Below are 135,457 nucleotides of genomic sequence, written 5' to 3' on the forward strand. Positions count from 1 at the left end.
GCAAAGCTGTCATCATGGCAAAGGGTGGCTACTTTGAAGAATCTCAAATATAAAATATATTTTGATTTGTTTAACACTTCTTTGGTTACTACATGATTCCGTATGTGTTATTTCATAGTTTTGATGTCTAAACTATTATTCTACAATGTAGAAAATAGTAAAAATAAAGAAAAGCCCTTGAATGAGTAGGTGTGTCCCAACTTTTGACTGGTACTGGTATGTCTAACCATTTGAAGCAGTAGGCTATGTGGCGAGCTATACTTTGACAATGCAAAGCAGTGTAGTATTTTTGGATTTACCATTGGGCCCTGTTCCTTAACATTTGGATTAATCTGGGATGCAAATTTGATCCACAAAGGTGTTGAATACAAGGGGGTTTTCATGTTCATAAGTGCAACGTTGTATCACAGTGTGATGGGATTAAACCTTTTATGACTGACTATTCTCTAAATTTGTAATGCCTGTGTGTTAGCGTCATTGTTAATTGCATCCATGGTCCCAGCTTTGAGGTGGGTCGAAAGGCTGCAACAAAAAGTGCAAATGAAAAGTTACATTTTGGAAAGCGTCATAACTAAAGTAGCTAAATGGTAGACATTCAATATATGATGACGTGTATATATACACCAATGCTGCGGTGTATGATCACATACGGCAACTGTCAGTATTCAGTCCTGGCTGATGATGATGGCTCCTCCACAGTGATGCTGGAAAGGATCTGCTGCGGTTGGTCAGTTCACGATAGAGACTTGCCATGGCCAAATAATAGGGTCAACTGTGGTGCTTTCAAGACAACTGGGAACTCTGAAAAAAACTTGGTCAAATCACAATGTCAGTGATCTTCAGATCAGAATGTCGTAGCTCTAGAAAGATAAGTGTTTCCGACTTGGTATTCCAGAGTTCCCAGTTGTCTTGAACACACTGAAGTCGGAGACTTCCCAGTTTTAAACAAGGCATTGGAGTGCCACTAACAAACCGACCACCACCATAATCACCATGGTCAGGTGGCATCATCGTTGATGGTGTCTGGTCTCTTTCCACAATTTACTAAAAAGGAAGACTAGAACCATAATGCTGAGTTTGTGCTTCAGCTTAATGGCAGACAACCCCTCCATTTGATTTGGAAGGACTACAAAAAGGATGGGCAACTTTGATGGGGGTGGGGGCCACAAACAATCAACTCCTCATGAGGGCCCGCAGTTGCTCGCAGGGTTGCATACCCACATCTACAGTTGAGTTGGAAGTTTACATACACCTTAGCCAAATACATTTAAACTCAACTCTTAGGTCAGTTAGGATCACCACTTTATTTTAAGAATGTGAAATGTCAGAATAATAGATTTATTTGAGCTTTTATTTCTTTCATCACATTCCCAGTGGGTCAGAAGTTACATACACTCAATTAGTATATGGTAGCATTGCCTTTAAATTGTTTAACTTGGGTCAAATGTTTCGAGTAGCCTTCCACAAGCTTCCCACAATAAATTGGGTGAATTTTGGCCCATTCCTCCTGACAGAGCTGGTGTAATTGAGTTAGGTTTGTAGGCCTCCTTGCTCGCACACACTTCTTCAGTTCTGCCCAGAAATGTTCTACAGGGTTGAGGTCAGGGCTTTGTGATTGCCACTCCAATACCTTGACTCTGTAGTCCTTAAGCCACTGTTCCACAACTTTGGAAGTGTGCTTGTGGTCATTGTCCATTTGGAAGACCCTTTTGCGACCAAGCTTTAACTTCCTGACTGATGTCTTGAGATGTTGCTTCCAATATATCCACATAATTTTCCATCCTGATGCCATCTATTTTGTGAAGTGCACCAGTCCCTCCTGCAGCAAAGCACCCCCACAACATGATGCTGCCACCCCCGTGCTTCACGGTTGGGATGGTGTTCTTTGGCTTGCAAGCCTTCCCCCTTTTTCTTCCAAACATAACAATGGTCATTATGGCCAAACAGTTCTATTTTTGATTCATCAGACCAGTGGACATTTCTCCAAAAAGTACAATCTTTGTCCCCATGTGCAGTTGCAAACCATAGTCTGGCTTTTTTTATGGTGATTTTGGAGCAGTGACTTCTTCCTTGCTGAGTGGCCTTTCAGGTTATGTCAATATAGGACTTGTTTTACTGTGGATATAGATACTTTGGTACCTGTTTCCTCCAGCATCTTCACAAGGTCCTTTGCTGTTGTTCTGGGATTGACTTGCACTTTACGTAACCAAGGTACGTTCATCTCTAGGAGACAGAACGCGTCTCCTTCCTGAGCGGTATGACGGCTGCGTGTCACATGGTGTTTATACGTGCATACTATTGTTTGTACAGATGAACGTGGTACCTTCAGGAGTTTGTAAATTAATCCCAAGGACGAACCAGGCTTGTGGAGGTCTACAATTATTTTCTGAGGTCTTGGCTGATTTCTTTTGATTTTCCCATGATGTCAAGCAAAGAGGCACTGAGGCCTTGAAATACATCCACAGGTACACCTCCAATTGACTCAAATGATGTCAATTAGCCTATCAGAAGCTTCTAAAGTCATGACATAATTTTCTGGAATTTTCCAAGCTGTTTAATAAAGGCACAATCAACTTAGTGTATGTAAACTTCTGACCCACTGGAATTGTGACAGTGAATTATAAGTGAAATAATCTGTCTGTAAACAATTGTTGAAAAAATTACTGGTGTCATGCACAAAGTAGATGTCCTAACCGACTTGACAAAACTATAGTTTGTTAACAAGAAATTTGGGGAGTGTTTGAAAAACGAGTTTTAATGACTCCCAACATACGTAAACTTATGTTTACGTATGTAAACTTCCAACTTCAACTGTATGTTGTAGTGTTAAAGCAAGTCTATTGCAATTCTGCACATTTGCCATGGGGCGGAGAGGAAAATGAGCTGTTTTCATTTCTTTCAATTCTACACATTTTGCCATAGAGTGGAGAGGGTTTGCAGTTTTTAATATGATATCTGAGTAAAATCGATTATGATAACAAGTTTAGATAGCTGGCCACTAAACTAACTTGGCAATCTAAAAAATGTTAGATGACATGGCTAATTGACTGACTGGTATCAGTGACTGACATAAAAAGAGAAAAACTGCTGATGCACAAGCAAATTTAGTGTTATACTATTCTCACTCGAAACAATAAGTTGAGTTCCAAAAAAAAAAAAAGATAGTGGCAAGAAAAAGTATGTGAACCCTTTGGAATGACCTGGATATCTGCAAAAATTGGTCATCAAATTTGATCTGATCTTCATCTAAGTCACAACAATAGACAAACATAGTGTGCTTAAACTAATAACACACAAATTATTGTATTCAATATAGACAAAAAAAATACATTTTAAACATTCACAGTGTAGGTTCTAAAAAGTATGTGAACCCCTAGGCTAATGATTTCTCCAAAAGCAAATTGGAATCAGGAGTCGGCTAACCTGGAGTGCAATCAATGAGACGAGATTGGATATATTGGAGCTGCCTTGCCATATAAAAAACACGAACAAAATTTGAGTTTGCTATTCACAAGAAGCATTGCCTGATGTGAACCATGCCTCGAATGAAAGAGATCTCAGAAGACCTAAGATTAAGAATTGCTGACTTACTTTTGTAATCCTTTCCAGCTTTTATGTATCTCTAAAAGCCTTGATGTTCATCAGTCTACAGTAAGACAAATTTTCTATAACTGGAGAAAGTTCAGCACTGTTGCTACTCTCCCTAGGAGTGGCCGTCCTGCAAAGATGACTGCAAGAATGCTCAATGAGGTTAAGAAGAATCCTAGAGTGTCAGCTAAAGACTTACGGAAATCTCTGGAACAAGCTAACATCTCCGTTGATGAGTCTATGATACGTAAAACACCAAACAAGAATGGTGTTCATGGGAGGACACCATGGAAGAAGCCACTGCTGTCCAAAAAAAACATTGATGCACGTCTGAAGTTTGCAAAAGTACACCTGGATGTTCCACAGCACTACTCGCAAAATATTCTGTGGACAGATGAAACTACAGTTGAGTTGTTTGGAATAAGTTTGAAACACTGTGTGTGGAGTGAAAAAAGGCGCAGCACACCAACATCAAAACCTCATCCCAACTGTAAAGAATGGTGGAGGGAGCATCATGGTTTGGGGCTGCTTTGCTGCCTCAGGGTCTGGACAGCTTGCAATCATCAACGGGAAAATGAATTCCCAAGTTAATCAAGATATTTTGCAGGAGAATGTTAGGCTTTCTGTCCGCCAATTGCAGCTCAACAGAAGTTAGATGATGCAACAGGACAACAAGATAGGAAATCAACAACAGAATGGCTTGAACAGAAGAAAATACACATTCTGGAGTGGCTCAGTCAGAGTTCTGAACTCAACCCGATTGAGATGCTGTGGCATGACCTCAAGAGAGTAGTTCACGCAAGACATCCCAAGAATAATGCTGAACTGAAACAGGTTTGTAAAGAGGAATGGTCCAAAATTCCTCCTGACCATTGTGCAGGTCTGATCAGCAACTACAGAAAACGTTTGGTTGAGGTTATTGCTGCCAAAAGAGGGTCAACCATTTATTAAATCCAATGGTTCACATACTTTTCCCACCCTGCACTGTGAATGTTTACACGGTGTGTTCAATAAAGACATGAAAACTTATAATCGTTTAAGCAGACTGTGTTTGTCTATTGTTGTGACCTGGATGAAGATCAGATCAGATTTTTTTTGGACCAATTTATGCAGAAATCCAGGTATTTCCAAAGGGTTCACATACTTTTTCTTGCTACTGTGTATATATAGGCTTATATATTTTTTGGGAGGGGGTAGAAATTGATCCAAGGGCCTTCTCGTGGGCCACCAGTTGCCCATCCCTGGCCTACATAAAGCTGATTGAGATGTGGCTGCTGGGAAAATGTTACCACACAAATTAAAAAATGTAGCTATGGATGAGGCCTAACATCCACGATCAGTAGCGGTACGTGGGTAAAATCACTGGGGAAGCCAAGCCAATAAAGCCATATTACAACACGTTGTGATATTTACCTTGTTTGCTCTGTAACCCAGTCGTTCATACGCCACCATGATATAGGCCTTCAATAAGGCCCTGACAACAAAAAGACGACAGTCACACAGTAGTGGAATAAATTCAACTATGCGTTTGCTTCATCACAAAGCCGGAGAGCAACATCTGTCCAATGAAGTCCACAAAGCAAATATTGCATGTAACAAGCAGTTACATGACCTGCAGCATAGTAAAGCAAGTTCATGTTTTCGTCATTTTACAAAAAAACGAGCTACTTATTTAGAACCACGTAGTTACGGCAAATCAGCACAAAGACAACAGGAGCACTGCCTCCGCTATTCCAGGACCATTTGAACTTAAACATGATCAAATCAACAATGCTATATATGCTTAGTTTAATACACTGAAAACAAGCATAAAGATACAAAAAATATATAATTCAATCAATGTAGCTTAATATCATGTGGCTATCCATGGTACTGATTTGTGTGTGTGTGTGTGTGTGTGTGTGTGTGTGTGTGTGTGTGTGTGTGTGTGTGTGTGTGTGTGTGTGTGTGTGTGTGTGTGTGTGTGTGTGTGTGTGTGTGTGTGTGTGTGTGTGTGTGTGTGTGTGTGTGTGTGTGTGTGTGTGTGTGTGTGCGCAAGCAAGCAAGCAAGTAAAAAAACTAAAGTTTAGTTGAACCTAGCTAAAATGCTTGCTAGCCTAACTTCCTCGCATGGGCAAAAATGAACCAGCTAAATTAGCTAGTGTCGTGACTTGACTTTTAATATTAATCTGAAGACGGTTATTTATCTAATCAGCCTAAATATGTTTAATTGTTACCCGATTTTAAATTAATCATGTCACAATTAACTAATTAGGATCTGGGGCACCACGAGATCAGTTCTTTAAAGTTACCATCTCTCGTATTAAACTCTAAAGGTCTTTACTTATCACATTTATAAACAGTCAACTTATTATTCATAACCTCGTATCATATCATTCTGAACAGTCCGAGCCTTACTTGTGATTCAGTACTACACAAATTGGTTTAATTATTTATTTACTAGCTAACTAAATGGTAACACTGGATAAACATACACACTTAATACATTAAAAACAGGTTCCTTTATTTTGTCTTTGTGTTAGTTTGGTCAGGGCGTGAGTTGGGGTGGGTAGTATATGTTATTTATTCTATGTTGTATTTCTGTGTTTGGCCTGGTATAGTTCTCAATCAGAGGCAGCTGTCGATCATTGTCTCTGATTGAAAATCATACTTAGGTAGCCTGTTTTCCCCATTTTAGTTGTGGGTGATTATTTTCTGTTTCGTGTTTTTCGTCACCTTACAGGACTGTTCGTTTGTCGTTTTTTCTTTTCAGTGTTCAGTTGTTTTATTAAAAATATGAACACTTACTACGCTGCGCTTTGGTCCTCCTCTCTTTCTCCAGACGATAACCGTTACAAGTGGACTGACAACAATATGGCTGCTTGGTACAAAAGACATGGAGAGAGAGGGACAGAGACACTTAATGTTGGTACATTTTAGATACTACTCTCACTTATAGCACTCCTATGCTTTACACACCAACCACCACCTGCTTGGAAGAAATCATGAATGTATTTACGTGAAAATACCTTGGTTTACTGTGTATCTCTCTGAACCGGGCCGCCTTGGAAAGGGGTTGGGCATTTTCGTGGCACGCTTGTAAGGCTGTGATTGTCCAAAAGGGGTCCCCACCTGTCTTCTACTGTTCTCCTCTGCAGTCGTCCGGTATCCGGTGACTTGTCGTGTAGTCCTGAACAGAACTACAGAATTTATTTTCCTTCCATTCGCTTCTGAAGCTTCTTTGAAGATAGGCTAGCCAGCTGTGTTGATGGTTCCCAGTGGGGTGATGAGAATACGATGGTTTGAAAAGAGTAGTAGAATGGTTTGAAGATACTTTACTTAGGACAGCTAATCAGCCGTACCAGTGATTGTCCGGGAGGTGACTTTATCATCTCTACCTCGTGTTGAGATTGAGTTCAAACTACTTTAAAAGTGAGCTGCAGCTCTATGTCTCTCTGGTCTGATAGGTTAATTCTTAACTCATAATTTTATGCAGTTTGTTCAAAAGGGCAGTTCCGTCAGGCTGACACGCTCTCTGACCTCACTCACGGGCATGACTTGTCACTGTGCAAAGTTATGTAAAACTATTATCTCTTATGGCTCCAAAATTCATTTCCCTCTCTTAACAAAAACACTCATCATTTTTCATATTTCATGCACAACGCATAGGATGGACACTTCACACAAAGAGTGGGTATATACTATCCAAGTTACAGTATTTCCTTTATAACATTTTTAATGACATCACAAAATAACCAAAACGTCATTAGTGTTCTTTGGATCGCCTCTGACCATTCCCCACATCCTAAGTTAGAAATATTGTGCCAGTATTTGCTTTAGAACGTGTTAGAGTTTCGGCAGGGGAAGTCTTCTTAAAACAAAGGCACATTCCTCTGGTGAACATTGGAAAGGGAGATGCTGAATGTTCTGTCCTTGATTTACAACAGGGCGTGAGGTGTTAACCCCCACCAGTTCCCTCCTCCCTCCTCTACAGGTGAGGGGGGGGTCTGGTTGAAGTTATTTATTGCAAAGCTGATCTGATCTATTTGGATCCTCACAGGACAGTCATGACACTAGTTAACGTGAGCCTACTAGGCTACATCTAGGCTACGTCTAGGCTACATCTAGGCTAACGTTACATATTTAAGTGATAATGCCAGAGAAGCCGGTGTTTGGAGGATATATTGGCACGGGTGTTGTTAGGGCCAAGAAGAGGTCGAGGGCCGGCAAACCGTGCCAATACATCCTCCAAACACCGGAATTGAGGGCATTACCACTTTTATACATTGGGTTACCAACATATTCAAATAATGATTGACCTATTTTCATTAAACACGTTATTTTGATTCATTTACTCGTACTATTTCATCCTACAAGATATAGTGTCAACACAAATCTAGTGTTGCTTCCTAACCCGGCTGGTTGTTCGTTCAATCGGTTCGGTTGCCAGAGACGCGACCCGGTCGTTGTCTTTTTGTTCTGTATCTATGGATGCATCCCAGTCGTTCGTTATAAATGTTCCATTGCCATATTGGCTGACAACGTTCTTAACCCTTTCTTGCTAGCTAGCCCAACTACGGCTAACTTAGTCTCTTCAAACAGTGCAGAAGAACAACAATGTAGCTTCATTTGCATTTGTCAAAGCTGTTATCTAGTGACATTTATTTAGATACATCCATAACAATGATAATAATAATGATGCAAGATTTCACCTGGCATAGAAAATGTACTCTCTCGTCGGGACACTGTTGTTCAAGAGCTAGCCATCAACACAGATACCTGTTTTCTATTGATAGTTCTTCGTATACACTATCGGTCAAAAGTTTTAGAACACCTACTCATTCAAGAGTTTTTCTTTATTATTACTATTTTCCACATTGTAGAATAATAGTGAAGACATCAAAACTATGAAATAACATATATTGAATCATGTAGTTACCAAAAAAGCTTTGCACAATCTTGGCATTCTCTCAACCAGCTTCATGAGGTAGTCACCTGGAATGCATTTCAATTAACAGGTGTGCCTTCTTAAAAGTAAATTTGTGGAATTTATTTTCTTAATAGCCCTATTTGCTAAAAGACCAAGTCCATATTATGACAAGAACAGCTCAAATAAGAAAAGAGAAATGACAGTCCATCATTACTTTAAGTCATGAAGGTCAGTCAATACGGAACATTTCAAGAACTTTGAAAGTTTCTTCAAGTGCAGTCGCCATCAAGACCATCAAGGTAGATGAAATCCGTGCAAGGGTAGCCTTCCAGAGAGACAACAGAGACAGTAACGTTCTTTGTTTCACGGAAACATGGCTCACTTGAGACACACTATCGGAGTCGGTACAGCCAGCTGGTTTCTTCACGCATCGCGCTGACAGAAACAAGCATCTTTCTGTAAAGAAGAAGGGCGGGGGTGTATGCCTTATGATTAACGAGACGTGGTGTGATCATAACAACATACAGGAACTCAAGTTCTTCTGTTCACATGACTTAGAATTCCTCACAATCAAATGCCGACAGCATTATCTACCTACAGAATCCTCTTTGATTATAATCACAGTGTAACGGTTTTCTTGAGGTGAAGGAGAGGCGGACCAAAACGCAGCGTGGTTTCTATTCATGGTACTTTAATAAAGCAACTACACATGAACAAACTAACAAAACAAGAAATGTGGAAAAACCAAAACAGCCCTATCTGGTGCAAACACAGAGACAGGAACAATCACCCACAAACACACAGTGAAACCCAGGCTACCTAAGTATGATTCTCAATCAGAGACAACTAATGACACCTGCCTCTGATTGAGAACCATACTAGGCCGAAACATAGAAATACCCAAATCATAGAAAAACAAACATAGACTGCCCACCCAACTCACGCCCTGACCATACTAAATAATGACAAAACAAAGGAAATAAAGGTCATAACGTGACACACAGTCGCATATAACCCCCCTCCCCCAAGCAGACACATCGATGGCCCTGAACAAACTTCATTTGACTCTATGTAAACTGGAAACCACATATCCTGAGGCTGCATTTATTGTAGCTGGGGATTTTAACAAGGCTAATCTGAAAACAAGGCTCCCTAAATTCTATCACCATATCGATTGCGCTACCAGGGCTGGCAAAACCCTAGATCATTGTACTCTAACTTCCGCGACGCATATAAGGCCCTCCCCCCGTCCTCCTTTCGGAAAAGCTGACCACAACTCTATTTTGTTGCTTCCAGCCGATAGACAGAAACTAAAACAGGAAGCTCCCGTGCTCAGGTCTGTTCAACGCTGGTCCGACCAAATCGGATTCCACGCTTCAAGATTGCTTCGATCACGTGGACTGGGATATGTTCTGCATTGCGGCAAACAACAACATTGATGAATACGCTGATTCGGTGAGCGGGTTTATTAGCAAGTGCATCGGCGATGTCGTACCCACAGCGTCTATTAAAACATTCCCAAACCAGAAACCATGGATTGATGGTAGCATTCGCGCGAAATTGAAAGCGCAAAACACTGTTTTTAATCAGGGCAACGTGACCGGGAACATGACCGAAGTGTAGCTCTTCCCTCCGCAAGGCAATCAAACAAGCTAAGCATCAGTATAGAGACAAAGTAGAGTCGCAATTCAATGGCTCAGACACAAAAGGTATGTGGCAGGGTCTACAGTCAATCATGGATTACAAAAAGAAAACCAGCCTCATCGCGGACCAGGATGTCTTGCTCCCAGACAGACTAAACAACTTCTTTGCTCGCTTTGAGGACAATACAGTGCCACTGACACGGCCCGCTACCAAAACCTGTGGACTCTCCTTCACTGCAGCCGACGTGAGCAAAACATTTAAAGGTGTCAACACTCGCAAGGCTGCAGGCCCAGACGGTCCCCACATGCTTAAAGAGGGCCACCATTGTTCCTGTTCCAAAGAAAGCTAAGGTAACTGAGCTAAATGACTACCGCCCCGTAGCACTCACTTCCGTCATCATGAAGTGCTTTGAGAGACTAGTTAAGGACCATATCACCTCCACCCTACCTGACACCCTAGACCCACTCCAATTTGCTTACCACCTCAATAGGTCCACAGACTGCGCAATCGCAATCACACTGCACACTGCCCTAACCCATCTGGACAAGAGGAATAACTATGTGAGAATGCTGTTCATCGACTACAGCTCAGCATTTAACACCCTCCAAACTCGTCATCAACCTCGAGACCCTGGGTCTCGACCCGCCCTCTGCAACTGGGTCCTGGACTTCCTAACGGGCTGCCCCCAGGTGTTGAGGGTAGGTAACAACATCTCCACCCCGTTGATCCTCAACACTGGGGCCCCACAAGGGTGCGTTCTCAGCCTTCTCCTGTACTCCCTGTTCACCCACGACTGCGTGGCCATGCACACCTCCAACTCAATCATCAAGTTTGCAGACGACCCTACAGTGGTAGGCTTGATTACCAACAACGACGAGACGGCCTACAGGGAGGAGGTGAGGGCCCTCGGAGTGTGGTGTCAGGAAAATAACCTCACACTCAACGTCAACAAAACAAAGGAGATGATCGTGGAATTCAGGAAACAGCAGAGGGAGCACCCCCCCCTATCCACATCGACGGGACAGTAGTGGAGAGGGTAGTAAGTTTTAAGTTCCTCGGCGTACACCTCACGGACAAACTAAATTGGTCCACCCACACAGACAGCATGGTGAAGAAGGCGCAGCAGCGCCTCTTGAACCTCAGGAGGCTGAAGAAATTTGGCTTGTCACCAAAAACACTCACAAACTTTTACAGATGTACAATCGAGAGCATCCTGTCGGGGTGTATCACCGCCTGGTACAGCAACTGCTCTGCACATAACCGTAAGGCTCTCCAGAGGGTAGTGAGGTCTGCACAACGCATCACCGGGGGAAAACTACCTGCCCTCCAGGACACCTACACCACCCGATGTCACAGGAAGGTTCATCAAGGACAACAACCACCCAAACCACTGCCTGTTCACCCTGCTATCGTCCAGAAGTCGAGGTCAGTACAGGTGCATCAAAGCATGGACCGAGAGACTGAAAAACAGCTTCTATCTCAAGGTCATCAGACTGTTAAACAGCCATCACTAACATTGAGTGGCTGCTGCCAACATACGGACTCTACACCAGCCACTTTTATAATTGTGTAATAAATGTATCACTAGCCACTTTAAACAATGCCACTTCATATAATGTTTATATACCCTACATTACTCATCTCATATGTATATACTGTACTCTATACCATCCACTGCATCTTGCCTATGCCGTTCTATACCATCACTCATTCATATATTTTTTGATGTACATATTCTTATTCATTCCTTTACACTTGTGTGTATAAGGTAATTGTTGTGAAATTGTTAGGTTAGATTACTTGTTGGTTATTACTGCATTGTCGGAACTAGAAGCACAAGCATTTCGCTACACTCGCATTAACATCTGCCAACCATGTGTATGTGACAAATAAAATTTGATTTGATTTGAAGGCAAAGGATGGCTATTTGAAGAATCTCAAATATATCTTTATTTGTTGAACACTTTTTTGGTTACTACATGATTCCATATGTGTCTTTTACACTTGTGTGTATAAGGTAATTCTTGTGAAATTGTTAGGTTAGATTACTCGTTGGTTATTACTGCATTATCGGAACTAGAAGCACAAACATTTCGCTACACTCGCATTAACATCTGCTAACCATGTGTTTGTGACAAATACACTATTTTTACCTGTATTTAACTAGGCAAGTCAGTTAAGAACAAATTCTTATTTTCAATGACGGTCTAGGAACAGTGGGTTAACTGCCTGTTCAGGGGAAGAACGACAGATTTGTACCTTGTAGGCTCGGGGATTTGAACTTGCAACCTTTTGGTTACTACTCCAACGCTCTAACCATTAGGCTACCCTGCCGCCCTTTTGAAGGCAAAGGATGGCTATTTGAAGAATCACAAATATATCTTTATTTGTTGAACACTTTGTTGGTTACTACATGATTCCGTATGTGTTATTTCATAGTTTATGTCTTCACTATTATTATACAATGTAGAAAATAGTAAAGATAAAGAAAAACCCTTGAATGAGTAGGTGTTCTAAAACTTTTGACTAGTAGTGTATATGAATGTATCAAGCCTACACGCAATACAAGACTCTATTATTATGATGGGAGATTATAATACAGTTTTAAATACCTTAGTGGACCGCAAAGTAAATCACACTACAAACTATTACCCTCATGCACTTAAGGAAATCACGAATATCATGGATATATTGGAACTAGTGGATATATGGAGGCTTAAATATCCTGACCTTGTGAGATATACAGTACATGGCGGAGGATCAATCATGCTAGTCGTCTTGACTACTTTCTTATGTCATTCTCGTTGGCACCAAAAGTTTAAAAAAGTGATAGATAGGGAACAGAATGCAGTCGGACCATCAGATAATTGGCATATACATTACTCTTACAGAATTTCCACTTGGGCAATGATATTGGAAATGTAATCAAAGCCTTTTGGATTACTTTAAAAAATAAATAATTTAAAACTAGGACAAGAACTTATAGCTGACTTTTTCCAACAAAACATAGGTACAGCAGATCCATTTATTATATGAGACACTTTTCAATGTGCTTTTAAGAGGCCACGAAAATCCATACTCATATTTAAAACAAAATCAATTTAGGTCAATTGACTTCATAATAGAGGGACTAACAGTACAGATAGATAGCAATTAAAACTGTACCATAGAGGCACAGAATAATCAAGAGGAAAAACAAAAAGAACTGGAGGAACTTATTCAAGAAAGATCAGGTGTAATATATTGTAAAAAATAAAGTGACCTGGATGGAATATGGGGGATAAATGCACCAAATGATTTTTGAACCGTCAACATAGAAATGCTAGTCACCCATCATTCACCAAACTATCTTTTGAAAGAGGAAGCAAAGTACTTTCAGCATATGTTTTCGTTTCAGTCTTCTCCATCTCCACTAACCATAGTTAATTGTACAGACGTTTTTTCTATGAATAATTAACAGCTGTACAGAAAGACTCATGTGAAGGCCAAATTACAGAGGAGAAACTTCCTGATGAAATTAAAGCCTTTTAAATACGGGAAAACTCCAGGGCTGGATGGCATACCAGTTAAGGTAATCAAACCTTTTTGGATGTACTCATAGGACCGTTATTAGCATGTTTTAACCACTCCTAAAAAAAGTGTCATACTCAACAAAAAGGTCTGATTTCACAATTACTGAAACAATATATAGATCCAGTCCATTCAATAAATTGGAGGCCCCTTACACTTCGGTGTTGTGATGCAAAAATTCTAGCAAAATACCAAGCGCATAAAATTAAAAACGCATTGTCGGATATTATTCAGCCTTTTCAAATGGACGATACATTGGAAATAATATAAGACAAGTACTGGGAACAGTAGAACACTATGAAAAATCTGGGATACCAAGCCTGGTATTCATAACTGACTGAAAAGGCTGGAGTGAAGGTTCACCTTCCAACAGGACAACGACCCTAAGCACACAGCCAAGACAACGCAGGAGAGGCTTCAGGACAAGTCTCTGAATGTCCTTGAGTGGCCCAGCCAGAGCCCAGACTTGAACCCAATCTAACATCTCTGGAGAGACCTGAAAAAGCTGTGCAGCAACGCTCTCCATCCAACCTGACAGAGCTTGAGAGAATCTGCAGGGAAGAATGGGAGAAATTCTCCAAATCCAGATGTGCGACGCTTGTAGCGTCATACCCAAGAAGACTCAAGGCTGTAATCGCTGCCAAAGGTGCTTCGGCAAAGTACTGAGTAAAGGGTCTGAATACTTATGTAAATGTGATTGCCGGCTGTCCTGCCTTGACTTACCTTTTGCCTGCCCCTTGTACTATAATAAACTCTGAGACTCGTACTATCCGCCTCCTGTGTCTGCATCTGGGTCTTAGCCCGAGCCTTGATAATTATAGCATTTCTCCTTTGCCAAAATAATCCATTCACCTGACAGGTATGGCATATCAAGATGCAGATTAAAAATCATGATCATCACACAGGTGCACTTTGTGCTGGGGAAAAGAAAAGGGCACTCTAAAATCTGCAGTTTTGTTACACAACACAATGCAACAGACGTTTCAAGTTTTGAGTGAGCTTGCAATTGGAATGCTGACTGCAGGAATGTCCACCAGAGCTGTTGCCAGAGAATTTAATGTTCATTCCTCTACCATAAGCCTGCCTCCAACTTTGTTTTAAAGAATTTGACAGTACGTCCAACCAGCCTCACAACCGCAGACCACGTGTAACCACGCCAGCCCCGGACCTCCACATCCGGCTTCTTCACCTAAGGATCGTCTGAGACCAGCCACCCGGGCAGCTGATGAAACTGAGGAGTATTTCTATTTGTAATAAAGCCCTTTTGTGGGGAAAAACTCATTCGGATTGGCTGATGACTGATGACTGATTTCCTTATATGAACTTCAACTCAGTAAAATCTTTGTAATTGTTGCATATTGCAACATATTGAATATTTTTATTCAGTATCCTGCGACCAAAAAAAAGCTACATATAGACAGTACCAAAACAAATGATCTAATGAGTCTGTCTCTTCGTGACCTAAATATGCAGGGGTGGGATTGTTGTATCCCCTATACAGTGCAATAGGAAAGTATTCAGACCTCTTGACTTTTTCCACATTTTGTTACATTACAGCCTTATTCTAAAATTGATTAACATGTGTTTTTTCCCCTCATCAATTTACACACAATACCCCATAATGACAAAGCAAATACAGGTTTCTAAAATGTTTTGCTAAATTATATAAAGTATATATATCACATTTACGTAAGTATTCAGACCCTTTACTCAGTACTTTGTTGAAGCACCTTTGGCAGCGATTACAGCCTTGAGTCTTCTTGGGTGTGACGCCATAACTTGACACACCTGTATGCCAAGGTGTGCCAAGTCTGAGGTCCTGAGAGCTCTGGAGCAGGTTTTCATCAAGGATCTTTCTGTGCTTTGCTCCGTTCATCTTTTCCTCAATCCTGACTAGTCTCCCAGTCCATGCGCAGAAAAACATCCGCACAGCATGATGCTGCCACCACCATGCTTCACTTTAGGGATGGTGCCAGGTTTCCTCCAAACGTGACGCTTGGCATTTAGGCCAAAGAGTTCAATCTTGGTTTCATCAGTGCAGAGAATCTTGTTTCTCATGGTCTGAGAGTCCTGTAGGTTCCTTTTGCCAATCTCCAAGCAGGCTGTCATGTGCCTTTTACTGAGGAGTGGATTCCGCCTGGCTACTCTACCATAAAGTCCTGATTGGTGGAGTGCTGAACTCTGGAGCTCCCTGACCAAGGCCCTTCTCCCCGATTGCTCAGTTTGGCCGGACGGCCAGCTCTAGGAAGAGTCCTGGTGGTTCCAAACTTCTTACATTTAAGAATGATGGAGGCTACTGTTTTCTTGGGGACCTTCAATGGTGCAGACATTTTTTGGTACCCATCCCCAGATCTGTGCCTCGAGACAATCCTGTCTCGGAGCTCTACGGACAATTCCTTCCACCTCGTGGCTTGGTTTTTGCTCTAACATGCACTGTCAACTGTGGGACCTTATATAGACAAGTGTATAGACAAGGATGATGTTGGAAACAGAATGCACCTGAGCTAAATTTCGAGTCTCATAGCAAACGGTCTGAATACTTATGTAAATAATGTATTTCAGTTTTCTGTTTTATAAATTTGAAACAAATTCTATAAACCTGTTTTTGATTTTCATTATGGAGTATTGTGTGTACATTTTTTTATTTAATCACTTTTAGAATAAGGCGGTAATGTAACAAAATGTGGACAAAGTCAAGTGGTCTGACTACTTTCCGAAGGCACTGTAATGGAGAACACAACTTTATTCTCATAATGAATTCATGAAGGGAAAAAAATGAATAAATTAACCCCTTTTTATAATGCCCCATAAGCAGACATATAACGCCTTAGTTATGAGACAGGTATAATGCATGGGGTAAGCACAGGGAGCAATTATTTTAAAAAAGTTCAAAAGGGGTTATGTCCCAAATCGCACCCTATTTCCCATTTGCTCTGGTCAAAAGGAGTGCACTATAAAGGGAATAGGGTGCCATTTTGGACACAGTCACATGATGGCCATCTCACCTGACATGTGTCAACCCCCCCCAGTCTCAGAGCCAGCACAGATCATACAATTCCTGATGTAACTGTTGTACCAGTCTATCCGATTACAAGTATTTCTCTCAATCAGCTTCTCCTCAACTTCCTGCAGTATGCCCATCGGCTTTTCTAAAGAGAGACCAGACACACATACTGTATTCATCTACTGCTAAATTCAACATTCAGCACTGTTGTGCCCTTGAGCAAGGCTCTTATAGTCTGGTCCCAGATCTGTTTGTGCTATCATGTCAACTCCTTGTCATGATGGCATAAACAGTTTGGTACCCAGGCTAAGGCTCTTAACCCCTAAACTGCTCTCCACCCAGGGGCACTGAACTGTGGCTGATCCTGTGGTTCTCTCAAATGGGTGTCTTTGTGTTATACGGGGGGGTTGAGAGCAGTGCAGGAGACCAGCTTCCGATGTAACAGTTTGATTAATAAAGATAATATTGCACTGCATTGTAATTTCCTAATAGATCCCACACAATCCTTTGAAATAAGTGCTGCCCCAGCTACTGACAAAACACAGGTTGAGGTTTAAATTGAATTCCTCCATCTCGTCTTCCACTGTACAGACAGGCTGGACAAAGTCAGTGTACTCCAGTGGAGAGCAGAGACGGAGAAGAGGTAGGTCACTGGAGAAGCTGGGGTGGTCAAACTCACGAGTTCGGACCTCTGTAACATAGCGCTGTTAGCACATTGAGTTTTGCCAACATGCGTAGACTGGACATCCTATGGGGTGAAAAGAGCAGAAAAGAGCAGAAAAGAGAGTTGGGGTGAACAACAAAAATGACTGTATTTAACAGAAAAGTGATAGCAGATTTTTTTACATTGAGCAATGACTAGGAAAAATGGCAGCATGTGTGTGTCGGTCACTAATGTCATTTCAAAGTGTTATAGGATTGTCTTATTTGGCCTAAACAATTAACAAAATAGTAATCTGAAAGGTGTAGACAAGCCTGCATGTATCAGTGGCACTGTCAATTACCTATCTCAAGTAATTATACCTTTATGACTTTTTTGCATTTATCTGCTTTACAGTAATTCCTCTAGCCTATACCAATATATATGTGTGCTCTTGCCAACTACATTGCTGTCGTTGTCCAGCCAAACACATGGCGTGACAATGAGTGACAAGGAGTTGGCATGATAGCGCAATCAGACTGGCATTCAGGCTAGGATTTATCTAATAAAAATATATACTAAATATAGGCTGCCTATTCTTGCAGGCCTGTAAATGACTCACGGAACGACTGTGAAGCAGTGAGCACCCAGAGGTTGTTGAGGATAGTCCCGCCACAGAGGTGCCACGACTTCACCTGCACGCTGGCCTGCCAAGGCCAAGCACCACAGGTGCATCACGCCCTCCAACAACACGTGACCCTCCTGGAGCGTCTGCCAACGCCCGCTGTCAGCATGCGATCATTAACAACACCGAATATTGGACGTTTAGAATGTACATTTATGTTTCAGTTCAAGTTTTGATTTATATTAGAAATGGGGAAGATCTCCCATGTGTCAGTTAAATAGAATCAGCGTTCGCGTCATCGCCTCGGAATGTATTGGCAACTTTGAGACCCATTCAGGCCACGTTCAAGCATCATTTAGCGCCGGCTCCAAGTGCAAACCCTAGCCTACTCGTTGCGAACAAGTCTACGACTTACTTCCCGGTGCTGAAACTTCAGACAACAATACACTTATATACAGGGCACATAGAAAGATTCCAAATGCCCTAAAGTCCGTTATTTGAGTGAGGAAATGTAGGCTAGATGGACTAAACAGACAGGTGGATCCAATCGGGGGTTCATTCATTGATTCCTTCATTGATTGTTTCAAAGTGTCGACATTGTGACGTAATACCATGTTTGGTCACTCTTCAATTAGTACTGCAGGCAGAGGTCACTTGAGTCAATAACCTACTAGGCTTGTAAAAAAATGGGGATAATGTTGATACCCTTGAACAATGTTATAGGTTTATCCTACCATAGCCTACAATCTAATTTTAGGCCCAATTTCAAGTTTCTCATGTAATCATTTTAGTAAAATATTCCTGTAGGTCTATACCAACAACTCATTACTTTGCCCACCATGTACCATGTAAGCCGCGTATCATCCATCAGAAATCTTACAAGACTGTAAAAAGTGGTCCACACCATGTTCAGCTGATATGGCTTGGCTCATTCAGTTGCCGTGCCTATGTTGAACGTCTTATAGGCTAGTCTTTTTTTTTACGATTTCACATCTCGTGGAGGTATTTGAGCAAATGTTAGATAACAATTCACCTGTTTATCATAGGCCTATTTTTAAGCGAAGATGAATGGTGGTGGTGGTCACTGATTTCTTCAGTGAAAGGCACTTGGCGACACTCCCTTACATTTCTGCTGAGAGTCATCAATTATGCAGCCAGGGTAGCTGCAAGTACTGAGAGGGAAGATAGCAGCAACAATATGGCGACAACCGCAGTTTCTCCCGAATCTTTTCGACATCTGCAGTCCAACAACGCCTTTCTGGGTTCCTTGTAACGCTTATAAAGTAGGTGAATTCTTAGCTTTTTCTAAAACGGTTGCATGTTTTGACGAATCGGTTGGTTATAGTCTGTCAATAGCCTTATAAAAATGTCGCAGAGCCGCTCTCTGACCAGCATTTTTTTTGTTGCTTGAATAGGCTGCCTGCCAGAGCCTAAACCAGATTCCCGTTATATTTAAGCTTAATCGATATATTGCTAATTTCCTTCACAGAGCTAAACATAATATTGTTCAGATAAATAGGAAAAATTATGAGGTGATGATGTCCCCGATTTTGACTGCTTAAAAAACTAAACGATTACATTTTTTAAATGTATGATTATCAAACGAAAATGAATGATTTCGTGCTTAAATTTGTATTTATTTTCGTGATAGTTATGCCACGCAGCAAATATGGGCCAATGTATGGCGATTAGAACCAGTAGCCTAGCCTAATGTGATAGCCTAATTCTCTCCTCCACCATGCATTAAAAAAAATCATCCATCTATTCTAGCCTATTCTAACATGTAGGGGGGGAGGGGGGGGGGGGGTGTTGGTACCAGAGCCTTTCAAACGGTGCCGCTATCCTTCACACCTCTTTTTCATCCACCTTTCATCTAAAAAAATATATAATCAAAGCAAGAATCTTATTACCGTTGTAATTTCGTTGCATACACATACCCTGGTATCGACCTGGTGGTCGACATGGCTTTACGGGTGTGGTAGCCTACATACTGTATCTCCTTCCTTCAAGGAGCCTATTTTAGGACTAGGCAGCGTGTTAAACGCTCAGAATATCCTAGAAACACTGAATTATTGGAGAAAATGATGGAGAACAATATTTTTTTCTTGAGTCTATGATGTTGATGGCGACAAGGTAGGACTATGTGTTCGAGATGGGACTTTTGCTCCGTGGAAAAACCTGAGCATAACATAGAAACCACCCACTGCAGCATTTCGCAGTGTTTCCTAGGCTCTGATGGGCCGCACTTTTGGGTAGGCTGCTGCTAAACGTGTGCATCGCAATATATCTGCACGATGCCTATCATGCCTTATTATGTAAAGCCTACAAACCGACTTTGTAATTCGATTGGCAACGATAGAATGATCGATATTCATGTTTATACATCAGAACAAACACACCATTAAAGCAATAGCTCGCCTATTGCGCCTGTGAAAATGAGATTAGATAACAACGATACAGTGGCCTAGTGTGCATGTCTTTGCCAGGGAGATTGGTGTCATTGAGCTTATAATATAGTAAACAATAGTATAAACTGAAATTGATAGGGCCATCGACTACCAGGAATAATGGCAGGTGGTGCAACAACCCACAGAGACCTGCCTGCTTCTTTACAGAATATAGATTGCCATCATACCATGACGCCGAATGTGTAGCCTAGGTTATGTTTGGAAAATGAAAGGGGTGGTCATTATGTAAGGGCTTTTTAGGTAGCCTAAGGATATTTGGCCACCGGTTTACCTGTGAGACACGGTCGTTAACGGGAAAAGCTGCATGGTGCTCTCTGTCTGAAATGGTTACATAAAACATGCTGGTGCACCGCTACTGGATGAAACAAAATGACTGAAAAACGGTTCATTTCGTATGTCCCATTGGGTCCAAGTAAGAATAGAATGAGGGATGGTTGCTATCACATTATGCTGATGCATAGCCTTATTTTACACCAGCCAGTGTGTAACATTTAAGTCGGTAAGTAAACGCTGTAGCCTAAACAACCATCATGTGCTTTTTGATCTTGCTTGATGAGTTAAGTGTTTGTTTTATCAACGTGACATATTTCATTATCGGATTATACCACACCTGCAGCCCATATCCTTGTTAGTAAACCATTACCCTGTAGCCTATGTCTATAGGCTCATGGCCTGTATGCATCCCAAAATCTTGTTGTCTTGTTTGTCCTGTCATCTATATCCCTTTTGAGTGTAAAGCAATAACATAAAAAGAGTGACGAAGTTGATATCGCATTAAAACGGCTATTTTGTAACCTGATATTTCAGCCGCTAGTCCCTTTCCTTGCTCGATCTTGTGGTGCTGAAATGGACAGCGCCCGTGAGAAGCGTGAGATGAGGGATTGGAATGCAGCTTTCCTTCTCTTATCTCCGAATTTCGGCTGCAATATGAGATTTTAGCATTTTCTAAGTGTTTCATGAGCTGTAAGGTTAGTTATGTTGTCAATCCCTGTAGTTAGTTATATTGTGTGAATGCGAACAACACAATTATACAATCTCTACAGTGGACGAGCATTCAGCATGAGAACAAACCCTGACATTTTTGTCGTTTGTTGAATCGAATCTTTCATTTGAAATCGTGAGATTTATACAACGTTATTCATTGCAATATGTTAGCAGGAAGTTTTGATATTGACAGGTTTCTAAATGATAAATGATAGGCCCATTTTGGATGTAGGCCTGGGCCTCATCCTCCTTCGACCTTCTGGGTCTGATGAGAGATCTGATTCAGAGGTTAGATATAAACCTATACAGAATGTGTAGGCTATAGACTGTACACTGTACCATTTGTAAAATGTGCGATTTGTTCTGATATGTGTTTAACATACCTGTAATCTGGACAGCATGATTTTGCTATATGGACAGAAGTACCCTCCTAGAGACGCTTTGAAATGGTCTTTTGACAGATGTGATGCCCCGACATGATTCTGTACTAATGTCATGTACGGTACAGTATCCTATTATGTGAGGTATGATGTGGGAAATGGATCTACTGAATTGCAACTGAATTGGGGCTGTTTTGATACTTTCTTAAGGAAATTCAAAGCAAAGGTAGTTATACTGTTTTGGGAACCCGTAAGCAAGCTACTGTAAGACAGTGCCAATGTAAGTGGAAGTTCCGGTCTTTTATTAGTGGGATTAAACTGTGTAGTGACAGTGTGTCAGAGTTTTGCTCTGATTAGGCTCTCTCTCTCTCTGTGTGTGTGCGCGTGCGTGTGTGTGTGTGTGTAGGCTCTCAATGTGTGCTCTCAGGCAAGGGAGGGACTGCTTCTGCTGTCTCATTCATCCCCCTGACCGCTGTCTTAGTATCTTCATCCTTTTCTCTTAAGAGTCACATGTCCCAAATGGTACCCTATTCTCTGCACTACTTTTGACCAGATTCCTATAAGCACTGGACTACTTTTGACCAGATTCCTATAGGCACTGGACTACTTTTGACCAGATTCCATTAAGCGCTGGACTACTTTTGACCAGATTTCTATAGGCACTGGACTACTTTTGACCAGATTCCATTAAGCGCTGGACTACTTTTGACCAGATTCCTATAAGCACTTGACTACTTTTGACCAGATTCCATTAAGCGCTGGACTACTTTTGACCAGATTCCTATAACAATGGACTACTTTTGACCAGATTCCTGTAAGCACTGGACTACTTTTGACCAGATTCCTAAAGGCACTGAACTACTTTTGACCAGATTCCTAAAGGCACTGAACTACTTTTGACCAGATTCCTATAACAATGGACTACTTTTGACCAGATTCCTGTAAGCACTGGACTACTTTTGACCAGATTCCTAAAGGCACTGAACTACTTTTGACCAGATTCCTATAACACTGGATTACTTTTGACCAGATTCCTATAACACTGGATTACTTTTGACCAGATTCCTATAACACTGGACTACTTTTGACCAGATTCTTATAGGCACTGGACTACTTTTGAAAAGAGCCCTATGGACACTAGTCAAAAGTAGGGCACTATGTAAAGGGAATAGGGTGACATTTTGGCTGCAGGCAAAACTACGAATACAGTATAGCCCTAAAAGCATGATGTCATCCCATGATCATGTAGCATCTCATGTAGCCATCTCATGTAGCATCTCATGTAGAATCTCATGCAGCATCTCATGTAGCCATCTCATGTAGCATCTCATGTAGCCATCTCATGTAGCATCTTTAGCTCTGTCAAGTAAGTGTCTATATTGTCAAACTAGGAAACATGACCCTATGAATGCACTTATGAGGCAAAACATTGTAAAACATTTTTTACCTTTAATCAAACCGGGAAAGACCCAAAAGGTAAGAAACCTCTTTTACGAGGGGAAGCCTATGAATGATAGGCTATGCATTGTGCTGCTGTTGTAAAACAGATTCTGTTGTACTATAGTGTGTCTGTGTATTCTCTGAATCAGCAGGAAATACAGGTCAGTGGAAGGTATTTCCTTACAGTTACACATCCCATTAGTCTGTTGTGGTCTGCTGGGTCTGTTGCCAGATGGGTCTCTTATTTCCTTTATTGGCACAGAGATTCATGACATGACACATTTCTATACTACTACTATACTACTATACCATTACCATAATATTATTGCGTTTTCTACATTGGGCCAAGCATGGTTAGCATGGATTGTGACAGTGAGAAACTTAAAAATGTCATAAAATGAAATGGCAAGTATTCTAATTCTATGCTTGCCATATGTAGACAATATTAGTGTTTTATACTGGGTTGGTAGTCAGGATGAAGCTCCTCCTCCAAGACGCTACCCAGCAAATCCTTTCATCATCGTAATAATATCCTTTGAATATTCATAATCCTTTCAGTAAGTTGACACATCTCTGATTTCAACACTCCTGAATCAACCACACCTTTTAAAAATGATGCAATTAGTATCTTCAATTGATAATGAGCACAAATAATATATCAATCTGAGTAAAACGCTATTGAGTAGTTTCTTTCCCCAAAATACTTATCTTTTAATAAATATATATTTTAATAAAACACAGGGTGTCACCTACAGCACTTAATGGCTTCCTCACAAATGGCACCCTGCTTCCTGTATAGTGGACAACTTTTGACCAGGGTCCATTGGGCTATGTAAACTATATAGTGACTAGGGTGCCATTTGAGATGCAAGCCAATGATCAAGACTACTTGTCATATCTATCATAGATGAAAGCCATTGACTCATATTTGTTCCTTCTTTCTACATCTGTAGTGTGTTTCGAAAATAGCAGCATCATTATTTGATGTTTTCGTTGGTATTTTTAGTTTGATGATCTCACGTTAAAACCCTTATCTCTCATTCAGTGTTAGTGTCTGGGGGCCCGTACCAAATGGTACCCTATTCCCTACATATTGGATACTTTGGACTAAGGCCCATAGAATTCTGGTCAAAAGTAGTGCACTATATAGGTAATAGGGACACATTTGGGACACACATTCCGTTCTTTTCTTCTTCTGTCAAGACTAGACTGTACTGGTCCATTTCTGTGATGGCTCTGCTGTGACAGAACTAGAAATACCTTCTCATGCTCTGAGGCTCTTCCTTACTGTAGACAAACAGGGAGAGAGTATCTGCACCCAAAATGGCACTCTATCCCCTATATAGTGCACTACTTTTCACCAGGGCACATAGTGCATGCACAAAAAGAGTTACACTCAGTAATAATAATGATAATACTTCCAGTTCATACAGATACATCTTGCTGTTATGATAATTAATGTATTACATTTACAAAAAATACACAAAATTATTCAAACCATTTAACATTTTATGCCTTTTATTTTCAAGAAAAATACATCAAAAACTCAAGGGCCTCAACTCCTCTCTTGGCTCAATTGTTCTTCTTTCTCCTCCTCTCTACTCTCTCTCTTTGGCCCCCCAGAGCTGGTTACAGTGGATGGTACAATACTTGACGACCAAGTAGCTGCAGGATGAAAACATGGCTGCACCCCTTATGGCACCACCAGGACCTGACAGCTTCAAGTATTTTACCGCGGAATCATTGGCTAACATCGAGCTCCGGATCAACGAGGAGAAGAACAAACCGCCGCCCAAGCAGGACAGCAGTCACCGTGACGACGACGATGACAACAAACCCAAGCCCAACAGCGACCTGGAGGCTGGGCGGAATCTGCCCTTCATCTATGGCGACATCCCTAGTGGAATGGTGGCGACACCACTGGAGGATTTGGACCCCTTTTACCAGGCTCAGAAAGTAAGTGAGAAACACACCTCGTCCGTATCCCCTTCTCTATCACACGCACACACACACATCCCTTCTTGCCCTTGCTTTTTCTCAACACCTTACATCAAAGATACAGTGCCTTCTGAAAGTATTCAGACCCCTTGACGTTTTCCACAGTTTACGTTATGTTACAGCCTTATTCTAAAATTAATTAAATTGTTTTTTCTCTCATCAATCTACACACAACACCCCATAATGAACAAAAAAAGGTTTTTAGAAATTTTAGCAAATGTATAAAAAACATACCTTATTTACATAAGTAATCAGACCTTTTGCTATCAATCAATCAAATGTATTTATAAAGCCCTTCTTACATCAGCTGATGTCACAAAGTGCTGTACAGAAATCCAGCCTAAAACCCCAAACAGCAAGCAATGCAGGTGTAGAAGCACGGTGGTTAGGAAAAACTCCCTAGAAAAGGCTGGAACCTAGGAAGAAACATAGAGAGGAACCAGGCTATGTTGGGTGGCTAGTCCTCTTCTGGCTGTGACGGGTGGAGATTATAACAGTACATGGCCAAGATGCTCAAATATGACCAGCACGGTCAGATAATAATAATCACAGTGGTTGTAGAGGTTGCAACAGGTCAGCACCTCAGGAGTAAATGTCAGTTGGCTTTTCATAGCCGATCATTCAGAATATCTCTACCGCACCTGCTGTCTCTAGAGAGTTTAAAACAGCAGGTCTGGAACAGGTAGCACGTCCGGTGAACAGGTCAGGGTTCCAGAGCCGCAGGCAGAACAGTTGGAACTGGAGCAGCAGCACGACCAGGTGGACTGGGGATAGCAAGGAGTCATCAGGCCAGGTTGTCCTGAGGCATGGTCCTAGGGCTCAGGTCCTCCGAGAGAAAGAGAGCGAGAGAGAGAAAAAGAGAGAATTAGAGATAAAAATATATAACAGACTGACCCTAGCCCCCCTACACAAATGTTGCAGTATAAATACTGGAGGCTGAGACAGGAGGGGTCGGGAGACACTATGGCCCAGTCCGACGATACCCCCGGACAGGGCCAAACAGGCAGGATATAACTCCACCCACTTTGCCAAAGCACAGCCTCCAAACCACAAGAGGGATATCTTCAACCACCAACTTACTATCCTGAGACAAGGCAGAGTATACCCCACGAAGATCTCCCCCACGACACGAACCCAAGGGGGGGGGGGGGGGGGGGGGGGGGGGGGGGGGGCGCCAACCCGGACAGGAAGATCACGTCAGTGACTCAACCCACTCAAGTGACTCACCCCTCCTAGGGACAGCATGGAAGAGTGCCAGTGACTCAGCCCCCGAAATAGGGTTTGAGGCAGAGAATCCCAGTGGAGAGAGGGGAACCGGCCAGGCAGAGACAGCAAGGGAGGTTCGTTGCTCCAGTGCCTTTCCGTTCACCTTCACACTACATCCAAGATGGCGTAGCAGTACAGACGTGTTTTGTTCGTCCTCTCGTGTACTTTTGTATTTTTTCATATTTTTTGTATATATTTAAATTTTATTTTCAATCTCTTCTTCATTTTAGTTCAATTATACCTTCCGGTAACCTGCCTCACCCAATGTGATACGGAACCGCTATTATTTTTAATTTCTAGACCTTATAGCAAGAACCATTTAGCCATCAGAAGCTAGCCAGCTAATTAGCTACAAGCTATTTAGTCATTGTTAGCCACTGCTAGCGGCCTTTACCTTCTGCACAGGTACCAGCCCTTTTTTTAGCTTGGATAATACTCGCCAGCCTACCAGTAACGGACTGTCTCTCCACTACAACGCCGGATTCCTGCCATAATCCCTGGACCATTCTCGTGATCTTCACAACTAGCTAGCACCCACCGAGTTACCCAGTACCGAAGCTATCCCTGAGGCCCACTTCCCAGCCTACTCAGTTGTTCACCCGGACTCCACCCAAACACGGCTATAACACACTACTCCACCGGATCCTTGCCGCAAGCTCTGGATCTTGGCACCGGATCACCGCTGCTACCGAGTGGCTATAGTGGCTAACGCCCCTGCCCCGAAGCTAGCACCAGTTAGCCGTGAGCCAGGTGCATCTCCCGGACAGAAAACTAAATTACTTCAACTACAATACCTCTTTCGCCATCTGGCTTGGATCCTTAGTCGACACGGCGCCCCGCCGCACCACCAAGACAGGTCTGCCGACGAATACTCTATCCGCTGTGCCTTCAACCGGCCTCCGTCGGACATCGGAGCAGACGTGTCTACTAGCCCCGGGCTACTAACTTTAAACGCCGTGTCGCCCGTGTGCTAGCGTAGTAGCTACTACTCCCGGTTCCATCTATTGCTGCCCCCTGGACCCTATTATCACTTGGCTACATACCTGATGCCCGCTGGACTGTCCATTAATCACGCTACTCCATTCTGTTTATTTAAAATATATATATTTTTTTAATCTGTTGGCCCCAGCCGCGAACTCAGGCTCTGTGTGTAGTTAACCGACCCTCTCTGCCCATTCATCGCCAGTTTACCTGTTGTTGTTTTAGCTGATTAGCTGTTGTTGTCTCACCCGTTGTTGTCTCAGTTAGCTCTCCAAATCAACACCTATGGTTACTTTATGCCTCGCTGTATATCTCTCTCATATGTCAATATGCCTTGTATACTGTTGTTTAGGTTAGTTGTCATTGTTTTAGTGTACAATGGAGCCCCAAGTTCCGCTCATTATACCTCTGATACCTGCTTTGTCTCCCACACATGCGGTGACCTCACCCATTATAACGAGCTTATCCAGAGATACAACCTCTCTTATCATCACTCAGTGCCTGGGCTTACCTTCGCTGTACCCGCACCCCACCATACCCATCTGCACATTATGCCCTGAATCTATTCTACCACGCCCAGAAATCTGCTACTTTTATTCTTTGTCCCCAACACTCTAGGCGACCAGTTTTGATATTCTTTAGCTGTACCCTCATCCTACTCCTCCTCTGTTGCTCAGGTAATGTGGAGGTAAACCCAGGCCCTGCATGTCCCCAGGCACCCTCATTTGTTGACTTCTGTGATCGAAAAAACCTTGGTTTCATGCATGTCAACATCAGAAGCCTCCTCCATACGTTTGTTTTACTTACTGCTTTAGCACACTCCGCCGTGTCTGAATCCTGGCTTAGGAAGGCCACCAACAATTCTGAGATTTCCATACCCAGCTACAACATTTTCCGTCAAGATAAAACTGCCAAAGGAGGAGGAGTTGCAATCTACTGCAGAGATAGCCAGCAAAGTTCTGTCATACTTTCCAGGTCTATACAAACAGTTTGAACTTCTAACTTTAAAAATGAACCTCTCCAGAAATAAGTCTCTCACTGTTGCCGCCTGCTCCCAGCTGTGCCCTGGACACCATTTGTAAATTGATCGTCCCCCATCTAGCTTCAGAGTTCGTTCTGTTAGGTGACCTAAACTGGGATATGCGTAACACCCCGGCAGTCCTACAATCTAAACTAGATGCCCTCAATCTCACACAAATCATCAAGGAACCCACCAGGTACAACCCTAAATCCGTAAACATGGGCACCCTCAGACATTATCCTGATCAACTTGCCCTCCAAATACACCTCCGCTGTTTTCAATCAGGATCTCAGCGATCACTGCCTCATTGCCTGTGTCCGCAATAGGCCCGCGGTCAAGTGACCACCCCTCATCACTGTCAAACTCTCCCTAAAACACTTCTGCGAGCAGGCCTTTCTAATCGACCTGGCCCGGGTATCCTGGAAGAATATTGACCTCATCCCGTCAGTCGAGGATGCCTGGTCATTCTTTAAAAGTAATTTCCTCACCATCTTAGATAAGCATGCCCCGTTCAAAAAATGCAGAACCAAGAACAGATATAGCCCTTGGTTCACTACAGATCTGACTGCCCTCGACCAGCACAAAAACATCCTGTGGCGGACTGCAATAGCATCGAATAGTCCCCACGATATGCAACTGTTCAGGGAAGTCAGGAACCAATATACGAAGCTAGCTTTTTCAAGGAGAAATTCGCATCCTGTAGCTCTAACTCCAAAAAGTTTTGGGACACTGTAAAGTCCATGGAGAACAAGAGCTCCTCCTCCCAGCTGCCCACTGCACTGAGGCTAGGTAACACGGTCACCACTGATAAATCCATAATAATTTCTCAACGGCTGGCCATGTCTTCCTCCTGGCTACTCCAACCCCAGCCAACAGCTCCGCCTCCCCCGCAGCTACTCGCCCAAGCCTCCCCAGCTTCTCCTTCACCCAAATCCAGACAGAAGATGTTCTGAAAGAGCTGCAAAACCTGGACCCGTACAAATCAGCTGGGCTAGACAATCTGGACCCTCTCTTTCTAAAATGATCCTCTGCCATTGTTGCAACCCCTATTACCAGCCTGTTTAACCTCTCTTTCGTATCGTCCGAGATCCCTAAAGATTGGAAAGCTGCCGCAGTCATCCCCCTCTTCAAAGGGGGTGACACCCTAGACCCAAACTGTTACAGACCTATATCCATCCTGCCCTGCCTATCTAAAGTCTTCGAAAGCCAAGTTAATAAACAGATCACTGACCATTTAGAATCCCACCGTACCTTCTCCGCTGTGCAATCCGGCTTCCGAGCCGGTCACGGGTGCACCTCAGCCACGTTCAAGGTACTAAACGATATCATAACCGCCATCAATAAAAGATAGTACTGTGCAGCCGTCTTCATCGATCTGGCCAAGGCTTTCAACTCTGTCAATCACTGTATTCTTATCGGCAGACTCAATAGCCTTGGTTTTTCTAATGACTGCCTCGCCTGATTCACCAACTACTTTGCAGACAGAGTTCAGTGTGTCAAATCGGAGGGCATGTTGTCCGGACCTCTGGCACTCTCTATGGGGGTACCACAGGGTTCAATTATCGGGCCGACTCTTTTCTCTGTATATATCAATGATGTCGCTCTTGCTGCGGGCAATTCCCTGACCCACCTCTATGCAGACGACACCATTCTGTATACTTCTGGCCCTTCCTTGGACACTGTGCTAACTAACCTCCAAACGAGCTTCAATGCCATACAACACTCCTTCCGTGGCCTCCAGCTGCTCTTAAACGCTAGTAAAACCAAATGCATGCTTTTCAACTGTTCGCTGCCTGCACCCGCCCGCCCGGCTAGCATCACCACCCTGGACAGTTCCAACCTAGAATATGTGGACAACTATAAATACCTAGGTGTCTGTCTAGACTGTAAACTTTCCTTCCAGACTCATATTAAACATCTCCAATCCAAAATCAAATCTAGAATTGGCTTTCTATTTCGCAACAAAGCCTCCTTCACTCACGCCGCCAAACTTACCCTTGTAAAACTGACTATCCTACCGATCCTCGACTTCGGCGATGTCATCTACAAAATAGCTCCCAACACTCTACTCAGCAAACTGGATGCATTCTATCACAGTGCCACCCGTTTTGTTACCAAATCACCTTATACCACCCACCACTGCGACCTGTATGCTCTAGTCGGCAGGCCCTCGCTACATATTCGTCGCCAGACCCACTGGCTCCGGGTTATCTATAAGTCTATGCTAGGTAAAGCTCCGCCTTATCTCAGTTCACTGGTCACGATAACAACACCCACCCGTAGCATACGTTCCAGCAGGTATATCTCACTGATCATCCCCAAAGCCAACACCTTATTTGGCCGCCTTTCCTTCCAGTTCTCTGCTGCCAGTGACTGGAACGAATTGCAAAAATCACTGAAGTTGGAGACTTTTTATTTCCCACACCAACTTTAAACATCAACTTTCTGAGCAGCTAACCGATCGCTGCAGCTGTACATAGTCCATCTGTAAATAGCCCAACCAATCTACCTACCTCATCCCCATACTGTTTTTGTTTTATTTACTTTTCTGCTCTTTTGCACACCAGTATCGCTACTTGCATATCATCATCTGCTCATTTATCACTCCAGTGTTAATCTTCTAAATTGTAATTATTTGCTCCTATGGCCTATTTATTGCCTACCTCCTCATGCCTTTTGCACACACTGCATATAGATTTTCTTTTTTCTACTGTGTCATTGACTTGTTTATTGTGTTATTGGCTTGTTTGTTTACTCCATATGTAACTGTGTTGTTGTCTGTGTCACACTGCTTTGCTTTATCTTGGCCAGGTCGCAGTTGCAAATGAGAACTTGTTCTCAACTAGCCTACCTGGTTAAATAAAGGTGAAATACTTTTTTTTTTTAAACACTCAATCATAGGACCTACTGAAGAGATGAGTTTTAAAGGTCGAGACCGAGTCTTCGTCTCTCACATGGATAGGCAGACCATTCCATAAAAATTGAGCTCTATAGGAGAAAGCCCTGCCTCCAGCTGTTTGCTTAGAAATTCTAGGGACAGCAAGGAGGCCTCTGTCTTGTGACCGTAGTGTACGTGTAGACATGAACGACAGGACAAAAATCGGAAAGATGGGTATGAGCAAGCCCATGTAATGCTTTGTAGATTAGCAGTAAAACCTTCAAATCAGCCCTAGCCTTAACAGGAAGCCAGTGTAGAGAGGCTAGCACTGGAGTACAGTGGAGTACTGGAGTACACTGGAGCAATATGATCACATTTTTTGGTTCTAGTCAAGATTCTAGCAGCCATGAGACTCGAAATTGAGCTTAAGTGCATCCTGTTTCCATTGATCATCCCTGTGATAAATTCAATTGATTGGACATGATTTGGAACACACCTGTCTATATAAGGTCGCACAGTTGACAGTGCATGTCAGAGCAAAAACCAAGCCATGAGGTCGAAGGAATTGTCCGTAGAGCTCCGAGACAGGATTGTGTTGAGGCACAGATCTGGGGAAGGGTACCAAAGCATTTCAGCAGCATTGAAGGTCCCCAAGAACACAGTGGCATCCATCATTCTTAAATGGAAGAAGTTTGGAACCACCAAGACTCTTTCTAGAGCTGGCCGCCTGGCCAAACTGAGCAATCAGGGGAGAAGGGCCTTGGTCAGGAAGGTGACCAAGAACCTGATGGTCACTCTGACAGAGTTCCAAAGTTCCTCTGTGGAGATGGGAGAATCATTTATGCGACACTCCACCAATCAGGCCTTTACGGTAGAGTGGCCAGACGGAAGCCACTCCTCAGTAAAAGGCACATGAATGCCCATTTGGAGTTTGCCAAAAGGAACCTAAAGACTCTCAGACCATGAGAAACAAGATTCTCTGATCTGATGAAACCAAGATTAAACTGTTTTGCCTGAATGCCAAGTGTCTAGTCTGGAGGAAACCTGGTACCATCTCTACAGTGAAGCATGGTGGCGGCAGCATCAGGCTGTGGGGATGTTTTTCAGTGACAGGAAGACTAGTCAGGATTGAGGAAAGTATGAACGGAGCAAAGTACAGAAAGATCCTTGATGAAAACCTGCTCCAGAGTTCTCAGGACCTCAGACTGGGCAAACGTACACCTTCCAACAGGATGATGACCCAAACACACAGCTAAGACAACGCAGGAGTGATTTCAGGACAAGTCTCTGAATGTCCTTGAGTGCAGCATTGATGCCCGGACTTGAACCCGATCGAACATCTCTGAAGAGACCTGAAAATAGCTGTGCAGCAACGCTCCCCATCCAACCTGACATAGCTCGACAGGATCTGCAGAGAAGAATGGAAGAAACTCACCAAATACAGATAAGCCAAGATTATAGCATTATACCCAAGACTCAAGGCTGTAATCGCTGCCAAAGGTGCTTCAACAAAGTACTGAGTAAACGGTCTGAATACTTATGTAAATGTCTATTTCCATTTTATTATTTTTTTTGCAAAAATGTCTAATAACCTGTTTTTACTTTGTCATTATGGGGTATTGTGTGTAGATTGAGGGAGAAATAACTATTGAATACATTTTAGAATAAGGCTGTAATGTAACAAAATGTGGAAGAAGTCAAGGGGTCTGAATATTTTCCCGAAGGTAAGCAACATAGTAAGCAACATGACTCAGGTCCTGTCCTGTGTAGAATGAGTCAGCTTCTGTGCAGGTTCGGCATTGTCAATGAGTTTTAACCTTATTCAGTTGGTTTAGAGGACAGGATTCCTGTCATCGATGGCTTTGGTGGTTTTGACAGTTTGATGTCAGTATAGATATTTTATGCATATTTAAAAAAATATTTTTATATCAAAATACTGACACGCTGTCCAGTTGAGATATTTAATTAAACCACATAAAGGGGTTGTTCAGTCACATGATATACTGTAGCTGACACATTTACTGTAAGGCCCACTTTGTATATATTATTATTCAATTCCAGATATTATAAACCCATGACACAAATGATCATGGCATCGTGTAAACTGGTGGTACAGGAGTTGCTTTTTGGCTCGTGATTGGTCTGTGCACAGTAGCTACTAGGGGTGTAACGGTACACGTATTCGTATCGAACTGTTCGGTACACGGTTCTTGGTTCGGTCCGCACTGAACCCGAATAAATACAGAAAAACTCAAGGGCCTCAACAATAGGTCAGCCTAGAAAATAATATATACAGTTGAAGTCGGAAGTTTTACATACGCTTAGGTTGGAGTCATTAAAACTCGTTTTTTCAACCACTCCACTATTTTCTTGTTAACAAACTATACTTTTGGCAAGTGGGTTAGGACATCTACTTTGTGCATGGTAGTACCCAGCAAACGGGTAGTACCCACAAACCAAAGCATAGATTTTCAATGAATTGGCCAAAGCACCCTGTGCGTACTTAACAGTGACAGCCATTCCCATTGCCCCAGAGTGGGAGATGTACCGTTCTACAGACACGATCATGGTGCATTTGAAACCAAGTGGGAAGTGGGAATTTACCACAAATGATTGGTAAAAATCCACTTGAACGGCTCTAAAACTGGTAATTACTAGTGGGAAACTCGTCTATCATCTTGAGCACCCACTTCTCCCACATGGTGACCTCTGACGTCACCTACTGAGGAAATGGTTTCTATAACAGCATTTTTGGCAGTTAAATGCAATTATGTATAAAAAGCAATCTATGAATGTGGTTTTTGAACTCTATCATTTGTTTACAAGCGTGATAGCTGTGCTTATAGTTTATGGGTGACACAGCTTCTTGGGCGTTAGCCAATTGACGTTTCTCAACGAGTTCAAATCACATGAATGTATCCAACTCGTATTTACAACTTCACAACTGGCATCTCCCACATGGTTATTAACGCAGAATCAGAGTGGCAACTTGAGAGGCCCAACATAACAACCTGGTCACAACAGTAAATGTCATGGAAATTGTGAATGCTGAACATTGTGAATTGCATTTCATTTTCCTGCTGTACCGAAATGGGACCTCAAAACCACATTACCTACTGAATCGTGTGTTTGGTGAACCGGTACACCCCTGAAAGCTACATACAGTATATGTTTAATTATTATTATTATTATTCTGTACAATGCCCTGTCCCCACTGTCCCCACTGTCCCCAAGGCATTAAAGTTTTAGTGTGCTTGAGTACAGATTACTCTAGAATACTTTTGTTGTTGAGGTTCAGTTGTTGTACCTGCTTGTCTCCCCCATCTCTCCTCTACCCTCTTCTCTGTGTCCACCTCGCTCTCCCTCCCTCTCCCCAATGGCTTAGAGGGCTACTGGGAAAAGGTTAATGGCAGACACTGTTTGTTGAAACACTGATGTTCCAGATGACAGACTTTTCTAATTGTTCAAAAATGTTTTCCTGCAGATGAAATACGGCAACGCAAACCAGCAGAAATGCATTAGCTAGCTGACTTAAACAAGCAGTGTGGTTTTTGTGACGAGTGATGTATGTTGTATTGTTGGTGTGTTTTTTATTTTACCTTTATTTAACTAGGCAAGTCAGTTAAGAATAAATTCTTAATTTCAATGGCGGCCTGAACAACTGCCTTGTTCAGGGGCAGAACGACAGATTTTTACCTTGTCAGCTCAGGGATTCGATCTTGCAACCTTCTGGTTACTAGTCCAACACTCTAACCACTAGGCTACCTGCCGCTCCAAGTGTAAGCATGGCCTTGAAAATGGTTTTTGTCATCATGCATGTTGATATAGGCTAGATATTTTTAAGAGTGTAGCTGTAAAAGAGACAAAGGGGTCCCATCCTCCTCTCTCATCATGGATATCTTCTACACGACCTAAATGAAAATGGAGAAAAACTGTACAAATCAATGGAGGTGAGGTCACAAGAGCGAGAGTCGCACCTTCTGATGTTATGATTTTTGTCTGCACCTTGTCTCATGTTGGTTGAAGTGCTGTCCACTTCCCTCCTTCGTCAGTCTTAACTATGTCGATGTAAATGTAAAATGGCTCCTGACTATTATAGATCATAATGAATGATATTACATTGACGGGGGTCCTAGATCAGCATTCATACGCTAAGACCCTTCATAAATACAGGCCCTGATTTTGGGTCTTTAGCCAAGTAATTATTTAGGAGCTCCAGATAAGCAGAGTTTGTAAATTGACTGAGATGAGGCTTATATTGGGCCTATAGGAATTCGGTCTACTTTTCGAGCACATCCTGCACCATCCTTTAAGGAATCATCCTTTAAATACATGGTTTACTATAAAAAGCTAAAACGTTAATAGAAATACCTGTCATTGAAATTACAAAGTCATTGGTGGAATAGGTTTCTACTATTTTCCTATTGAGGTACATTTTCAATGTCATGCAACACTGTCTCTATAAGAGCATCACTGTTGTGAGTGACAACATGCAAGAGATCAGTCATTCATTCTTTAATTACTATGAGTGGGGTAACATCTCACTGCAAGAACTGGCAAATCTGGTGCAGTCATTGATCTCCTGATGAAGCTATCCATTTTCCTTTCTTTCTGTGTTCCCAAATGATCGGATACACTGGTAAAGTTACCATGTTATTAGCTTGATAACTGAATAAGATGTAAACAAATGGTTAGCCCTCAAGTAGTTTTAGAACGGCCCGCGACTTGGTTTATGAATGTTAAAGTCGCCAATGCGTTACAGTAATAAAAAACATAGCGCCGGTAATATGGGTCATATATTTTGAACAGTGTGGGCTAGAAACCATCCGTTTTCTCTCTAATAATTAGGGCTGGGAATTTCCAGGGACATCATGATACAAATTATTACCTTCATACTTATGTGCCAATATGATATATGTTGCAATTCTCACGATTCTATACATATTGCTAGACGATACTGCCATTTTATTGTGATTCGATGTTCCAAACAAATTGCTCACTAAATTGCTCGAATCGCTTATCTGCTGCAGAAGGACAATAGAGAACCATGAGAAAACGCGTTTTGATCAATCATGGTAACAAAAGTGCTGACAACATGTTGGCTCACCATTTAAAAATAAGATTATGGCGAAGGAGAAATAGCAGATTTTTGGCGCAGGTACAGCCGAATAGCGCTAGCTAACGCCAACTACCCAGCAAAACGTTTGTTTAAAGAAAAAGTAATAAATCGTTCTCCCAAATAAATATTCTAGGTCTTACAGCTAAATCTTTAGGAGCGTTTGCGACCAAAATGGTCACACTTTAGAGCCCATCTATAGCTAACCTCTATGGAAGTTATTGTATTGGATGATGTAGAATTATGTTAAATTATATTCTAAAGAGCCCGCGAGCTCTAGTATATGTGTGTTTCACTTACCTCCCTCTCTCTATCTAGTACTGCTGACAGTTATGTAACAAACAAGTTCAGTGCACAAGACAGAAATTGTGTTCTCCTGATGAAATGTGAAAAACAGACACAGGGCCAGTAGAGGGAAGGCGAGCCAGTTTATAATCCACTGCCCAGCCACTCTGTTCTTGCCTCTCTCACGTGAATGCAGGGAGGAACGAGATCTATGTTTTTCATCTCTGTTTTAGGTTATGTCTGAAATGCCACCTTTTCCCTACAAAGTGCACTACTTTTGACCAGATCCCTATGGGCCCTGGTCAAACGTAGTGTAATATATACGGGATAGGGTGCTATTTTAGACAACCTCTTTTTTACAACCACTCTCCCTCCCAGCCTTTTATCAACACCCCTCTCAGCTTTCAGCTAACAGGGGAATCTGATTATGGCTAGCATCAAGTCTTGTGCTACTGCCAAAGGGAATGGATCCTCCTTGGCTAAGATTATAGCATCCCTGTACAGCCATGATGTGAAAACAGTTACTGCTTGAAGGGGCAAAAGCTAATGAAAGGGAAGTGATCCTCCCTGGGCTAAGATTCTTCCATCTCTGTAGCCTATCTACAGTTTCCTCAGCTGGAGAGTCGCGTATGGCTCGCGAGAATACTACAGCCATGATGGGAGAACACCATTTTATTGCTAGTAGTCATGAGAGACCATGTTATTGCTTTGGGGAATAATAAGCAAATGAAGGAAACACACCAACAGCCTGTGTATGGAGGATGGATGGACGGATGTGAGGAGAATATAATGTGGAGAAAGCTGGTCTGTCTCCCCTCACCTGACACAGTACTGGCTCTGTTAGAGTGTGTCAAGACTGAGACTGGGAGAGAGAGGGAAGGGCCGGCCAACGAACAGTCTGGCTGGCTGATGGTTGATGATGCAGCACTCTAACTCAGCCTCAGTCTGCTGTGTGGGGGGGCTGGGGCTGGGCTATACTGGGACGCTGTTCTGACTCTCTGAGAATACTGATGCGTGTGTTCCCACTCCCAAATGGCACCCTATCCCCTTTATAGTGCACTACTTTTACCAGGGCACATATAGGGAATAGGATGCCATTTGGGGCGCAGATGAGAATCTTCATTCAAGGGTATCGCACCCTCTGTGTGTAGGTCAGTTTGTCAGAACACCAGGTCAGCCAACCTGGATGCGGGCTGGGTTGTGTTGGGCTGGGGCTAGGGCTAGGGCTGGCCCATGCTATACTGTCCTGGGTTGAGTTGGGGATTGGCCAGGCTGTGCTAGCTAGATTGTGTTTAGCCTCGATTTCCTCACGTCCGTTCTCAACAGCCGAGTGATGAACGAGACAATGCAGTGTGGTAATGCAAGACTAGCTTGTGCCCGGGTGTGGAATTTTGTCACTACCAGCCCAGTATAATGGGAGGGAGGCTGGAAAGGAAGGCGGGGGGGAAATGGAAGACGTGTGCAAGGATGCGTGAAAGAGTGGCATCACTCTCTCTTAGATGCAGCCAAGCCCATGTCATTGAAATGCATTTCGCTGTGAGGAACCTTTGAGGTACACTTAGACTCAATCCCAATAACTCTCCCCTCACCCCTCCCCCTCATTTTTTTTGTGTCCCTCGAAAACGGAGCAACTAGTGGTAGGGAGAGATAAATAACGCTATGGAATAGGACATCGCTACAATACTCACTCGTGAACAGCAGAAGCGGCTAGGATAGCCTACCACGCAATTCATTGACGACGTGCCTTGTGTTTTTCACAATGCCTATACTGGCGGCAGTAACAGCTCTCCTTATATTTGTCATGCAAAATGCATACTAACCATATGGGCAACATATACTATATATACAAAAGTATGTGGACACCCCTTCAAATTTGTGGATTCGGCTATTTCAGCCACACCCTTTCTGACAGGTGTATAATATCGAGCACACAGCCATGTGTAGGAAAACATTTGCAGTAAAATGGCCTTTACTTACTCAGTGACTTTCAACTTGGCACCGTCATATAATGCCACCTTTCCCACAAGTAAGTTTATCAAATTTCTGCCCTGCTAGAGCTGATCGAGTCAACTGTAAGTACTGTTATTGTGAAGTGGAAACCTCTAGGAACAACAATGGCAAGGCCACACAAGCTCACAGAACTTGACTGCTGTTACAACAATCGCAACAATCACTACCGAGTTCCAAACTGCCTCTGGAAGCAACATTCAGCACATTAACTTAACAGCTGCACACAAGATCACTATGCGCAATGCCAAGCGTCGGCTAGAATGGTGTAAAGTTCGCCGCCATTGAACTCTGAAACAGTGGAAACGCGTTCTCTGAAGTGATGAATCACGCTTCACCATCTGGCAGTCCAACGAACAAATCTGGGTTTGGCTGATGCATAGTGCGAACTGTAAAGTTTGGTGGTTGGAGGAGGAATAATGGTCTGGGGCTATTTTTCATGGTTCGGGCTAGGTCCTTTAGTTCCAGTGAAGGGAAATCTTTTTTTTTTTTTTTTTTGAATTTTACCCCTTTTTCTCCCCAATTTCGTAGTATCCAATTGTTGTAGTAGCTACTATCTTGTCTCATCGCTACAACTCCCGTACGGGCTCGGGAGAGACGAAGGTTGAAAGTCATGCGTCCTCCGATACACAACCAACCAAGCCGCTGCTTCTTTAACACAGCGCACATCCAACCCGGAAGCCAGCCGCACCAATGCGCCGGAGGAAACACCGTGCACCTGGCCACCTTGGCTAGCGTACACTGCGCCCAGCCCGCCACAGGAGTCGCTGGTGCGCAATGAGACAAGGACACCCCTACCGACCAAGCCCTCCCTAACCCAGGCGACGCTAGGCCAATTGTGCGTCGCCCCACGGACCTCGCGAACCCAGGACTCTGATGGCACAGCTGGCGCTGCAGTACAGCGCCCTTAACCACTGCGCCACCCGGGAGGCCCTAGTGAAGGGAAATCTTAACGCTACAGCATACAATGACATTCTAGAATCTTCTGTGCTTCCAACTTTGTGGCAACAGTTTGGGAAGGCCCATTCCTGTTTCATCATCACAATGCCCCTGTGCACAAAGGTCCATACAGAAATGGTTTGTTGAGATCGGTGTGGAAGAACTTGACTGGCCTGCACAGAGCCCTGACCTCAACTCTATTGAACACCTTTGGGAGGAATTGGAATGTAGACTGCGAGCCAATATCAATCAGTGCCCGACCTCACTAATATTCCAACATTTCCTGGAAAGCCTCCCCAGAAGAGTGGAGGCTGATTGTTCAAAGTAGAGTAGTACTGAATCAGGACATTCCATAATAGCAGTTTGACATGTAACAGTCACATTCCTTTCACTCATTTTCTGCCATTTCTTGGGAATTAATGATTAACCAGTGGAACCAATAAAACATTAAAACCACTGTTCTGAACTAATAAACTCATAAAAATAAATGTTCTCTCACTGTCAACTGCGTTTATTTTCAGCAAACTTAACATGTGTAAATATTTATATGAACATAACAAGATTCAACAACTGAGACATAAACTGAACAAGTTCCACAGACATGTGACTAACAGAAATGGAATAATGTGTCCCTGAACAAAGGGGGGGGGGGGGGGTCAAAATCAAAACAGTCACTATCTGGTGTGGCCATCAGCTGCATTAAGTACTGCAGTGCATCTCCTCCTCATGGACTGCACCAGATTTTCCAGTTCTTGCTGTGAGATGTTACCCCACTCTTCCACCAAGGCACCTGCAAGTTCCCAGACATTTCTGGGGGGAATGGCCCTAGCCGACACCCTCCGATCCAACAGGTCCCAGACATGCTCAATGGGATTGAGATCCGGGCTCGTCGCTGGCCATGGCAGAACACTGACATTCCTGTCTTGCAGGAAATCACGCACAGAATGAGCAGTATGGCTGTTGGCATTGTCATGCTGGAGGGTCATGTCAGGATGAACCTGCAGGAAGGGTACCACATGAGGGAGGAGGATGTCTTCCCTGTAACGCAGAGCATTGAGATAGCCTGCAATGACAACAAGCTGAGTCCGATGATGCTGTGACACACCGCCCCAGACCATAACGGACCCTCCACCTCCAAATTGATCTCGCTCCATTGTACAGGCATCGGTGTAACGCTCATTCCTTTGAGGATAAACGTGAATCCGACCATCACTCCAGTGAAGACCAATTTTTGTCAGTCCTGTCTGGTCCAGTAACGATGGGTTTGTGCCCATAGGTGACATTGTTGAGGTTGACGTCGGGTGAGGACCTGCATTACAACAGGCCTACAAGCCTTCAGTGCAGCCTCTCTCAGCCTATTGTGGATAGTCTGGGCACTGATGGAGGGATTATTCATTCCTGGTGTAACTCAGGCAGTTGTTGTTGCCATCCTGTACCTGTCCCGCAGGTGTGATGTTCGGATGTACCGATCCTGTGCAAGTGTTGTTACACGTGGTCTGCCACTGTGAGGACGATCAACTGTCCATCCTGTCTCCTTGTAGCGCTGTCTTAGGCGTCTCACAGTATGGACATTTTAATTTACTGCCCTGGCCACATCTGCAGTCCTCATGCCTCCTTGCAGCATATCTAAGGCACGTTCACGCAGGTGAGCAGGGACCCTGGGCATCTTTCTTTTGGTGTTTTTCAGAGTCAGTAGAAAGGCCTCTTTAGTGTCCTAAGTTTTCATAACTGTGACCTTAATTGCCTACCATCTGTAAGCTGTTAGTGTCTTAGCGATCGTTCCCACATGTGCATGTTTTTGGTTCATTGAACAAGCATGGGAAACAGTGTTTAAACCCTTTACAATGAAGATCTGTGTATTTTGATTTTTTAACAAATTATCTTTGAAAGGCAGCGTCCTGAAGTTGCTGAGTTTATTTATACCAAACATTTTAGGGTCTCTACACATATTGGCTACATTGCTGTGCATCCATTGGCATATTTTTTTATCCTCCACTTCACAATAAGCAAAAAATAGTTAGCTAGTTGACATTACTTCAGCTACATTGCTTGACAGATATCTTCAATCTCTAATGTTAGCGATAGAAATTCAGACTTTTTTTATGAACAGCAAGGCAAGCTTACAAAATTGTTTTATTCAATTTGCAGTAACATTAAATGCTTTAGCTACATTCTTTACATCCACTGTGTTTCACAAGATGGTTTGCTGGTTTGCTCAGGAGTACCTAAAAAGTGAATTACAATTCATACAAATGTCAAACACCCATATAGCAAACTAAATGTGTATGTAGCTGGCTAATGTTAGCTAGCAAGGTAGCTTGTAAAATAGTGATTTTCGTAAATTAACTTCATGACGAAAAAATATGCAGAATTGTTTGTCTACTTTAGCTAACTGTCATTTTTTCATGATTCCTCATGAAGTTATAATGACTTACAATCATATATTTTCTGTGACAAATGTTTTTTTTTTACAGATTAATAGATTTATTTAAACTATTTTCATAATTCCTTATTGATTGTGATAATGTGTGAGTAACCCTTTTAGAGCGTCCCGCGAATCCATGCTAGAATTTAATTTTATAGCTCAGGTAAAATAGGTCATTCATTTTTAATGGTTTGAGCTAGAGACAAGTGGTTTTCTGCATTGTAAAGGTGCAACCACTGACACAAAGCCATGCTCCGTTTGTTTCTATCGATGGCAGAGGCTGTGGTACAGCTAAGCCTAATCAGACTTGCCTGTGCTAATGGTTCTCATAGGCAAAGTAAAATTCTCCAAATAACTTTGCTTGTTATGCGCTCCCCTCAAATTATACAAATGTAACAACATTTCTGAGCGCATCGGACTTGAAACAACAACGATACAGATGTAACCATGTGCTGTTCAATCAGTGTTTCCCCTATGTTCATTTATCAGCGGCGGATGGTAAAACATTTAAGTGTTAACTTAAAAACCAGATATAAAGTATGTAGAAAAGCTATATTTTGTAAAATAACATCATCTTTGAAAATTAACAATCACCAAAATAGAAACTAGATAGTCAGGGAGAATCTAAAATTATAAAAAATATCATGGCATATCGCCCCCCAATTGATTTAGTTATTATGTTTGAGTCGCTCAGATAGCATATGAACATGGCATAAGCCATGACAGAATTGCAGGAATTTAGCTTTAAAACTCCACATTTTCTTTATAGCCCCATGGCAATTGCTGGAAATTACTGTAGCTTTAAAGTAACTGTCCATTGTTTCCAGATGTCTATGAAATACCACAGCTTTTCTGCGTTTGGATGGTGTGGGCGTACCCCAAAAACAGAATGGTGTGGGTGTATACCAGTCATTAAAAATATGAATGTGTCTAGACTGCTGATTGATGGAGGATGATATCATTCTCTGAGGCAATAGCATTTTTGAAGCGGCCTGTTTTGGCCACACAGGTAGCCCAATTCAGATTTTTTTCCCCCACTAATTGGTCTTTTGACCAATCAGATCAGCTCCGTAAAAGATTTGATGTGATTTGATTTGATTTGGTCAGAAGACCAATTCGTTTTTTTTCAAATTTATGCTTTGGCCACAAATACAAATTTAAGATGAATCATTAAAATTAATTTGGGTATGAGTCAACAAAATATTACATTTGAATATTATGTATTTTCTCAACTTGTCTCATATGTTCCTTCAACTAGAAATTATTATTTGGGCGTCTTCACTAAAAAAGGCTGCGGAGCTAGTTACACACACAGTGCATCACAAACAACTTTAGCATTTTAGCTAATTATCAACGTTGCAACTTTTTACTACTTTTTAACTACTTTGCAACTACTTAACATATTAACTAACACTTCCCATAACCCTAACCCTTTAACCTTAACCCTAACCTTAACTCATAACCGTAACCCCTAGCTTAGCAAACATTAGCCACCGAGCTAACGTTAGCGTTGCCACCTAGCTAATGTTAGCCGCAACAAATTGCCATTTGTAACATATCAGCTGTTCTGCAAATTTGTAACATATTGTATGAATTTGGAAGTTGTAAGATATCATATGAAATGTAATTCGTAACACATCATACGAAATGAATGATGGACATCCACAAATTAATACCTACCATATGAAACGTAACATATCATACTAATTAGAGAGTCCCAAATTTATGTTTACTATGTTACGTCTGAGTCCATGTTGCATAGAGAGGAACACAATGGAATTAGGTGAATTAAAAAAACAGAGAGAGGATGCTTGACATATGGAAACTGAGAGAGTGAATGACATAGGGGTGTGGTGGCTGGGTAGCGGATGGATGGATTGATTGATTGAAGAAGAGTTGAATTGAGGATGTAAGCACTAAGCAGCTAGCCCGGCTAGTTTAAGAGGTTGAATGGCCACTGCTGTCCTTCGGAAGCATATCCTGCTGCTGCTGCTACTGCAAACAACCCTCTTCTGCTCTGCCTAGTGCCTGGTGACTGGAGCTACGGTCAATGCTATCAGGAATCCTTGGGACGTCCCAACTCTGACGTTACCCCATTAAAGTTGACATTTAAAACGATAAGGGTGGAGGATATTAGGGTTAGCTAAGAGTTATGCTTAAGGTTAGGGTAGGGGTTAAGGTTTAGGGTAGGGACATTGCAAAGGATTCCAGATAGCACTAACCCTGGAGCTACATTGTTTGAGCTACTGCTTTCTCTCTCTCTCTCTCTCTCTCTCTCTCTCTCATCCCCCCCTCCTAACTCTGACTTTCCTTACCGCTCCTTCACCACTCTCCTTCCTTCCCTCTGTCCTGCCCCCCCCTATCTCTCTACCAAGTCTACTGCTACTACTGCTGCTGCATTTGCTTCTAGCCTGCCCAGAGCCTTTTGGTCTGCCTGTCTCTCTCCCTGTTCCTCTGGATTATAAAATTTTCAGTAGCTTTGCAGCAGTTTAGTCATGCGTTACAAAAAGGTCTCTTGCATGCGGGTGTGTCTGTGTGAGACTGTGTGTTGGTGGTGTGATGTGTGTTTGTGTGCATATGTGTATTGTGTTTGTTCATAAATGTGTCTCTCCTTATATGTAAGTGCATATGTAGCACAACTTGTGTGCGTGTGTGTGCACAAGCAACTGCTTCTTTCCAATGTAATGTCATATTGGTATTCTTGGCATATCTAAATGGCAATTGGTACATGTCCAAGTGTATCACACTACAGCTGGACCTGTGTGGTTGGCTTGTAATGTTCAGAATATATGACAGCATTAATGCCGCTGGCCCGCTATCCTGACCCATATGTATATATATATATATATATATATATACACAGTACCAGTCAAAAGTATATATACACAAAAGTTTGGACACACCTCATTCAAGGTTTTCACCCGACCTCAACCCAATTGAGATGGTTTGGGATGAGTTGAACTGCAGAGTGAAGGAAAAGCAGCCAACAAGTGCTCAGCATATGTGGGAACTCCTTCAAGACGGTTGGAAAAGCATTCCAGGTGAAGCTGGTTGAGAGAATGCCAAGAGTGTGCAAAGCTGTCATCAAGGCAAAGGGAGGCTACTTTGAAGAATCTAAAATCTATTTTGATTTGATGAACACTTTTTTGGTTACTACATGATTCCATGTGTTATTTCATAGTTTTGATGTCTTCACTATTATTTTACAATGTAGAAAAAATAGTAAAAATAAAGAAAAACCCTTGAATGAGTAGGTGTGTCCAAACTTTTGACTGATTCTGTACATACAGTACAGCTCCAGGAGTTAGCACTGTACTGTAGTTAGCACTGTACTGTAGTTAATGACTTACTCAACATCACTCAACCCTGCCTTACTTACATCAGGCTCTGATTTGAATTGCAATCAAATTAAGGTATGCTAGCCATGTGACTGAAACAAGACAAGTCATATGATTTCCATCCTGTGTCTTGTACAGTATTATTCCCCATAGCACTTTTCTATAATAACTGTACAATATTTCATACATAACTGTACAGGATGTATACAAAATTGCATGTTAGAGCATGTCAGCTGAGGATGATATAGTGTGCTCGCGGTATATGGCCTCTCTCTCTTTCTTTCTCTCCTCTCCTCTCGTCTCCTCTCTGTGAAAGACTAGATGGGGAGCCCAGTTTGAGGTCTCCCAATGGGACACTCTCTCCTCTCATCTCCTCTTTTCTGTCTTTGGGCTAAAACACTGGTCCGTGGTCTATGCTCTGCAAGGCGTAATGCAGGGAAGCCTTGTCTTGTTAAAAGCACAAGGGTACATATCACTTTTGCAAATGCACACAGGGTCTCATTAAAGTTTCATGTAAATTGTCATGTTTTATTGAAACAATTATGAGGTTATCTGCTGAAAGAGGTTGGCCAGCCCCTTCCTCCTCCGTCGGTCCCTCTGCTTGCTTCCACCCCTTTCAAAACCACTACAGCCATCAACGGCCGGCAGGGCAGGACACAATGTAGAGGCAGGAGCTGAAACATTACGACAGGACATTTCTCTACACACTGCACATTTCCCGTTATGATTGGGTGAGAGGGGCTGATGTGTAAAACTCAGAGATTAGAGGCTGCCTCTGCCCTGCATCGAGTTTGCCTGGTGGCCATTTTCAGGATGTTGCATAGTACAGTTTTTCAAAGCTGTAGTTTACCTATGTTGATCTGATGTAAGATAAAGTGGAGAATTAGAAAATGATAGATTTATGCTTTTTGTTAGTGAAAGGTGTTTTTTTTTTTTTATACACAAAACCAACAGTATATATTCTGGTAGAATAGAATACCGGTATTGGGAATTTTCTGTTCAAATAATAGATGAATGTCTATATTATACATAAAAGTTTGGTATGATGTATGTTGTAGACTTATGTTTTATCTGACATTTTTGTGAGCACATATGGATGGATGAACCACCTCTAGCTATTTTGGGTGTGCATGCCTTAAATGATTACTTCAATATTTCACTTCTCTGTTTCTCTTGATCCCTTTCTCGTTGTTTCTTTCTCTCCACAGACATTCATAGTGCTAAACAGAGGGAAGACAATCTTCCGCTTTAGTGCCAACCCTGCCTTGTACATCATAAGTCCTTTTAATCTTTTCAGGCGAATAGCTATAAAAATTTTGATACATTCATATCCTTTCAAATGGTGTCCTACCAGGAGAGACAACAGTCTTTCCTGTTCGTTTAGAGTATTCACGGTGATGTTGCTCCTTCTGTTTCTGCTGCATGCTGCTATTACTGTTCATATGGCTGCTGCTTCAGTGTTGGTAGCATAGACTGTATCATGTCATGGATTGATGTTCAAAATGGCACCCTATTCGCTTTATAGTGCACTATATGGAATAAGCCAGGGTGAAGTTTTTGGATGCACAGTCAGCGCTATAGAGTCTGAAAGCTGCAGATATCAGCAAGGGCAAGACTGTTAAACCACAGTGGGGAAAAATACATGGATATGCTCTTTAAATTGAAGATTAAACCACCAATGAGAATGGGTAAATGCCAAAGTAGATGATCCTTAATCTTGGAAAGAGTACATGTATGGTTTTACATTTAATCAATCCTTAACCTGACAACCATAAACCCTCTTACTAAGCCCCCTTGTAGAGGGGCTTCTAAAGTCTTCTAAAAAAGAGGGATTACTTTTTCTTCTTTCCCTTTTTTTGGGAGACTTCTAGTATCTATTAACCCAGGCTAGCACCCAATGATTTCCACAGAAACCTTTAGGTAACGTAGACATACCTATGTTTACGCTTACGGAACTGATCAGAGCAGATTGCTAAATTGGGAGAGGGGAGGAGTGGAGGGCTAGTGTAAGAGTGACTTCGATAAGAATGCAGGTATTAATCCAGTATTATTCAGTTATTGTGTATTAAGACTTGTTATGATAAATTACCCCCTTATAATGTATTATTTCCTCAGGATGACTCTCAGCCATGGAGAAGGGGAGGGAACTCTGACTAATAATTATGTCACATCCCGTCTTTAGATGTTAAAAGAAGGGATAGCTATTGTCTACCAATATAAGAGTAGGTCAGATGGCTTAGTCCATACATCCTACATCCATCAATCTATTAAGATGATGAAAATAGCACTGAAACAGATCCTCATTCGTGATCCTGACCTGGGCACTGACTTATAGACATTATATATCGCTACAGACTCGACAGGTAGATGTATAGACATATCCAGTTACAAAATGTGTATTTGACCCACAGTCCATCCATGCACCCACAAGAGATTGTGCTCGAATACCACAGACAATCTGTTTTGAAGTATTACTTTGAGATTTCAGAGTGAAATTAATATGGGGGTTGCTGCTATTTTAACAGTCACACAAATCCAGGCCTCAAAGTCATAAAGCTTCTCAGACTAGGACTGCTGATCTCGAATCAGTTTTAAGTTATAATGAATACAAATATATGGACAGGGAGGACCTGATCTTAGATCAGCACTCATACTGTGAGACATTTGTGAATACGGGCCTGATGAGTCTTAGTTATTGAAATTGTTGGTACTATAAGGCTTACTACTTCAAGGTTAATCCTGTCTTGATAAGTTTGATCATGTCAATCACTTCTGCACCAATCACAGCCTGCCATGTGGGTCTGCTGACACATCAGGGTTGCATCTCAATAGTCTATAGATGTGTCCTCTCCTTGTCTCCTACTGGTCGCTTCTCTTCTCTTTGTCATTAAACCACTAGACAGGTGAGATGTAATTTATTGCTAGATAGACTCCGTTTTGATTTTCACATGGTCTGTTTTGAGATCAGTGTAGATAAAGGAAATGAGACATAGAGGAGAGGAAGTCACTTTAGAATATTGAAATACATCCCTGATTGCTCTACTGCTGACATTGGAGTTTCCTTCACACTACCACATTTTTTTCCTGTGGTGAAGCCTTGTTAGTCTTGAAATGTTTAGTGCAGAATGGTTCATGGTTACATCCCAAATGGCACCATTATAGTGCACTATGTTTGACCAGGGCCCACAGGGGTCTATAAAGGGAATAGGGGGCTGTCCACTCCCACCACCTATACATTAGATCAATATTTAATGGGAAATAATGGTTTTAGGGGGAACCTATATGTGACCTGTGGACACACTTAACCCATTGTACTAGTATTTCAGTTAGTGTTAAGTTCATCTACTATGAAAAGTCCATTAGGATATATTTTTAGCTAGATTTGATGTGTTCATTCTTGCCTTTTGCAGATGTATGAATAGTTCTACAAATATAGGATCTTAATTTGAGCCAGTTTGCTACAGCAGGAACATTATCCTGCAGCAACAGGAAATTATAATTAATGGACATTTTTTTTGTAGGGGTCGATACATTTTTCATAAGGAAAAATCAGAAGCCTTTTTAATCGTCACATACACGTTTTAAATATCCTGCATTGCAGGAAAGTTCTCCTGCAACAGGGTGATCAGAATAAGGTCCTAAATCTGTATTTATAGTATGCAGTAGCATGGTTCAGTAGTACTACAGTAGTAGGATATGGGTCATTCTACAGAAGGGGTGCAAAAAAGAATACCATTTGGATCCTATTTTTCCCAAACTTTCAGCAATATATAATTTATACTACTCTCACACTTTGCTTGTATTGCATATTTGAAATATTTACCTGAATTCCTTACCGCTCCACTAAATTTGTCGGTACCGAGACATAGTGAAGAAGTAATAGCGAGCCATGCACAGCCACCGCTCAATATAAATAGGTGCATAAACAATGACTTTGTACTGTTTTAATGTAACAATATGTTTGTAATAGCCTTTGGTTGAATTAGAACATACAGTACTGTATCATGATGTAAATAAATGTCCTAAGTTTGGAGACAACTGTTTTTTTTTAATTGTTTTCTGGGGGTTGGGACTGCAATTTGCACCACTTCTGTCGAGTCATCCATATCTCCTATGAGAGAGAGTGAAAAGAGTGTACATCATCTGCATGAACTGAATGGAAAATGACCATCAAACGTAATGTGATAGATAGTCAACTGTTTTGGATGACATTTTTGGGTTTGTTTCCCACTGTGAATCTCTGGACTTTTCCTTAATTCATTTCCTCACTCTTTTCAGCATGATCATTATGTGTACTATTTTGACCAACTGTATATTCATGACTTTTAGTGATCCTCCTGAGTGGTCCAAACAAGTAGAGTAAGTACACGTTTATTATATTTATCTACACAAGTACATAGTAAATACTAGAACAAGTTTATTATGCATGTCTCAACCAACATCAGTTCAATTTTATCATTGGTGTATTACTAACCATGCTCAAAAGTCGTAGGTTGTGTCTGAAATCTTTCTCGCCTACTACTTACTAAAACTACATACCGTGTAATAAAATTAAATCCTGCCAATTAGGCCATACTCATTTCCAACATACTATAAAGCGGTCTATTTAGAACGCAAGTTGGGTATTAGGACGACGCCTTAGTGTTTTACCAATGCATCATTTCAACAGATAAAAACTCTTTGTTGTTCATGGATTTGATAAATTGCTAATTCTGATCATGCTTCCATGCTTCTGTCTTCCAGGTACACGTTCACAGGGATTTATACGTTTGAATCTCTTGTAAAAATTGTCGCTCGAGGATTCTGTATAGATGGGTTTACATTCCTAAGGGATCCATGGAACTGGCTGGATTTCATGGTCATTTCTATGGCGTAAGTATCAGACTCATACCTACCTGTTCCTTCTTGTAAGAAATACTTAGCATTATTACTGCGTGAGATCATTGAGTAGAGCATAAATACATCTCAAGTTATTTTTACTGTCCAGTCTTTCTTTCTTTCTCTTTACATTGGGAAAGAGTGGTTCAATCAGGTGTTTACAGAAAGGTTCCTGACTGTTCCTGTATACTTCCTTATCTCTCCCCCATTTTCTCTCTCTCTCTCTCTCTCTCTCAATCTCCATTTTTCTATCTCAATTTACTCTCACCATGTTGAATTTGACATGATATAGATGTATATAGATGTATAGTTACTAATACATGACATTTTTTACAAACTAACTATAACGCTAACTATTTATAACTATATACTACCATGTTTTGGATGATACGTAGAACTAGTTCAGGGACTTGGGCTTTGAATATCTTAAACATCAAGAAGTGCTTCTGTTGAACCACTACATTTGTGATTGTATCTGTGTGTAAATAACAAGAGTTTGTAACTTTGATTTGATTCTGCAGGTATATAACAGAGTTTGTAAACCTAGGCAATGTCTCAGCTCTGCGCACGTTCAGAGTGTTGAGGGCATTGAAAACTATTTCTGTAATTCCAGGTAAGACAGGATGGGGGATGGGGGTTTGGTCCATGGGGTCAGTGTTAGGTGTATTGTGGGTTGTGTTTTTTCTTTCCTTTTTCCTTTCCTCCCCTTCAGTGGACAGGCTCTGTGAGTGGCGTCGTGGTTACTTCCTGGTTCGGTGCGTGCGTAGCGTGCGTGGTGGTGTTGTGGTGCTCTTGCGTGTGGTTTTGTCATTGGTGTTTGTTTGTGTGTGATCCTTCCCCTGTTTACAGATATATAACAGAGTTTGTGGACCTGGGCAATGTCTCTGCGCTGAGAACATTCAGAGTTCTCCGAGCATTGAAAACTATCTCTGTCATACCAGGTGAGATTCAGTTTAAACACTAAGGCTGATACTTATATCTCACCCTTTTACTTTTCTTATACTCACTATTATTATAATTTGTAAGCAACAAAAAAAAGATTTGGAAATAATAATCATTTTTATTTATTTTTTTCCAAAATTATCAAAAATGGTACTAATACATTTTTGATAGGCTTTGCAGTCTACTCCAGGGCCCTCCAACGTGTCTGCACTCTCTTCTACTAAAACTCTCATCCTAAATAAGGCTCTAGTTTCCAAGGCAGCTGTGGTTCTCCTCAGAAATTGCTGTAAGCCGCTGCAAATGGCTATTATAAAGAAAAGGACACTGACAGTACCAGTCCGATAGCATATCACTAGAATACAACCAGAGACAAAGTCAAATATATATGTTGATTATATATGGGATACATTACATCTTTAGCTTAACATAAGGAATAGCTTATAGTTAACTAACCTTTACTAATTCGCTGTACTATACACTTTGTCGAAAACAGTTGAGCTCATCAGCTTCAGTAAAGCTCATCCATAGTACTTTCACCATTGGATAAAGCCTCCAGGTTTTTCGGAAGATTAAGATAATTATTCATATAATATAAAAATAACTTAATAATTGGCTTGGGAGAAAATATTCAATTAACCAAATCCATTTACATTATTTATTACAAAGGATGGAAATTTCCGAATTTTACTCTATGTATCCGACTTGAAGAAGAAAGCTAGAGTATGTTGACGTCAAGTTGAGAGCTGACATAGCTCTTAACGACAGCCCACAGAATATATCCAGAAACATATATATAGAGAGTTAGACCAGGTTTTAGAACGGCTGCCATGTTAGCCTCCATATAGAACTGTACTCTTGAATTGTTGGTGTTGATGTAACAATACGAGAGCACCTCCGACAAATGACCTATGAAATGACCCACTGTAAACAAGCAAAACAGAGCAGCGAATTGAACAGACTTTCTTAGTGATTAGCATTCTGGATACCGTGTTGTATCTTCAACAAATTGCATATCTGCTTTCACGTTTTACTAGGTTTTGAAAACTATCCGAAATAAACAGCCTCCCAAGTGGTGCAGTGGTCTAAGGCGTCACTACAGACCCATGTTCGATTCCGGGCTGTGTCACAACCAGCTGTAACCGGGGGTCCGGTAGAGCGGGGCAAAATTGGCCCAGCGTTGTCCGGGTTAGGGGAGGGCTTTACTTGGCTCATCGTGGTCTAGCGACTCCTTGTGGTGGGCAGGGTGCCTGCAGGCTGACTTCGGTCGTCAGTTGAACGGTGTTTCCTCCGACATATTGGTGCGACTGACTTCCGGGTTGGGCGGGTGTTAAGAAGTGCGGTTTGGCAGGTCATGTTTCGGAGGACGCATGACTCGACCTTCTCCTCTCCCCAGCCCGTTGGGGAGTTGCAAGATAAGATCGCAATTGGATATCACGAAATTGGGGAGAAAAAAGGGCAAAATACAAAAAGAAAAAGAGAAATTTAAAAAATAAACAGCACAAATGGAAGCATTAATAATCACTTAATAATCGCTATGGAGGAAAAAGTGGCGTCTCGGAACGTATGGCTGTGAACTCTCTATATATATGGCTGTGAATATATCTATTATTGATGAAGACTGCCAAGCCTAGTTTGTGGACATATTTTATGCTGCATGATGCTTTTTAGTCACTTGCTTTACAGTATTAGCCTACCAAGAAGCTTGGCTGATATCAAAATGGCATTGAAATCGTTTGTTTTTCCAGTTTTCGGTTGCTGTTTTGTTTATTTTGATGATACATTTTTAGATATAATACTTGACAAGAAAGTAGAACACGAGCATATTTTCTGCTGATATTCTAAAGCGTTGTAGAATGCTGATGGGGGGACTGAATGACCCACTAACCTTTAATTGAGTCAACTCATACGTACCTACAGTACATACAGTACCAGTCAAAAGTTTGGACACACACACTCATTCAAGGGTTTTTCTTTATTTTGACTGTTTTCCCGTTTGTAGAATAATAGTGAAGACATCAAAACTATGAAATAACACAAATGGAATCATGTAGTAAACAAAAAAGTGTTAAACAAATCCAAATATATTTTAGATTTGAGGTTTTTCAAAGTAGCCACCCTTTGCCTTGATGACAGCTTTGCACACTCTTGGCATTCTCTCAACCAGCTTCATGAGGTAGTCACCTGGAATGCATTTAAATTAACAGCTGTGCCTTGTTAAAAGTTAATTTGTGGGATTTCTTTCCTTCTTAAGGAAAAGTTGTGTTGTGACAAGGTAGGGGAGGTATACAGAAGATAGCCCTATTTGGTAAAAGACCAAGTCCATATTATGGCAAGAACAGCTCAAATATGCAAAGAGAAACGACATTCCATCATTACTTTAAGACATGAAGGTCAGTCAATCTTGAAAATGTCAAGAACTTTGAAAGTTTGTTCAAGTGCAAAAACCATCAAGCGCTATGATGAATCTGCCTCTCATGAGGACCGACATAGGAAAGGAAGACACAGAGTTACCTCTGCTACAGAGGATAAGTTCATTAGAGTTAACTGCACCTCAGATTGCAGCCCAAATAAATTATTCACGGAGTTCAAGTAACAGACACATCTCAACATCAACCGTTTAGGGGAGACTGTGTGAATCAGGCCTTCATGGTTGAATTGCTGCAAAGAAACTACTAACTACTAAAGTACACCAATAATAACAAGGGACTTACTTGGGCCAAGAAACACAAGCAATTAGACTGTTAGACTGGTGGAAATCTGTCATTTGGTCTGGAGTCCAAATTTTATATTTTTGGTTCCAACTGCCGTGTTTTTGGGAGATGCAGAGTAGGTGAACGGATGAGCTCTGCATGTGTGGTTCCCACAGTGAAGCATGGAGGAGGAGGTGTGATGGTGTGGGGGTGCTTTGCTGGTGACACTGTCAGTGATTTATTTAGAATTCAAGGCACACTTAACCAGCATGGCTAGCACAGCGTTCTGCACCGATAAGGCATCACATCTGGTTTGCGCTTAGTGGGACTATCATTTGTTTTTCAACAGGACAATGACCCAACACACCTCCAGGCTGTGTAAAGGCTATTTGACAAAGAAGGCGGGTGATGGAGTGCTGCATCAGATGACCTGGCCTCCACAATCACCCGACCTCAACCCAATTGAGATGGTTTGGGATGAGTTGGACCAGAGAGTGAAGGAAAAGCAGCCAACAAGTGCTAGGCATATGTGGGAACTCCTTCAAGACTGTTGGAAAAGCATTCCAGGTGAAGCTGGTTGAGAGAATGCCAAGAGTGTGCAAAGCTGTCATCAAAGCAAAGGGTGGCTACTTTGAAGAATCTAAAATATATTTGGATTTGTTTAACACTTTTTTGGATACTACATGATTCCAAATGTGTTGTTTCATAGTTGTGATGTCTTCACTATTATTCTACAATGTAGAAAATAGTAAAAATAAAGAAAAACCCTTGAATGAGTGTGTGTGTCTGAACCTTTGACTGGTACTGTATATGGTATGATATATGAAGGATGGTCAAATGTGGTTCTTTATCCTCAGCACACAAAGCTGCGCAAAACTGGTTGAAATTACCTAATGATAACTTCATGCTGAAATGACATCATGATGACCTGTTTCTGGTTGTAATGATGTCATTTTAACCTGTTTACTCACTGGGTTATTGTTCTTCTCACAGAAACGAGTAACTGCTGTTTTCTCTTATTTTGATGGAACATTTTTGGGGGAATCTGTTGTATTGACAACTCAGGTGATGTCAAAGCAGTGAGGTGCCAAAAATAAACAAATATTTATCTCAGATGAATTTAAAGTAAACGCTGTCTGGATAATAGTCAATGGCCGTGTCCGAAGTCTCGCCTACCACTTACTAAAACTACTTCATGTGGGGTAATCATACTACATACTTTTTTAGAAAGTACTGTGTAGTAAAAATGTATGCAGTAAAAAGAAATATCAACATACTATTAAGTATGTGATGATGGGTATGCTTAGGCAAACAAACTATGAAGGGAAATAAGTGCCTACTGTTAACACAGATTTTGTTGCTTAATAAAATATATATTTTTCGAAAAGCAGTGTTTTCCCCCTCTGTTGAGTTAAAATTAGTGTATTGAATTATATTTTATTTATATATTTTTTTGTAGTTAACTCTTAAAAACTAAAGTCTACAATGTAACGGAAAACTGTAAATTATACGGTAATGTTTTGTATTATCAACAGTAAAATACGTTTTATTGCAGCATACTGTAAATTATGGTGCATTGTGGGAAAATGTTGTGGCCTGGGAAATAATTGCTGTATTTTGAATGGTTCTGTAATTTCACCCCACAGAATACAGTACAGTATGTTTACAGTGCCAAAAACCTTTTGACCGCTAGTGAGTGCATGGTATTGTTGTTACTGATGCATTAACATATTTTGTGTCGTGCCTTGTAAGAGGCTATATTTGTTGCACCCTTAAGTGAGAATGCTGTACCAATTTAATTTGTGTGTGGTTACAGTGCCCCATCAATTAAACATTTACAGTGGACAGATTGGAGTGGCAGCGTCTTAAACCTTAAATGGTTGAGCATTTTGCCATGTCCCTTTGGTTTGTTTTCCCTGTAGTCGCTGCAAGTTTGGAAGCCTTTGTTAAGGCCTCAAGAAGTGCAGTTGATATAAAACACCAACTATTCATTAATATGCTGTAATGTTTGTAAACACTTGATTTAGCAGCCAACCTGCTTGCACCAATCCCTTGTAATGACAGTAAAATACTGTCATTACACAGTACTTGCTTTGATACCATGTAATATGAAATACCAATTTACTGCTAAATTCATGGTAACCCCTGTACAGTGTTGGTATCTTATTTGAATCAAATATTGAAACAAAATGGCATCACAAGTGCCTTTGGGAAAGTATTCAGACCTCTTGACTTTTTTCCACATTTTGTTGGGCTACTGCCTTATTCTAAAATGTATAAAATATTTTTTTCCTCTCATCAGTCAACACACAATACCCCATAATGACAAAGCAAAAACTGTTTTTTTAGACATTTTTGCTAATTTATAAAAAATATGGCATTTACATAAGTGTTCAGTCCCTTTACTCAGTACTTTGTTGAAGCACCTTTGGCAGTGACTACAGCCTCAAGTCTTCTTGGGTATGACACTACAAGCTTGGCACACCTGTATTTGGGGAGTTTCTCCCATTCTTTGCAGATCCTCTCAAGCTCTGTCTTCTTGGATGGGGAGCGTTGCTGCACTGCTATTTTCAGGTCTCTCCAGAGATCGGGTTCAAGTCTGGGTTCTGGCTGGGCCACTCAAGGACATTCAGAGACTTGTCCCGAAGCCACTCCTGCGTTGTCTTGGCTGTGTGCTTAGGGTTGTTGTCCTGTTGGAAGGTGAACCTTCGCCCCAGTCTGAGGTCCTGAGCACTCTGGAGCACTCTGGATTCATCAAGGATCTCTCTGTACTTACCTCCGTTCAACTTTGCCTCGATCCTGAATAGTCTCCCAGTCCCTGCCGCTGAAAAACATCCCCACAGCATGATGCTGCCACCACCATGCTTCACCGTATGGATGGTGCCAGGTATCCTCCAGACCTGACGCTTGGCATTCAGGCCAAAGAGTTCAATCTTGGTTTCATCAGACCAGAGAATCTTGTTTCTAATTGTCTGAGAGTCTTTAGGTGCCTTTTGGCAAACTCTAAGCAGGCTGTCATGTGCCTTTTGCTGAGGAGTGGCTTTCGTCTGGTCGCTCTACCATAAAGGCCTGATTGATGGAGTGCTGCAGAGATGGTTGTCCTTCTGGAAGGTTCTCCCATCTCCACAACTCTGGAGCTCTGTCAGAGTGACCATCAAGTTCTTGGTCACCTCCCGGACCAATGCCCTTCTCCCCCGTATGCTCAGTTTTTTGGGGGCGGACAGCTCTAGAAAGAGTGTTGGTGGTTCCAAACTTCTTCCATTTAAGAATAATGGAGGCCCATGTGTTCTTGGGGATCTTCAATGCTGCAGACATTTTTTGGTACCCTTCCCCAGATCTGTGCCTCGACACAATCCTGTCTCGGCGCTCTACGGACAATTCCTTTGACCTCATGGCTTGGTTTTCGCTCTGGCATGCAATGTCAACTGACAGGTGTGTGCCTTTCCAAATCATGTCCAATCAATTTAATTACCACAGGTGGACTACAATCAAGTTGTAGAAACATCTCAAGGATGATCAATGTTAACAGGATGCCCCTGAGCTCAATTTCGAGTCTCATAGCAAAGGATCTGAATACTTATGTAAATAAAATCAAAATCAAAATCAAAAAAAATGTTTTCGCTTTGTCATTATGAGGTTTTGTGTGTAGATTGCTGAGGATCTTTTTTTTTATTTCATCCATTTTAGAATAAGGCTGTAACGTAACAAAATGTTGGAAAAGTCAATGGGTCTGAACACTTTCCGAAGGCACTGTATATATCCTCACTATGATGAGGCTTTGGGTGTAAGGTGCCTCCTTTAATTTCTGCACCAAATCATGTCCCAAAAAATGTATGTACAATAGACTTGCATTGGATTGCTCCAATCATACTCACCTTAAATTGTACTGCTTTATTAAATCAGTAAATGATAAATGTTTAGGCTCCCCTAATGGTATATACAGTATATAACTTAATTAGATTATACATTACTTTTTCTTAAATTATTAAATATTAAATACTTTTAGTTTTTGTTTCGAGGAAAAATATTAGATTATTAGTTGAGCGAGAGGTTTGGCAGCCAGGGAAAGTGTCCCAAGTAAAATTGGTGACATAAAGTGGTTTCTGTGAGAATTATAGGCAGGGGGTTAGATAGCCCACGTTCCTCCTTAGAATGCATCATCTAATGTTGTTTCCCACCATTCCTTAATTTTGGTATAGCGCGTCCTCTTATCTGATTATCAGATGATTATCAGCTATTGTCAAATACACGTGGGTATGAAAAGACAATTATCTTCCTCAATAGCATGAAAAGCTGAAAAGATTATGACCTCCTGGCATTTAAAGCATAGCATTTTCTTTTAAACTTTATATACTAAAAAACATTATATTCGCATACCCCAAAATGCTTACTATTTAGACCGCAAGTATGGGTATTCGGGCAAGGCCATTAAGAATAAATAGATTTTATTATGTATGAAGTAAATTCACGCAGGAGCGTCACTGAAAATATAGCAAAAATAGTTTCTTATTATGTCAACGATATATTGATTAGGTGCATGACGCCTTATAAGTGGTCCATTTTTTGCCACTAGTCGGCATCGTAGTGGTTTCGTTTTTTGGTGCATTCAAGACAACTGGGGAATCTGGAAAAAACTATGAAAAATTGTGTCGTCAGTGATCTCTTCATGTCGGAGAGGTCGTGACTCTAGGAAGATGCCAGAGTTTCCGATTTGTAATTCCAAGTTGAATGACAGTTTTTATAAAAAATCACAGTCTGAGCTCGTTTTTTTCAGAGTTCCCAGTTCTATTGAATGCACTGATGTCAGAGTTCTGAGATTTCCTTGTTCCGAGTTCTGAGTTCCGAGCTGTCTTGAACACACCATAAGATGGGAGCATATTATAGAATGAGAGGCAAAGCCTGTTGTAGTGCACTAGTGCAGGCTTGGTCTAAACCAAAAATGGGCCCTGGGTATGTGAGAGGTGAGTCGCGAGTTATGAGAATACATCTATAATCACACCCTATTTTGTTCTTAATTTGGGTTGTTGGATGACAATTTGGGTCACCGATGTTCAATTTCACATTTGCGTCTCGAGCTGAAAAGGTTTAAGTACCCCTAAAGTAAAGAGTCAACAGAAGCCCCTCAGGGGTTTCGGTTCTATGTTTGAGGTTCTATGTTTCAAGAGTAAGAGACATTCCGTTTCCAGAAATGTTTGGAATCCTCCTGCACTTTATGGACCCATTGCTTCAGCCATTGTGAGTTCTGCCTGAGGATGATGCCTGTCCTGAAGGTAAAATAATATGATTCTGTCTTCAGTAAAGCGCTGTAGGTTTGGAGAAAGAGTCTGGCTGTAGTAGGGTTGGGCTAAGAAGGGGTAAGAGTCTGTGCTTCAACCTAACAACAATAAAATACAAGAAAAGAAGAAAGGAAAGGCCACAGAGTGGCAATGGCATTGAATTGTTTCTGTTCAGCCTTGGAGTTTAAATGACCTGCATGTGGTTGGTTTCGATTCCTGCCTGCTTGTGCCTCTGTCCTCTTATCATGGCCCCCTTGTTGTGCTGCTGTGCTTCCTTTCTTTCTTTTCCTTTCTTTCTTATGGATTTTCACTGTTCTGTTTCGTCCTCCCCCTCTAGTTCAGGTGTAATCCACCATTGGCCCTGCTGGCTAGAAGTGCAAATCTTTTGAAAGGCAAGATACTATAGGTCTCTTCCTGGTTCAATAGTGATATCTCTTCCTGGTTCAATAGTGACATATTATCTCTGTCATATTTTTCTCTGACTAACTGGATAAAGCCATTGAGTGTCTCAATACTGAAGCTCAGAACAGAGGGGGAAGGCTCTTTAATATTTCTTGTTTGTTTTGTATTTAAAAATGTGTTGTATGTGTTCAGTTGTTGAAATTTGTCTAAAGTGTGACTGTCTTTAACCAATGAAATGTACATTTAAGTAACATTTCTGTGATTATGTTAATGAAACTACTTTCAGTATTCTATTTGCCAAGATTGAATCAAATGTCAGTTTTTCAGCCCACCTTCTTAAAGACAATTTTACCTTTCTGATATACACTGAGTATAACAAATATTAGGAACACCTTCCTAATATCGAGTTGACCCCCCTCCCCCCAACAAAACCTTTGTCCCTCAGAACAGTCTAAATTTGTTGGGGGTATAGACTCTACAAAGTGTCAAAAGCATTCCACAGGGATGTTGGCCCATGTTCTCTCCAATGCTTCCTACAGTTGTGTCAAGTTGGCTGAATGGGGGAGCATTCTTGATACATAGGGGAAACTTGAGCGTGAAAAACCCAGCGGCGTTGCAATTCTTGACACAAACCTGTGTGCCTGGCACCTACTACCATACCCCGTTGAAAAGCACTTATATTTTTTGTCTTGCCCATCCACCCTCTGAATGGCACACGTACACAATGCATGTGTCAGTTGTCTCAGGGCTTAAACATAATTATTTAACCTGTCTCCTCCCCTTCATCTACACTGATTGAAGTGGATTTAAGAAATGACATCAATAAGGGATCATAGCTTTCACCTGGATTCACCTGGTCAGTCTATGACATGGAAAGAACAGGTGTTCTTAATGTTTTGTATAATCAGTTTACGAAGTGCATTCGGGAAAGTATTCAGACCCCTTGACATTTTCCACATTTTACTTTACAGCCTTATTCTAAAATGGATTAAATTGTTTTTTACCCTCATCAATCTACAAACAATACCCCATAATGATAAAGCAAAAAACAGTTTTTTAGAAATTTTTGCAAATGTAAAATTATAAACTGAGTGCACATTTACATAAGTATTCTGCTCCTTTACTCACTAATATGTTGAAGCACCTTTGGCAGCAATTACAGCCTCGATTCCTCTTGGGTATGACGCTACAGGCTTGGCACAGCTGTATTTGGGGAGTTTCTCCCAGTCTTCTCTACAGATCCTCGCAAGCTCTGTCAGGTTGGATGGGGAATGTCGCTTCACATTTATTTTCAGGTCTCTCCAGAGATGTTCGATCGTGTTCAAGTCCAGGCTCTGGCTGGGCCACTCAAGGACATTCAGAGACTTGTCCCGAAGCCACTCCTGCGTTGTCTTAGCTATGTGCTTAGGGTCGTTGTCCTGTTGGAAAGTGAACCTTCGCCCCAGTCTGAGGTTCTGAGCACTCTGGAGCAGGTTTTCATCAAGGATCTCTGTACTTTCCTCCGTTCATCTTTCCCTCGATCCTGACTCCCAGTCCGTGCAGCTGAAAAACATCCTCACAGCATGATGCTGCCACCACCATGCTTCACCTTAAGGATGGTGCCAGGTTTCCTCCAGACGTGACACTTGGCATTAAGGCCAAATAGTTAAATCTTGGTTTCATCAGACCAGAGAATCTTGTTTCTCATGGTCTGAGAGTCTTTTAGGTGCCTTTTGGCATACTCCAAGCGGGGTGTCGAGACTTTTACTGAGGAGTGGCTTCTGTCTGGTCACTCTACCATAAAGGCCTGATTGATGGAGTGCTGCATAGATGGATGTCCTTCTGGAAGGTTCTCCCATCTCCACAGAGGAACTCTGGAGCTCTGTCAGAGCATTTGTGTCTTGGTCACCTCCCTGACCAATGCCCTTCTCCCCCTGATAGCTCAGTTTGGCCAGGCAGCCAGCTCTAGGACGAGTATTGGCGGTTCCAAACTTCTTCCATTTAAGAATGATGGAGGCCACTGTGTTCTTGGGGACCTTCAATGCTGCAGACATTTTTTGGTACCCTTCCCCAGATCTGTGCCTCGACACAATCCTTTCTCGGAGCTCTACGGAAAATTCCTTCGACCTCTTAGCTTGGTTTTTGCTCTGACATGCACTGTCAACTGTGGGACCTTATATAGACAGGTGTGTGCCTTTCCAAATCATGTACAATCAACTGAATTCACCACAGGTGGACTCCAATCAAGTTCAATGGAATGAACTTGATCAATGGAAACAGGATGTATGGAAATGATCAATGGAAACAGGATGTACCTGAGCTCAATTTTGAGTCTCATAACAAAGGGTCTGAATATTTATGTAAATAAGATATTTCTGTTTTTTATTTTTAATACATTTGCAAAACTTCCTAAAAACCCTTTTTCGCTTTGTCATTATAGGCTATTGTGTGTAGATTCAGAATAAGGCTGTAACGTAACAAAATGTGGAAAAAGCGAAGGGGTCTGAACACTTTCCGAATGCTCTTTACATAACATATAACATATTTTAAACTGGGTGGTTTGAGCCCTGAATGCTGATTGGCAGACATCTGTGGTATATCAGACTGTATACCAGGGGTATGACAAAACATTTTTACTGCTGTAACTACATTGGTAACCCATTTATAATAGTAATAAGGCACCTCTGGGGTTTGTGATATATGGCCAATGTACCACGGCTAAGGGCTGTGTCCAGGCACTCTGCGTTGCGTCGTGCTTAAGAACAGCCCTTAGCCATGGTATATTGGCCATATACCACACCCCCTCAGGCCTCAATGCTAAAATGCAAACGGTGTATTATACTGATAACATTTACATTCGTATTGTATGTGATTAAATACCCAGCTCAGGCATTAGGTTTTAATATGCGTATTATAATAGCTGCTCAGAACAATCCATTCCCTTCAAACAATATACTGTTAGTTGAATACTGTCTGATGAAGGAATGGCCTTAAAACAGACAGGATAGTACAGTACAGTACTGTAGCTATAGCATCTTTAAAAAATCGCAGTCACCTTGTTTGGGAACTCCAAGACACTTCAAGTATACACCTTCTGCATCACCTCTTGGTTTGTGCGTGTGTGCGTACGTTTGTCTGTTCGTTCGTCTGTGTGTGTGTGTGTGTTTCTCCCTCTCCAGGCCTGAAGACCATTGTCGGTGCTCTAATCCAATCTGTGAAGAAATTGTCAGACGTTATGATCCTCACGGTCTTCTGTCTCAGTGTCTTCGCTCTGATTGGACTACAGCTCTTCATGGGCAACCTACGGCAAAAATGCGTGATTTGGCCAATCAACTCCACCGAGAACTACTTGGCCAACGGCAGCAAAGGCTTCGACTGGAATGAATACATCAATAACGACAGTAAGTAGCCTAGTCACAGTCAAACACACCAGGGTTGTGTTCTGTAGCGCACAGTGGCACACCATAGCAAAAGGTTTCAATTCTCTGGAAACCTTTGTCCTATATCCCTCTACATAGCTAGAGAGATGCTTTTTTGATGCTGTTCTGTGTGTGTGTGTGTGTGTGTTTCTTTCACCAGCCAATTTCTACTTCCTGCCTGGACAATTGGATGCCCTTTTATGTGGCAACAGCTCAGATTCTGGGTGAGTACCTACTCTGTCTGTCTGTCTGTCTGTCTGTCTGTCTGTCTGTCTGTCTGTCTGTCTGTCTGTCTGTCCGTCCTTCTCCTCTTCAGACCCACTCTTCTCTTATCCTTTTATTAAACCAGACAACTGTACGATACGGCAACCATGATGTTTTTGTATGTACAGTGCATTTTGAAAGTATTCAGACCTTCACATTTTCCATGTTTTGTTACGTTACTGCCTTATTCTAAAATGGATTAAATAAATAAAAAATCCTGATCAATCTACACACAATACCCCATAAGCGTGAACTGTATTTCTTTTGCAAATTTATTACAAATAAAAAACAGAAATACTTTATTTACATAAGTATTTAGACTCTTTGCTATGAGACTTAAAATTGAGCTCAGGTGCATTCTGTTTCCATTGATCATCCTTGAGATGTTTCTGCAACTTGACTGGAGTCCACCTGTGGTAAAATCAGTTGCTTGGGTCCAACAGTTGACAGTGCATGTAAGAGCAAAAACCAAGCTATGAGGTCAAGGGAATTGTCCGTAGAGCTCCGAGACAGGTTTGTGTCGAGGCACAGATCTGGGGAAGGGTACCAAAAAAAGTCTGCAGCATTGAAGGTCCCCAAGAACACAGTGGCCTCCATCATTCTTACATGGAAGAAGTTTGGAACCACCGAGACTCTTCCTAGAGCTGTCCGCCCAGTCAAACTGAGCATACGGTGGAGAAGGATATTGGCCAGGGAGGTGACCAAGGTCACTTTGGTCACTTTGACAGAGCTCTAGAGTTCCTCTGTGGAGATGGGAGAACCTTCCAGAAGGACAACCATCTCTGCAGCACTCCACCAATCAAGCCTTTATGGTAGTGACCAGACGGAAGCCACTCCTCAGTAAAAGGCACTTGACAGCCCACTTGGCCCACTAAAGACTCTGACCATGAGGGACAAGATTATCTGGTCTGATTTAACCAAGATTAAACTCTTTGGCCTAAATGCTAAACGTTTAGAGGAAACCTGCACCATCCCTACGGTGAAGCATGGTGGTGTCAGCATCATGATGTGAGGATATTTTCAGTGGCAGGGACTGGCAGACTAGTCAGGATCGAGGCAAAGATGAACGGTGCAAAGTACAGAGAGATATTTGATGAAAACCTGCTCCAGAGTGCTCAGGACCTCAGACTGGGGCGAAGGTCCACCTTCCAACAGGACAACGACCCTAAGCACACAGCCAAGACAACACAGGAGTGGCTTTGGGACAAGTCTCTGAATGTCCTCACAGCGAGAGTCCGGACTTGAACCCGTTCGAACACCCCTCGAGAGTCCTGAAAATAGCTGTGCAGCAACGCTCCCCATCCAACCTGACAGAGCTTGAGAGGATCTGCAGGGAAGAATGGGAGAAACTCTCCAAATACAGTTGTGCCACGCTTGTAGTGTCATACCCACTAAGACTGTAATCACTGCCAAAGTTGCTTCAACAACATACTGAGTAAAGGGTCTGAATACTTATGTAAATGTCATATTTCAGTTTCTTATTTTTAATACATCTGCAAAAATTTTAATGATGGGACATTGTTTGGAGATTGATGAGGGGGGTGGGGGGGATGATTTAATCCATTTTAAAATAAGGCTGGGACATAACAAAATGTGGAAAAAGTGAAGGGGTATGATTACTTTCCAAATGCACTGTATACAGTTTAATGAGTCATTGAATGGCTGTGTGGCCCTCTCTCCTCTCCCCCCAGCCGCTGCCCCGAGGGCTACACATGCATGAAAGCTGGGAGGAATCCAAACTACGGTTACACCAGCTTCGATAGCTTTGGATGGGCTTTCCTGGCTCTCTTCAGACTCATGACACAGGACTTCTGGGAGAACCTCTACATGCTGGTGAGTATGATATACAGTATAAATTATGATAAACAGTATGGTATACAGTATTATATACATTATGCAGTATGATATGCAGTAGGACATACAGTATGATATAGGGTAAACAGTATGATATACAGTATTATATTACAGTATACACTACCGTTCAAAAGTTTGGGGTCACTTAGAAATGTTTTTTTTTGGCCATTAAAATAACATCAAATTGATCAGAAATACAGTGTAGGCATTGTTAATGTTGTAAATGACTACTGTAGCTGGAAACGGCTGATTTTTAATGGAATATCTACATAGGCGTACAGAGGCCCATTATCAGCAACCATCACTCCTGTGTTCCAATGGCACGTTGTGTTAGCTGATTCAAGTTTATAATTTTAAAAGGCTAATTGATCATTAGGAAACTCTTTTGCAATTATGATAGCACAGCTGAAAACTGTTGTTCTGATTACAGAAGCAATAAAACTGCCTTCTTTAGACTAGTTGAGAATCTGGAGCACCAGCATTTGTGGGTTCAATTACAGGCTCAAAATGGTCAGAAGATCAAAGATTTTTCTTCTGAAACTCATCAGTCTATTCTTGTTCTGAGAAATTAAGGCTATTCCATGCGAGAAACGGAAGATCTCGTACAACGCTGTGAACTACTCCCTTCACAGAACAGCGCAAGCTGTCTCTAACCAGAATAGAAAGAGGAGTGGGAGGCCCCGGTGCACAACTGAGCAAAAGGACAAGTGCATTAGTGTCTAGTTTGAGAAACAGACGCCTCAGAAGTCCTCAACTGGCAGCTTCATTAAATAGTACCCGCAAAACACCAACATCTCAACGTCAACAGTGAAGAGGCGACTCCGGGATGCTGGCCTTCTAGGCAGAGTTGCAAAGAAAAAGCCATATCTCAGACAAGCCAATAAAAGATAACAATTTGCAAAAGAAAACAGACACTGGACAGAGGAAGATTGGAAAAAAGTGTTATGGACAGACAAATCTAAGTTTGAGGTGTTCGCATCACAATGAAGAATATTTGTGAGATGCAGAAAAAATGAAAATATGCTGGAGGAGTGCTTGACGCCATCTGTCAAGCATGGTGAAGGCAATGTGATGGTCTGGTGGTGCTTTGGTGGTGGTAAAGTTGTAGATTTGTACAGGGTAAAAGGGATCTTGAAGAAGGAAGGCTATCACTCCATTTTTTGCAACGCCATGCCATACCCTGTGGACGCCGCTTAATTGGAGCCAATTTCCTCCTACAACAGGACAATGACCCAAAGCACAGCTCCAAACCATGCAAGAACTATTCAGGGAAGAAGCAGTTAGCTGGTATTCTGTCTATAATGGAGTGGCCAGCGCAGTCACTGGATCTCAACCCTATTGAGCTGTTGTGGGAGAAGCTTGACCGTATGGTACGTAAGAAGTGCCCATCAAGTCAATCCAACTTGTGGGTGGTGCTTCAGGAAGAATGGGATGAAATCTCTTCAGATTACCTCAACAAATTGACAACTAGAATGCCAACGGTCTGCAAGGCTGTAATTGCTGCAAATTGAGGATTCTTTGACGAAAGCAAAGTTTGAAGGACACAATTATTATTTAAACTAAAAATCATTATTTATAACCTTGTCATCATCTTGACTGTATTTCCTATTCATTTTACAATTCATTTCATGTATCTTTTCATGGAAAACAAGGAGTTTTATAAGTGACCCCAAACTTTTGAACGGTAGTGGATATCTATGCTATTGTATCTCTATGCTGGGGAGACAGGCTTGTTGTTTCACATGGTCATCCTTTACCAAATTATATATTGGTTTGGTTTTCACTTTTGAGTCAAATGCAAAATGCGTTGTCCACATATTCAGCTGTCCGATTTGCTTGACTTTGGGTGATATTATACATTACATCTTTACACCCCCCCCCCCCCCCCCCCCCCCATTACAGTATAGATTACAGCACAGTATAGCAATAACGTCTGGGGGAAGGGAGGATAGTGTTTTCTTATACCTGAGATACAGGGAAAATGGCACCCTATTCCCTATATAGTGCACTACTTTTGGCCATATATTTTCTTGGGATTTTTGTGTCTGATGGTGTCTCAAGGAGAGTGGAATATGCAACTGGCCAATAGTAGTGCACCACATATAGGTATTGAATGCCATTTCAGACACATGCAAGGACAAGCGCTAGTAGAGAACACTGGATTCCTGTCAAGAGAAATATATCCCTCCCACCTCCCACCTGCTACTGTATGACCCAAAGACTCCCCATCCTCCAGTCTAATATAAATACTGTGTTCTCTGGGCTCAACTCGCACAGGCTTTCAGCCTAGCAGCTTCACCTCCATATGCTGGCTCTTGGATCGACTCATGCTGTCTTGCAGCTCAGCGTTCTCATATTCATACTATGGCTCTTAGCTCATATCTTAGCTTATCCTGTTTTACAGTTCAGCAATTTAATCTACATACTGTGGCCCCTGGCTCGACTCATGCTGCCTGTTTTACAGCCTAATCTCCATACTGTGGCCCCTGTGTCGACTCATACTGCCTGTTTTATAGCCTAATCTCCATACTGTGCCTCCTGGCTCGACTCATGCTGCCTGTTTTACAGCCTAATCTCTACACTGTGGCTCCTGGCTCGACTCATACTGCCCTCTTTACAGCCTAATCTCCATACTGTGGCCCCTGGCTCGACTCATACTGCCTGTTTTACAGCCTAATTTCCACACTGTGGCTCCTTATTCCATAGTGCACTACATATTTAGGGTGCCATATGGGATGCAGCTCCTCAGCCAGACAGGCTCTCTAGAATGGTGGAAAGAGACGCTTAGGCTTTGTCATACGGAGCAGAGAGGGCAGGAGTGGTCAGAGGGAGGAGAAGGAAAGGATGAGGACCTGGGGATTACAGTATGGGAAATCAAGGAGACTACGTCTGCATCCCAAATGGCACCTTGTTCCCTATATAGCGAGCCACTTTTGACCAGGGCCCATAGGGCTATGGTTAAAGTAGTGCACTATATAGGGAATTGGTTGCCGTTTGGGATGCAGGTTACATGGCTTCTTCTCTTTTAGCTCAGTAGAGACCCGTTTTTTTATCAGATCTCCAAATCTACTGTTGTGCACGTGCCAGTGTTCGCTCATCTGAGCTTTGTAATATGGAGAATCAAGTCACCGTTTGCGTTCATCTGTATTCCAGAAGGATATTTGTGCTCTCCTGTTTTAAATCAAGATACTACAGTACAATATGTGCTGGTTTCCTAAGGAGGAAAATCTGAAATGATCTGAAATGATTTCCCATTGTATTGTATCAGATTGTCAGACCATTATGGTTCAACCTAGCATTTAGATTATGCATGCATAAACTACCCGCTCAAAAATGACCAGGTTTTAAGATTGCAGCCAATCATATGCACTGTATCCAGAGTATGCTCAGGTGTGTGTGTGTGTGTGTAGAATATTTGGCCTGCAGTACATTTACATTGTGGTCATTTAGCAGACGCGCTTATCCAGAGCGACTTACAGTGAGTGCAGTCATCTTAAGGTAAGATAAAGGTAAAACATTTGAAAATGTTTTTGAAATGTAAAATGTTAAGATAGCTTTGAGAGACGGCCGCATATCACGGTCTTGGTAAGCTAGTTATTTTATGGACTCTGCTGTCCTAATGTCAGGGGGAAGTCTATGTGTGGAACAGGAGGACAGTAGAGTTTCTGTCCTTTTGGCAGTTTGTGCTCCTACCCTGTCTTGCTGGGGAGTGTCGCAGTGTGTTGTGTTGAATATTCTTACCAGCACTACATGTAAACCGCATCCATAATTGATGGGGTAGGGAATTGCTTCTGCCAGAACCCAGGAAGTCCTCTCTCTCTGCCTCAACTCTGCTCCCTACAGACCATGCACCCTCTTTTGAAGGGCCCTAGTGCAGACCATACTTTACTCCCTCTTTTGAAAGGGGAACTAAATGTGCATCCAAAATGGCAACCTATTCCCTAAGTGGACTACTTTTTTTCCAGTAGACTGAAATATTGCCTCTGCATTTATACGGTAGAAAACTAGTACATGACATGGCTGCTCTGTGCTTCTGCTCGAGCCTCTTAATCCTCTCTCCGCTGGGGATAGCATCCCAATTCACTGAAATCATTGGGCTTCAGTTAGCTAGCTCGCTAGCTCGCTGGTGGAGTGTGCTTTCACTGCACTGCTTGGAAATCTAGGTCAAAATGCTGATATTGGGGTGTTGTGCCCATGCTGGGAAACTAATATACACACACACACACACTGGGAACCTAGCGAAATGCAGTCAGTGCATGGAAGTGCTTCTGGCGCTGGCACACCCAAGAATAATTCCTACTTCCTAGTTTCAAATCAGTTATAAATCATTGATTATCAGCGTACATAACGTACATGACAGTGAATTCGAATATGCATCACGCTCTAGTATGCAGAAAGGAATCTTAAATATAATTGATTGTGTTTAAAGTGAGGAAGTGTTACAGTAGATTCTACATTTCTACACAGCCCGGATATCTTCATGACTAATCAGTAACTGATACATAACCTCTGACCTCTACCCTCTAACTCTACCTCAATATGAACCTCACAGCCCTGTCATATGTTAGCAGTGGAATGAACCAGATCTGAGTACAGGGGGGGAGGGGGAAACAAAGTGACAGCCTATTCTGGAGGACTGGATGAGTGACAAGTGTCTGATGCTCTGCTGTACTCTCTGTTCTCTTCCAGACCCTGAGGATGGCAGGGAAGGGATGTTGTTTGGTTTAGAGGTCAGTGGTTATAGGTCGAATATCAGTGTATCTGATACCCTCTGTTGTCTTCTCTCTCCCCTCCCAGACCCTGCGGGCAGCAGGGAAGACCTACATGATCTTCTTTGTGCTGGTGATCTTCGTGGGGTCCTTCTACCTGGTCAATCTGATCCTGGCTGTGGTGGCCATGGCCTATGAGGAGCAGAACCAGGCCACCATGGAGGAGGCCGAGCAAAAAGAGGCTGAGTTCAAAGCCATGCTGGAGCAGATCAAGAACCAGCAAGAGGCTGCACAGGTCAGTATCCCAGTGTCTTTGTGTCTCAGCATGTCTATGAGGTTGCGAAATGGCACCCTTTTCCGGATATAGTGCATATGTGTTTGGTCATTTGTGTTTGTTTCTCTGTCTCTGTTGTCACTGGCTCTGCAGGAGGCCACACAGGTCAGTGTCTGTCTGTCTGTTCTGTTCTGTCTGTCTGTCTGTTCTGTCTGTCAGTTCTGTCTGACCGTCTGTCTGTCTCTCAGCAGCTTTCTGTGTATACTGTATGTGCTTGTTTTTCTATTGCCACTGTCTCTGCTTACTTTACTCCTATCCTTGACTGTCTCTTTGGTTTAAATCTGTTGTGCCTAATATAAGCAGTGGAGCCGTGTTCGTTACCGTGCTCCTATACCTCACTGTGTTTGTGACGGAGGTGAGTAACCTTGCCTGAGACCTGAAGATCTGCATGGGCTTCCTGAGCCAATGCCTAGGCTTTGGCTTAGCGGGCTAATGCACTCTTCTGGCTCACAGCAAACCGGGGTTCGAACCCTGTCTGTCACATATGCTTAGTTTAAGTCTGTTTAGCCTGATATAAGCTGTACAGCCATGTCTCTGAAGCCTAGCTACGCAAAATGGCTGTTCTGCGTACTTGCTTAGCAAAAAGATGCACACTTCCACAGCCCCAAGTGAAGTAAGTCAAGTGCAGCTGCAGCCCCGCAATTTGTATCTTGATGGAACTATGCAGTATTGCCATTTTGAGTAGCTAGCTAAATGCATTGCGTATTTGCACAGTGTATAAATTAGGCTTCAGGAGGGCTGGACACACAGGTGTTTTTTTCACTCTCTCTCTGTCCTGGTGTTGCGGTCTGCGATAGGCCAACGCCATGGCGACGTCGGCAGGCACGGTGTCGGAGGACGTAGCGGAGGACGACGGTGGGGGGAACCTGTCCTGTAGCTCGTCAGAGATGTCCAAGCTCAGTTCCAAGAGCGCCAAGGAGCGGCGCAACCGCAAGAAGAAGTGGCGCCAGAAAGAGCAGTCGCAGCGGGAGGAGAAGGGGGACTGCGAGAAGTTCGTCAAATCCGAGTCAGACGACGGCAGCAAGAGGAGCCGCTTCCGTTTCCCTGACAACCGGTTGGGTCGAAAGTCTTCCATCATGAACCAGGTGAGATGACGAAGGTTGAAGGTCACGGTGCAATGTATTCTGGGGCATAGATCATTTAGCCTTGAGCGATAAACTCAGATAAACACTATTTAGAGCTTTATAGCATCATAACATATACAGTACTGTTTGTATATATGTTGTAGCTAAAGATACAGTAGCATGCATTCAAGGCTTGAATTATTAACAGTGAGTACATGAATGTTTCAGTGAGAGAAGAGCAGTCACACAGTGTTGTTTTGCTCTGGCATCTTTCATAGGGTACTGTTACTGTATCTGTTCAACAACACAGGGCAGTATTCGTTCATGCGTTCATGTGAATTCTATGGGTGTTAGAACTATGTTTTGTCTGAGATCTTGGTCATCGTCATCATCAGTCATAGAGAATAGACCCGCCAACCAGATGAGTACTCAAGCAGGCTTACAGATACAGTACAGGTCCAGGTTCACAGTGAGAACAGTGGTATGCATACAGCTCATATTTCCATAGAATAACTAGAATGGAGAATCCCATTCAAGTCAATGTTCCGACTTTGCGTGGACTGGCAGCAATAATGAGTGTACCCATAGAAGAAAAACACAAAGTAGAAGCAGGAAGTGAATCTTTCCCATGCAGCGTTGGGCTCAGCTGTGTGTTTCTCCTGTCTGACTGTCCTGTGTTTGACCTTGCTGGGGTAGGATGTCAGTCACCTAATTATTTGATTACACGACACGGTGAACCATCATCAAGTCCTGCTCACCAGACTTGAGGGTCTGGGTATGAGGGCACTGCGCTTTACTGGCTACAATCATACCTTACCAACCGGACCCACTACACCTCCCTCAATGGTCATACCTCTGACTCCGCTGCTGACACACAGGGTGTTCACCAGGGCTCTGTGCTGGGTTCCCTACTCTTCATCATCTACATCCTCCTCCTTGGTCAGATCCTCCGCCACTTCAATCTCGACTTCCACTGCTACGCCGAAGACACCCAGATCTACCTGAGCACCAAATCCCTCCTCAACACACCTCTGACCCACATTGAATCCTGCCACATTAAAAACCTGGATGCAACACAACTTCCTCAAGCTAAATAGTGGCAAAACCAAACTCCTTCTCATAGGCACCAAAACCACACTCTGCAAAGTTGGCAACCTCACTCTCACCATTGATGACACCATTGGTCCCCACGCCCCCTGTGCACGCAATCTTGGCGTCCTCCTGGACTCCACCCTCTCCTTCGACCATTACATCCAACAAACTGTAAAATCCTCATTCTTCAAACCTTCCGTCCTGCAGCTGAAACTCTCCTCCACACATTCATCACCTCCTGTTTACAACTACTGCAACTCACTACTCTCCAGCATCAACTCAAGCTCCCTCCGTAAGCTCCAAATAGTTCAGAACTCTGCAGCCCAACTCCTCACGCACACTGAGTCCTGGCAGCACATCACCCCCATCCTCTGTGAACTCCACTGTCTCCCTGTCTCCCAACGCATTAACTACAATATCCTCCTTCTGACCTACAAAGCCCTTCATCACCTTGCCCCTCCCCCCCCAACTCTTTGACCTTCTTCTCCCCTAGCACCCTACTCGCTCACTCCGTTCCACCACAGCAGGCCACCTTGCCGTTCCCAAGTGCGACACATCACAGTCTTTTCCCTTCTTTAAGCCCCTCCCCCTTCTCTTTGTTACATTTTCTGTTTCTTCCTGTTGTTAGTCTGCCGTTGTCTTGTTTGGATCTCTGTTTTTTGTTTAGTTTTGACAATTGTAAAGCAGCATTGGATCATTGAAAATAGAAGTCCAATATATTATTTTTATTATGATGCATTTCCCTGTGTTTAGTAGGTCACTTGATCACTCTCCATCAGAATTTCCCTAAGTGACACACACACACACACACACACACACAGATGTTTCCTTTCATTTTGACCCCAGAATTGATGACAACGAGGATTGTCCCAAGTAATGGCACAATCAATGACTCAAAACAACCCACTTCGTCTCTTTTCTTCTCTCAAGGAGATTGGACTTCTCATAGGGATCCTATAATTCCATATGTAGTTCAATAGGAATTCCACCTTCCTTTCATGTTTTTGAAACTACATTTAGACCAGGGCTCTCCAACCCTGTTCCTGGACAACTACTTCCTGTAGGTTTTCACTCCAACCCCAGTTGTAACTAATCTGATTCAACTTATCAACCAGCTAATTATTACAATCAGGTGCACTGGATTAGGGCTGGAGAGAGAATTTACGGGACGGAGATCCCTGATGTAGACAGTACTAAAACAGATAAAGACGTAAGGCAGGAGGACAGATAGTAGGAAAGGTGGTTGTGGGGATTCAACCCACGACCTTCAGGGCTCTTTTGTATGCTTTGTGTCAGGAGTTTTACACAGCTACATCAATCTCTCTCCTCTCGTTTCCTCTTCTCTCCTCATCTCATTGTCTTCTTGTCCCCTTGCAGTCCCTCCTCAGTATCCCAGGCTCGCCGTTCCTGTCGAGGCACAACAGCAAGAGCAGCATCTTCAGCTTCAAGGGCCGCGGCAAGGACGTGGGCTCGGAGAACGAGTTCGCCGATGACGAGCATAGCACTGTGGAGGAGTGCGAGGAGAGGCGGGACTCCCTGTTCAGTCCGTACCGACGGAGCAGCTACACGGGCTACCACCATGGCGGCGGGAAGAGGAACTCAACGGTGGACTGCAACGGCGTGGTGTCGCTGATCAGTCCGGGGACCGGCGGACGCCTTCTGCCTGAGGTGAAAATAGATAAGGCATCTGCTGACGACAGTGTAAGGAAGTCAATGAGTAACTCAGACCCGTCTCGTCTAGGCATGGCCCCCTCTTTCTCAACTTTCTCTCTTCCCTCACTTTCTTATTCTCTCTGTCTCTCTTCTCAACTTTTTTCTTTGCAAGCCCGTATGTCTGCGCTATCTGCGCTCGCCCTCCTCCCCTGCTCCTAGTGTCTCGTGTATGATATGCTGCCCCCCAACCCAAAGAAGCAAAATAGAGAAACTTTAGTTTACTTTATAAGAAAAACATGTTCTTATTGTTACTTTATAACTGGGGTTTTCAGTGACTTCCAGCATACTGTTGTTTTATATCTCAACGTTTTCATTTTCTCACTCCAAACGGTGTTACATTGACATTAAAGGGATAGTTCGAGATTTTGGCAACAAGGCCTTTGCTCCTGTAGACTTCCAGTCATTGCACTCATGCTAGTTAATAATGGCTCCAGAAACTACCTTCAACTTCCTTCAGACTGCACACAGAGACATAATGGTATCCATGAGTTAATCTGACTCTGTGTAAGTAGAAAAAAGGGCTTAATTGCCAAAATCTTTAACTATCCCTTTAATATTTTAGTCATTTAGCAAACTGTCTTATCTTAGAGCGACGTATAGTCAGTGCAGTCATCTAAGATAGGTATAAACAACCACATATAACAGTCATTGTAAGTAAAAACCCTCTTCAAAATAGAGGAAATATTTCCTTCCTTTTCAAACAATCAACTGTGAGCAAACCAAAACAAACAAAATGAAAAAAACCAAACCAATCTTTCTCTCTTGCTAGTAAGCAGCATGGTAGTTTGACCTGCCCTTCTACCAGGTCTTGTACAATGTTTTGAACTAGCCAGCATGATAACAACCAAACTAGTGGCTATGATGTCTATCCTATCCTCTCCTACTCTTTGACTTGGTGCATGCTCAATGCATGACGACTGGAACGACCGCAATCCGAATAGTGTTGCCCCTGTGTTCTCCTAGTGTTCTCCTACAGTAACCAGACTACTCTTCCCTCTATGTTCTCCTCAAATGCTACAGGATTTGTTACAGGACTTGAAGGTGATATTTCAGGGTCAAATAGAAAATGGATTACTATCAGATAGTGTGGAGTGCTGAGTGTGGATGGGGTTAGGGACAGGATAATATTGGGAAAGTAGAAAAAAGGCTGTGTCTGAAATCTTTCTTGCCTACTACTTAATAAAACAGCATACTGTGTACTAATCATACTACATACTATATAGAACGTACTGTCTAGTATAAATGTATGCAGTAACCAACCAATATCAACATACTAGGCTCACCCCGTACCGAGAAGGCGTCGTCTAATGCGCAATTGCGCCGTTTCCCGCCACTCCTTCATTTGGGTACAGCGCGTCCTCTTATCTGATTATCAGCTGTTGTCAAACACACGTGGGTCTGAAAAGGCGCTTTTCTTCCCTCAATAGTGTTGCAGCGAATTCTACTAGATATAGAAGGCGAAATTAGTATGACATCCTGGCATTTAAACCCATATGACCTTTTCAAAATGTCACATACTTTCAAACGTTCAATTTTCTTATACTCAACCAGCCTACTATTGAGAACGCAAGTACGGGTATTCGGACACGGTCGAAGTGGCAGCATTGGAACATTTAGGCAGGGGGACATTTAGGCAGGGGGACATTTAGTTAGAATGGGTGTGATGTAATGGTGGTTGGAACCTATTTGACACGTTTCAGAGAATAGGTAAGTCACAACGTTAATACCTACACACACAAATACAAAACACTTCCCTGTTCAATATCAGGATGTTACATTCTTATTCAAGTATTATGTAACTGTCAAATATCCCCATACCACTGCTCCCACACTGGCTGCGTATGACCTGCATGTTTCTAGACACAACATACTCTCAACATCTAGCAACAACAAGACAAATACAGTACTATCCGCTGTGCCAACCAAAGAATGACCAACCTCCAATATGGGCCTAACCCCTCCTTCCAATCCAGTCTTGTTACAAGAGCACATCCCTCCCTGGCCAGCGATGGCGCTGTGGGATGGTGTTCATGGTTTGACTACCATCAGTGCTTGATTCTTCTTCTTCCTCCTGGCAGCCCACTACTGAGGTTGAGGTGAAGAAGAAGCTGTCTGGTTCCCTGATGGTGTCTGTGGACCAGCTCAATACCTCCTTCGGAAGGAAAGAGCGGGCCAACAGTGTCATGAGCGTCATCACCAACACACTAGTGGAGGGTACTGTCCCTATACTATTCATACTATTAATTTCCCGACACTAACTAACTAGCTATTTCCATGCTCTATTGTTTTCAGCTGACAGTGTAAACCAAAAAGTTTCAAATCTGATGTCGAAGAAAGGCAGATCTTACTTCCCATATTTTCTTAGTCTAAACCTTAGACACCCTTTTTTTTGGACAAACAGTTCTTTCTATTTCGCTATTTCTTTTTCTAACTGATTTAAGATAAGATTTTTACGTTAAGACTTTATTGATCCCCAAACGGGATTCAACTGAGGTGCCCTTCTCTCTCGTTGGACGAACAGTTCAACATCTCCTATATCTATATCTATATTCACTACTGGTCAAACATTTTAGAACACCTACTCACTGAAGGGTTTGTCTTTATTTGTACTATTTTCTACATTGTAGAATATTGGTGAAGACATCAAAACTATGAAATAACACATATGGAATCATGTAGAAACTAAAAAAGTGTTAAACAAATCAAAATAAATGTGAGATTCTTCAAATTAGCCACCCTTTGCCTTGATGACAGCTTTGCACACTCTTGACATTCTCTCAACCAGCTTCACCTGGAATGCTTTTACAACAGTCTTGAAGGAGTTCCCACATATGCTGAGCACTTGTTGGCTGCTTTTCCTTCACTCTGCGGTTCGACTCATCCCAAACCATCTCAGTTAGGTTGAGGTCGGGTGATTGTGGAGGCCAGGTCATCTGATGCAGCACTCCATCACTCTCCTTCTTGGTCAAATATCCCTTACACAGCCTGGAGGTGGGTTGGGTCTTTGTCCTGTTGAAAAACACATGATAGTCCTACCAGATGATAGTCCTGCAGAATGCTGTTGTATCCATGCTGGTTATAGTGTGCCTTGAATTCTAAATAAATCACAGACAGTGTCACCAGTAAAGCACCCCCACACCATCACACCTCCTCCTCCATGCTTTGCGGTGGGAACTGCACATGCGAACATCATCCGTTCACCCACACCGCGTCTCACAAAGACTCTGCTGTTGGAACCAAAAATCTCCAACTTGGACTCCCGACCAAATGACACATTTCCACCGGTCTAATGTCCAAATTTTCCGTATTGACTTACCTTCATGTCTTAAAGTAATGATGGGCTGTCATTTCTCTTTGCTTATTTGAGCTGTTCTTGCCATAATATGTACTTGGTATTTTGTCAAATAGGGCCATCTACTATATACCCCCCTTCCTTGTCACAACACAACTGATTGGCTCAAACGCATTAAGAAGGAAAGAAATTCCACAAATGAACTTTTAACAAGGCACACCTGTTTATTGAAATGCATTCCAGATGACTACCTCATGAAACTGGTTGAGAGAATGCCAAGAGTGTCCAAAGCTGTCATCAAGGCAAAGGGTGGCTATTTGAAGAATCTCACAATATAACATATAGTTTGATTTGTTTAACACTTTTTTGGTTACTACATGATTCCATATGTCTTATTTCATAGTGCTGATGTCTTCACTACTATTCTACAATGTAGAAAATAGTACAAATAAAGAAAAACCCTTGTATGAGTAGGTGTTCTAAAACTATTGCTTGTCATTCTTGTACTTACAGACACACTGCATGACATACTAATACTAATAATACATAATATTATTACTACATAAACAGAACATATTATCATTATTTTAAAACATGTGTCTCTGTTTTCTTTCAAATACTTTGAGTGTTTCCTTAAGCCTGGCTGTAGTGCCAGGTGGGCAGGGACAGGATACGCGCTGTTGGAGACTATTCTATTATTTGGATTTTTGATATATTCCTTTCCTGGCGTGGTCTCTTAATCAATTTTCTCAGAACTGGAGGAGTCTCAGCGTAGTTGTCCACCTTGCTGGTATAAATTCTCCAACATCTTCCTCATCTGGGAGTGTTGTCCCATCTGGCTGAAGATCAAGGAGATTGTCAACCTGATCGTCATGGACCCTTTCGTGGACCTGGCCATCACCATCTGTATCGTTCTCAACACCCTCTTCATGGCCATGGAGCACTACCCCATGACCCCGCACTTTGAGGAGGTGCTGTCTGTGGGAAACCTGGTGAGGATCTCTTTTTTTGTGTGTGTGTGTGTGTGTGGTATTTTACAGCCGTTATAAGCTGGTACTTAACGGGGCATTTTTTAACCTCATATTCACATGTAGACACTGGTATGGCGCTGTAGATAATGAATATGAGGTTAAAAAAGTGGTGAAGTGCCACTTTAAAAAGTACTTTAAGCTGGCACTTCAAGTTAGTACTTACCTAGTATTTATATGGTATTAACTTAGAAAGTATATGGTAACATTAGACACTTTCTAGTATTTAGCTCAATTAATTCAACCCACTTGATAGGACAGTCAGTAGAGGGGACGGGAAAGACAGGAGGAGAGTGTGTGTTTCAGACAGATTCATATGTGTGCACCTGGGGGCGGCGACACTAACTGCGAGCTAGACCACGATGTGTCCACCGCAGGCCTCTCTCTCTCTCTCAACTCTCTGTCTTGTTTCCATTGTATATCCCATCATTGATAGTGTGTTCATTAAAAAACTGAACAGAATCTGGCATGTGATCGTTATCTCGTCCTTGTCGTGGTGCGTTGACAATGACATCTCCTCCTATAAGATCTATTCGCTTGTCGTCTGCTGAGAGAGCTGTGTTATTTTGGTACACATAATTGGCAGTTCTTTCATTGGCTATTCAAAGCTAAATGAAAACGTTCCCGGACCCCCTACCTACAGTGTCCCTGAATCTATACACATCTTCCTTGTGTCTTTCTCCTCTCTGCTCCTCTCCTCTCTCCTTCTCGCCCCCCTCCTCTCTCCCCATTTCTTACATGGGGCTGGTCTGTATACTGTAGGAGTCTCTCTCTCTCTCTCTGTCCTTTTTCCTTTCTCTCAACCCCCCCCCCCCCCCCCCTTATCATATGATTCTTCTGTGCTGCTATTTCCTTGTCCCATGCAGCAATCTGCTTCACACTGCCTGCTCTGTCTCTGTGCTGCATGCCAGGTTGGTGGGTGGCCCACATTAATATTTTATGCTGCCTGATCGATGAGCTCCCCTAAAATGGTGCCTGAAGAACGGCTCTTTCTTTCTGAAATCCCAACCTGGCCCTTTTTACAATTAGCATTTCTACAGGAACTGAGTCAAAATCCTGAGCTGCACATACGGTTTCAGCATATTGCTTAGGGCCTTAAGCCTACTAGCTAATGCAAGCTAAAGCTAAAGCAACTAGCTGATGCTGTTATCATGGATGCTATTAGAATTTCCACAGAAACACAGTAAAAGTAGAGCTGATGCACATAGGATTTTACTGTCTAGTTAGCATGTTAGCTAAAGCTACTAGTTGTTGCTACTACATGTTGTTAGCATGGATAGCATATTAGTAGAACACAGTCTCTCTTTCTGTGGTGTGGTTAGGATATTGATATTAGCGGTTTGATCAATTTACAGCAGCTGGAAAAGGTATCACTTTCAGTAAATTGTGAGATCAGTCTTTTACATATTAGACCAGTGTGTGTTTGTTGTGAAATTATTTGTGATATTCAGCATCGGGCAGTGTGTGTGTTCTGTTAGAGGTATTTTCATTCATGGGTTGGGTATAACCTTGAAGCATGAGTCATCTTCACGCACACAAATGCTCTCACGCACACACACACACACACACACACACACACGCGCACACACAAACACTGCCCGGCCACGCCTTGATCGATGGACACCCAGGGTGTTACATCAGCTGACTCCATGATTAACTGTGACCTTTAGCCATTCATTAGACTCATTAGCAGAACACAGAGGTGTCACAGTGGCCTTACTGACTTCAGAGCAGATGTAAGGAATGGAAAGTAAGGATTTTAAGCACTGACTAGCCGGGCTAGTAAACCACAATTTCTACTAGCTTAGGTGACATTCTGCTAGCCAAACGTCTGCCCTGTGATGAAAATGTCACTGTCCTAAGGGAGCTAGTTTTGCACATTATGAATGTGAAGGCAGCCTACACAAGGGTCTTCTTTAGACAGAGAAACACACGCCATGGAGACATTGGAAATGCATTCAAAGAGACTCCAGAAAGCGTTCTTGAATCTTAATTGAAGTAAGTGCTAGCCTCTTGCTAGTGGGCTAATCTTAATTTCCATCTAAGGTAGTGCTCACTGCTAACTTTTTTAAAGAATTATCGTACCAGTTCCTACAGTACGTCTGACCTCTGTTTGTCACTTTGGAAGGTAAATGTTTTCGTAGCAGCTACTCCAACTGACCTCTGACCTCTATTTGTCCCTACCAGGTGTTCACAGGGATCTTTGCTGTGGAGATGTTTGCCAAGCTGGTTGCCATGGATCCCTACTACTACTTCCAGGAAGGGTGGAACTGCTTTGATGGCTTCATTGTGACCCTATCGTTAGTGGAGCTGGCATTGGCTGACGTGGAGGGGCTGTCCGTGCTCAGATCATTCCGATTGGTAATCTCTCTTTTAGCCCCGTCCTCCCCCCAAATGTACGTGTCTGTCAGTTGTGTACACAAATCATATCAATTCCACAGTGTGCATTGATTCACGTGCTGAATGATTACATGGTGTTGCTCAACTACAGCACTGTCTGTTGTAGTGATACATTTACTTGTATGCAATACAACCTACTGTATATACTGCCTTACTAGTCTATGTACTGCTAGTTTTCATAATGACTGCTTCTGCTCTATCAATTATCATACCAATACCCCAAGAGCCATTTCCGCAACCAGAACTATTGATCACTCAAACCCCAGCTGCTAATGAGTATTTTCCTCTCTCCCTTCTTCCATCATTCTCACATCCTCTCTTCCTCCCGCTCTCTCTCTTCCTCCCTCCCCTCTCCATCACTCTCTTCCATGCCCCTCTCCCTCAGCTAAGAGTGTTTAAACTGGCCAAGTCATGGCCCACACTCAACATGCTGATCAAGATCATCGGTAACTCTGTTGGCGCCCTGGGAAACCTGACCCTCGTCTTAGCGCTCATCGTCTTCATCTTTGCCGTGGTCGGCATGCAGCTGTTCGGCAAGAACTACAAAGACTGTGTGTGTAAGATCGCCCTGGACTGTAAGCTGCCCCGCTGGCACATGCACGACTTCTTCCACTCGTTCCTGATGGTGTTCCGGGTGCTGTGCGGGGAGTGGATCGAGACCATGTGGGATTGTATGGAGGTGGCCGGACAGGGCATGTGTCTCATCGTCTTCATGATGGTCATGGTCATCGGGAACTTGGTGGTAAGTGTCCCCAGAGTGTATCTTTGTATACAATACTAGCCTTCCTGATGGTCCTCAAACCCCAGTCGCCATAACCGAGGGCGGTGACTGTAATCGCTGGCCCAAGAAACGTAACTCTCTGGGAGCAGTTTGCCGTCTTATGAACGGCAGGTTCGTTGCACTACACATACCAGGTCCCGTGTGTACGCACATCTCCGTTGGCCATACCAGTTCCACCCTCACGTCTGACCCAGTATGTGCCTGATTCTCCTCCCTACAGGTGTTGAACCTTTTCCTTGCCTTGCTGCTGTCCTCGTTCAGCGCAGACAACTTAGCCGCAACAGATGACGACGGAGAGATGAACAACCTTCAGATCTCCGTCATCCGCATCAAGAAGGGCATCGCCTGGTTCAAGATCAAGCTGGCGGAGTTGGTGCTCAGCTTGACCAAGAAGCCTCCGGTGGAGGATGAACAGAAACCTTTAGACGACATGTACGACAAGAAACTGAACTGTATCGCCAACCACAGTGGTGTGGATATCAACCGCGACCTGGACTACACCAAGAATGGTAACGGCACCACTAGTGGTATAGGGAGCAGCGTCGGGAAGTACATGATCGACGAGGACCACATGTCCTTCATCCACAACCCGAACCTGACCGTGTGCGTTCCCATCGCGGTCGGAGAGTCCGACTTCGAGAACCTCAACACCGAGGACTTTAGTAGCGAGTCGGAGAACGAGAACAGCAAAGAGGTGAGTGAACAGAGAGTTAGTTAGCCACATGTTTAATGCACATGTCGCCATGAGAACCTGGTACCTCAATATGGCTCTGATGAAAAGTAGCACAATGGCCAGGAATAGGGTGCCATTTTAGACATACCCATAGTGTGTCTCTTGATAATGATGTTGTTGTAATGTTGTGGTGATGTTGTGGTAATGTTGTGGTAATGACGCAGGAGGTCATTTGAAGATTACGTTGTAGTAACGTTGTGGTGTTTTTGCAGGGGGTAAGTAACGTTGTGGTTATGTTGTAATGTTGCAGCGATGCAGTAATGTTGCATGGGGGGGGGTAATGTTGTGGTCGCCAAATGGTGTGGTTATGTTGTGGTAATGTTGCATTAATGTTGTGGCCATGTTGTGGTACTGCTTTGGTAATGTTGCGGCAGTCTTATTGTAGTGTTGCGGTAATGTTGTATCGATGCTTTGGTAACGTTGAGGTAATCTTATTGTAATGTTGTGGTGATGTGGTAGTAATGTTGTAGTAATGCATCGCTCCATGGTTGCTGTTTTGTGGTCTCCTGGCGGTAAAGCACGGGTGTGGTCACCAGTTTAGCATTAGTTTCCGCTGCCCAAGGCTCTTATGTAACTCCATTACTCATATATACACACACTCATATAGTAATGGCTACAGCCGTGGATGAAATGGAAATCTGCTGACTTGGGTTTTTTTTTTTTTCTTCTTAAAATGTCGCCGATACATTTAGCAGTATGGCTAGAGTGGAGGGTTATTTGATATTCCACCCCTGTAGGCCACAGTACGTCTTAAATCTGTGGCATATCACAATGTTAGGAATTGCAGTCGGCTGCTGTGGCTTTGATATTTGCAGTTAAGCCTCATCGTCTGTAGTTTCGCATTTTAAGGCAACTTGAATCGCTCATTGGAGGCTCTCGTTTAACATCTAGCGCTCGCTAATGCCATGTAAAGCCCGGGTGAATCACGACCAGGTCATTGGTACTCTGCTAGTCATGCCATGTGTTTCCTCAAGGTCACTTAGAACACGTCGAGCATGACAGATCACACACTCAGCATGTGGACATGGGTAGACGCAACTCATTGTGTGTACGACCAGGATGTAGCTTAGCCCCGGGACTATGTCTACATCATCTTCTTCTTCATCCTTTATCCTTTATCCTTCATCCTTTTTTCCTTTTCATCCATCTCTGTATCGTCATCTGTCTGTCTACCTATATGAAGCCTCAGGGAGGTAGCTATTTATACATTGAGACAGGAAGTGAGAGCCGCTGCGAGGGACGCAGCAGTATGTATGAATGGCTGTGAGAGAGGCTTCGCCGTTTGTCATGTCTCTCTCTCTCACTTGTCTGTCTCTCTCTGTGTACCAATAACCCAGGATCCATTGCTGCCGACAGGGCTATTGATCAGTCAACCTGCTGCTGATGATGTGTGTCTCTCTGTCCCTTGTCCTGTCATTCTCACGTCCTCTCTGTGTGTCTCTCTGTCGCTCGCTCTCTGTCCCTCTCTCGCTCTGCGTCTGTCTGTATCTCTGTGCATGTGTGTGTGTGTGTGTGTGTGTGTGTGTGTGTGCATCTCTGTCTGTGTGTGTAGCTGGACGACACCAGCTCATCGGAGGGCAGCACCATAGACATCAAGCCTGATGTGGAGGTGGAGGCGGTGGTGGTGGAGGCTGTGGAAGAGTACCTAGACCCAGAAAACTGTTGGACACCTGGTAGGACTGCACCTTGCTCTTCCTTGTCCAGCCCCTCTGTGCCCTGCCCCGCCCCTCCCTGCTCTGCCACTCTGAACCACTCCTTGCCCTCCCTGCGCTAAACCATACCTTGACACTCCCTTGTGCCCCTCCCTGCCCTGCTCCTCCCAGTTTGTAATTCATATATTCTTTTCAATGTTTTAGTAACGGTATGATGTTGTGTGTTTGCTCCTGTCCCCTTCCGTACAGAGTGTATTATCAAGTATCCATGCTGCGACGTGCCTATCACTCACGGGTGGGGAAAATATTGGTGGTTCCTGAGAAAGACATGCTATCTAATTGTGGAGCATAACTGGTTCGAAACCGTCATTATCTTTATGATCCTACTCAGTAGTGGGGCCCTGGTAAGTCACAGTGTGGAACGTCAACACACACACACAAAAAATGCATGTTCACACACACACAGTGAGACAGAGAGGCTTTGGTCAAAAGGTGTGCGCTAGACAATAGTGTAGGGTGCCATTTCGGACGCAGAAAGGAGGTTGAATGTGAGTGGAGAAGGTTGGCTATTTAAGGGCTGTGTTTCTCTCTGCCTGGCTTTGAGGACATAGGACACAACATGGAGTGGTGCGGTCAGCAGGCCCAGTCACTGAAAAGGGTGGGAGGGAGGGGCCAAGCAGAAGCATCACAGCCAGTCACTGTACTAAGAAGGGTGGGGGGGATGGGCCGGGCAGGAGCACCTCAGCCAGTCACTGTACTAAGAAGGGTGGAGGGATGGGCCAGGCAGGAGCATCTCAGCCAGTCACTGTTCTAAGGAGGGTGGGGGTAGGGGCCAGGCAGGAGCATCTCAGCCAGTCACTGTTCTAAGAAGGGTGGGGGGGGGATGGGCCAGGCAGGAGCATCTCAGCCAGTCACTGTACTAAGAAGGGTGGGAGGAGGGGCCAGGCAAGAGCATCTCAGCCAGTCACTGTACTAAGAAGGGTGGGAGGAGGGGCCAGGCAGGAGCATCTCAGCCAGTCACTGTACTAAGAAGGGTGGAGGGATAGGCCAGGCAGGAGCATCTCAGCCAGTCACTGTTCAAAGGAGGGTGGGGGTAGGGGCCAGGCAGGAGCATCTCAGCCAGTCACTGTTCTAAGTAGGGTGGGGGTAGGGGCCAGGCAGGAGCATCTCAGCCAGTCACTGTACTAAGAAGTGTGGGGGGATGGGCCAGGCAGGAGCATCTCAGCCAGTCACTGGTCTAAGAAGGGGGGGGGGGGGGGGGGGGGCAGGCAGGAGCATCTCAGCCTGTCACTGTTCTAAGGAGGGTGGGGGTAGGGGCCAGGCAGGAGCATCTCAGCCTGTCACTGTTCTAAGGGGAGGAGGGGGGATGACGACTGCCATTTGAGACACATATGGACTCTCTCTGTGATTAATGGACTGTACCATTTATCTGAGAGGGGATCTAATGGACTGTGTGATTTATCAGATAGGATAGGCGGGGGGAATCTATTTCGGGGGCCAAGGGAGCTATGTCCTCAGGCATGACGTCAAATCAGCAGGAATGGAATAGTGCAATCAATACTAAATTTTTCCTGGGAATTTTAAATATAATTTTTTTGTCATGATTGAGCAACAGAACCGTTGCTGTGTACATTTTCATCACTTTTAATATAAATAGTCTGTTGACTTTATTTTGTTTCTAATCCTCCATGATTTGTTATATATTCATTGTTGTACTTATATGGCTGAGGCAAATGATAGGCTATGTATTTAAAATCTTTCAATAAATTCATCAATCCCAGAGCATGTTCGTTTTACCCACCAATTCAGCTGAAGATAACCGTGTATGTGCTCCCCCCCCCCCCCCCCTCCCCCCAGGCTTTTGAGGATGTGTACATCCAGCAGAGGAAGACCATCAGGACCATCTTGGAATACGCCGACAGTGTGTTCACATACATCTTTATCCTAGAGATGTTGCTCAAGTGGGTCGCCTACGGATTCCACAAGTACTTCACCAACGCCTGGTGCTGGCTCGACTTCTTTATTGTCGATGTAAGTAACATTTTCTGGTTCTTTACGGTAGATTTGGTAGCCATTTTGTATAGGCAGGATAGGAGGCTAGGACCTTAGAAATAGAATTGACTTGAATGGGGAGGCCCATTCTAGGAATTATATTTCTATGGCAACCGCACTCTGTTGAAGCAACATACTATACTGTGTACATTCTAAAACACTGCCTGCCATGTAGAGTTACAGTGAAAAACGCACATTGTTATGTAAAAATAGATATGTTCCATATATTATATATAGGGCCTACGGCGTGCTTTCAGTCACACAGTACACTGTTAAAGTAGCTGTCCAGTGTTTCCAGATTTCTATGAAATATGATCTATAATTAATCAGCCAATGAGACGTCTCAGACAAAAACATTATGTCATACTCTATGAGGAAATAGAAAACATTTTTTAAACGGTCTGTTTGTGACACAAGTTTGAGTTTTTTTTCTCTAATTTATGCTTTGGCAACAAATATGACTATAGGACGAGTTAACATCTCAATTTGAGTATGAGTTAACAGATGATGTTTTTTTTTAAAGTGAGATGTTCACTGGACAGTTACTTTAAGTTATCCCTTATAGAGGTATTCAGTACTGTGATTCCTAACATAGGCTTCTGTCTAACAGGGTGTGGTGTGGTATGGTAGGGTCGGAAGGATAGATAGAGTAGTAAACGAACAGCAACTTCATGCTAGGCAATGGGTGAGAAGACATGATGATATTCACATTAACAGAAAGTGTAGGATTCATCAATCTTACAATATCCAATATCCATATCCCAAGAGAGAGCATGGAAGTGTTTACTATACCATGAGTTAGTCCATCAATTTTAAGTGAATCTATGTCTCTCACCACTTGCATCTCCATGAAGTAATTTCTCTCTCTCTCTCTGTTTACTTGGTTTCTTGTCAATCTGCAATGCTTGAATATGAACGGCAATTCTCTGTTTGTGAGTTTGGCTATTATGTGCCTTCGTGTGCGATGAAGCAAGGAATTGTGCGCTCTCTGTTTCCCCATCATGTGCAAATAGAAACCAATTCTATTGTTTTATGACATAACAGCGGTTAGAAAAACGATTCAAATTTGATGACAATGATATTGGAATGTGAATGCTGGTAGCTAAGCAGCAGTACAAATTGGAATCAATCAGCCAATCAATAACCAAGATTATTGATCAACGTATTCAAGCAATGCTCAGCAACAACAGGGTGTGCGTCCTCTACTGTCTTCTACCGTGTCTCTACTGTGTCCTCTGCTGTGTCTCTGACCTGTCTACAGTGCAATCTACTGTATGTCTAATGTACTGGATGTCTTTTATATCTCTGTGTTATTGGTCATTCTCTGCCCCTTCTGTGACACAACTCTTGACAGTCTTTGGAACAGTGGAATTTCTTTCATTCCGTTATTAAATTCTAAGTTGATTAATTCATTCTAAATGAATCCAGGACCATTGAATTGATTAGTTATGGGAATGATAATTCACAGTTGGTTGCTTTACCTTTAACAGTAATATATATATATATATATACATATACATATACATATACATATATATATACATATAACAGGCAGAGAAATTCCTTCAGACTTGAAAGTTGACGCCTCAGCAAGGGGCATTGAGTAATGTCATGTTGCCAAGATATGATCCAATCCCCTGACTGAACTGTGTCTGTGGTGTGGAAATCTTGCTTCGATGGTCAGATTTGGCCAATGACCTTGGTTCTTACCTTGTCATTGGAAAGATGAAGAAGCTCTCTTCTATGTGTTGTTGAACTCTTACCTCTGTCCTTGAACTAACCACCTCTCAACAGTCGCCGACACACTGTTTGTGTGGTCCAGCCCAAGCCATCTCTGTCTGACAGGAGTTCTATCTGACCCCTAATGGTTGGAGGTTAGATATGATCAAGTGGAGGCTGGTGAGGGGAGGACGGCTCATAGTAATAGCTGGAATGGAATGGTATCAAACACATTGATGGAATTACGTGTTTGATACCATTCCGTTCCAGCCATTACCGTGAGCCCGTCCTCCAGTTTAAAGTGCCACCAGCTGCCACTGGAGATGATACAGTATGAGAATGTGACTGTTGACCCCATAGAGATCCTGCGATTCTCTATGTATTTCCGTGGTTGACCCATCTATTCTTAAACACCGAACAAACACTGCTGAGACGCACCGAAAAGACAAACGGCGAAAAGCAGCGGGTGGCCGTGCTCTGTTAGCGAACACCTGCTGGGTGTCAACGAACGGTGGTGATACAATATGTAGACTCGAAATGAACAGAAAATGACGCCCGCCCGCTGTTTTTAGCCGTTGGTAGTCATGGTGTGTTTTGGCCTTTACGGTCACAGTATGCTTGACTTTACAATAGGCTGTATTGATTGGCATCAGCCATTGTCAGAGTTAAAGGCATGTTATACCGAACTCATTTTAGTACAGTTACTTCCTTTTCATGCCTTTTAAAATGACATTGTTACTGAGTAATTCCCTAAGGAATAATCAACTTGAATTAATGACAGTCTTTTTGCTAACTATTTTCAGTCATTGTTAATGTCAAACATGTTCCTGATATGGTGCTGTTTTATGTACAGTAGTAACTGCGGTAGAATATAGTTAACACTAACCTAAAACGTACCGTAGTTTACAAAACAATCATGTAAAACACAAGACACCTTACCTTCAGTGTTGATTCTGGTAGAACAAATTCTACCTAAATCTAATTGAAGTCCTATATGTACCCCACAGAGTTAGTGACCCCTCTATGGACTGACTGACTCCAATGTAACCCACGACCCAGAGCCATTGATATACACTACAATATGGTTAGGTGGTGAGTTTGGTGCCACTATGGGTTTCAATCAGAATACTTCACCAAACTCTGTATATTGATGGCTCTACCACGCCCCTCCCCAACCCCTTCTTTACCCACAACCCTCGGCTTCAGCCCGAGCCAACAGGGTTGTGATGCACAGAGCTGCAGTGTGTTCATTGTTGCAGTGTGAACCAACACTTGGGAGGATGGCCGTACTGTACTACGGCCGTACAGTGGCCTACATTTCCCAAGATGCACTTGGGATGGTCGTATGGTATGGGGGCCGACAATTCCCTCCCAAGCTGTCAATGTTTGACAACAAAGTGTGACATACCCCCACCCCTATCCCCCCTCCCTCCCTCGACCCAACCCCCACCCCCCTCCCATCCTCCTTAAAGTCTTACGCTTCCTCTTACCCCAGGAATGTTGTGAGTGACCTTTGACCTTGTGCTGAGGTGATGATGTAATGATGGTGGCAGCCAGTTGGTAAGTTTGGTCCTCCAGACTGGCAAACAAGCAGTCAGTCCCTCTTAAAATGCTGCTGTGCCTCACCGAGTCTAGGTCGTCCTGGGTAGTCCGTCTGTTTGTGGCCTGTCTGTGACTCTACTGTCTGTCATTGTCACTGTGATGTCTGTGGTTTGGTTTGGAGTTAACCATGTCTCTCTGTGGGCACCATCAGAAGGGGGACACCATCATTGCTTAAGTTTATACGAGCATGAATTACTCTCTGTGTGTGTGTGTGCGTGTTTATCTGTTCCACATACCTTTTGTGTTTTGATATATTTCTGTTGAGTTATATTTTCATTGGCCTCTCTGGTTCTTGATTTGTATTTTAGAAATGTGAAGAGCAAATGTGATACAGTAGAATTACTATGAGAAGACAGAATAACTTACTGGGCCCTTGCTTTGTTTAGCCATACATTACTTACCTCTAGACTATTTGGTCCAAAAGTTGAAGAATAGATTTTTGATCAAATCAGGTGCTTTACATTGTTGAGAAAACAGTCAGTTACAGTACACCGCTATCTTAATGACACTATCTTAATAATACAGTACAGCATTTCTTTGGATACCAACGTTTTTATGCAGGACTCCGTACTCTTCAATTATATAACCACAGTGCTGTAAGGTAGAATCTAGATCAAAACAAATCCTTCTAGTAAAGCTAGTAGCCAGTCGAGTTTGGGGATGGAGTTGTTACGTAATAGCGGAATGAGGCTGGATCCATCCATCCATCCTTTTATTTTATAAGACATTTAGCCATTTTCATCATTGTTGTTTTTGTTCTGTTTGATTTTAGTTTCCGTTGTCTTTCTGTTTTTCTTTCTGTTTCTGTTCCACTGTTCCTCATTGGATCACAGCCCAGAGATGTGATTGGCCTTGCCTTGCAGAGCTCGACGCTGATTCGCTGAGGGCTGCCACACCCACACAGCAGGCCCCTTGATCTCTAAGGGGGAGGGGCACTCCAAGGGGTCAGGCTGAGGCTGAAGGTGACAAATACCCCAAATACTGTGACGGTAGAATAAAGGCAAAATCTTTATTTTATTTTTGTGTATCTGTTTAAAAGAAGCACAATGGAAATAAGTCAGTGACTTATCCTTGAAGTGTGTTTTTTTTCTCTCGAAACGATTAATAAATTCAATCAATTTATCATCGCCATGATCATATAGCTTGCTGGGTTATTATACAGCTATACTGATTATTAACAAATGGGAGGTCCTCAACTAAAAGAATTGAGCCACCTAGAATCTGATGGAATCGTGTGTAATATACAGGTCATATGGAGTCCTGGAGACTCAGGAGCCCTTGAACCACATAACCCAGAGATGACTCATCATGAGTCACGAGTCCAGTGGTGAGTTCCATGCCGATAGCTTCATCGCCGTCAACTGGAATGACCAGAGTGCCATTGTACGTAGTATATCAGTTTTCATTGACTGTAGTACTGCCAATGGCCTTAAAATCGAAATAAAGATTTTGCCTTTGTTAGAATCCCCCCTCTATCTGTGACTGGTCTGGTCAGCTTTGGATGTTGTGTTCTTTGCAGTGAGTTTGACCAGTATGGTCTGGTTGGCTGGTTGGAGGTGCCTTCACATGTTTTTACTGTGCACCACTGTTTTCCCTTTGTTAAGGAACTGGTGCTCTCTCTCTTCCCAGTCTCACCACCTGAACAATGGCAGTGTGAGAGATCGGGCCAAACTTTTTGTGTTTGCCGTTCTAAGAACTATTAGATGGACATCTGTAATGTTGAATCAATGAGATACTGAAGTACCATTTAGTCACGTCAGGGTGGGGGGTCAATTCTATTTCAATTCAGGAAGTAAACGGAAATGACTAAAGATGAAAATTGACAATGGAATTTCAGTTTACTTCCTAAATTGACGGAAAAAGCCATTGCCACAACTGGCCTTGCTCTCCTCTCTTCACTATATGCCTACTGGTTCTGCTTTCCAGACTCATGGTACTCCGACCCCAATTGTGTCTGAGATACAACAGGAAGTGGCTACTGTACAGGCCTACTGGTCACAGCAGCTCCCCTTCATCTTCTAATGACAGACATTGCCTCCTTGAGGTGACCTCATCATTCCTTAACACCCTTCCCTCGCTTCTACACAGTGCATACAGTATGTGCTGCTGCCTATTTATCACCAGACTCTCCTGTTAATGATGACTCTGCAAATGCTCCCTTTCCACTGAGTGTCTAATCTGACGCTTGAACTTAGTACCAAGGTTCCTAGTCCATTTCCGTGGGCTAAAACAGAGCTTAGAGAGTCTGAGGCCCAGCTCTAGGCTAAGCAATTACTGAGCGGTCCAAAGCATTATTATCTAGCCATGTTACAAAACCTCTGAGATGGAAGCAATTCATTTGTTGACTGTCGGTATGTTGCCTTTCTATGAAGGATAAATGTGAAGAATGATGACTAATCAATATTTAAAGTGTCAAGCTGAGGGGAATTGTTTGTGTTGATTACAGAAAAGTCACTGCTGTAAACTTTTATTTTTGGCTAGTGTTTATCCCCAAAATCATGTTTGCAAGTACAAATAAAACCTGATTAAAGCTCATGAATTAAAAAAAAAAAAATATTTAAAAATAAAAGACCGGGAGGTCCGTGGGGCAACGTACAATTGGCCTAGCGTCCTCCGGGTTAGGGAGGGTTTGGCCGGTAGGGATATCCTTGTCTCATCGCACACCAGCGACTCCTGTGGCGGGCTGGGCGTAGTGCGCGCTAACCAAGGTTGCCAGGTGCACGGTGTTTCCTCCGACACATTGGTGCGGCTGGCTTCCGGGTTGGATGCGCGCTGTGTTAAGAAGCAGTGTGGCTTGGTTGGGTTGTGTATCGGAGGACGCATGACTTTCAACCTTCGTCTCTCCCGAGCCCGTACGGGAGTTGTAGCGATGAGACAAGATAGTAGCTACTAAACAATTGGATACCACGACATTGGGGAGAAAAAGGGGTAAAATTCAAAAATATATTAACATTTTTATTTTTTAAAGAACTCGGGCCCCATGACTGAGTGGCAGCTGCGGTACTGTGTGGGGGAGCAAGGTGGAGCTATTTATTTATTTTTATTTCACCTTTATTTAACCAGGTAGGTTAGTTGAGAACAAGTTCTCATTTGCAACTGCGACCTGGCCAAGATAAAGCGTAGCAATTTGACACATACAACAACACAGAGTTACACATGGAATAAACAAAAAATACAGTCAATAATACAGTAGAACAAAAGAAAACAAAAAGTCTATATACAGTGAGTGCAAATGAGGTAAGATAAGGAAATAAATAGGCCATGGTGGCAAAGTAATTACAATATAGCAATTCAACACTGGAATGGTAGATCGGCAGAAGATGAATGTGCAAGTAGAGATACTGGGGTGCAAAGGAGCAAGATAAATAAATAAAATAAATGAATACAGTATGGGGATGAGGTAGGTAGACAGATGGGCTATGTACAGGTGCAGTGATATGTGAGCTGCTCTGACAGCTGGTGCTTAAAGTTAGTGAGGGAGATGTGAGTCTCCAGCTTCAGAGATTTTTGCAGTTCGTTCCAGTCATGGGCAGCAGAGAACTAGAAGGAAAGACGACCAAAGGGGGAATTGGCTTTGGGGGTGATATACCTGCTGGAGCGCGTGCTACGAGTGGGTGCTGCTATGGTGACCAGTGAGCTGAGATAAGGCGGGGCTTTACCTAGTAGAGACTTGTAGATAACCTGTAGCCAGTGGGTGCTTCTACATCTGCATTGCTTGCTGTTTGGGGTTTTAGGCTGGGTTTCTGTACAGCACTTTGAGATATCAGCTGATGTACGAAGGGCTATATAAATACATTTGATTTGATTTGATTTGGCGACGAGTATGAAGCGAGGGCCAACCAACGAGAGCGTACAGGTCGCAATGGTGGGTAGTGTATGGGTCTTTGGTGACAAAAAGGATGGCACTGTGATAGACTGCATTCAGTTTGTTGAGTAGAGTGTTGGAGGCTATTTTATAGATGACATCATCGAAGTCGAGGATCGGTAGGATGGTCAATGCTTAATGTGAGTCTGGAAGGAGAGTTTACAGTCTAACGAGACACCTAGGTATTTGTAGTTGTCCACATATTCTGAGTCAGAACCGTCCAGAGTAGTGATGCTGGGCGGGCGGGCAGGTGTGGGCAGCGATCGGTTGAAGAGCATGCATTTGGTTTTACTTGCATTTAAGAGCAGTTGGAGGCCACGAAAGGAGAGTTGTATGGCATTGAAGCTCACTTAGCCCTGACAAATCCTTTCAGTACTTCACAAGTGCATAGCTTAGGGGTTGATTTGGTGTTGGGCCATTGTGTGTGAGAGTGGGGGAGAAGCACCCGTTTCTTTGAGGTTGTGTGTTGTTACCTGTTCCTGTGTGTAACTCTACTGTACTCAGTGTCTCTCCAGTGGTCCTTTAAGTGCCATCCAGTGCCAAATAACTAATGTGTCCAATCTCCCCTTAACCCTCTATCCCAACCCTTTACTACTGTCAGTGTGTGGTTAACTGTATGAATTGTATGTGGCTCCTATTTGATTCTAATGCTGTGTGAATATGATAAGGAGATTTTTGGCAAATCAAAATGACGTACATGTACATATTTACCTGTATTCTTTCTCTTAGGTTCCGTTAAGTTTGTCTGTCTTAAATTATATGGGATATTATGCCTCAGCCGAGCGCGACTGACATGGAGAGACAATGTTAGAGGGGCCAGGGTAAGGTTCCACAAGTCTGTTGGGTTTTTATATTAACTTCTACAGGTTGTAACCTCTCTCCTTTCCTCCCTCCCTCCCTCCCTCCCTCCCCTCTTCCTCCTCCTCCTCCCCAGTCCCCTTCGTTCGCCTGTCTGTATCTGTAATGAATCAGTCGTGTGCTGTGGCAAAACATTTTGGCCTATTCTATTTTTCCCTTCCTTTGAGTCTTATGTATTTCTCTTTCTCCTCTTTTTCTCTCTCTCTCTCTCAACCACAAGTTTCTTTGCAGGTACAAAGGAGTTTGTCAAGTCTCGTCCAACTGCCCTAAAATTACAGAAACAAACCCCTCCTCCTGCGGCCTACCTACTACTGCTACTAAAACACTACGCACATAAAACCTATACTAAACATTGACCTTCTCTCTCAATGTATATACATATATAAATGCAATATTATACATGTATATACATACATATAGATTTATGTGTGTATGTCAAGCAACTCTCTCCACCCAATGCCAGCCCTATTGCTCCAAGGGCTCTCGTCTGAGTCTCTCTTCTACTTTTAGAGAATATTCTCACTACTTCTAACAGTTTGGAACTCTTTTGCTTCTCTGTTTGTGTGTAGGTGTCTATAATCAGTCTGGTAGCTAATGCACTGGGCTACTCGGATCTAGGTCCTATTAAATCACTAAGGACACTAAGGGCCTTGAGACCCCTCAGAGCCTTGTCACGTTTTGAAGGGATGAGGGTAAGATCCAGAAGCTAAGCAGCTGATCCTTACGCATGCCCATTCAACAGTTCATTAAAGCATGCTAGGAACTGAAATATTTTCCAAAAAGTAACCAAACTCGATTTTTTTTTAAATGACAAAAAATGATACATTTATTTATTGGGGGATTTTTTTTAATAGTAACTTGAAGAAAATAGTCAAGACAAGAAGTCACCTTTTCATGCACACAAATGCTGTACCATACTTTACACATACAATGTATATATAGATATATATACGCACACGTCATGATGCAGCTGGAAGTGTAAGGTAATGTTAAATAGTAATGCTACAAAGTTATACAGTATTACCAGCAGGAACTATTTCCCTGGTTTCAACTGAATAAAAAAAATATAAATACTAATTCACATTTTCAGTATTACTGCTATGAACAGAAAGAAAATAACAAAAAAGAGTGAACTAGAGGGACATCACAAAGCTGCCTCATCACATAAAAACGAGTAAAATTAACTGTTATTTATTTATTTTTTTGTTTTAATGATTGGCTCGAGGGATAAGATAAATATGTATGTTAGTCAACACTACATGCCAACAAAGCCAAACTACATTTCAAAGCCAAACTACATTTCAAAGCCAAACTACATTTCATGGAACATTTGAATCAACAATTGGCTGTTCATTTGGCCTGATTCTCAATCTCTGCTTTTAATCGAGAAGCCCCCCCCCCCGCCCCCCTACCACCACCTGTCCCCAGTTCCCCTAACCCACCCTGACTCTCACCCCAACCACTATGCTCACCCTATCATTTAACACATATATCTGGCACAGAGAACAACCAGTAGGAACCAGGTACCTGGTGGTAAAGACAGGTTACAACTGGTTGTTGTCACCCGTAGTCACTCTTTCTCTCTATCACATGTAGTCCCTTTCTATCTCCCTATCTTGGATTGGTTGCGTTGTCGTCTAGTTTGAGCTTACCACCCTCTCCACCCTCACCCTCCCCTGAAGCCTTGTATGTAAGTGCAGCACTGTGCAGCACCCCCTTACCTCTGCCCCTACCTCTCCTCCTAACCTTCCACTGCTCACTCCATCTTTGCCAAGTAGATCTGCTGGGCCTGCAGCAGGTCTCAGTCCGTCTGCTCCTCTCTGTTTCCTGCTTGTCCAGGATCTATCTGCATCATCAGGGACTGAGAAAGAACCACACATACACTCAACACCACATTGTTGTGGGTCTGAGAAGATAATATTTTCTAAGCTTCTGCCTGTGTCATTGTGATTATCACTTTGTGTGATGTTAAATGGCTGAATCGCAGAGGTCAGTTAAGTCATGTCAGCTAGTTCAATATAGACCAGGGGCTTGAAACTCACAGATGTGGCCCGAGAGACGATTTAATGTAAATGCAGACAAGATTCAGTATCTTAGCTTTTTTGTCTTCTTCTTGACCCTAAGGCAGAAGGTTAGGAAATATGCTGATAGGCTGCCATCTCACCTAAGGCATTACTATCCCCATGTCATGACACAATACATTACATAGCAACTATACTGCAGGTCTTATAAAGCTTCCTGCTTCCTGTTGCCTTCCACTCCCACAGGAAGTAAAACTGTGAGGCAACATTGTTTAGCACACTGGAGCTTTCTCTTATATGTTATATTTTCTCATATAAGAGGAGTGGGTTGGGTTTCGTGGCAGGCAGGCAGGGCCGATATTATATTAAACTACAAGGACCGCATTAGGACAGCGCTCGTCTTTCTTAACCCCTAGACAGTCACAGAGCATTTCCTCCATTCCTCTTCATAATGTCCCAAAAATGACAGACCAGGTGTATTGGCTTAGACGTGTGCTATGCACTACTGTTACTACGGTACAGGTGAGCTTAGCTAGCTAATCATCAATTTGACTGACATTTCTGTTCACACTGAAATGCCCATTCATATTAAATATCCAGTGGCTAAATATGAGGATGACATTGCAAAATACGAGCTGATGACATCACAAAACATTTCGGCCCTGGATAGGCTTTATGGATGTAGGCTACTATATGTATGAGTCCACCTCACAAAAATGTACATGGTAGTCATGTTTGTTTAGTTTGCTCAGGTATGAGACTAGCATTGAATTAGAAGGGTTGTATTTCTATGGCGGCTAGACTGGTCAAAATTCCACTGTCATTTTTGGGTGAAAAACCATGGTACATTTTTTAAGGAATGTTGTAGTCAAACATTGCATTGCCCCTATGAATGATCTGATTCATTGGGTGTGTGTGGTAGGAGGTGAGGGTGATCCAGTAGGCCAATACCTGAGGCAGTGATAAAAAAAATAAAAAAATAACGTACTCGCCTATTCAAGACCATGTCTATGTTCATCAATTGAGTTGCTATTTTGTTTTGAAAACTTGAAATTCAAATGGACAAGTCAAAGTAGTAAATAAATTGATAGGGAAGTACGAGAATGGAGAGATGACACCGACAACCATAATAATGAAAAGAGATTCTGGAGAGTTAGAATGTTGAGAACTCTTACTGACTTGAATTTCCTGGCCGTTGCAATGGAAGGTTGTGATTGGAGGTGGCCAATGCAAGTCAACAGCTCTGAGAGAGCAGCATAACACAGCTTTACATTTGAATATATTGCACTGCTTAACATGCAATGATGCAATGGGCTGTTCCTACCTACCTGACTGCCTATGGTCACTTGTTAAATGCTATATCTTTAATTATGCTGCTTTGTAGCCTCATTTGATTTTTTCTTCTTTTGGAGCAATGCAATGTACTGTACAAGCATGACACAATCGCCAAGTCACCCTTACACCTGTCTAACTATATATTTTCTAATGAGCTTGCTCTCTAGTCTTTGGTTGCATTTTCAATGTTTAGTTCTAAACATTTTTTTTAGATGATTAACTTTAAATGTAAAAAGAAATAATAATAAAATACCTTCCAGCTGCATCATGTAAAAAATGTGCAGCAGACACATTAGCAGGAAACATCATGAGTTACAGACCAATCACGCGGAGACCTTAGAACCACGGGACCTTTAGAATTGAGTTCTGAGAACCGTAAAACGGATGTCTGAGTTCTTAGAACAGACTCTGCACCTTCTAACTCTGCACCATCTTGATTTGGTCTTGATTTGTGTCAAGAAGGTACACAAGTGTCAAATCCACTTGTCAGATAGATATGTAACATAAAGACAAGCAACATTTTTTGGGGCGGTTATCTCTTTATCTCTCTCTATGCAAAACATTTCTCTCTCTGTTTATTTATCGATTTGAACAGTTCTTGAGATTGCACAACAATGCCATCCATGTAACAACACGCATGTACTCTACTTGCCGATGCACTTTATGCACTTTTGAAAGCCATTTTCCCTCTGCTTTGAGAATAGATTTATAACATATGATTTATACAGGTATATATATATATATATTATATATGATATAAGGCATGGCCAATTTGATTACATAAGGCATGGCTAATATTACCTTGAATCTTTGAAAACAAGTTCAATTATACTACCCCAGTAGGAGCAAGTAGTTCATTCTCTCAGCATGTGCAGTGATATGTGTTCTCTTATGGGAAAGGTGGGAGGTGTGATGTTAGTGAGATGATGCGGCATACTGCTAACTCTTTACGCAATCATGATTGTTTCTCTCAAAAGGTAGCTTTTCCTTTCACAGCTATTTCATTTTTCACAATAGATTCTTACGAATGTATTATTAGAGGTCCAAGAACAAGCCTTCAGCTAATTCAGCTATTTCAGTAAGCTATTTTTATAATATTTTTTGGGATGCTCACACAGAAAGAAGTTGGCACCCAACTACCTGAAGCGTCCATTATGGCCATATGGTGTTTATCCAACCCCAGTGCCATAGCAGTCAGTTAGCAGCCAGTATCTCCATATGCCATAATCATTCAAGAGGAACAGTCAAAAGCCTGTAGTTAACACTTCCAATAACATGTAGAAAGAGAGTACCTATGATGTCATAATTTACATGTTAACCTCTAAGAGAAGAGTTAACCTATATTTTTGGTTAAAATAAAGACTTACACTTCCGCTAAGCACTAAAAGCATTTGTAAGTAATATTTCTCCAAGAACCAATGGGTAAATCAATAAATATCCATCATTGACATGACCGTTGAACAGCTCCCTAAATCCCCGACTGTAGCTTTAAATAATCGTTGCAATGTCCTGCACGTTGCTGAGAGAATGCTGATCGGGAAGCTCTCGTTCTGCTCTCTGTCTGCCTGACTGTATGCAAGGAGGGAATATGGCTCCACAAAACAAGTCTGTCTGCTAAAAACAGATGACATGCATGCTTAGCTCAGCTGTGTGCCTGAGAGCTGCTGGTCTGGTCGGCCTGCCTAACACTGTTAGTGAGCTAGTGGTAAACCCCACTATGCACTACCCTCTTAGAAAAAAAGGGTTCCCGAAGGGTTCTACTTGGAACCAAAAGGGTTCTACCTCAAACCAACAAGGGTTCTTCAAAGAGTTCTTCTTTGGGGACAGCCAAATGACCCTTTTAGGTTCGAGATAGTGTAGAATGCTGAGCTTAGTGCACATCAGTGTATGGAAGGCCGGTCTGGGGGGTGTTGTGGAAATGGGACGTAGTCTATGTGTTGTGCCTCAAATTGCACCCTATTCCCTATATAGTGAACTACTTTTAACCAGAAAGTGCACTACTTTTGTAATATAGTAATGCGCTATACAGTATAGGGAATATGATGCTATTTAGGATGCACCCTATGGATCAGAATGCTTTCCATTGCATTGAAATTATAATGTTAGTCTGGGTGGAGGGTGTGTAGAGTCTGTTTTATGAAAAGGGACAGAGGGAGGGAGGGTGGTGAATGTTTGGGAAGAGATGAGGCCGCATACTGGTGTGGCAAAACACTTGTAGTTCAATTTGTTTGACAGTTATATGCTCACTCTAAAGGAAGGTGTGGCATTTGTGCGCAGACCCCTTAGGCAACCCTAGCGGTGTGCTCGAACAGATCCTAGACTATTCGTTCTAATTAGAACAGAGCTGATACTGCTCTTTTACTGTTATACTATATTATATATGATTTTACTAAACTATACTATATTATACTGTAATATACTATATGATACTATACTACACTATACTATACTGCTGTATTACATTATACGATACTCTACTATACTACAATATACACAAACATACTCTAAATTGTACTCTAACTATATTCTTAACCGTACTGTAAACTATACTATACTTGATACAAATATTATAATAACATTGAAACACAATTTGTTATGTGACTCCAATAATAAAACATGTCAAGTTCAATTCCGCTACCACTTTCTGCTATAAGATGCCATGACAGTATGCTGCTGCTCTGATGGGGGTTGATAGGTATCATGGAGTATGTTTTGTCTCTCACACTGTTCTATCCTCCTGTCTCCTCCGTCGGGTCGGGTCTAGGTGGTAGTCAACGCCCTGGTGGGAGCCATCCCCTCCATTATGAATGTGTTGCTGGTTTGCCTCATCTTTTGGCTGATTTTCAGTATCATGGGAGTCAACTTGTTTGCGGGCAAGTACTACTACTGTTTCAACCAGACCTCAGAGGATAACTTTCTTGCCACCGAGGTCAACAACAAGACACAGTGCCTGGCCCTTATTAATCAGAACTTCACTGAGGTCAGGTGGAAGAATGTCAAGATCAACTTTGACAATGTTGGTGCTGGATACCTGGCTCTGCTTCAAGTGGTGAGATTGTCACTTCATCCCCTCTCTCTCTCTCTTACACCCCCCCCCCCCCCCCCCCCCACACACACACACACACACATCTATTCACTGTTTTTAACCTATTTTGTCATGTTGTGTCTACTCTTCTCTCTTCCTTCCATCCTCTTTCACAGCGCTCTGAGGCTCTTCTCTCTCCCTCTATTCCTCTCCTTTATGCGTTTGTCCATTTATTGGTTCTTTATACTGTTTTCCACATGCCCTCATTTCTTTCCATGTACAAGTTCTTCTCCAGGACACACGTGAAATTTGGGTTTGAGTTTGACATTTTTTATTTTCCTTCATATGAAAATGAGACGTAACTTTTTTTTGTGTTTTGAATATTGTAAGTTAATCGGATCTCTTTGCCTCCAAAGGCAACATTCAAAGGCTGGATGGACATCATGTACGCAGCCATAGACTCCAGAAGAGTGGAGGACCAGCCCATCTATGAAGACAACCTCTACATGTACATCTACTTCGTCATCTTCATCATCTTTGGATCCTTCTTCACCCTCAACCTCTTCATTGGTGTCATCATTGACAACTTCAACCAACAGAAAAAAAAGATAAGACCTATTTTCTCTCTTCCTCGTCCCCCTCTTCCTCCTCCTCGTCCTCCTCTTTTTGCTAAAACCCTATAGCATATTATATACTGCTCTGTTGTATAAAAAAAAATGTATAATGGCTCAAACATGCTTATAACATGTTATAAAGCATTATACCTGGTCATATGAAAGTATCACAGTTTATTGTAGTTATTTACACTGTTTGCATTCGGCTCTGAATGTGTAATGGTATTGTTATCAACGTTTGGCTAATGGCTTAGTGCTGTATTATTGGTTAGGGTTAGGTTTGGGTTGTAACCAAATGTTTGTGTGCCCCTATACTTTGGAGGTCAGGACATCTTCATGACAGAGGAACAGAAGAAGTACTACAATGCCATGAAGAAACTGGGTTCAAAGAAGCCCCAGAAACCCATTCCCAGACCACAGGTTGGCTGTTGCTCTCTGCCTTTATTAGCCGGGCTTTATGGAGTGATATTAGTACCACTCCATATTTATTTAGCCAGCTCAACACACAGTATGGGACAAGGGTAGGCCTTTGTGGTGTACAACACTGCCACAAAAGAATGAAATCAGTATGGTCAGTATTTCATTGTTGATGGAACACTGAATAGTGATATGGAAAGATGACAGAGACTGTCGCCTTGTTGCTAGCGCCTACTCAACTTTGCAGTTTTCGGCTGTTTTTAGTGGGGGTTTCTTTTTGCTGCATTATTTGAACTATTCTCAGGTGTCCTTTTTTTATTCTTGTATGTATTATATTTTATATGACTTAGTATGCATAACTGCATTGTTGAGGAAGAGCTTGCAAGGAAGCATTTCACTGTACTTTTTACACCTGCTGTATCCTGTGCATGTGACAAATAAACTCTGATTTGATGCTAACACTGAAATATTGATTTCCATCGATTGTGACAGTGTTTCCCTGCGATTAACAAAATGTGTGTGTGTGTGTCGTTGTTGTTGTTGTTGTTGTTGTTGTTGTCTGTGTGTGTGTTTTCTCTGCATGCGTACGTTTCTGTCTGTCTGTGTGTGTGTGTGTGTGTGTGTGTGTGTGTGTCTTGCTGTTGTCTCCTTGTCTCTACAGAACTATATCCAAGGGTTGGTGTTTGACTTTGTGACCCAGCAAGTCTTCGACATCTCCATTATGATGTTGATCTGCCTCAACATGGTCACCATGATGGTGGAGACAGACGACCAGTCGGACGAGACGGAGAACATCCTCTATTGGGTCAACTTCATTTTCATCGTGGCTTTCACCATCGAGTTCGTCCTGAAACTCTTCGCCCTGCGCCACTACTACTTCACCAATGGCTGGAACGTGTTCGACACGGTCGTGGTCATCCTGTCCATCGCGGGTAAGTAGAGTGAGGCTGTGTAAGAAGGCTGAGGCTCTGTCTAGAATGGCACTCACTTCCTTATGTAGTGCACTACTTACTGGCCAGGACGCAGCGAAAAAGTACATTCTGTTAGCACTACATCAAAACGCACTGATTTTCATCCGCAACAAGTCCTTTTTGTAGAAACAATCCGCTGGTGGGGAAATTGTATATTTTCTTTATGCGGATTGCAGAATATTCGCATGAAATTCTGGAGCCAATTGAATGGAAACGTAACTATAATTCCAAAAATCGTAGCTGGGAAGAGACATTTTTGAAGGTAGACACTGGGTTGAGTCATTTCTGCTGACTGTGTGCTCTGTCTTGTCTCTACCTTCTCCCTCCACAGGCATGTTCCTGGCTGACATCATTGAGAAGTACTTCGTTTCGCCAACCCTTTTCAGGGTTATCCGATTGGCTCGAATCGGCCGCATCCTGCGTCTGATCAAAGGAGCCAAGGGCATACGGACTTTACTCTTCGCCTTGATGATGTCACTTCCAGCCCTGTTCAACATTGGCCTCCTGCTCTTCCTGGTCATGTTCATCTTCAGCATCTTCGGAATGTCCAACTTTGGCTACGTCAAACACGGGGCCGGGATAGACGATATGTATAACTTTGAGACCTTCGGGAACAGCATGATCTGCTTATTCATGATCACTACTTCTGCAGGCTGGGATGGTCTCTTGCTCCCAATCCTCAACTACCCTCCTGACTGTGACCCAACCATGGAGAACCCAGGTGCACCGTCTACAGGCAACTGCGGCAACCCCTCAGTCGGCATATTTTTCTTTGTCATGTATATCATTATTTCCTTCCTTGTCGTAGTCAATATGTACATCGCCATCATCTTAGAGAATTTCAGTGTAGCGACAGAAGAGAGCGCCGACCCGCTCAGTGAAGACGACTTCGAGACCTTCTATGAAATCTGGGAGAAATTCGACCCCTCCGCTTCCCAGTTCATCACCTTCCAAAAACTGGGTGACTTTGCCGACACCCTGGAGCACCCTTTCCGCGTTCCCAAACCCAACACCATCGAGCTAATCGCAATGGACATGCCCATGGTCAGCGGCGACCGCATCCACTGCCTGGACATCCTGTTTGCCTTCACCAAGCGTGTGCTGGGCGACAGTGGGGAGCTGGACATGCTACGCACGCAGATGGAGGAGCGCTTTGTGGCGGCTAACCCCTCCAAGGTCTCATACGAGCCCATCACTTCTACACTGCGCCGGCGCCAGGAGGATGTATCCGCACGGTGCATCCAGAAAGCCTACCGCGCTCACCTGCTTAAACGGGGCTTCATCTGCAAGCGCAGGCCCAAGACCAAGCTGGAGAATGGTGGGACCAACAACGAGGAGAAGAAAGAGAGCACACCCTCCACCGCCTCTCTTCCCTCGTACGACAGCGTGACCAAACCTGACAAGGAGAAACAGGAGGAGAACGAGGCAGAGAGGAAAGAGAAGGACAGAAACCAAAAAGATGAGCGGGAATCGAAGTGTTAGTTAGGGTTCAGTGACTGTCATTAGCAAATTAAGACACACAACGAGAACAGACTCTGAGCCCAACAAACAGACAACTGTATAAAAAGATAATTTGCAAGTTAAAAAAAAAATGTACGAAAACTATATAAAAAAAAAATGTTTACGGACTTAAATACAATACAAAATTAAGGATCGAGATTCGTCGTTGGATACTTAGGGTCGGTTGAAGAAAACCACCGATGGCGATGTACATGTTGCCCACGATAAGGATTTAGTTAGGACACCATCATTATCACAAAAGGATTTTACTGCCTAATGATGAATTTCTTCTTTATATCTTGGAAATAATGTGAGGAAGAACCATGATAATATAAATAATTATCAATAATAACTCAATAATAATACAAGTGTGCCCGCCATTGACATACTACATATTACATATATGTTGGGTATTGTCGGGAAAAAAAGGGACAGAAACCCTTGCAAACAAAATGGAGGGAGATTTATTGGAGCAAATAGTCTCTGACTGCCACCACCCTGTGTGGACGAGCCCCTGCAAGCGAAAGGTCCACCACTATGGGAGCACCCCAGGAGTGGAACGGAACGGAACACTACAGAACCCTCTAGAACTGTTCGACTACGCAGTCTGACTGGGCCTCTGGAACATCCAGTTCCTGTACCGTCCTTCTTATCAAGGAAACATATACAATAATCAACATCTAAGCAAGTTTTAAATACGAAGAATGAGAGATTAGAGAAAGAAGGGAAAAACCCCCAGAACAGTAGACAAAGGGTTTTTACTTTTCGTTTGTTTGTGCTGAATATACTTGCGTCTTTACATTATTTGAGCAGCAAAAAAAAAGAAAGAACAAATAACGTTTAGCCCCATGTCACACTTGCCTCTTTTCATCTTCTCTCTGTTTGTTATACCGACATAATGGAAAATACATTTTCTACATGGGCTTTCACACTGTCACACTGGGTAGGGGGCATTAGTCAGCGTTTTGACTTGGGCTGAAGAAGGGCGGGGACTCGCTCTGACCGACCGAGTCTCAGATAACTAATAATTATTGTGCTCGTTCAATGCATAGAAATGACTTGCATGAAGGCATGTTTTGATCAGGAATCATGCATGACTTAATCATAGTCCACAAGACACGAATTCTCTGACCACTACAATGGCTTGACCATACGTTTGAGGCCGTCCACTGGAAAAATGTATACGAGAAATATAACTGGAAAATGATTTTTATATATATATATATATATATATATATATACATCTATATATATACAATATTGAAGGAATAAAGTGGTATGACCTACCCTTTACTATAATGTTGCTTTTCAACTGCCAGACCAATCTTTTTATGAAGCCCGTTGGGATTTTAACAGGGGATGTAGTGAGGCACTCAGAGGCGAAGCTTTATTCAGGCACATTTATGAAAAACAGAAACTAGAAGGGTTTTCTGCTGCTCTGTTTGTGCTGAGAGGGATAGGGAACGTTGCCGCTGAGTTGTACCAAGAGTATATCTTCAGAATGAGGATGCACAGATTTAGAAGAAAAAACAACTTTTCAGACCATTCTAAGGAAACCAAATCTGGGGCTTAGCAACATACCTTGATTTACCTTTTGACATCCAACGGTTACCACCCTTGCCTGTGTTACTATGGTTACCAGTCTTGGCTGTGTTTACTACGGCTACTCCCCTTACCTGTGGTCTCCAACCAACTCCGTCTTGTTGTTGTTGCTGTGGCAGTACGAACAGGCAATGTTTGATGCCATATCCTGTATAGCCATATCCTTTACAGATTTGTGTGTAGCGAGCTCAAGTGTCAGTTGACATGTTTAACTCTCCTCCAATGCTTTGTCTATCTGTGGACAGAGAAGAGAGAGTGTCATCTGTAGGGGGAGATGTAACCGATTTTGAAACAGCTGTTTGAAATGTACTAAAGATATAGCGATGCTTCCATAGATTTGTTCTTCTTTTCCTATCTGTTTCGTCCACTTCTGTCCTCTTGTCACTCAGTTTAGTTCCCTATTAGAATATTGTTCACTGTGACCCAGTGGTACATCGATGGCCTTTTCCAGACACTTTGATTTGCCAGCTCTGAAGTAAATAGATGTACCTTCTCTGAAGCTGATGTCCTTCTTGCAGTGCAATCATTCTCAGAAGAAAGTTCGAATTTTCGAGCAGTGAGAATGTATGTGGCGTAGCCTTCTATAAAGCAGCACAGATGCATACTGTAGAAGTAACATAGAGGACAGATAGAGGATACATAGAGCAGATGCAGCAAGACATGCTCAGTCACTCCTGGCATGATGTGCTGTAGGACTAAAAGACGGTCGGCCATGGAAGGTTTGTAAGAGAATAAAAACGGATCTGATTTGATAGGCTTAATTAGGGAGGTGGAGGATGGTATAACAATGGACCAATGGAGAGACTCGACAGATCCTCTCCCGGACCCTCCACAGTTTCTAGACTGACTGCCATGAATGAAAATGATCAGAGAAAGTCAAGACGGCGAGCCAGAGCAGCAGGGAGAATAGTGATTTTGTCTTCTTAGGAGTGAGTGCTGAAAGTCCCATGTTTGTCAGTGTATCATTGCGCTTTGTGGGACCGCTTCAACACTGTTTGTAGTGTATGGATGTTGGACCCAGGCTTGCATCACCATGTCATATGCTAGCAGGCTATTATTTTATTGGTCACCTGCTGTATGTTTGATAAATGAAAAATCTGCCTGGGGGTAAGCTCAAAGTGGCGTGAACCTTCCAACCGTAGTTTCTCACAGATAGTCTGTGAGACTTCTATCAGATAGGCCTTGTATGATCAACTTGTATCAACTCATGGTAAGTTGATTCATGGTTCACAGTAGAATCGTGCCTTTAAGAACACGTGAGGCGTTTTCAAAGGCAGTTTGAAGCTACTACGACTCAGATGAAACAAGATGAGAGCGCGAGCGCTAGGCCAGGCCAGGCCAGCGTAGGCCGGACCAACGATACGAGTCAGATCTCTGTGAGTGACAGGCAGGTTAGACAAGATGAGACATAATATTAACACTTCCTCTTTAAGGTGTCTGCTGTTTTTTTTTACACAGGCGTGATGGTCGGTCCTCTATACAAACAAACAAACAAACAAACAAACGGATGCCTGGTCGAACAACGACCTGGTATCTACGGACACACCACTAAAGCCATTGTGGTGTGTTGATTGAACACTGCCTGTACCCGTACCTGATATCCCCATGTCCTGTCTATTATAATACTATCTAGAGGACTGTTTACAATATGAAGACATGTCTCCAGATAACGTCCGTCTGTTTGGCTGCTGCACACTTAAAACCAAATACATTCCCGATTGATCGTTCACTGACGATACAACCATAAGAGCAAACAATGCCATCCAATTTTAACCCGTGTTCATTTTGGATGTGATGTTTTAGATGAGTGATGCATTGATCATTGAACTTACTTGGAGAGAGAAAAAAAAATGAACAAAAACAAGAAATATATGTACAGTGCAGGCTATGGTGGCACAATCACTGAAAAGGAAGGAACTTTTTGAGAGAAACTATAAATAATGTACTATATTCTTTTATTTTATCGGCATGCTTTGTTGTGTTTTTTGTAAATACGGAGTTTTAAAAAGTTACCACTAATAATGTAAAATGAAACAATAACAGTATAGAATGGCTTCCAGCTATGCCCTTTGTCACATTTGTTACCTTTTGGATTTTTTGAGACACTTTTCACTTTGTTGACGGAAATTGAATGAAATATAGATATTATATAATACAAAAATATATATACATGTATACATATATATGTCTATATGTATATACATATTACAAAAGAACACTGTTTGTTTGTCACATTTGATTTATGTGCAACATGTTCAGTGGCTGTCTAAAACTGGTTGGTTTCCAGCACCCTACTGTATGTGTTGGGGAATAGCTCATACAATGTCACTGGAGCTGCTGCCATGGATTGTAGCCTGATATGATTAGAGGTTTATGCTACCAGCACATTTCTCACATTCTCCTGCAAACGTTTCATACTTTTTCACCCTCACACACACACACACACACACACACACACACACACACACACACACACACACACACACACACACACACACACACACACACACACACACACACACACACACACACACACACACACACCCAAATAGACACACATCCAAATAGACACACAACTATTCACTCACCAACCTAACTAATCAGTCATTTGTCCCAACAAGATGAAGTAGGTTGGATGTGACTGCCTCTTCCAGTGAAGATGGAGTATGTCTATCCCAACCGAGGCGTAGTAGATCTATCTATGGATACGTCCAACGCTCTAGTATATATCTATCTACACATAAGGTCTAGCAGGCCAATCTATCGTTACATGTCAACGTAAATGTATCTATCCACACCTACAGCCACAAAGCCTACTAGGAGTAACTACCCACACATAAATACAGCCACACAACTTCAGTACTGTTACAGTTCAACACTTCAATGTCTGATCATTTGTGCTTCAATCGTCTCTCACTTTTTATTTTGAATGGTTTGTTTCTAGTCTAGTGTTTAACTCCACTCATTGGCATGTGCCTTTTTCTGCTTTTTTCTGTGATTTTTGGGAAGATGATAATACCACACTTAAATGTTCAAAACTGTGTAAGGAGGGAACAGGTGAGGGTGGGGTGGTTGTTGAGTTGAAACCTATGGAGCACAACATATATCGGGGACTCGAGACTACAGCACGACACCGTCTGTCCGTACCATACGGCACAAGGAGTCAGAAATTATACTGCCGAGGATCAGATCATCCTAACAACTATTACAGGCGAGAAAACAAACTAACACCCCACTTCTTCTCTTCTAGATAGGCTTCAACAATGTGATGTTACCTAACAAAACAGCTCAAACTCAAAATGTTATGTTTCTCGTGCTTATGTGTGTCACCCACTTCTATCGCTTGTGAAAAAGCAGCTTGCCTTCTATATTTCTGTTCTTTCCATCTGAAATTTATTTTTGTATCAATATTGAATTAATTAAATTACGGGACTCTGTTTTCTTTTTTTCTTTCTTTTTTTTTGGCATGGATTTATTACAGGCTTTTTTCTTTTTTTGCTGAAAAATAATTAAAAAGTGCTTTTCAAACTGTTGTTTATCATTTGAACACCGTGATATAAAACAGGATATATACAGTATGATGGTAGTGATGCACAACCACTTGGACTCTTAGTAAGAACTTATGAAAGATTGTCTTCATTTGAGCACGAACCTTTTTATTACCAATAAAGCAGCCTTCCAGTTACAAACTGTATTGTCTGTGGGTTATTTTTAACTATAGATCAAGATTCAGAATAGCAGTATTCTACAGTACAGAAGACTTCTACAATATTGTGATTTATTAAAGCAATTGGTTGAGATTTCAAAATATTTCCACATGCCGTGCCTTCGGAAAGTATTCAGACCCCTTGACTTTTTGCACATTTTGTTACGTTACAGCGTTATACCAAAATTTATTAAATTGTTTTTTTCCCTCATCAATATACACACAATACCCCATAATGAGACAGCAAAAACAGGGTTTTAGAATTTATTTGCTAATTTGTATATATAAAAAACAAAACTGAAATATAACATTTACATAAGTATTCAGACCCTTTACTCAGTACTTTGTTGAAGCATCTATGGCAGTGACTACAGCTTCACGTCTTCTTGGGTATGACGCTACACACTTGGCACAGCTGTTTTTGGGGAGTTTCTCCCATTCTTCTCTGCAGATCCTCTCAAACTCTGTCAGGTTGGATGGGGAGCATTGCTGCACAGCTATTTTCAGGTCTCTCCAGAGATGTTTGATTGGGTTCAAGTCTGGGCTCTGGCTGGGCCACTCCAGGACATTCAGAGACTTGTCCCGAAGCCTCTCCTACGTTGTCTTGGCTGTGTGCTTAGGGTCGTTGTCCTGTTGGAAGGTGAACCTTTTACCCAGTCTGAGGTGCTGAGCACTCTGGAGCAGGTTTTCATCAAGGATATCTCTGTAGTTTGCTCCATTCATCTTTGCCTCGATCCTGACTAGTCTCCCTGCCTCTGAAAAACATCCCCACAGCATGATGCTGACACCACCATGCTTCACCGTAGGGATGGTGCAGGTTTCCTCTAAACGTTTAGCATTTAGGCCAAAGAGTTTAATCTTGGTTAAATCAGACCAGATAATCTTGTCCCTCATGGTCAGAGTCTTTAGTGGGCCAAGTGTGCTGTCAAGTGCCTTTTACTGAGGAGTGGCTTCCGTCTGGTCACTACCATAAAGGCCTGATTGGTGGAGTGCTGCAGAGATGGTTGTCCTTCTGGAAGGTTCTCCCAGCTCCACAGAGGAATTTGAGAGCTCTGTCAGAGTGACCATTGGGTTCTTTGTCACCTGCCTGACCAAGTCCCTTCTCCCCCAATTGCTCAGTTTGGCCAGGCTGCCAGCTCTAGGAAGAGTCATGGTGGTTCCAAAGTTCTTCCATTTAAGAATGATGGAGGGCACTGGGTTTTTGGGGACCCTCAATGCTGCAGAAATTTGTTGGTACCCTTCTCCAGATCTGTGCCTCGACACAATTCTCTGAGCTCTACGGACAATTCCTTCGACCTCATGGCTTTGCTTTTTCTCTGACAGGATGATCAATGGAAACAGGAAGTACCTGAGCTCAATTTCGAGTCTCATAGCAAAGTGTATGAATACTTCTGTACATTTAAAAAAAAATTATTTCATCCATTTTAGAATAACATTTGGAAAAAGTCAAGGGGTCTGAATACTTTCCAAAGGCACTGTAACTACAGTATAGACTTATACAATATTGTGATTCTTCACTCATTTTAGTGACAGTAGGCAACACTTTTGATGCAAATTTGAATATGGAAGTCTTTTATAGTTCTTTTTTTACTGACTCTTAGTAATCATTTACCATGTGTTGTTACTAGCCTAGCATTTAGAATCCCTTGCCCTGCACTCTTTCACCATTCTGTGTGTATTAGCTCGTTTTGTTTGGTTCCTACAGTACTGTGGATGTCATTAGTGCATCACAACACACTCCAGGAAATAGAGTCAAGTGTGGTATGGCATAGCAGCTAACAGTCCTTCCTGGCCGTTGAAAGCCATCCTTTGAAATGTAAGGGCTGTATTGAATTTGTTTAAAGCCCCATGTTAACGACATCCACCCCACAGCCATAAGACAGACCAAAGACCATTATGTTGGTGAGTCCATCTTGTATAGCAACACTGCTGCTCCTCTTTGTGGTTCATTGTAAAGAACCAGAGAGTAGATAGCCCAATGGTCCAGTATCACTATCACCCCCCCCCTCCCCAACCTTAAGACCCTGTTTGCGTCCCAAATGGCACCCTATTCCCTTTATAGTGCACTACTTTTGATCAGGCGTCCCAAATGACACCATATTCCCTTTATAGTGCAGCAATATTGACCAAATGGCTCCCATTTGGAATGCAGCATATGTGTGAATTTCTGTCATCGCCTGAAATAAGAGCAGGAAGAGGGGAAATACATTTAGGAGGAGATGGAGTTGTATGTATCTGATGTGGTAGAGTTGTATTGCTGACGTCCACACAGACAGTGTATGGTACTGACTCTCTTTATGTGTATATTGATTGCACTGTACACATTCACATTTCCTTCCTCTCCTTTCTCTCTCCTTCTCCCTGTCCCATCCCTCCCTCTTTCTCTCCTTCTCATCGCTCCGTCTTCTTGTCCCCTCCCTCCCTCTCCCTTTTTTTTCAATGTCACAAAATGTTCAACCCTGCCTGGTTCTCTCTTCTAGTCACATGGTCTCCCCTGCTCTGCTCAGCTCTCTCCCAGCGTTTCTCTCTCTTCTTCTTCCCCCGCTCCTCCTCCTCTCTCTCGTTTGGTCTCACAGTTTTTTTCTACATTAAATGTTTTTCTCTTCTCATCTTATCCATTCATCTAGACAATTATGCGCGTCGGACCCAGTCCTTTTTTCTATCGACCGTCTCTTCTCTTCCTCTGCCTCTCCCTCGCTCTGCCGGGGATGGCTGTGTGAGTGCAGTGAGGTGGAGAGAGAGAGCGGCAGAGAGAGAGAGGGAAGGGGAGGGGGAGGGAGTGGTGGAGTGGAGCACTGCAGTGCAGATAAATTAATGCAGCAGAGCAGGCTGACTCAGCAGCCCACTCCCAGTATGCCCCCCCACACACACACATGGCCCAGTCACTGGGAGACAACAACCAGAGCACTGGGACATCACTATGGCACTGGGATATGCTGTGCTAGCTACTAGCCTCCCTGCCTCCACCTTGCTCACGCTACACACGCCAAAAACACATATCACATTCATAGAGCTTAATAACCATTATAACGGCCAGCCCTTTACCTCTCTTCGTCTTAGGACAGACATGTACTGAGGGTGTAGTCAGGGATGTTATTTAATGTTTTTATTTTGTGGAGGCGGTGTGATGGGATGTGAGCTGGTAGGTAGGTGTTCAGTGAGTGCTCTGCTAGCTAGCTACAGTACAGTTAGCGCTGGTCCAAGGCGTTAGTGCAGCTTGCTAACGCTGAGCCTTCCTGAAGGACCAGAGCTACAGAACAAAGTCCTCTTGTCCCATGTGTTGGTGGGAGGGGAAGTTGGCTTGTAGGCACAGGCTGAGCCCCGGAATGGTCATGTGTTTAGTGTGAGCAGGCAGGCTTACAGTCCGACCTACTTCATAGACAGCCACACCTACCGCTCTCTCTCCTGTCTCTTTCTCTGTTTCTCACTTTCCCACTCTCTCTCTCTCCACACCCCTCCCCTCTCACTGGGGTGTATTTGGTCATGTAGCTGCAGTACTTAGCATGTGATTCCTCTCTTTATGACACGAATTGTGGGCCATTATTCTGGTTAACAATTTACGTCTATAATAATCATCCATTATTGTTTATTGGTATAGCTTTGTTATGATCTTTCAATTCCTGTATCACACAGGAATAGCATGTGTATAATATATGACAGGTGTATTGTGCTAGCTATTAACCATTTGAGACGTTTAACACAGAATTTAATCAATATGAAATTAGCCTTTTTCAATACACCCAGGTGGTGAAAGCCAAAATCAGCAGTGAGAACAGCATGTGTGACTTCTCTCAGCATTTTCTAGCAACTCCTGTTCCTCTCTGCCTTCTCATCTACCCTTCTCTCGCTTCTGTCTCTCTCTGCCTTCTCATCTACCCCTCTCTCTCTTCTGTCTCTCCCTGCCTTCTCATCTACCCCTCTCTCTCTTCTGTCTCTCCATGCCTTCTCATCTACCCCTCTCTCCCTGCCTTCTCATCTACCCCTCTCTCTCCCTGCCTTCTCATCTACCCCTCTCTCTCTTCTGTCTCTCCCTGCCTTCTCATCTACCCCTCTCTCCCTGCCTTCTCATCTACCCCTCTCTCTCCCTGCCTTCTCATCTACCCGTCTCTCTTTTCTGTCTCTCCCTGCCTCCGCTATCCTCCCCTAGTCCTACTGCCTCCTCTCTCTCTCCTTCTCTTTCTCTCCCCACCCCCCTCTCTCTCTCCCGGTCCTCCCTGCATCCTCTATCTCTCTCCAGGGAGCTGTGTAGGGGAACCCGGGTAGAGGAGGGGGGTAGCCGGGAGGGGGCTCTCTCCATGTCAGTAGGGAGCGGGCTCTCTCCATTTCAGTAGTGGCCAGCAGCCTCTCCCTCCAATGAGAGGCGGACACAGACTGCGCTGTACCCCTCCCTCCCTCCCTCATGCATCTACATCCCCTCCCTCCCACCTGCTCCCTCCTTCCATCTCGCCCTCCTTCCATCACTGCAATTATATTACCGGTAGTCATTCCTCATAGATATCTATCACATGATACAGCCAGCACATATGAGTAACATGGATGATAGCCTGCAATAATTACTGTGGTGGGAAGACACTGTTGATGTTTGCAGTGTATTTACTGTGATTGCTAAACATATGCTGTTACTCACTCCCACGCATAGCGTTTCTAGGCTACATTCCCAAGTCAACATACATGTCTGTGGTGGGAAGCTGTGGTTCTGTTGTTGGTGACTGGTGTGTCATCTGAAGAGCAAGGCTGCCCACTACTGGTTAGGCAATGTAAGTGTACTGAAACTAGTAGGCTGGCATCATTGGCTAGTCTACCAACAGTCCCTCTCAGTGGGTCTCATTTCAGATTATGTATTATCTCAATTCTTCTTTCCATGATCCCTTGCGTTCATGATCTCCTTGCCCCTCATCTCCTTCTCAACCGTATTGGAGGAGAAAGTCTAATGTTCCTCCCCTTCTCTCCTCCAACGCAGTTTAATAAAATAAAATAAATTGGGGACTGTCCAAACTGTAGCACTGAACAGTTGCAGGCGTGTTCCTATGGTCGCAGAGACTGCATTCACAGTAAATGCTGCATATGCCAGAAATTAACTTGAAATTTTAACACAGGTCTTCGGCGATATGGATTAAGTCCAGCTTGTTTTTACAAGTTAGTATCACAACTTTCCCTGACATTGTTAATGGCGACCCTGGAGCATTTAGGGTTAAATGGCATGCTCAAGGGGACAATGACAGATTTTTCACCATGTCAGTTCAGGGATTTGAACTACCGACCTATCTGTTATTGGCCCAACACTCTATCCACTAGGCTGTCGGCCTCTGAGTAAAAGCCGAAGAGAGACGATAGGAGTAGTTGAGGAAAGATTAATTGCGAAATCCCCAACTCTGTCACAGCCCTGTGTCTCGAGTGTGACTATGCACTAACAAGGGCAGCACGTGGCGCCTTCCCGGTAACCAAATAGTTGCTAGTTTGAATCCCCAAGGTGAAAATCTGTTGATGTGCCCTTGAGCAAGGCACTTAATCCTAATTGTTCCAGGGTCAATGTTGATAATGGCTGGGACAAATATAAGCACCATTAAAATATCAAACATAATGTACAACCTCTGTTGAAATGAATCAGCTTTTTTCCCATAAATGCAGATTTTCAGTTCACAATTTCATGCTCAAAATGAAATACTTCACAGTAAAGGTAAATGTCATTGTGCAGAACACGTTTTTTTGTCATCCCTTATTATCATCCAATAAAAACCCTTAAAATAATAATAGTACATGCCATTTATCCAAAGCAACTTACAGTTATGCAATTTATTTTTTTTACATATGGGTGGCCCCAGCAGGAATCAAACCCACAACCCTTGGCACTGCAAGCGCCATCCTCTACCGACTGACATTGTATAGTGTGCTATCTCTGACCGAACTGTCCTTCGATTTTGGTTGATGTGGATTTTTACGGTCCTATTTGAAAACCAAAATGGCCACATTTACTAAAAATACATTGTAAGCTGTTTTAATCAGAATGTTGACATTCTGTTGCAAACCAAACTGAATTTGTATGTTATCACCTGGACTTTTGTTGTAGAAAATCAAAACAGCCGGTAACCATACATGACATAGTGTAAGGGGTGCGTACTTGCGGCAAAGAAGTCAGCCGCAGGAGAGAAAAAACTGTGTTTCCAACGATGCGGTTTAATAATAAAAAACGGAAAACAGAACAATCAATAAATGGGTCCAAAACCCGACGCACACCAGACATCACGTGCACAAGCACTCACAATAAACAATACCGGACAAGGACATGGGAGGAACAGAGGGTTAAATACACAACATGTAATTGATGGAATTGAAACCAGGTGTGTAGGAAGACAAGACAAAACTAATGGAAAATGAAAGGTGGATCGGCGATGGCTAGAAGACCGGTGACGTCGACCACCGAACGTCGCCAGAACAAGGAGTGTGACCGACTTCGGAGGAAGTCGTGACAGTACCCCCACTTGACTCGCGGCCGACACCGGCCTCGGGGACGACCTGGAGGGCAAGGCGCAGGGCGATCCGGCCGAAGACGGTGGAACTCCTGCAGCATTAAAGGGTCCAACACGTCCTCGATTGGAACCCAGCACCTTTCCTCCGAACCGTACCCCTCCCACTCCACGAGATACTGAAGGCCCCTCGCCCGACGCCTCAAATCCAGTATGGAGTGAACGGAGTACGCCGGGGCCCCCTCGATGTCCAGAGGGGGCGGAGGAACCTCCCGCACCTCAGACTCCTGGAGCGGACTAGCCTCCACCGGCTTGAGGAGAGACACATGGGACGAGGGGTTAATACGGTAATCGGGTGGAAGCTGTAACCTATAACAAACGTTATTGTTCACTCTCCTCAGGACTTTAAATGGCCCCACAAACCACGGACCCAGCTTCCGGCAGGGCAGGCGGAGGGGCAGGTCACCCGGTGCCTCACTGCGGTGGCGTTCTGCGTTCTCCTTTTGGCGCAGCTGAAGGTGAACACGGACAGCTTCCCATGTCTCATCCGTACGCCTGAACCAAGTCGTCCACCACAGGAGCCTCGGTCTGACTCTGATGCCAAGGTGCCAGAACCGGCTGGTACCCTAGCACACACTGGAAGGGAGAGAGGTTAGTGGAGGAGTGGCGAAGCGAGTTCTGTGCCATCTCGGCCCAGGGCACAAACGCTGCCCACTCCCCCGGCCGGTCCTGGCAATACGACCTCAGAAACCTGCCCACATCCTGGTTTACTCTCTAAACCTGCCCATTTCTCTCGGGGTGAAACCCTGAAGTAAGGCTGATCGAGACCCCCAGACGTTCCATGAACGCCTTCCAGACCCTAGACGTGAATTGGGGACCTCGATCAGACACTATATCCTCAGGCACCCCGTAGTGCCGGAAGACCTGCGTAAACAAGGAACTCTGCAGTCTGTAGGGCTGTAGGGAGACCGGGCAGGACTGCGAGAACCAATCCACAATGACCAGGACCGCAGTGTTACCCTGTGAGGGGGAGATCAGTTAGAAAATCCACCGACAGGTGCGACTAAGGTTGTTGTGTAATGGGTAAGAGGTGTAGCTTCCCTCTGGGCAAGTGCCTAGGAGCCTTACACTGGGCGCACACCTAGCAGGAGGGAACATAAACCCTCACGTCCTTAGCCAAGGTAGGCCACCAGTACCTCCCGCTCAAACAGCTGTCCGACCGATCCCAGGATGACCAGAGGAGGGTGATGTGTGAGCCCAATAGATCAACCGGTCACGGACAGCAGACGGGATGTACAGACGCCCAGCGGAACACTGGACGGGAGCGGGCTCTGCACGCAACGCCTGCTCAATGTCCGCGTCCAGCTCCCACACTACCAGCTCCATGGGCCGCTCCTCTGTGTCATACAGCTGGGACAATGCGTCTGCCTTCACGTTCTGGGAGCCTGGTCTGTAGGAAAGGGTAAACACAAAATGGGTGAAAAACATGGCCCACCTTGCCTGGCGAGGGTTCAATCTCCTCGCTGCCCGGATGTACTCCAGATTGCGGTGGTCAGTCCAGATGAGGAAAGGGTCAAGTCAATGTCTCCACGCCTTCAAAGCCTTGATGATAGCCAACAACAGCTCCCAGTCCCCCACATCATAGTTTCGCTCCGCCGGGCTGAGCTTCTTCGAGAAGAAGGCACAGGGGCGGAGCTTCAGTGGCGTACCCGAGCGCTGAGAGAGCACAGCTCCTATCCCAGCCTTGGACACGTCCACCTCCACTATGAACGCCAAAGAGGGATCCGGATGGGCCAGCACGGGAGTCGAGGTAAACAGAGCCCTCAGGTGACCAAAAGCCCTGTCCGCCTCAGCCGACCACTGCAAACGCAACGGGCCCCCCGTTCAGCAGTGAGGTAATGGGAGCCGCTACCTGACCAAAACCCCAGATAAACCTCCGGTAGTAGTTGGCAAACCCTAAGAACCGCTGCACCTCCTTTACCGTGGTGGGAGTCGGCCAATTACGCACGGCTGAAATGCGGTCACTCTCCATCTTCACCCGAGGTGGAAATGCGGTACCCTAGGAAGGAGACTGACGGCTGGAAAACAGGCACTTCTCAGCCTTGACGTACAGGTCATGCTCCAACAGGCGACCAAGCACCCTGCACGCCAGGGACACATGCTTGGCGCGTGTAGTGGAGTATATCAGAATGTCATCAATATACACCACTACACCCTGCCCGTGCAGGTCCCTGAAAATCTCATCTACAAAGGCCTGGAAGACGGATGCCGCATTCATGAACCCGCACGGAATGACAAGTTACTCATAGTGCCCTGAGGTGGTACTGAAAGCCACCTTCCACTCGTCTCCCTCCCGGATACGCACCAGGTTGTAAGTGCTCCTGAGATCTAATTTGGTGAAGAAGCGCACCCCCGTGCATTGACTCAATCGCTGTGGCTATGATCGGTAGCGGGATACCTCACGGTGATCTGGTTCAGACCCGAGAGTCTATACACGGGCGCAGACCTCCCTCCTTCTTCTTCACAAAAAAATAAACTTGAGGAGGCGGGTGAAGTGGATGACCGAATGTACCCCTGACGCAGGGATTCGGAGACATATGTTTCCATAGCCTCCATCTCCGCCTGTGAGAGGGGATACACTTGACTCCTGGGAAGTGCAGCATCTACCAGGAGATTTATTGCGCAATCGCCCCGTCGATGGGGTGGTAATTGAGTCACCTTCTTTTTGGAGAAGGCGAGAGCCAAATCGGCATATTCAGGGGGAATGCGCACGGTGGAGTAGTAGCACCAACAGAAACCCCTAAACACCTCCCCGAGCACTCTCGCAACCACCCCGTGAGAGCCTTCTGTGGCCAAGAAACAGTGGGGTCATGACAAACTAACCAGGGTAGGCCTAGCACCACGGGAAACGCAGGAGAGTTAATAAGGAAGAGACTAATTCTCTCCTTGTGACCCCCCTGCGTCACCATGCCCAGAGGAGCGGTGGCCCCCCTGATCAACCCTGATCCTAATGGTTGACTAACTAAGGCGTGAACGGGGAAAGGCACAGCCACGGGAACAATGGGGATCCCTAAACTATGGGCGAACGATCTATCTATGAAATTCCCAGCCGCGCCTGAATTGAGGAGCGCCTTATGCTGGGAATGTGGGTGTTACGAATCTCTTTTGGCCCGACAGTCTAGGGGGGATGGTAGTGAGACCCGTAACATAACTCATGTAAATTATAACAGTGACAAAGTAAAAGTGAACGAAATAACCAGGACAACTGAAATAATACCGTCAAACTCAGGGTTTATTTATAAACACACGGTAATGGGGGGGAGAGCAGGAAAAGGGGCTGAGCTGGACCCAAGGAAAGAAACAAATATGCAAAAACACCCCTAAGCTAGGCTAGCCTATTTCAACAACAGCTAACTAACTAACCAAAAATACAGTGGGTGGTCCGCCCAGTTCTAACTAGTGTGTTTTAACAAAGTTTACCTACGGGTAGTGTATGCCCATGGGCGACTTGTCTTGGTTTCCCCTTTTTCCCACCAGCAAACACCATAAACAAAAACAATACTCACAGGAGATGACAAAGTGATTTGGAGGTGCTCAAACAAAAGAAGAGGTTAATTATTACACAAAGAGCGAGATCTACATACATGGCATTTACAAAGAGATTGTGCTACTGAAATCTATCAAGAGCAGAGATCTACCAACATGTCATTACAAAGATTGAGCTCTCCTGAAATCTACAAAGAACAGCTATCTACCAACATGGCATTACAAAGATTAAGCTCTCCTGAAATCTACAAAGAACAGCTATCTACCAACATGGCATTACAAAGATTGAGCTCTCCTGAAATCTACAAAGAACAGCTATCTACCAACATGGCATTACAAAGATTGAGCTCCGGAACAAACAAATGATGGGGTTTTTAAACCATGGGGAAGGAACTGTGATAGGGTAGGAAACAGGAGGAGGTGTGTCTTCTGATTGATGGGTTGATTGTTGACTGATTGGGGAGTGATGATTTTCACCTGTGAGGGGAGAAGGAGAGAAAAGAAACACACACAGGATACACACAGACACAGGATACATGTATCCGTAACAGTGGGGAAAACTCAGAAAAAGTGACATACACAAACATATGTGCGACAGAGGGCTCTGGGTGAGAATGGTGCCGGCTCACCTTTGGTGACGCCAGAGCGCCCTGCCTGCTGCCTCGATACCCAGAGGAACCAACCCGGCACCGACCGGCAGTGTGACCTCTGCGGCCACAGATGGTGCACGCGCTGGAACCCCCTCCGGTCTCCCTGCGCACCGCCCCTCCCAGCTCTATGGGTATCGGAGAGGGGGTGCGGGGGGATGTATCCAACAGACCCCGATCTGACAGGTCCACCAGCTGGTTGAACGTGAGGGTAGTGTCTCTGCAGGCCATCTCCCAACGGACGTCCTCACGCAGACTGCTGCGATACTCGCGCAGACTGCTCCGAAACTCCAGGGCGAACTCCTGGGCGCTCCTCGTCCCCTACCCCAGATGGAATAGGCGTTCACCCGCCGCTCTAACCTCGGGCGGGTGGTCGAAAACTGCCCGGAAAACTGCGGGTGAACTCCTCAAACTGGTCCAACGCCACATCTCCCTCTCTACACACGCCGTTGGCCCACTCCAGGGCTTTCCCGGTGAGGCACGAGACGAAGGCGGACACCCTCTCACGGCCCGAATGAGCCGGGTGGACGGTTGCCAGGTATAAGTCCAGCTGCAAGAGGACCCCCTGGCAGTTCGCAGCCGTCCCATTGTATTCCTGGGGAAGGGAGAGACGAATCCCACTGGGACCAGGAGAAGGAGGGGTGTGTAGTGGAGACCCCGGCTGTGCTGGTGGAGGCGCTGGGAGAACTCCCTGTCTCTCCCAGTGGTCCATTGTCTGGACAACGCGGTCCATGGCGGTGCCAAGATGGTGGAGCATTGCTGCGTGCTCCCGGACACACTCCTCCACCCCTATACCTGGGGTACCTGCTCCTGCTGACTCCATATGTTTGGTCCGGTATTCTGTAAGGGGTGCGCACTGGCGGCAGAGAAGTCAGACGCAGGAGAGAAAGAACTGTGTTTCCAACGGCACAGTTTAATAATAAAAACCACCGGAAAACAGAACAATCAATAAATGGGTACACAACCCGATGCACACCAGACATCACGTGCACAAGCACTTACAATACCGGACAAGGACATGGGGGGAACAGAGGGTTAAATACACAACATGTAATTGATGTAATTGACACCAGGTGTGTGGGAAGACCAGACAAAACCAATGGAAAATGAAAGGTGGATCGGCGATGGCTAGAAGATCGGTGATGTCGACTGTGAACGTTGCTCGAACAAGGAGAGGGACCGACTTTGGAAGAAGTCGTGACACATAGCCTGTAATACAGTTGAGGAATAACGTCCAGGTTTCTATGTAATTTACCACAGCATAAACCAATGACAGGACACTGCCTTTTCTTTTTTGGTGGTAGAGTCCTGTTTTATGTTGCTGTATATGGTAATAAGGAGCTAGGAAATGTCCTTGTGGTACTTCTGGTGATGTCTGGGTCCTCTCACACCCCCTCTAGGTTAAGAAGGGGAAGGTCCTCACATTTGTTTCAATAACAATGTAATAACCAACAATTCTAACAACAAAAAAGTTGATATTTTCTAACAATTTTGACAAACAGAAGTATTTAAGCTGTCCTTTAATGGTTCAATGCAGTCATTTTTATCTCAATATCAAATCATTTCTGGGTAACAATTAAATACCTTACTGTGATTGTTTAGAGTTAAAATGGTCAAAAATAAACACAATAGCTTCTTAGCAAAGAGCAATTTCTCAAGCAAGAATTTTGCTAGGACTCTCTGGGAATGGTCTGAGTGGGAAGGGGAAAATGAAAACTAGCTGTTATTGGCAAAGAGGTTTGGAACTCTTAAGCAACGTTTTCATTTTGAAGTCAACCCAGGTTGCGCTGGCCTTGGTGGGCTAGCTCAAATTGCATTTCCACTGCATCCATAAATTATAAACGATGTCATGTTGCTCGGTAGCCAAAATGTGACTGCTGCTGGCTTTGCTAATGTTGTAAACTAGCTAGCTAGCTAGCAAGATGTTGAATAATTTAATGTAACCAACGTTACCCCATACTCCTGCCAGTGCCAGCCAGACTCATAGCTATGTACAGTATTTAGCTTGCTGACATTAGCTAGCTAGCTAGCTAGCTTAATTCTTACCTTAATTCCTACCTTGCTTGCCATGGCATTGGCTAGCTAACCAAGCTAACCAGATGATAGGTTTGATATGATGTAGCTAGCTAGATTTAAACACGACCTGGCCAGCTAAAATTACTGCTAACTCACATTAGCTAGCTAGCTTGTTCAACTTTGATTTGCTAGCTAACGTGGCTAGCATTTGAGGGATAACTGTTCTCATGACATTAGCTAGGTAGCTAAACGGTTCGCGTCATTGTTAGCATAACAGGCTAGCTAGCTTAATTCCTACCTTGCTTGCCATGGAATTAGCTATTAGCTAGCTAACCAAGCAAACCCGGTGACAGGTTTGATATGAGGTAGCTAGCTAGATAGCTAGCTTTCAACACGACGTGGCCAGCTAAAATGACTGCTACCTCATATTAGCTAGCTAGCTAGCTTGTTCAACTCTGATTTGATAGCCACGTTAGCTAGCAAATCAAAGATGAACAAGCTAGCTAGCTAATGTGAGTTAGCAGTAATTTTAGCTGGTGGCTAGCATTTGAGGGCTGACTGTTCTCATAAAAATTTCTTGAACTCAAGACTGGCGGGTTTAGAGGTTTTGTGGGTCTCCTCTGAGTTGGGGAAGACTGCATTTAATTACTTTGCCCCTACAGTAGCTCCTGGAATGACCGTCTGGTCTCAAAAGCTCCGTTTGAAGAACCTGACTAAATGAGGACTGATATGGAGGACTGATTTTGACTGATATAATTTATATCTATTGCTCCCTTTTGAAGTTAACCGTAATTTATTTTGTAGTATTCTATTGATATGATTAATAGTTGTTCACAGGGCACCATTGGAAATGAGACCCTCCTCTCAATGGGTTTTCCTGGTTAAACAAAGGTTAAATAAAACATTTAATACTCACACAAATCAAGAACTTGAAAGGTTATATCTGCATTTGTGTACAAATTTAGTTATTAACATAACCTTGTTCTGTACAATGTTCTCTACCAATAAAAATAGCTTACAACATTCAACTGTATTATCAATTATCTCAGAATCATATTTTTGCATATAGATCCTTGTAATTCTAAGGTCACAAATGTTCATATATATTGTAACAAAATTCATTTTAACCCTGGAATGAACATTGTTCTGTTCACACGGGTATTTTCAAATCGGAGCAAGACTTTTATTCTAATTTAAAGCAGGGTAAAAATATGAAAACATTGGTGTTGACCATGACATGGTTTAATATGATTAAATTACTTTGGCACCTCCTCTCCTGTGTTGGGAAAACTCAGGTTGTTCAAGTTGAATCTGTCGCCTAGATACCGATACAACACACATTTAACAGTTTTCCTATGGCTGTAGAAGCCTCACCTTTGTCTTACCCTTCCCGGTGACACTTCATTTTAAAGGGTCATTATTACATTATTACACATGTAATTACACTAACAAGTATAATAGTTCATTGTAGTTCCAGAATTTCATAGTTTCACTGTAATAACAACATGTGCCTGGTGGTAATTGCAGTCTGTAATTACAGACAAATTCTTGTTACCATGTGTGTTACAAAAAAATCACCAATTTAGTGTTTATTTTCTTCTCAACGAATAACTGTCACAAGGTAGTAATCTGTTGTGGACAGATGCGCTGGGTGCCCAAGATTACAAAGGTTGGAGGCTCAATAGGCTCTAATTACCTACCCGAGAATGTGGACTCTTCAAAATCTCCATTCAGTATTGTTGCTAGTACCAAAAGTGTACCACCTGGGTGAAGTTGAGTGTACAGAAACAGAGCAGAAATAGGTCAACCTCACTGACTTGGGTCTACCATACACTCTAAAAAGAAAAGGTTCCTGGAGTATCCTTTAGGGGTTCTTCAAATTGAAACTGTGAGGGAACCCCAATAAGTTAATCAAATAACCCTTTAAAAGGGTTCTTTAAAGAACCCCTTTTAATGGATCCTCAAAGAAACGTTTGGGGTAAATATTTGAACTACCCCCCTCCCCTATTATTTTTCGCATAACAATAACAACAATAACACACTATTTTAGTTCTCCGTGTTTATTACGATTTTAGTGTAAAGCAGCCCCAAGTCCAATGGGTATATCCTCTGACCTGCAAAATCATTTTGGCATGGATACGGAGAACAGAGGATATACCTTATCCAGTGATGTTAATGTGTTGATGTTCTCCGTATCCATGCCAAAATGATTTTGCAGTGCATGGTGAATCGAACAGGTTTCCTGATCACCAGGTGTAGGAAGTGAGAAGTCTGTGAATCCCAAAAACAGTAATTACAGATGATTAACAAAACATTCACACAACAGAATTCATACCATGGTTTTGATAATGGTTTTCATACACATACACATACCTTGTCCATAATGTAGAGGCCTATGGTAAAACCATTGAAGGGGTAAGGGAGGAGGATGGTAAATGGGATCTGCATAACATACAGGTAGTCTAGTGGTTAGAGCGTTGGGCCGGTAACCGCAAAGAATCTGGATTGAATCCAGGAGCTGACAAGATAAAAATAAAAGTTAACCCACTTTTCCCCGGTGCCGAAGATGTTGATGTTGATTATGGCAGCCCCCCACACCTTGTACAACTGACTAGGTATCCCCAATAGCAATTGACATACCTTTGTATGCCTCCTTGTCTGTATACCTGCAGACACAAAAGTGAGCAGTTCAGTCATCTGCACACAATACAGCTAGCCTTCAACATATTCTTATAGCCTACAAATTCTTACCTCTTTGTTGATTGATATCCATTGAATTGTATCCATTTTCTGTTTTAGAAAGATTTGCACAAATATGAAAAGATAGATGGTATCATCATAAAACAATATCTATTTAGATCACCTTACCTTAAATTAAGGAGATCTTTACATCTTTACATTTTTCAGCTAAGTGCCTGCACCTGCTGTCCTTTCAAATCCAAATGTTTCAGTTGGGCAGTTAGGTTCCAACTAAGCAGGTTCCTCGATGAACCCCACCTCCTATGGGGTTCTTGGAAGAACCTTTTGGGGGCCATTTTCAGTGCCAAGAACCCTAAGGTTCTTCTAAGAACTTTGAGGGACTTAGAAGAACTCTTGTTGAACCCCTAGTTTTTTTTAGAGTGCATGGGGGTCATACCAGATTATAATAATAAAATAACATTTAATGAATGTGTACATTACCCATTATGACAACCTAAACCTCCTTACCATCCAAGTGAGAGGATAAACCCATAACGCAGTGCTTAATTTGAGCCGGATCCTGCCGGAACAAGATCTGGCACCTCTCCGTTTTGGACTACTTTGTTCCGGAACCTATATGTCTGGATCCGGTAACTTTCATGGCATGAACATTTATTTTGCAAAGTAAAATTTTTAATAAAAACGATCAAAGTTCATTCGAGTTGCCTCTTGCTTAATTCTCCTCTTCCCACAAAAAAACATCATGTGAAAAAGTAGATTTTCAGCCCGGGCCTATATTCTAAGTGCTGATTGGGGTTGGGTTTATGGTTTGCGCAACATTGTAACTGACTGTATGTGAGACCAAGGGGTGGCTGTGTGAGAAGCGTGTCTGTATCGCTCACATAACTTCAATGAGATTCACTTTCTATGTTCTCTATCTCTCTCGGCTCTGATAGACATGAGCCTGCAACTCATCTGTCCAACGTGAGAATATTCCTCAACAATGACACCCTTGCAAGGTTACATGTCTTATGATGGGTTTGTCTTATGACCATTTTAAGTGCATTTATAAACCATTATTCAATCAAGTTTAGTTAATAGGCTTATCATTTGGGAAGCACAAATTATTTTCATCATAATTTTTTATTAATGTGTCTAAAAAAAAATGTAATTGAAGGTTAAAGTAATTTAACCATTGTCAAATACACCATTAAATGATTTAAAAATGTAAAGTATTTTTAATGCAAACCATTAGTGAACCCATTTTTGCCATTGGGCCTGGGCATCAGACTCCAGGGCCGTTTATTGCAGAGTTGTGCCATTGAGGTGGTGGGTTTTCAATTGGCTAACACTTATCACATGGTTTGTGCAGGCTGAAACATGGTGCAATGGGATGCTAATGGAAGCTTTAACAATTGTTACAGGCATGGTAACAAGGATTCGTTACAGTGTAATTACATATGTAATAAGGACCCCTTAAAATGAAGTGACTTGGCTCGGGTTCTGCTTGTCTCAGAGGGGTGTCAAAGTGTATAAGGTCAGTCACATCATCAATGGCCTGCCTGCTTTACTATACCCTGATCCTGACTGGAATGTCTATCTGTGGCGTGCTACTAGACAAAATGTCAGTGCCATTACCTCTCTCGTTTGGTGCTGGCCAGCCACTGTACAAATTCTTTAGCCTTGATCTTATCCAGGGAGTGGGTGTAGTCATTGGTGAACGTTCCGTCGGAATGCCTTTTGAAGCTGTTGATGCCATTCTGTCCTCTCTCCAGCTCATATGTATGGCACCTTGGAGAGACAAGGAATGATGAGGGGCCACAATTTCTTCTCCTTATGATTTCCATGTTAATAACTACTTGAATAGAGTTAATTTTGTAGATTTTGAAACAGAATACTTTTACAATGAGGATATTTCAATATTGGAATTTCAAATCACACCTTGGACTGACTGGATAAACCTTGAAGAATGTATTATTCAATCATTTCAACTTCATGGCTCAACAAAGATAACTAACTACCGGTAGATAAGCATTGAGAGTAGCCTAAAGTGTTACCTTGACTGGCTGGCTAAGGCTTTGTCCTCCAGCACCATTTCATCAGTACCAGGACAGAACAACAGGAGCAGGAGACACCACACTGCACCACACATCGCTGAGTCTGGGTCTGGTCAGGTCAGGTCCCCACACTGGAGAAACAGGGAGACAAGCATGAGTAAAGCTCATGTACCTTGCCTTAGTCCTGAAGACTTGTGTTGGCTCCCCAAGCTAATGCGTGTAGGATTTATCTCAGCGGGCTAACACAGTGGTCTTGTGGCTCGCAGACGACCCAAATTCAAACCCAGTCGGTCAAACAAACATGCGGTCAATGGAAGAGTTTTAAAACGGACCTTTAGAATGTGCAGCAGCTGAGTTTTGACGCTGGTCCTTGGAAGTCTTCCTCCAGCCTTACGTTGCTTGTGGCATGCAAGAGGAACCGCTGGGAGCTGAAGTCTATTGTAGCCAACAATCTACCTAAAACAATATCTGAGAGAGAGGGGTACACTACACACACTACTGTAGATCGAAGACACTTTGAGTAAGAGGGATTCTTCTCACAAACCACTGGAGAGCTGTCATCATCCCTGTCACTTTATAAGGATACCTTTCTATGACAGCTAGGTCACCTCCTCCCACACTGCCGGGTCCACAAGGGGGTCTTAACACTCTCTGAACACTCTCTCTCTTTCTCTCCCATTCTCTCTCATTATGATGGCCCACATGGTGCGAAGACTCTCCCTCTCTCTCTGTCTCTCTATGTCTGTCTCTTCCTATCCCCCCTCTCATTATGGTGGAAGTGATTAAGTTAATAGAACCTGTTTGAGGTGACCTCTCCATACAGGTCCAGGGTTCAGAGTCTTCCGTCAATCACGACTTATGACTGTCTCTCATACAGCAGGTGTGAACAGGGCAGTACGTGTCTGATGGCTGACATACATAGAGAAGGATAGAGGACACACTTGCCACAAAGCCTGTTTTAAAAAGGGCACGAGGACTTTGTTCAACTTCAACTGTGTGGGACTTGCTATGAGTTAAGGAAGGATCAAATAATCGCATCCAGGTCAGCAGGAGGTGTCAGCCAACTAATTATACTCCTGACCAAACATTCCATTACTGTAGGTTGCAGTAAATCACCAACCTTGGCTATTATACCTGTCCAGATTATACACACTCCTGGACAGTAGATGGTTGTATTCAGTGTGTCTACTAACTACTGATAACCCCCCTAGAGTTGATTGGCACACCGGTGTGTCAATAAATTTAAGTAGCATAATACAAAAATCCCTGTCAACATCCATCAGTTCAAGCTGGAGAAATCAGTTTTTTTTGTTGCATTGGGTGCATCTCAAACCACCGCATCCGCCGATGTCAGACCATGAGACATCCCAAAAATTGGTCTTCTCCAAAAAACGTGTGTAGCGTCCCAACAGTGTGTCCCCACCGTGCAAAGGGGAGATTCTCACGAAAATGATGGTGTTCTTGCTCTATGACCCCTACAAGTGTCATGGGACTCATCTGAAGATAACCAGTACAGGTAAAACAAATTCTAATGGAAGTATGAAGGTGGTTTTGTACCTACCCAAAACAAGGGGTTAAATATGTGTAAAAAATATATATATACAGTTGAAGTCGGAAGTTTACATACACCTTAGCCAAATACATTTAAACTCAGTTTTTCACAATTCCTGCCATTTAATCTTAGTAAAAATTCCCTGTCTTAAGTCATTTAGGATCACCACTTTATTTAAAAAATGTGAAATGTCAAAATAATAGAGAGGATGATTTTTTCAGCTTTTATTTCTTTCATCACATTCCCAGTGGTTCAGAAGTTAACATACAATCGATTAGTATTTGGTAGCATTGCCTATAAATTGTTTAACTTGGGTCAAACGTTTCAGGTAGCCTTCCACAAGCTTCCCACAGTTGGGTGAATTTTAGCCCATTCCTCCTGACAGAGCTGGTGAAACCGGGTCAGGTTTGTAGGCCTCTTTGCTCGCACACGCCTTTTCAGTTCTGCCCACAAATTTTCTATAGGATCGAGGTGGGGGCTTTGTGATGGCCACTCCAATACCTTGACATTGTTGTCCTTAAGCCATTTTGCCACAACTTTGGAAGTATGTTTGGTGTCATTGTCCATTTGGAAGACCCATTTGCGACCAAGCTTTAACTGATGTCTTGAGATGTTGCATCAATATATCCACATAATTTTCCTTCTCATGATGCCATCTATTTTGTGAAGTGCACCAGTCCCTCCTGCAGCAAAGCACCCCCACAACATGATGCTGCCACCTTCATGCTTCACGTTGGGATGGTGTTCTTCGGCTTGCAACGTAACGATGGACATCATGGCCAAATAGTTCTATTTTTGTTTCATCAGACCAGAGGACATTTCTCCAAAAATTGCGATCTTTGTCCCCATGTGCAGTTGCAAAACGTAGTCTGGCTTTTTTATGGCGGTTTTTGAGCAGTGGCTTCTTTCCTTGCTGAGAAGCCTTTCAGGTTATGATATAGATATTTTGTACCCTTTCCTCCAGCATTTTCACAAGGTCCTTTGCTGTTGTTCTGGGATTGATTTGCACTTTTCCACCAAAGTACGTTCATCTCTAGGAGACAGAACGCATCTCCTTCCTGAGCGGTATGACGGATGCGTGGTCCCATGGTGTTTATACTTGCATACTTTTGTGAACGTGGTACCTTCAGGCATTTGGAAAGGATGAACCTGACTTGTGGAGGTCTAGAATTGTTTTTCTGAGGTCTTGGCTGATTTATTTTGATTTTACCATGACGTCAAGCAAAGAGGCACTGAGTTGAAGATAGGCCTTGAAATACATCCACAGGTACACCTCCAAATGATGTCAATAAGCCTATCAGAAGCTTCTAAAGCCATGACGTCATTTTTTATTTATTTTACAAGTAGTTTAAAGGCACAGTCAACTTAGTGTATGTAAACTTCTGACCCACTGGAATTGTGATACAGTGAATTACAAGTGAAATAATCTGTCTGTAAACAATTGTTGTAAAAATTACTTGTGTCATGCACAAAGGAGATGTCCTAACCAACTTGCCAAAACTATAGTTTGTTAACAAGAAATGTGTGGAGTGGTTGAAAAACGAGTTTTAATGACTCCAACCTAAGAGTATGTAAACTTCCGACTTCAACTGTATATATTTTTCCTGAGCATTCTTATATATCCTAGATATAGGAGAAACACTTCAAAACCTTGTTTCTTGTGATTTTCATTTATTAATATGTTATTCAATGAGTTTCTCTGGGCTAAAGTAGTAAAGACAAAATTCTATATTTTATGAAGGAAAAAAATTATATCTAAAGGGGTCCTAAAATTATATATCTAATTGATCCATCGTACCACCATATTGAAACAATTCCACATGTCATCCTAGACTTTTAAGAAATAAACTCATATAGAAGAGATAGCCAGCCCACAATTACTTTACCTATGCTGTCACAGAAGCCATTATGGAAAAGATAGGAAGTGTTCTTTCTTTGCATTTCAATGCTGACATATTCCATCAGTGTCAGGGAGTGTGAAGGAGCATGGGCCTCATTAATCAAAGGTGCGTGTGCACAAAAAAAGACTAAACCTTGAGTGCGCCAGTTTCCCCGCAAAGGTAGGTATTTATCCCTTCCGAAATTGACGGGAAAGTGTATGTATCTCCACGCAAATCTCAGACAATGAAAATGCACAACTTGTAGTGGTTGATCAACTGTATTGTAAGCATATGTAGTTAAGCCTAGGCCTAATGATAAAACAGACGCATTTGCGTTTGGTAAGGAGATAGCTTAGCAGCAGGCCGTTATTTATTTGACTTTTATTATACAGGCCTAAATCCTAATCATATTGCAGCGCATGTCTCTCCTTTTCTGACATGACTGGTTTATTCCCGCCCCACAACAAATATTAGGTTACCAATTATATCTATCGTTCATTCAATAGCCAATCATGCTCGAAAGTAAATAGACCAGCAGCCTATTTAAAATATTTGACATTATGGGTAGGCTACAGTAGACTTATTTCTGTGTGACAGGAATGTGACGTCATAGCCTATTCAATCTCCGAGCCTATACCAAGGCAGTAAATAGAAACACAATCATGTATTGATAAACAAAATGCTGCACAACAATTTGTATTTTGTATAGAAGTGTGGGCTTGTAGGCAACATTTACTTTTAAATTGTAGTATGGCTCTGATTTATCAATGAAAACATAGGGTAAATCCTAATGGTTTGTTGCTCACGCAAATCCTAGAATCTCAATTTATGCCAGAAACTAGTCAGAAATGGGCCTTGATAAATAAGGCCCCCCCGGAGAGCACCCAACACTGCGGTTTAGAATGCTCCTAGTTTAAACACTTAAATGTAATTTCAGTTTCTCTTGACAGACATTAACATTTAATAAAAGTCCAATTGAATAGATGGCCAGCATTCACCTCGAGCATGTGCGCCTTAGACTATGTACTAGCCTACAACTCACTTGAATAAATTGCTAAAAACTCCAATTACAGTTTACATGTACATTTATCTTTGCTAGGGACATTATATGTGGCAGTATTCTTCAAACATTATTTGGCACAGGTGATGTTCGACAGTTGATGTCCAACTGATCAGTAGTTGGATCAGTAGTTAGAATTCAGTGCTGATCAGTAGTTAGAATTCCTTTGAAATAATCCATAGCATACTAATAGAGAAGCCAGAGATGTGTGGCCACCCTGTGGCCTGTCAGCTGCTTTGGGACAATCTTTTATGTCTGTCATTCATTAGACTCCTCTCAGTGACCCCAGGATTGGGCATGTGATGATGTCAGAGGTCAAGGGTTAGGGGTTGTATGAGGTCAGGCCTGGTCCCTGTCACATACCGCAGGACTGCAGAAGGCCACACACTCCTCAGCTGTAATTGGGATATGAGTCAAGCCAGATGGCTGTGGTTTACCCACCTCTCTCACGGTGTGTGTGCTGTATAGCCTACAGCATGAGAAATACTACAAACAGACAAAGACTCCAGGTTCCTATTTATTAGGCACCAAATGGAAGAAAACAGGAGAGACTACTTGGACTTAATAAGATTTCTGTTGCATGCCGTAATGAACACGACCTCATCCTCCCCTTCTTCCTCCTCCCTTCCTCTCCCTCTCCCACTGTTTGGAGCCCCTTGCCCCTGGGTCTCATCCACTCCAGCACCAGCAGCTGAGACTATACTGAGTTTGTTTGTGAGTTTGTGAGAGTGTTGAACATCATTATAGTGCAACCATGCTTGCTTTCCTCTGCTCTACTCCTAGTGCATGTAGTTATAAGTATTCACCAACAGATGGCAGTATTTCTCTCCGAGGCTTATGCTGCACCTCTACAGGCTCCAATGCTATGGTCTGAATGTACTTACAGTGCCCTCAGAAACTATTCACACCCCTTGACTTTTTCCCAAAATGTTTGTGTTACAGCCTGGATTTAAAATGGATTAAATTGAGATTTTGTGTCACTAGCCTACACACAATACTCCACAATGTAAAAGTGGAATGATATATTTAGACATTTTTACAAATTAATCTAAATATAAAGCTGAAATGTCTTGAGTCAATAAGTTTTCAACTTGTAGTAATAATGTGCTTAACAAGTCACATAATAAGTTGCATGGACTCACTCGGTGTGCAATAAAAGTGTTTACCATGTTTTTTGAATGACTACCTCATCTTTGTACCCCATACTTACAATTATATGTAAGGTCCCTCAGTCGAGCAGTGAATTTCAAACACAGATTCAATCACAGAGACCAGGGAGGTTTCCAATGCATCGGAAAGAAGGGCACCTATTGGTAGATGGGTAAAAATTAAAAAAGCAGACATTGAATATCACATTGAGCATGGTAAAGTTATTAATTACACTGGATGGTGTATCAATGCACCCTGTCGCTACAAAGATACAGGCGCCCTTCCAAACTCAGTTCCGGAGAAGAAGGAAACCGCTCAGGGATTTTACCATGAGGCCAACGGTGACTTTAAAACAGTTATAGAGTTTAATGGCTGTGATAAGAGAGAAATAAGGATGGATCAACAACATTGTAGTTACTCCACAATACTAACCTAAACACCAGAGTGAAAAGAAGGAAGCCTGTACAGAATACAAATATTCTAAAATATGCATCCTGTTTGCGATAAGGCACTAACGTAAAACTGCAAAAAATGTGGCAAAGAAAGTCACTTTATGTCCTGAATAGAAAGTGTTATGTTTGGGGCAAATCCAACACAACACATCACTGAGTACCACTCTTCGTATTTTCAAGCATGGTGGTGGCTGCATCATATTATGGGTATGCTTGTCATCAGCAAGGACTAGGGAGTTTTATTTTAGATAAAAAGACATGGCATAGAGCTAAGCACAGGCAAAATCCAAGAGGAAACCTGGTTCAGTCTGCTTTCCAAAAGACACTGGGAGACATATTCCCCTTTCAGCCAGTGCTTGACTTAGGCAGGAGCTCACTAGAGCTGAGAAACCGGCAAATCAACATTTCTACTGCTTGAGCTCCTGTTATTAGCGCAAAAGTATTGCTTGTTTTATTTTTTTTTTAAAGAATAATGCCCAAATATTGTACAATCCAGGTGTGCAAAGCTCTTAAAGACTTACCCGGAAAGACTTCACAGCTGTAATCGCTGCCAAAGTTGATTCTAACATGTATTGACTCGGGTGTGAATGCTTACTATATGTACATTTGATAGTTCTGTATTTTATTTTCAATAAATTTGCCAAAATGTCTAAAAACGTGTTTTCACTTTGTAATTATGGGGTATTTTGTAGATGGGTGAGAACAAACATATTTAACCCTTTAACTGGCACAGCAAGAAATAAATATCAGAACAAAAATCCCAGAAAGATGTATTTAGCCTTAATATAGGCCATACATGAATATTTTTTATTTGAATGACTTAATATTTGATAGCTAACTCATTGCAAACAACTCAACCAGCTGGTTAAGTTGCCCAATTAGGGTAAACTAATTTTGGGGAGGGTTAGGGGAGGGTTTGGCCGGGGGAGCTTTACTTGACTCATCACACTCTAGCGACTCCTTGTGGTGGGCAGCCGGGTGCTTGCAGGCTGACCTCAGTCGTCAGTTGAATGGTGTTTCCTCTGACACATTGGTGCGGATGGCTTCCGGGTTAAGTGGGCATGTGTTAAGAAGTGCCGTTTGGCAGGTCAAACCGGAGGACGCATGTCCTGACCTTCGCCTCTCGAGCCCGTTGGGGAGTGGCAGTGATGAGATCGTAATTGGGGTGAAAAAAAAAAGAATATTGAAATATATGTAAATGAATGTGTTAACTGTTAATATGCTCATAATAACTCTAAAATGACATGAATAATATTGTGAAACATATTGAAGATAACAGGCAGACGGTAAATACTGATATGAAAATGAAAATATTTGTCTATTTGCACAGACAATAAAATCCCATAACATATTTTCCCATTGTCCATAATAGCTACCTTTTGACTAAATTGCATTCCTTTAATGGGCAACTCAACTGCCTAGTAGAGAATATTTTTCAAGAGTTCTTAAAATTATAAAACAACATTTGAATAATTTCATAATTCCAAAAGGATGTTTTAGAGATCAACAACATTTTACAGGCTTGCAATTTCCCATTTTATACACAATTAGGTCTGAAAATGTGTGATTAATGAGGTTCGGTTTTGCTTCACTTCCTGGTTTTCAACCATATTTGAATGTGTGTTCAACAAAAATTCAGGAGTCCTATAATGAATGATATGATAAATAATTTTACTAAATGGGAATGGTTGAGATGATCAAATATGCCAAACAAAATTCATGTTTGATTTCATTTAAAATGAAATTAAACAGGCAGTTCAACCACCCGGTTGAGCTGCCTGTGAAGGTTAATCCATTTAGAATTCAGGCTGTAACACAACAAAATGTGGAATAAGTCAAGAGGTATGAATACTTTCTGAAGGCACTGTTGGCCTTCTCTGGTCGAGGTAAAAGTTGGGTTAGTAGCTGATCTCTTAAATAGTGGAAAGGCCTTATTTTCATAAATATTACTACAATTTGTCTGTAAATAAACAAAACAACAGTAGTACTGTTCCAAAATATGATATCAACTGACTTTTACTTCCTGTCAAAAGATTCCATCAGAGTCTACCAAGAGCAGCCTCTGCCATGGTTGTCATTCAGGTTTCAGTCTGAAGACAAACACACCCCCAACCAACATGCCAATACAAATAGGATAACTTACGTTGAGGCAGCAGGTAGCCTAATGGTTAGAGCGTTGGGCCAGTAACCGAAAGGTTGGATCGAATCCCTGAGCTAACGAGGTAAAAAAAAAAAAATGAATCTGTCGTTCTGAACAAGGCACTGACTTGCCTAGTTAAATGAATGTTACAAGGGCATTACAAATTCTGGTTATATTTTCTTTAATTTACTGGGTGAAATAGGATGAAAATATCGCTGCTGATCTATCAAGGACAAGATGGCTATAAAATATGAGAATATGACAGTTGTTTGAGGCAATCCTATTCATTCAATTTTGAATAGTATTTTGAAATAGCCTCTCCTATGGTTCAGCCCCATTCTTTCTCTCAGAGAATTGATGTGCAGGGTAGTAGGGGTAGGGTAGAGTATTGGCTATGGTAGAGCATTGATGCTTGCAGGGATTTCTTTCTCCTCCCATAGTCTGTAATCATTTTCGGGGTGCTCCTAGGTAAATGCCCTTCACTGCTGTTATTGCTGGACTGGTCTGGGCTGCACATCTG

General features: G+C 42.9%; 1 protein-coding gene and 1 pseudogene across 4 annotated transcripts; one reads left to right on the forward strand and one right to left on the reverse strand.

Moving 5' to 3' along the window:
• Positions 1-16,726: 16,726 nt before the first annotated feature.
• LOC139367306 (serine protease hepsin-like) lies at positions 16,727-18,193 on the reverse strand (annotated as a pseudogene).
• A 963-nt stretch (positions 18,194-19,156) lies between these two features.
• LOC139368382 (sodium channel protein type 8 subunit alpha-like) lies at positions 19,157-104,100 on the forward strand. Of its 4 annotated transcripts, XM_071107178.1 has the most exons (26): positions 19,157-19,263; positions 24,876-25,208; positions 46,715-46,848; positions 49,785-49,865; positions 50,250-50,378; positions 51,234-51,325; positions 62,853-63,074; positions 63,253-63,316; positions 65,048-65,189; positions 70,008-70,214; positions 71,051-71,338; positions 73,787-74,110; positions 76,201-76,336; positions 78,168-78,406; positions 80,630-80,803; positions 81,228-81,584; positions 81,844-82,317; positions 83,909-84,029; positions 84,258-84,412; positions 85,866-86,039; positions 94,674-94,796; positions 100,225-100,509; positions 100,902-101,093; positions 101,415-101,519; positions 102,178-102,448; positions 102,819-104,100. In XM_071107178.1, the coding sequence occupies exons 2-26, from the start codon at positions 24,933-24,935 to the stop codon at positions 103,967-103,969; spliced, it is 5,916 nt and encodes a 1,971-aa protein (XP_070963279.1). In that variant the 5' UTR covers positions 19,157-19,263; positions 24,876-24,932; the 3' UTR covers positions 103,970-104,100. The 4 variants fall into 4 exon arrangements, with proteins under 4 accessions (XP_070963279.1, XP_070963280.1, XP_070963281.1 ...); XM_071107179.1 differs by lacking the exons at positions 19,157-19,263; positions 24,876-25,208; positions 46,715-46,848; positions 51,234-51,325 and adding an exon at positions 50,906-50,997 and having other exon boundaries at positions 49,781-49,865; XM_071107180.1 differs by lacking the exons at positions 19,157-19,263; positions 24,876-25,208; positions 46,715-46,848; positions 51,234-51,325 and adding an exon at positions 50,906-50,997 and having other exon boundaries at positions 49,781-49,865; positions 73,787-74,077.
• The last annotated feature ends 31,357 nt before the right edge of the window (positions 104,101-135,457 follow it).

Source organism: Oncorhynchus clarkii, chromosome 16 (genome assembly GCF_045791955.1).
Source record: "Oncorhynchus clarkii lewisi isolate Uvic-CL-2024 chromosome 16, UVic_Ocla_1.0, whole genome shotgun sequence".
NCBI classification, from domain to species: Eukaryota; Metazoa; Chordata; class Actinopteri; order Salmoniformes; family Salmonidae; genus Oncorhynchus; species Oncorhynchus clarkii.

Coding starts and splice junctions, on each gene's coding strand:
- LOC139368382 (XM_071107178.1), top strand. CDS start 24,933: ATGGCTGCACCCCTTATGGCACCACCAGGACCTGACAGCTTCAAGTAT. Junction 49,866..50,249: donor GAGTGGTCCAAACAAGTAGA/GTAAGTACACGT, acceptor TCTGTCTTCCAG/GTACACGTTCACAGGGATTT. Junction 65,190..70,007: donor GGGAGAACCTCTACATGCTG/GTGAGTATGATA, acceptor CTCCCCTCCCAG/ACCCTGCGGGCAGCAGGGAA.